The 144,179-nt window shown below is 42.8% G+C and overlaps 1 protein-coding gene across 4 annotated transcripts; it reads left to right on the top strand.

The window, feature by feature from the left end:
* The first annotated feature begins 34,612 nt into the window (after window positions 1-34,612).
* CBLN2 (cerebellin 2 precursor) lies at window positions 34,613-126,201 on the top strand. 4 transcript variants are annotated; one of them, XM_073331755.2, is made up of 6 exons: window positions 34,613-35,003; window positions 35,154-35,262; window positions 35,700-35,796; window positions 120,727-121,242; window positions 123,849-123,968; window positions 124,277-126,201. In XM_073331755.2, exons 4-6 carry the CDS (start codon window positions 120,877-120,879, stop codon window positions 124,472-124,474), a joined length of 684 nt encoding a protein of 227 aa, XP_073187856.1. In that variant the 5' UTR covers window positions 34,613-35,003; window positions 35,154-35,262; window positions 35,700-35,796; window positions 120,727-120,876; the 3' UTR covers window positions 124,475-126,201. The 4 variants fall into 4 exon arrangements, with proteins under 4 accessions (XP_073187856.1, XP_073187857.1, XP_078707712.1 ...); XM_073331756.2 differs by lacking the exon at window positions 35,154-35,262; XM_073331754.2 differs by lacking the exons at window positions 34,613-35,003; window positions 35,154-35,262; window positions 35,700-35,796 and adding an exon at window positions 119,542-119,686.
* Window positions 126,202-144,179: the final 17,978 nt, after the last annotated feature.

Raw genomic sequence — 144,179 nt, 5'->3', positions numbered from 1 at the left:
GCAGACTTCTGCTGCATATATTTCTATAAAATAAATATCCCTTTTGCAAATTATTCTAGCAGCAAATTATGTCCCTTAGGCTCAAGAGGGAAAATTAAAATGTTTGTTATGGTGCTACTCAGGGCAGGTCCACGCTTAAAATGCTGCATCAGTGCAGCTGTACTGTTACAGCTGTTCTACTGTAGCGCTTAAGTGAAGGTGCTCCTACGTCAACGGGAGAGCTTCTCCCATCGTCGTAGTTAAGCCACCTCCCCTATGTTGACAGGAGAAGTGCTTTCACCAACATAGCGCTGTCTACACTCAGGGTTAGGGAATTGTAACTACATTGCTGCTTAGTTCACCACCTGGGACTGTTCCCTTTCACCCCTCTCACCACCTGGGACTGTTTGCAGCAGTGAGCAGCAATAGACTGGGTTACACAAGTGCACGTGGGTGCATGTGTCTCCTCACCTTGGACTTTCCCTCCCTCCCAGCTGCATTTGGCTGGTGGGGTTCCCTCCCTGCTGTGCCCCCCAGCCCACCTGTCCTAGTTTGCCTCCCCACACCCTCCACAGCCCGCCCCACTCACTACTTGCTTTGTTCCCCTGGGAGTTTCCCTTCTGTTAGTTTTGCCTCTCCAGGCTCGGCCCAAACTTTGCTACCTGCCCCACCCCAAACTTTGGGTTTCAGTTTGGTTGCCTGCCCCGCCCTTTTATTTGTAACTCCCATGTGTGATTTCCCTAGCTTTCCCTTTTCCCCCTGCCCTCCTTTGCCCCCCCCACACCCCCCGGTTCAGCTCTCCTTACGTGCACTCCATGATCCACCTATAAGCGCTTGTGTCCTTTTCAGTTACCCCCACCACCATTCACAGCCCTCCTGATGAAACTGTAGTCCCTCCCCCTCCCAGTGCAGCCAGAGGAGCTGGTATCCCTGTTCCATAAAGGCGTCCCTTTTCCGCCCCTGTTGGCACCCTCCTCCCCTGCCTGCAGCCTAGCGGGGAGGAGTGGTCACTTTCTCCCACCCCACCCTACCCCACCCCAGGGACGCCCTCCTTCCCTGCCTACAGCTTAACACGGAGGAGTGGTTAGCCCCTTCGCCCACATCCCCCTGTTCCTCCCACTGGACCCTCCTCCCCTGCGCATTATTTAGCAGGAAGAAGCGGCTGCCCATTGTGAGCCCACCCCCATATTAGGGCCTCCTCCGGCCTCTCACCATCATGGAGGAGGACCCTGTTCCTGCCCCAACTCCTGCCCCTGCTCCTGCCCCTACCCCTGCTGACACCGTGGTTCCCCCCTTGCCACCGTCCCTGCCCGCCGCAGTGACTGCCTTCTCGGCCACCACTAGCCTAGACTCCACTGCTGCCATGGCCGCCCCTTCCACTGGTAAAAAGGGTCAGGGGAATAAAAAGGGAAAAGGCCCCTCCCAGAAAACAAAACCTCTTGTTGGCAGGGGTGCCTTCCCTGCCATGGCCCTGACATCTGCAGTGGCCCTTTCCTCCCCAGCCGTTCCCTCCACCAGCTCTAGGGGTGCTCCATCCCTAGCCCCCAGAGAGCACGCCCAGGTTGCCGCTGCCCCCATGTGTGCCACCGCGCCATCTGCCCCGACTGCCGCCTTTGGTACCATCCCTAGCTGCTGGGGTCCATTCCCCTCGCTGCCCAGGAGGCACGGCGTTCGCTGTCTCCTGGTGTCCACCTGGCCCCATGTTGAAACATACATGCGGGCTCTGGCGGGGGTGGTGGGGCCCACGGCCATCGTGGTGGCCTCCAAGATGTATGGTAAAGTTATGTTTTTCCTAGCATTGAAGGCCGCAGCTCAGGAGGTGGTAGAGAAGGGCCTGGCAGTGGGGGGGGGGGTGTTCGTCCCCCTAGAACCTCTGGAGGACTTGGTCTTATAGGTGGTATTGACCTCCATCCCACCCTTCTTACCCAAAGTTGCCCTGTTGCCTGCCCTCTCTTGCCTTGCCTGGGGAAGCCCATTTCCGTCATCAGCCCTCTCCTGCTGGGCTGCAAGAACCCCACCCTCCACCACGTTCTGTCCTTCCGCCGGCAGGTGCAGATCCAAGTGCTGCCGGCGACATGTGGCAGGGTGGTGCTCGAGGGGTCCTTCTTGGTGCCCTATCAGGGGTCCCATTACCGGGTTCATTATTCGACGGGGGAGGCCTGGTGCTTCCTCTGCCAGGCGATGGGGCACATCCAGAGGGACTGCCCCCTGGCCCTGCCTGGAAGGATGTCCAGGACCCCCAAGACCCAGGAGGGCGCCAGCCCTGTCACCGTGGGCGGAGAGGGCAGCAAGACCTTTGTCGGCTGAGGAAGAGGGCCCTCCCCAGGGGGAGGTATCCCTTCTCCCCATTGTTCCACCCTTGCTATCCCATGCCCCAGAACCCTTGTCCCCTGGCCCTGCCCCTGCCGACCAGCCCTCCAACTCCATCTTGGAGGGCTGGGTGCTCGTCTGGGGGAAGCGCGGTGCCCGCAAATCGCGAGCTCGATCCCTCTCCTCTGATGAGGAAGGAGAGGAGGTCCCCCTAAACATGCTGCAGGGGGTTCACGTCATTACCTCTTCCCCTGCACCCCCGGAAGGAGCCCAGCAGGTGGCGCTAGCCATGGGAACCATGGCAGCGGCTAGAGACGCCACCGCCCCCCCTTGTTGAATCCGCCCCCAAGGAGGCCTCTGTGGGAGTTCCCCCAGCCCCTTTGCCACCTGTGCCCCCCACCGCCACTGATACCGGTGCTATTACTGCCCCAGTTGCTGGCAGGGAGGACTCTAGGGCCGCGGGGACTGAATTTACATCCATATTTGAGGAGATCAAGGCCCTGGGTATGACCCTAGTCACCCAGGGGGAGGACGACCCCCCGCCAGCTGGCCTCGATCTGGGCAGTGGCTCAGTTCCGCCGCCCCCTCCTCCTTCTCTCTGTCCCTCACTCCCAGCCATAGCCCCCGCTCCAGTCCTTGGGGCGCTCCTGGCTCTCTCTAGTTTCCCGTCCATGGATGGCATTTCGTCCGAGGCTGCCAAGACCTTAGGGGTGACGGCCGGTGCTGAGCGGTTGGGCCCCAAGCCTGTGGGTGCACCCTCCACCACCTGGAAAGAGCAGTTAGCCTTCCTTCCGGAGGGAGGCTCCACTGAAGTTTCTGTTGTGCCTGACACCGTGGCTGCGGGTGACATATTTATCACAGCTCCCATGCCCAGTGTCAGTGAAGGCCTCCCTCTAACTACCATCCCCTTGGCCCCCAATCCCAGTCAAGAACAGCCGCACCCGGCAGCCTGGCTGCTGGGGACCGTGAACCCAGCCTTGTCCCTGCTCCTGCCCCTATTCCTGCTCCTGTCCCGGTCCCAATATCAACCCTTGTCCCTGCTCCCGCCCCTTCTTCTGCCCTAGTCCCTGTCCCTGTTCCTTAGATATTTTTAAGGTCAGGCTTGACAAAGCCCTGTCTGGGATGATTTAGTTGGGGATTGGTCCTGCTTTGAGCAGGGGGTTGGACTAGATGACCTCCTTGAGGTCCCTTCCAACCTTGATATTCTATGATTCTATGATTCACCTTGGTGCTCATTCGGCTGGGGTGGCCACCTTGTTCTCCCCCGAGCTACAGCCTGAGGTGCTGGGGGTAGCCAAGGTCATGCCACGTCGCCTGCTCTACGTCTGGGCCTGTGTGGAGGGGTTGATATTAAACCTGGTTAATGTCTGCATCTTGAACACGGGCCCAGAACAAGTGTGTTTTTATCGGCAGGTGTCAGCTTTCCTTGGCACCCTGGATCCTCATGAGTGCCTAGTTCTGGTTGGAGACTTCAACACCACCCTCGAGGACCAGGACCACTCAGGAGTCGAGACATCCCAGGCAGCTGCGGGCATCCTCAGGGAGATTGTGGACCATCACTCCTTGGTGGACGTCTGGCACGACCACTACCCGGACAATGATGTCACCTTTACCTATGTTCGGGTGGAGGAGGATCGGTCGCGCCACTCCTGGTTGGACCACATTTATTTTTCATGTTTCCATCTGGCATGAGCCTACGCCTCTGGCATCCAGCTGGCCCTGTTCTTGGATCACCACTTGGTGACCGTGACAGCCTCTCTCAGTTCGGAGGGGCCGGAGGCCAGCCTATTGGCATTTTAACAACAGCTTGATGGACGATGTGAGCTTTGTGGTGTCCTTCTGGGAGTTCTGGCTGGCCTGGTGGGGGCAGCAGCGCACCTTTCCTTCGGTGAGGTGGTGGTGGGATGTGGGGAAGGTGTGTGCACGGTTCTTCTGCCGGAGGGCCATCCGGTGGAGGGATGCAGTGATAGGGCAGTTGGAGTGGGAGGTCTTAGATCTAGAGAGGCATCTGGCCTCCAGCCCCGAGGATCCACCCCTCTGTGCAGCATACTGGGAGAAGTGGGAGGAGCTCTGGGCCCTGGAGGACCATCGAGCCTGGGGCGCCTTTGTTAGATCCCGCATCCAGATCGCGGCTCTCACTTCTATGCCCTGGAGAAAAGGAGGGGACCAAAAAGCATGTCACCTGCCTCCTGGTGAAGGACGGTACCCCCTCATGGATCCAGAAGAGATGCGTGGAAGGGCCAGGGCCTTCTACTCTAGCCTTTTCTCCCCAGATCTGACCGACACCGAAGCCTGCAGGGTGCTCTGGACTGAACTCCTGACGGACAGCGCAGGCGACCGAGACCGGCTGGAGCTGACTCTCTCTCTGGCCGAGCTCTCGGAAGCCCTCTGCCACATGCCCACCAATAAATCTCCAGGCATGGTTGAGCTGACCGTGGAGTTCTACTGCGTGGTCTGCGACATCCTTGGCCCGGGCTGAGTCCTTGCATAGCAGGGTCCTCCCTCTTTCATGCAGGCGAGCCATGTTTGCCTTATTGCCAAAGAAGGGGGACCTCCACGACCTATGGAATTGGTGTCCCATCTCGCTCCTCAGCATGGACTACAAGGTCATAGCGAAGGCCATCTCGCTGCAGCTGGAGTCCATGCTGGCGGACGTGGTCCATCCCAACCAGACCTACACCGTCCCGGGCCGGACCGTATTTGGTCCGGGATCTCTTGGAGCTGGGGCGTAGGGATGATTTGTCGTTCGCCCTCCTGTCCCTGGACCAGGAGAAGACGTTCAACAGGGTGGACCATGGGTATCTTCTGGGCACCCTCTGAGCATTTGGCTTTGGGCCCCAGTTCGTGTGCTTTCTCCAGGTGCTGTACGCTGATGTGGAGTGTCTGGTCAGGCTCAACTGGACCTTGACTGAGTCTGTCAGCTTCAGGCAGGGAGTACTGCAGGGGTGCCCTCTCTCGGGCCAGCTGTATGCTCTAGCGATCGAGCCCTTCTTCCATTTCCTCCTCTGGAGGTTAACAGGATTGGTGCTTTGGGAGCTGGAGCTGCGGCTGATCCTGTCGGTATACGCCGACGACGTGCTTCTCGTGGTCCAGGACCCAGACGACCTGGTGCGGGTGGAGGCTTGCCAGTCTGTTTACTCAGCAGCCTCCTCTGCTCAGGTCAACTGGGTCAAGAGCTCTGGCCTGGTGGTCGGGGAAGGGTGGCAGGCAAGCTCCCTCCCACCCGCGCTTCAAGCCACCCGGTGGAGTGCGGGTCCGCTGTTCTATCTTGGCGTTTATCTATCCGCCACGCATCCTTCTCTGCCAGGACTGGCAGGACTGGAGGCCAGCGTGGGTGAGCAGCTGCAGAGATGGACAGGACTGTTCCAGTGTCTCTCCCTGTGAGGGAGGGTGCTGGTGCTGAACCAGCTAGTCCTGTCCATGCTCTGGCACCGGCTCAACACCCTGAGCCCGGCCCCGGGGATCCTGGCCAGGCTCCAAAGGATGGCTCTGGAGTTCTTCTGGCCAGGGCTGCACTGGGTCTCTGCAGGGGTCCGAGTCTTCCCCTGGAGGTGGAAGGACAGGGCCTGGTTTGCCTGCACAACCAGGTCCATGTCTTCTGCCTCCAGGTCCTGAAGAGGCTCCTTTATGGTGTCAGTAGTCTGGGGTAGAGCACGTTGGCACACACCTTCCTCCGCCACCTCCGAGGGCTCCGATATGACCGGCAGCTCTTTTTCCTCCACCTGCGAGACCTCTCTGAGCTGCCGGTCTTCTACCAGGACCTCTTCCGGACCTGGAAGCTTTTTTCGGTGACCAGGTCCTTTGTGGCCACTGAGGGGGCTGACCTCCTCGCGGACCCCCTGCTACACAACTTCAATCTATGTGTGCAGGTGGTGGAGTCTCCCTCAGTGTGTTGGAGGTTGGTCCTGGCAGGAACCACCAGAGTCGGAGACCTCCTGGACTATGACGGGGGGACTGAGTGGCGCCCCATGTGCTCGGTCGATGCATGGGGCTTTCCGCCCTTCCAACCTGTAGGCGTGTACTCCAGGAGGTGGAGGCCACCTTGTCACCCAATTCTCTTGTTTTCTTGTGGCAAGCCCTGCAAGAGGGCGCCCCCCGCCCACCCCTCACCCCTGGCCCTCCGGACATTTTTCTTGGGTGCCTGTTCCGCCAGTCCCCCCTCCCCCCTCGCCCCCGGCCTCCCTGCTCCCACATCCCGAGCTGGCTGCATACCCTGCAGCCGGTCCGGTTTCGAACCGCGCCCAGAAACCATCTGTACACCCTTGTGCTCCACACACTGCACTTCCTCACCCTCGCATCTCACCTCAATACCAAATGGCAGGACTATCTTCCACCTAAAGAGGGTGAGGAGCCCCGGTGGGCCAGCCTTTATTCCACCTTAGTCCCACGGACCGCCAGGGACATCGGTTGGTGGCTCCTTCATGGAGACATGAGCACAGGCATGCACCTGGCATGGTTCACCCCTATACCCGAGGCCTGCCCCTTTTGCGGAGTGAGGGAGAACCTGGCCCACACCTATCTTGAATGCACCAGGTTGCAGCCCCTATTCTGGCTCCTCCAGAAACTCTTGTTGAGGTTCTGGCTGCACTTCTCCTCGCACTTGTTCCTCTTTGCACACCCTATCCATGGCCCCACAAAGTCGCAAGACCTCCTCATCAACCTCCTCTTGGCCCTGGTCAAAGTTTCCATCTATAATACCAGGAGGAGGATGTTGGACGAGGGGGTGCTCTGCTATTGTGGGGCCTATTTCTGTTCCTCTCTAGTTTCACGCATCTGGGCAGAGTTCTACTGGGCAGCATCTGCTGGCTCCCTTGACAGATTTGAGGAGCAGTGGGCACTGTCCGGGGTTCTCTGCTTGGTGTCCCCATCCGGTATCCTCATTTTGAACCTATGACCTTCACTCCGATCCCTGTTTTTCATTTGTTGTCCCTTGCAATCAGTTGGTCCCTGGGTCCAGTGGTCCCTCCCGCTAGGCTGGGGGAGGGGCCTTTAGCAGTGGGTGGGCTTGTGCCCGCCCACCTGCCGGGTTTTCCAATACAACATTGCTTAGGTGTGTGGATTTTTTACACCCTTGAGTGACATTGTTATAGCAATGTAAGTCTGTATGTGGATCTGGCCTCAGATATTATAGAACCTATGCAGAACAGAATAGAACTGTGAAAAGGCCAAATAATTTTTCAGTCACTTAGAACTTTTTTATCTAATCAGCTTTGATCAAAAGATTGACAGAAACCTCAATATGTGCTTCTTATATATCTTATTTTAAGTTTTCAACATTTGTCTGTTTGGAGTGGCTTGAGAGAGTAAGGAGCAGGAATGTCTAGCAATTTTTTTAAAATGAATTTGGGAAATCCATAGACTTTCAGTCTCTCAAAAATGGCCTGATGGACTTTGTGTAGTCACCATTCAGTGGAGCCCGCCCTGCCAACACTTTTCAGTTGAGGAAAAAGCATATTAAATTTCAGCCCCCAAATATTTTTTTAAAAAACTTTTATGAGCAAGTGAAAACAGAGGGTCATACCAAAAATTGTTTAGCAGCTTTAACTATAGCATTCACTAGCAGGTGAACACTAATAAAATGTAAAAGACCATAATGACAAAATGCAAAGAGTAATATCCCCCTTATTTCCCCTAAATTGAGGTACCCAACTTAAGGTGCTGCTGATGAAAAATGAATCCAGTGCCCACTGAAGTCAACAGGAGACTTTGCATTGACTTCAGCTGACTTCAGCAGGCACAAGATCAGGCTCTTTGGTCCTAATGCAGTGAGCTTCTCAGCACCCTAAACTCCCACTGATGTCAGTGGAGTTGAAGGCCCTCAGAAAGTGCTTGGCATCTTCAAGGATCAGACCCACTTCCATTCACTAGTAACTCAAACTCAATTTGCACATGTGTGGATGACCGCACAAGGTGTAGGGTAATGGAGAATCAGACCTGATCAGGCTTGGTCTTCCTAAGATATTAAAAATCAAATTGGGTACCTCAAGATAGCTAACCCAAGTTGGAACACCTCTTACTATCTAATGTAGACACAGTTTAACATCTTTAAAGTCACCTCGTAGAATTTTCATTTACTTTTAAGAATACACAGAACCTCAGATACCATTACAGTGGCTACAATGGCAAATAGTTAATTAACCCATCTAATTTGGGCCATGCCTCTGACAGTGACACAAGTGCTGGATGTGGCTGGAAGGTGTAAACCTTCATGGTGAATATTAAAAAATATATATATTTAAAAGTTCCTTCCCAATATGGAATATGGCCCAGCTAGAGCATTCACAATCTTAGCAACACAGCTAAAAATACTGAAGTTTTAGCCTGCTAGCCTTATTCTGTAGATGTATTTCTCCTGTGTGAAAACAACCTCATAATACAAGGCTACAGGAACAAAGCAGGAAGAGATAGTAGCACAACCTAAGAGAAGAATGAGGAAGAAAGGCAATATATTGGCTTGGAATGAGAAAACTAAAATGTGGTAAGTAATGAACACACACTACAATATGTTCACACAAAGGAACTGCTTCTGATCCTATTGAAATAATTGTAAAACTCCTACTGAATTAATTGGGATAAATTTTGGGCCCAGATGGCGAGTTGGCTTCTAATCTCTCCAGTTAGATTAGTTAAACCAAATCCTGTGAGGTGGACAACACCTTCTGAAAGGTGCTGAGCATTCTAAAGTGTTCTCAGAACCTCACAGAATTGGCCCCCTTGTGCCCAAATAGCAAACAGATTCCTATAAACTTAGTTGAGATTGTAAGCGCTTTAGGGCAGGGGCCATCCATTTGTTCTGTGTTTGCACAGTGCCTAGCACAACAGGGTCATAGGCCATCACTGGGGATTCTGGATGTTACCACAATGGCCACAATAATTAATATAATTTCAGAAGGGGAAAAGTTGGTTCTGCCCCCTTTTTATCTTTGGCATCCCCAAACACATAGTCTGTGAAGCTGGGCTGGTGGAAAGCAAGGCACACTTGTCATAGCCTGACCATGTTTAAGCAGGTACAGGTGGGCTGTGCATGCAATGACCTTGTAATTAGTGGGCTCGCATGTCATGGCTGGATGCACACTGCAGCTGACACCTGGGCCTTGTGCTGAGTGCACAGGGTGCTGTGCGCTGAGCCAGTTTGCACATGCCATTGTGAGGCAGAGAGTAATTTTTTTTATTTAAAAATAAGATTTTGTGCTCAAAAGTAAAGTTTGAGCAAAGATCTCCAGATAGATCATTCATATACTGGAAACATTGTGGATGCTAATGCATTTCAATTTGTAGAAGTCTCTTTAAAAATTCTGGGCATATGTTAGTGCTGTGGAACTTGTCAGCTTTCTGTCATGGCACACATTCTGTTACATACTGTTTACAATCAGTGAAAGTATTATCCAGTGGGATTTTACTGCTAGACCACAGAGACACACCAATATTGGAGTTTGATATTCTGTCACTCACTATGCATGCCTCCAGGACACACGGGTTCCTTAAATTGAACATATGAATTTGCATCCTCCAGAAAGCAATAAACTGTCATCCGCTCACTGAAAACCTCAAGTGTTCCCAAGCCAGTGCTGCAAGTGATTGGATTGGTACTACCTGCAGAAGTTGGAACAGAGAGATGCAAAAGAAAGCTTTAATCCATTTTCAGGTATTTCACACTAGACATTACAAAATGTATTTCATCTGCTGGGATAAAGAACATAACTTAAAAGGATTTACCAGTCCATTTGCCGCGGATATTGTTCACATTCTATTCAGATAAAAACTTATCCAATTACAATGCAATAATATTCAGAAAACATCTGTTATACAAAACTGAGATTAAATACAATCAGCATTGATTTTCCTTTGTTATTGGGTTTGGTTTTTCTAACCCAGTCCCACTTAATTATAAAAGCTGTCAAGCAAAGCTACCTAGCAGATACCAATTGAGATTGGCTTCAAGAAGCATTTAAGTGGAGGGGGATTTTCTTGTTTGGGTGTGTGGAGTGAACTTGATATTAGAGACAGTGAGCATCAGTTGAAGTTTATAGGCTGTGTGGGTGTTCAGCACTTTTGAAAATCAGAGGCATCATATGTATTGGGTGCTTAGACTCAAAAGGTAATTTTCAAAGCCAAAGATGGGCAATGCTTAGCTCTGAAAATTTGCTCCAAGTGCTGGATGCCCAAAGCAATACTGGGACAAAAATGAGTGCTCAGGTGGCAATATTTCCAAAAGCTCACTGCTCCTGTAAAGCCATATCCCCCATTTAAGGTAGCTCCAAACACTGCATCAGTTGTGTCAGCTATGCCATTCCTAAGTGTAGCCAGACAGCCCCCCCCCCCCCCAGACCAGCATTGTTGGAAACACAGGAGGAAGCCGGAACAGGGCACTTAACATATATTCCAGCACAGCCTTTGAAGCTGTGAAAAGCACAGGTGTGCTGCTACAATGTGCCTCTGGGAACATATACAATGATTAAGCTCACAGCAGGCAGAGGCCCTGTGACAGACATGGCTCTTAGCCCCTACTAAATAGCGTGATGCACACACACCAACATCCTAGGTGGGAAAATATTTACCCTGATAAAAGAAAGGTCCAGTAGTCGAAACTTATTGTTTCTCTCCCTTGCAAGTGTAAACTACTCTTGCGAGAGCTGGTGTCGCCCAGACAGACCAGCCCCAATTTGGCATAAGAAAGGAGAAAGAGAATAAAGGAGTACAGAGGTATAAGTATGGGACCTACAGCACCATGATTTTGGAGTGCTTTTCACTATCTATCTGCTGGTCAGATAAGTGACAGCCTCCCAAGGCTTCTGCAGCTAAGAGGGTCCCTAAGCCTTGTCCCTTATTCGTCTTTCCGCGGAATTGAGTGACCGATCCTGGCTTGGCACCGCTGGAATCGAGAGATGCAAGGAGGGTAAGAAGCACCCACACCTGATCTCCTATCTTTAGTGTACACATATTTTGAAATAGAGCTCTATACTTTGTTTTCTTTCTTTGGGATTGTGGCTTCAGTTTTGTAACTTGTTTGTGTGTGTAACATCTCTACATTTAAATAAGTAGGCACTAGCAATTTTGTAACCACATGATTAGAATCTAGCTTAATAAATTTTGGTAACCATTTGTGCATAAGCCTGACTTGTTTTCTCTGGTTTACTGTAAAGCAGCCAACACAATTAAAGAACCTCAGCCGTTTTGGCTCTAAAGCCTGGCCATTAGGTGAGAGTACTAAGAGCCTAGCGTTGAGTTGTGCCGCCTCCATGGGGCAAACTCTTGGGGCACCTGTCAGTCAATCCTGGCTGCGAAGGAGCTCTGAGCTCTAGCAGTTAAAGTCACGGGTGTGGAGAGGCTCTTAGTGCTGCCATTGGGGCACCTATCAGTCAGTATTGACTGCCCGCTGCGAAGGAGCTCTGAGCTCTAGCAGTTAAAGTCACGGGTGGTTAGGACCTTGGGGCATCCGTCAGCCTAGCCCGGGCTGCCCGCCGCGAAGGGACAGTGCGTCCTAGCGGTTAAAGTCACGGATGGTATAAACGGGCATAGCTGGCACCTCACCAAACATCCTTGCCCGTCGGCTAACACTAAGAGGTACAAATCCAGATATAAGAGAAGAGCCCCTTAGCTAGGAAGGCTGATAGTGGGGTGGTAACATAGCACTGACCAGTAACAGTAGGTGTAGGCAGCACATCTACTTTAAATCTAAATCACTGGGTCATGAGACTCATCACTTCAGACACTACAAGAAGCAGTTGGAGAGGGACCAGGGAACCCCGGGGCAAGCTACAGTTCTGTTGGGGAAGGGAAAATGAAGGTATCATAGAGGTGACTCCGCCTGCTGTAAAGAACAGATGCTGGCAGTCAGTCTTTGGACCAGTCTACAGGACCCTGTGGGGTGGGAGGGCTCCACAGCTCTGGCTCCAGCCTGAGCCCAGACATCTACACAGGAATGAAACAGCCTCACAGCCTGAGCCCCGTGAGCCCTTGTCGGCTGGCATGGGACAGTTGTGGGGTTTTCTCTGCTGTGTAGACATATCCTTTGTGGCTGGAGGGCCAGGAATGAGTGGGATCTGTGGCATGTGAAGGGTGAGTGGTCAATATGCAGTGAGGATAGCAAGCACAATGGAATGGTCTCCCCTGTCTCACACAATTCTACATGTGCTTCAAAAATGTCCTTGACTTAGCCCAGGGCATTAAAGCAAGGTGCCTAATCACTTTGAGGCTCTGAGCCATTGAGTCTGAGCTTACCTCTTGCCAACAGGGAATCCATACACGTCTGGGTAAGACATTTGAACAGGGCAGGATCTGATCAAACCTCAGAAGTTCTCGCTCACAGGAAACAGACATTTTGAAAATCAAAATTAGGTTGAAGTGGAATGAAAAGAAATTTCCCAACTTTCCTCTGAATCAGAATTTCTGAAAGAGAAATTGATTTTGATAATAAATCATTTTGAGATACTCAATTCTTGTTTCAACATTCATTTTGTCCCCCCCCTCACATTTTATATTATTTTTTCATTATTTCATAAGATGCCAGTAATAGAGTCAGATCTACAATTACTACTGACATGTCATAATATGACCGAGTATAATAATTTAAATAGTCATTGATTTTAAACATAAAATAAACTATAAATTATAAAGGTAAGCTGCTTCTTAATACTGACTGAAACATTTGTATTGTCTTTTCTAGACCACAGTGTCTCCTGAATGTGTCAAACTGTTTTATTACAGCACAAACAGGGGCTACTTTAGCTGGAAAAAAAAGACAAAAATGTTTATCAATACTAAGTAGCAGCTGATCTTAGTTATTTTACACATAAAATAAAAATTAGATTTTCCACTACATTATGTCATGTTATAACATGCCAGTAATAGTCAAAATGAAAATGTAGAATCTCATAAAATAAAAGTTTTCTGAAAATAATTTTTGATTTGGTTGGAATTTGTCTGCTGGAATGGTCATCAAAATTGACATTTTTTATTTCAACTAACATGATAGCTGTCATCAAAAAAAGTGTTTTGAGAAAAAAAATCGGACCAACTCTAGTTAGAACTGCTACTGCATATCCTGTAACTGCTTTGTAGTGTCCAGTCTCCAGCAGTGTTAATAAGCAAAGCCTCATAAAAAATTATTTCTCCCCGGATATATTTGCTTGCTTTGATCCAGGTTGAGCGCCATTTTATTTCCTGTCTGTATTATTAACATCTGTAAGTTCCTTTATATTACTTTTTCTACTGGCATGGAAGACTGCAAAAAGGGAATTATTCCCTCTAAAATAGTCTGTTTGTTTCGTTAGATCTGGATCCTACCCATTGAAATCAGTGGGGAATTTGCCATTAATTTTAATGGCAGTAGGACCAGACCCTTAATGTGTAATTTCATCTTTCTTTCAGATAACTGATTAATATATTAACTAAAACCAGAATGAGTGCTACACCCCCAAGATTTGTATGGTTGTCATCCTTCCATCATTGCCTTTCCTTCTACCCTTCATCCAGCTTTCAGTCCCAGTAACAATGATTGCACCCAGTCCAATGAATTAATTCATTTTAAGTAAATTCTTGCTGAATATTGTTTCAATATTTTTTACTATAGTACAGATATATTAGGAATTCTCAGCATTCATTTTGTCCAATAAGGGCCTGAATCCTGAAGCCATATTCACCTGAGCAGTGCTGTTGATTTGTAAGAGAACTTGGGCTCTTATTGAATCACAGAAATGTAGGGCTGGAAGGGACCTCAAAGTGGTCATCTAGTCCAATGGTTCTCCACTAGGAGTCTGGGGTTTCCTGGGTGGGGCACAAACGAATTTCAGAGGTCTTTCAAAATAAATCAGAGAGCAGGGTGGGTGTTAGACTTACTGGGACCCAGGGCAGAAAGCTGAAGCCTGAGCCCCGCTGCCCAGGGATGAATCTAAAGCCTGAGGAACTTAGTGTTGTGGGGCCCCATGTGTCATGAGGCCCCAGGCAAGTGCCCTGCTTGCTACCTCCTAATATTGAAACTGTTTTTTTATGTACTGGATATGCAGAAAAACAGTGAGTGTGGCACAGTTGGGTTGTGGAATTTTTATAGTGTGGGGGCGCTCAGAAAGAAAAAGAATTCTTGACCTAGTCCAGCCTCCTGTGCCATGTTATTTAATATTTAGGTAAAGTAACTATGACTTTTACCATGTATGATAGACTGAAGATAGGCTAAATCTTTCAAACCCTAAGCCCATTAGCAAAAATTCTTAATGAATCTGTAAACTCAGGGGTTTTACAATATGACTGGAGAATTGCTAACATAGTTCCCATTTTTAAGAAAGGAAGAAAAAAAGTTATCCGGGTAACTACAGGCCTGTTAGTTTGACATCTGTAGTATGCAAGATCTTGGAAAAAATTTTGAAGGAGAAAGTAGTTAAGGACATTGAGGTCAATGGTAATTGGGACAAAATACAACATGGTTTTACAAAAGGTAGATTGTGTCAGACCAACCTGATCTCCTTCTTTGAGAAGGTAACAGATTTTTTAGACAAAGGGAACACAGTGGATCTAATTTACCTCCATTTCAGTAAGGCATTTGATACAGTTCCACATGGGGAATTATTAGCTAAATTGGAAAAGATGGGGGTCAATATGAAAACTGAAAGGTGGATAAGGAACTGGTTAAAAGGGAGACTACAATGGGTCATGCTGAAAGGTGAACAGTCAGGCTGGAAGGAGTTTACTAGTGGAGTTCCTCGGGGATCAGTTTTGGGACCAATCTTATTTAATCTTTTTATTACTGACCTTGGCACAAAAAGGGGGAATGTGCTAATAAAGTTTCTGGATGGCACAAAGCTGGGAGGTATTGCCAATGCAGAGAAGGACCGGGATATCATACAGGAAGATCTGGATGACCTTGTAAACTGGAGTAATAGTAATAGGATGAAATTTAATAGTGAAAAGTACAAGGTCATGCATCTAGGGATTAATAACAAGAATTTTTGTTATAAACTGGGGATGCATCACTTGGAAGTAGCAGAGGAAGAGAAGGATCTCGGAGTATTGGTTGATCACAGGATGACTATGAGCCGCCAATGTGATATGGCAGTGAAAAAAGGTAATGTGGTCTTGGGATGCATCAGGCGAGGTATTTCCAGTGGAGATAAGGAGATGTTAGTACTGTTATACAAGGCACTGGTGAGACCTCATCTGGAATATTGTGTGAAGTTCTGATCTCCCATGTTTAAGAAAGATGAATTCAAACTGGAACAAGTACAGAGAAGGGCTACTAGGATGGTCTGAGGAATGGAAAACCTGTCTTATGAAAGGAGACTCAATGAACTTGGCTTGTTTAGCCTAACTAAAAGAAGGCTGAGGAGAGAGATGATTGCTCTCTATAAATATATCAGAGAGATAAATACCACGGAGGGAGAAGAATTATTTAAGCTCAGTACCAATGTGGACACAAGAACAAATGGATATAAACTGGCCATCAAGAAGTTTAGACTTGAAATTAAATGAAGGTTTCTAACCATCAGAGGAGTAAAAAGAAAAGGAGTACTTGTGGCACCTTAGAGACTAACCAATTTATTTGAGTATAAGCTTTTGTGAGCTACAGCTCACTTCATCGGATGCATACTGTGGAAAGTGTAGAAGATCTTTTTATACACACAAAGCATGAAAAAAATACCTCCCCCCACCCCACTCTCCAGCTGGTAATAGCTTATCTAAAGTGATCACTCTCCTTACAATGTGTATGATAATCAAGTTGGGCCATTTCCAGCACAAATCCAGGTTTTCTGTTAGCTAACACGGCTGTTACTCTGAAACTCATCAGAGGAGTGAAGTTCTGGAACAGCCTTCCAAGGGAAGCAGTGGGGGCAAACAACATCTCTGGCTTCAAGACAAAACTTGATAAGTTTATGGAAAGGATTATATGATGGGCTAACCTAATTTTGGCAATTAATTGATCTTCAACTATTAGCGGTAGATATGCCCAATGGCCTGTGATGGGATGTTAGATGGGGTGGGATCTGAGTTACTACAGAGAATTTTTTCCTGGGTATCTGGCTGGTGAGTCTTGCCCACATGCTCAGGGTTTAGCTGATCGCCATATTTGGGGTCGGGAAGGAATTTTCCTCCAGGGCAGATTGGCAGAGGCCCTGGGGGGTTTTCACCTTCCTCTGCAGCGTGGGGCATGGGTCACTTGCTGGAGGATTCTCTGCACCTCAAAGTATTTAAACCATGATTTGAGGACTTCAGAGACAGGTTAGAGGTTTGTTACAGGAGTGAGTGGGTGAGATTCTGTGGCCTGCGTTGTATAGGAGGTCAGACTAGACGATCATAATGGTCCCTTCTGACTTTAAAGTCTATGATTCTATGAAATTATAGAGTGCAAATTAATGTTAACTGTCTATTTCCCCCCCCAGACAGTATTTCATTTTCTCTCAGACAAAACTTCTATTTTGCAAATGATATGATTACATTTTTGTCAACCTTGAATTTCTTTTTAAAAAAAGTTTTCAAAACGTTGTTTAATTAAACTCACTCATTTGTTTCTGAAAACCCTTCAGACCAGAGATTATTACTCCAAATTGGTGCCAGCCAAGATAAATGCATTTTGAGCCAGATTGTGGTGTTAGTAGCAACTGCTGTGGGAGACGGCACTGCACTGGGGACAATGGCTTCAGATGAAACTACAGAGGGAGAGATGCAGGAAGAATGTTGCTGTGACCTATTGGGAAGCAAATATAAGAGCATCAACTACTACATCCTGGAACTCTTATGCTCCCTCTTATGCACTAGCTCTTGATACCCTAGCCCCAGAGATGCTGGGATTCTGGTTGCCATAGGTATGTCAGTACGGGGTGTGGGTTAACCCCCTTGTAGAACAAGTGTGAATTCTTTTGAGTTTCACTTAGTCCTTATTAACTCTACAGATTTGCTCTGGTTACAGGCATTGGTGACAAAACATGGGTACAGCTGCATTGGTGCAAACTTGAGATAGGCAATGCCACTATAAACTGAGATATACACTTCTGCATAGAGCTGGGTGAATTGTTGATTTTTTAAAAAATTGATTGACCAGCAAATCCCTGCCTGCCCCCCTCCCCATCAGAAAAAAAATATTCAGTTCAGTTCAGAAAAAGTTTTGAATTTTTTGGCAAATTGGAAAAGTGTGGTTAGAGTTGGAGAAGTGTGTATTCCCATGTAACCTTTTGCCTAGATGACAGGATATTTGCCTAGCATGTGGAAGATCCAGGTCTGAATCAAGCAGGGACTGGAACTCAGCTCTCTCCCCTCTTAGGTGCATATCCTAAACCCCAGGCTACCAGGTGTTGTAGGTTCAGTTACTCTCAGTCACTTCTTTTGAAGCCAAAGCATATTTAAATATTTATACAATGTGAAAGAGAATGAGAGCATCTGTATGGACTTTGATTAAGGCACTCATCTGAAAATTGGAATTTGAATTTGAACCCTACCTCCCAGGTGAGTGCCTTAATCACCAGGCTATAACTCACTCTCATTCTCTCTCTTTGGCCTAATTAATATTACTGTACTTATGGGAAGCGGAACAGCTTCAACAGAAGAGATTAAGAGCAGAATGTTCACCGGGGTGGGGAGTTGCGGTCAAGTTCCTGCACTGGGGTGGAGATTCAACCATGTGGCTCTCTCACTTAATCACTGGGCTAAAGGTTACAAGGACTGTGTGTGTGTGTGTGTGTGTGTGTGTGTGTGTGTGTGCATGCTCATGCATACAGAGACACACACCCTTCTGAAGCTGGCCCTGAAAAACTTTTTCCCATCCAAAATTAATTGGGTTAGATTCACAAATCATGTCAAAACTTTATTTTTCAGATAACATATTTGAGTGAAAAAATTCAACCAGCTCTACTTGTGTATCTTACCCCATTTCAAGCAGGGGTGAGCTACACTTATTGCAAATCATGACTTTGTCTGACTACCCTGGTGCTGAGTGACCATGACTGAAATCTAGGAACTCCTTCTTTCTTGTGCAGCCAGGTGTATTATTAGTGTAAGTAAGGACCAGCACTAAGGACCATCAGAAATCTTACTACTTTCTGCTCTAATTGCAGGTACATTTCTTCTACTTTGCCTTCTCTATCATAAATATATAGCAACAGGTGTGTGTGTGTATATATATATATATATATATAAAGACACACTACCAAAAAAGACACTCCACCCCACCGCACTGCACATGCAGCTACTTCTGTGGAGAGGATGAGAGAACAAATAACGTGACAGATATGCAATCACATTGCTGAATGCATTACTGGACGGTGCACAGATACTACTGTGAGAAGCATGGTATATTAAAACCTATATAGAACAGAATAGATCGTCAGTGGTCCCTGCACCAGGACACAGCCCGGGTACTGACTCTGCAGTTTCATTTGTTACCCCCCCCCGCCCCCCGATATTTATTCTGGACATTCCCTCATTTGAAATTTGTTTTGTAACCAGTTCTTAATCATCTACTGGTGAAGCACAGTTCAACTGCTTTTTATCTTATGTGAAATGTCTGTCACATGTATAAACGGGAAATCCAGGTTAGTGGTATTGGAACATCAATGTCACTGGAGTAATTTTTTATAGTAAATTACATAGTGTGATTTGTTTGTTAGTTTAACTCTTTTCTTGCAAATAAGTGGTGAAGTGGTTATTGTCTATTCACCTTTTGCGCATACAGACCACTGCAATTTTAACTCAAAGAACCTCAGAAAATGTAGGTTTCAGAGTAGCAGCCGTGTTAGTCTGTATTCACAAAAAGAAAAGGAGGACTTGTGGCACCTTAGAGACTAACCAATTTATTTGAGCATGAGCTTTCGTGAGCTACAGCTCACTTCATCAGACGCATTCCGATGAAGTGAGCTGTAGCTCAGGAAAGCTTATGCTCAGATAAATTGATTAGTCTCTAAGGTGCCACTAGTACTCCTTTTCTTTTTTCAGAAAATGTAAGCATTCAAATCAAATCTACCCATCTTCTGTAATAAATGTTTGAGGATATTGATGAAGAATTTCTCCTCTCATGTACTGATCCCAGAAATGGTTTTGAAACCTGATAAAATGTGACCCACAAATCTGTTGTACATCCAGCCATGTTAAATGAATTTGTCTTGCTCTGGTATGGGCAGGAAAAAACAAACAAAATGTTATGCTACCTTAGTGGTATAAACTGTAACAACATTGCATCATTTCATCCATCTACAACTCCAGGCTGTAGTATGATATATTTTCATTCCAAGAGTGAATATTAACCTATGTGATGTACATGATAGCAACACCAGTTCTTTATAAGAATGTAATTACTGAATTCTTTCAAAGTGCCTAATTGTATTGCTGTATTTGAATTTGTTGTGGCCTTGTTCATTGACCTCTCTAGGTCCTTGGGAGACACTAATTGTTGCTCTGAAAGTGTCAAGTTTATTATTAACATTGAATGTTTTAGAACTGCTGCAGCTGATACCTTGGTTTAAGTGTTAAGAATTTTGAAATTAGCCTAAAATAAGATTGAGACAGATCATCTATACTTTGCAGTTGTGGAGGCATTGGTACTTCAGTATGATCCTTCAGGGATAATGCAGTAATTAAAATTAATTATGGCATGACAAGCGTTTAAAATCCTATGCTGTTAGTTTTCTTAACCTCTGCCACACCATCTAGTTCTCAACCACAACAATGTGTATGTGAAGTCCTGCCAGCAGAACTGTTCCAGGCAGCTGACAACTTGGTAATTTTTTACTGTTTCCACTTGGAAAAAATATTGGACTATTCTGATTGGGAGAAGTTTTCTATTTATTGTGCTACATGGACAAACCTGACTGGATTAGGTCTGGACTGGCTGAATTTAAAGCAGTGTCACTCATTGAGGTTCTAGATTTCTGGGGAACCTTGTGACATGGGAATTGGAATCTTACAATTCTTGACTAGTAGAAAGAAGTGGGGTTGGTAGACGAAGGTCTCCCAATAAGCCCAATAACTCTACATTATTTTACTAGTCAAGCTAGATCAGAGGTGGGCAAACTACAGCCCGCGGGCCACATCCAGCCTGCGGGACCCTCCTGCCCGGCACCTCCCCTGCTGTTCCCTCTCCCCCCCAGACTCAGCTCACTGCATCACAGGCTCAATGCTCTGGGGGGTGAGGCTGCAAGCTCCTGGGGCAGTGCAGCTGCAGAGCCCGGCCTGACCCGGTGCCCTGTGCCGCGCAGTAAGGGGGCAGGGAGGGTTGGATAGAGGGCAGGGGAGTTCGGGGGGTTGGTCGGGGGCGGATAGGGGTTGGGGTGGTCAGAGGGTGGGGAACAGGGGGGTTGAATGGGGGCAGGGGTCCCATGGGGGCAGTCAGGAAGGAGGGGGGTTGGATGGGGTGGTGGGGGGCAGTCAGGGGCCAGGGTTCTGGGGGCAGTCAGGGACAGGGAGAAGGGGGGTTGAATGGGTGCAGGGGCCCCGGGGGCAGTAAGGAAGGAAAGGGGGGGTTGGATGGGGGCTGTAATGACAGAAAAACCTCCAGGGGTTCCGGGGGCGGAACGGGAGGGGGTTGGATGGGGCAGGAGTCCCGGGGGGGGCTTTCAGGGGGCGAGAAGCAGGGGGGCGGCAGATAGGGTTTGGGGGCTGGGCCATGCCCCCTTCCTCTAACCGGCCCTCCATACAATTTTTGAAACCAGATGTGGCCCAAAGGCCAAAAAATTTGCCCGCCCTGAGCTAGATAGTCTTCAAGCCAGCAGTTGTTACATCCTTGCTCAGTGAGCAGTTTCTTGAATCTAGTGATCTCACCAATCATTGCTATGTCCTTAATCTGTAAATTGAAAAAATCTGTAAGCAACAGCAAAACAAATTAATGGCTTTTATTCTAGCAAATATATGTGAACCCTCTATCTATTCCAGTGATCAGTATGCAAACTACATGCAGATCAGTCTTGTTTTCATCAGATCCAGATGGTGTGAGATTTTTTTTGTTTTCCCGCTGCTTTGCAAGGACTTGAATTTGGATGAGACAGAGGTGGTGAGATCTTAATCTAGACAAGAATGAGGTGATGCTGGCATGTTAAGGGAAGGGTCTTAAAATTTTTTTCGCACCCTTCATTTGTGCAGCAGTTTTGCAGTTTGGGATGGGTGTGGTATTTTCATATACTACAGGAAGCTAAAATGGCATTAGTGACCAAGAATGCCTTTTTTCATTTGCATGTGGTAAGACCATGCAAATGAGGCCATGTGTCTCTGATCTGGGCCTCAAAACAGTTATTCATGCCTATGTGGCCTGTGGATTGAATTATGTGGTATTCTCTGTGATGCTGTGTTTCAGCTGGTGCAGCATAGATCTGTTGGCCTGCTTGGATGAATTAGCCTCACCGAGCACGTTACAGCAATTTGTCACCATCTGCACTAGCATGTGTGTATGGGGGAGGGCGGGTATTTTGCTTCTGGGAGCAAGATAACTGTGTAGCCTTCATATTTTCTCTCTCTCACACACACACACACACAAAATCTATGTGAGAGAAAAACGTAGGAAAGGTATCTTGATCCAAAACCACTCCTGATTTATCCCAAGATAATCCCAAATGACAACAGATGCAAACTTTGCAATGCCACACCCTTTTGTATTGTGTGTAATAACATCATATACGTAAAAGTAATATATTAAAATGAAATCCTGCTATGAAATGACGTCTGTGTTTGCGTGTGTACATCCAGACACAATTATAGTTTGTCCATTTTAATTCCTTTTTGGAAGTTCTTAAAACAAGGTTGGGTTTTTACATTAAAAATAGTCATTTTCTTTTTTAAACAGAATGTCTCATTGTTGCATGTGGGCTTGTCACAGGGTGGCTGACCCTTTAAGGGAAGTTGGGCCTTTCCTCACCAGGGCAGATCAGCTCCTGCCCAGCTGAGACTGATTAGCTGGAGATCAGGTGATTATAAAAGCCTGAAAGTGGCTTAGTTAAAGTGGAGAGCTGCAGGAAGGAGGCTGGCTCTTTTGTCTGGCCCTAGAGCAGAGTGACTTTCAGGGAAATGGCCTATAGGAGGAATGGTGAAGAGCTGTTAGAAGCAAAGAAGTTCTGGCAGGAAGCCAGGGGAAGAAACACGGTACAAGGTGGCATTTCTTACCAGTTTTATGTTGCAGACATACAACTGAATCCCTGAGAAAAAGGGCCTCACCAGACTTTCTCACATCAATCCTTCCTGGACTCTGGAGAAAGGCTGGCAGCCTATAGCACTTCCACTTAAAAAAAGCAAAACATGGTATGTCATGGTGACTAAAATCTTAATTGCAAAGTGATTCCTAGCGCTCACTCTCTGAAGGAGAGTACATTTCTTGTCTTCTCTTTCTTTTATTCTTGAAAGGTACAGGTAAAGCATGAACTGCAGTAATGCAGTCTTTTCCACCACGGTGTCTCCATGCTGCCTAACTAAAATTTGCATAACTAAAGGATCATAGCTGCAGTTCGAGTGCTGTTCAGTCTTGGATGAGACAGTCCACACAGTTTTAGGTAAAAAAATATAAATAGATTTATTAACTACAGAAAGATAGATTTTAAGTGATTATAAGTAATAGCATACAGACCAAAGAAGATTACCTAAGAATTAAGCAAAATTACAATTTAATCTCATACACTAGATTGGATTTGAATCAAGCCATGTCTCACCTTGTTAGATAGTACAAGTAGTTTGCTGATGTTTCATACACAGGCAGGACATTCTTCTTTCCTGCCTGGGACCAGCACTTTCCCCCCGTTCAGTCTTTGTTCCTAAGGTATTTCCAGGTGTTGAGTTGTAGAGGGAGTGAGGCCCCTTGGTGATGTCACTTCCCGCTTTTATAGTTTCTTTCATAGGATGGGAACCCCTTTGTTCCAAGCTAAGTTTCCAGCCTAGTTTGTGGAAAAATACAGGTACCAAAATGGAGTTCAGTATCATGTAGTCTAGTCACATGCCTTGCATGCTCTGCTGATTTCTAGCAGGGGCCAATACCCATATTCTAGCTAGAACAGCCTCAGGAAGGTCATCAGGTGTGGATAGGCTTCTTCCATGATCCATTGGGAGGTAAGTGTTCTTTGATGGGCCATTCAACTTGAATAGTTCCTTCACAATGTGCTGGCCAGATTAGAAGTAAAGCTTTGTGGGTGTTACCCAGAGCAAGCACATTTGAAATACAGATGCATAGTCAATATTCATATACCAAATATCCAGATACCAAAATGAAACATGCATACAAATAGGATAATCATAGTCAGCAAATCATAACTTTTCCATTGACAACTTACATGACACATTTTGTATAATGTGCATCATAATTATGTCATAAGCATATAAAATTAATACCCCTATGGTGAATATGGGGTTCAGAGAGTCACGGGGTATAATAAATTCATATCCTTTGTACACTGGGCACAGAGGGGACTTTAACCCACTAGCAAGTGTGTGTTATATAAGTATGAGATCTAATATAATGCATTTACCTTCCAGAAGCCCTACTGTGTGTGTATGAGAGAGATGTATGGAAGATAAAAGATGTAACGTTCCAACCTGATTTTGCCAGGTAAATGTGTGTTTATTGAGTAGCTGTTCATGTTGAACAATCTTTTATAGTTTGATGTGAGCATGTATCAATACTTTTCATTTGTTTCTTTTCCTTGAGAGGCCCAGTGAACTTGCAGCAGGATGCAGTTAATTTTGTATATTAATTGTCAGAGCCTTAATATATAGGCATAGGTGTTTTTATTGTTGTAACTGAAAAACACATCCTTCTAGCCTGTGTATATCTTGGAAGTATTATATTATTTCATGAACCCAGGTGGCTTCTAATTAGCATCATAGTTGCTTGCGAGAACATTTTTCGTCTCTGACAAACAACTCAAGTCCTATTTGCACTTACATGGCTCTCAGAAGTACCTAACGCTGTTATAACAGAGATGAAATTCTCTACCTTTATTCTACACAACAAAAAGAAATAATAAAGTAATTACCAATTTGTCTCCCATTTAGAAAATAAATGAACATTTATCCCGATTCACATCTATATATGGCTTTATACTATACACATTAGTTATTTAATACTGTAATCTTTTTATTATTTGGTCACCACTACCATGTATTTTGATTTTCCTCCATCTTTCAAATAAACCCTTAATCTGGAGACCTGAGAACTTGTGATGATTATATCTTACATTATGCTTTTCCCAAGAGTGAGAGGTTTTTTATCCTGAATAACTTCCAAGTATTAAATCTATTGTACTGTATCTAAAAGTCTCCTTTATAGTTTCAACAGGAGAATTTATTCTTCACTTTGTTTTGCAAAACCATGGGTATAATATTGCAGAATATTACTATATTTCACCTAAAAGTTGACTGAATTTGAAGTGATCCCTTTATTGTTCAGGGTACCTCCAATGACTTGCATCTCAAGTGAATTTGGACTCAAAGGCAGCGAGTTTAGTATGTTATGCTACCTGAAATCCAAGATTGGCAAATGATATTTCTGAGGCACGATCAGTGACCCAGAAGTCTGGAATGTGAGCTACAAATGTATGATTGGGGTATTTTATACGGGTGATCACTGGTAAGCTGAAGTTTTGTATTTAGCATGGATAAGGTTGTCTCAAAGCTTCTGTTTCCAAATCTGGTAACTGCAAGTATAAATGGCTAATTAGGTGCATTTGGTATCTGGCTTGTTTATGTAATAAAGGTAATTGTGCATCAAACATGCATGAAAATTGGGCCACATATCTATAATACATGTTCAGACAGAACCCTCATACTCATTACAAATATTGTAGATTCATTCAGTCTAAATTTAACATTGCTCTATTATGACCATTTTTATTTTAGTTAATCAGTAAAACTCAAAGGATGAGTAGAACTGCAACACTTAATTGATGGTCCTCTGATCATCTTTGTTAATCATGTCAGACCATTAATTTATGTGTCAACTCCATTGCTGGCCCAATGTAATTTGCAATCACTAGTAAACTGAGATTGTCTTCGTATAGTACCATGGCTGCTTACATTTTAATCAATTGTTGCCTATATTGTGATATATACCTTACACTGAATGTCATATGAATTGTAAATTGTATAATTTATCTTGTGAAATGTACAGTCTTTTCTTCAAATTTCCCATACACAACCGGAATTTTGGCTTTAATGAAGTCAATGAGAGTTTTGCCATTAATTTCAGTAGGGCCCAGATGTCACACCTGGTGTCTAAACCAGCTGCAGGCAGCAGCATATCAATTTATATTTGCAACTTGCACAATACTGGGTCTTGGTTTGGGGGGTGGGGGTTTAAAATTCTGCTCCTCGTTCTGAGAGTAATAGATCCAAAATAAACTTTTAAATATATGGCTAAATTGTGTCCATCTGCTCAGACAGAGAGCATGGGGGAGTAGGGTGCATGAAGAGTTTTCCCACAACTACTGCAAACTTGCAGCCATTGGGCACAATATGTTTCTAGTGCTCCCCGGAATGCAGGACTTGCTCCATTCTTGTAACGCTTTGAGAGCCAGCCATCTTAAAGAGAACTGTGTGTAGACAGGGCCATAGATCCACAGCTGATAAGTATCATGTTTTCTTTACACCAGTTGAAATTTAGATCTGGTAACATCCCTTTAACTGGTAGCACTTCTCTTTTTACAGGACCATCTTAGATTGTGTTTCTTTATACAGTTCCTTAGTTATCCAGAAAATTGTTCACTATAACAAGAGCAGTGTTGTTTTTTAAATTGTGACTTCCACTCTGCTTATTAAGTTTATATTAAGTTTATAGATCCTCAGCATCAGTTAGCCAAGCTGGCCAGGCGCACAGGGAGAAGTATGTTGTGCTGGCTGGAGGGATGCCAAGAACTCCTTGAGCTGAGAGCATGTTGACTGAATGTGGAAGTTTACTTACTGAATAGGTTAATAAGATTGGTTTAGTTCCACAGAAAAATGATTACAAAAATAATAGCATGATGATTGCCTCCTGTGGTGGAGCTAATTACGTAGGTCAGCATTTGGGCCAGGTCTGTGTCATGTCCTATTTGCTCTATAAAGGATCTAGCTTGTATTTGGGTACTGTCTAAATTGCTATAGAAATAATATTTATAAAGTGAAGGTGATTGGAACCAATGAGATATTAAAGGAGGCAAATTCTTTTAAGTGGGTTTTGCTACTATTAAAAAGATAAGCAAATAAAAAATAGTTGACTGCAATTTTAAAAGCACTTCCAATAAATATAAACCAAATGACTGATTTCTGAGACAATCTTTCTCCATTAACATTATTTTTCTGGCTTTTTATTTTCTTCCTCCCTTCTGGCCATTCCTTTGCGGTCCAACATATCCTTATTATCAGCATGAATGCAATTTTGTAGGACACACCAATGTTTTTGCACTAAGCTTAGAAATATCATTTGCAGAAGGCACTTTAGGAATTAGGTTTTATGGGCCAGTCATTATTGCCCTTTGCTGTGATATCATCTCTAAATATAGTATACACTTCCCATTGCTTTTGACCCTCTTTGCCTCCCTGCACTCACTTCCTCTTCTCCGTCATAGCAAACATAAGTTACTTGTCATCGCTTTGAAGGCCCTTCACAGCCTGTCTCTCCCTATCTATCATCTCTCATTCAGTACGGAAAGGGTGACTTCCACCTTCCATCTGCCCATGATGTCACTTGTTAAACTTTCAAACAAGCACCTTTGCACAATTTTTCCCATGCCGCTCCTCACTTTTGGAGGTACACCCCTTATATATTTGCAAAACCACTTAATTGTTTTCCTTCAATTCCCTCCTTAAAACTCTCCTTTGCCAAGAAACATATAAAAAAACTTCAGAATGGTTTGGTAGCTGGTGTGCTGAGACCACTGCCTCTCATGCTGAGCAATACTGTCTCATTGTTTCCCTGTGCTTCCCTGTAGGTCTCTTTGAATCCATATGTTGTCTTTTGTCTTATACTTTGATTTTAAGCTCTTCGGGCCAGGGCCTCTCTCTTTGTTCTGTGATTACGCAGCACCTACACAACTGCATCCTGGGCCGTGACTGTGGTCCTAGGGGCTGTGATGATACATAATAACATGCTGTTTGGTTTTTTTATTTTTTTATTTTTGTTTTATTTCCAATGAACCATCATCTTCAGCACGTTAGGGAATTATATGTGCAAATGAAATGTGATGATTAACTTGTCTGATGTGGAATTTCATTTCTTTGTGAACCGAAAAATTATTTTAAATTATTATTTTTTCTAAGTCTTTTTTAATACATGTGATGCTCTCTCAGGGGACCCAGCACCATTAAGTCACTGTGTTACCCCTCTGTTTCAGCAAGAGAGAGCTCTTCTAGAGCTTCACCAGTGTCTCAGCTCCCTGTCATGACAGTCTCTCTGCCTCTGACCAGCAAACTCCTCAAGACCTCTATCCTGCTGCTTGTTCTTCAGTGTGCACGCACTGAGCCCCTTATTCACCCTCCGGTAAATTTGCTTTCTCAATTGGCTTGATCACTTTGTTTACTTTAGATGCAAACAAGGTCCCATGCTTGTAATCAAGCCATGCTGTTTTCTCCTCTCCTTCCTTTTTAGCTTAATCACCAGAGACCAGGTAAATTCATATTCCTTTGTCTATGGCAGACTTTCACTGTCCCATGCTTGTAATCAAGCCATGCTGTTTTCTCCTCTCTTTCCTTTTGAGCTTGATTGCCGGAGACCAGGTAAATTCATATTCCTTTGTCTATGGCAGACTTTTTTTATCAGCTGCCTCCAAAGCATTTTAAGAACATATTTCCAGCACACATACATAACTCTTTATACACAACCCATACATATACCACAAAATGATATCTGTGACCAGCGTGCCACCATTTAACCTGTGATACCTTACAACACAGTGTCTGGCTAAATATTCTGACAGCAGTTTCTTGGGCGTAGTGAGTTTTTCAGACTTGCTGGCATGTATTGTTACATAACAACAGTGTGCCCTTCTCCAGTTGGCATAAATGAACACTTAGGGTCACAATACAGTATAAAGAAAGAAGAATGTACCTGTTCTAAGCATTTTAAAGTTTGCTAATTCTAAGTGAAACCAGTAAAGAAAAGCTTCTGCTGTCAGATATACCTATTCATTTAAGGTATGTAAGCTTTCACATCCACTAAATGAGAATACGGATGTTATTTAACCTGAAATCTGATTTGATGGATAATCTGCTAGAACCTACACCTAAGGATCAGTTAGTGCTTTCTAATTTTTCACAATTTCATCTAATTAATGGAACAATACAGCAACCATCTTTCCCTTAATAAAGGAAGAATTATAGTTTTATGCTGAGGATATGGGGGCGGGGGGGGGACACAGAGTACGAATAGTATGCAAATCAACCAAAGAGGAGCCCACAGGCAATTCATTAATCTATTCAAGCGCCATTTACTTCTGTGAGGATTTTTTTGCACCAAAACAATTACCATTTTATTTAATTAAAAAGCATACATCTTTTGATCTTGGAATCTTGTTTGCTAAATTTACAGCTCCTAGCCAAGTTGAAATAAGTTTTCTGCTGCTTTAAATAGTCAAATGTCTCCCAGCAGAAGTTAACCATTTTTTTTTTGTGGTGGATATAGCCACAAAATACCTTAATTATTTAGAGTGTTTTTTGTCATGGTTACTTACTGCTTTAGTGAGAAACAAACATAAAACTTAACAGTTTAGTCCAGACCTGTAAATTCTGGAAAAATGGTCAAGAAAAGTTGCATATCAATATATGTAATATTTATATATTTGGGGAATGGCTCTGATTTGGCCGTATTGTCCAAAGGCAAGAGAAAATGATCAAAGATGTGCTTAATGTTAGTCAACAAAATCATCCTTGCATATAATCAAATTCTTTTAAAGGAAATGGATTGATCATGGCATTTTTGGACACTCCTGAGTAGAAGCTGGTACTTATAAGGAAACAAGATCATAAAAACATAGTGATGCTTGGACATTTTCATTCTCTTCCTAAAAGGATAGTGCTGTATTGCCAGAATTTTAGTATGGGGCTCCATACAACTTTTCTACCTTATATGGCCATACTTTCTTTTTTTGTCATCCTTCCCCAAAATCCATTAATTCCATACCTTGGTTCCCCTTAGGTTTTAAACAATGGATCGAAAAACACAGATCAAACTCACTGTGTGGTGTATGCTTTTAAACTTAATAAGCAGAGTGGAAGTCACAATTTAAAAAACAACACTGCTCTTGTTATAGTGAACAATTTTCTGGATAACTAAGGAACTGTATAAAGAAACACAATCTAAGATGGTCCTGTAAAAAGAGAAGTGCTACCAGTTAAAGGGATGTTACCAGATCTAAATTTCAACTGGTGTAAAGAAAACATGATACTTATCAGCTAAAGCACTAGACTTCCAAAGGGATGCACCTGCATGGACTCTTACACATGCATAGAGTCCAAGTGACATCAGTGGAACTCCAGGCAGATGGATTCTTTTGCAGAATTGTCAGCTGAAAACAGTTCAGTTGCCATGGCACAGTTGACTGGGTGACTGTTGAACTTAGCCTGATTGGCTTAGTTCCATAAAGCTCTACAAATAACAGCATTGCCCTGACTGGTTTCCTTTTGTTGTTGTTGTTTTTGTTTGGCTATGGCTAAAGGCTGTAATTTAATTTCAATACCTGGCAATGGCAAATTCTGGAAAAGTAGTGGCTTCTCAGTGTTCCTACTGGAATGTAATTGGCAAACAAGGTAAAATGGCAGGATTTGTGTTAAGGCCGTAGAATACAAAATATAATATCCTGGCTGCGTCATGGGTTTTCATCACTGAGTTGTCCTGTGTTTGGAAGCATGCTGTGTATTCAAGAATTACATATACCATAACAACTGCACTATGTTGAAAGCACTTTTTTCTTTGGCCTCCTTAAGTCTATTTTGTTGTAAGAATTGTTTTTGCTAGCTCTCATAATCATAAAAGGAACAAATAAATCTAAGGAGGAACTATCTAAAATCTTTTATGGTTTATTTTCTCCTCCTGTCCCTGTGTTTCTTTTAGGGATCTATAGGCTCATCTCACTTCATTGTCAATGGAACTATGCATATGTATAAAAAGATTTGAGCTCTTGGCCAGTAATGATCAAGATTTTGGAGTTCATAGCTATCAGTTATTGAAATGGCTGAAGGCAGGAACCTGAAGACGTACTACGGGAAATAAATGTAACCAAAACTTCAGAAACAAATGTCTTGGGCCATAGGTCTATTTCTGTGTAGTTTAAGATTTAGTTAGTGGGCCAAAGAGAAAAGTGGGGAGTAGGGTATAAATTAGACCACTCTGCAGAGGTATAAAAGAGGTTAACTGGGTGTAACATAATCCCCCACTTTAAAGTACACCTCTTTAAATCTCCTACCATTTGCATGATTTACACTCACATTGACAGAGAGAATCTAAGGGTAGCTGGACATAACGGGGTCTAATATAAGGGATCTAATATACATCATCTTATACAGCACTTCTAAATTACACCCAGTATCTTCAATTTCAGTTGGAATGCACTACCTCAGTAACTTCAAAGTTACTTTGTTTCTGGCAATTCTGGCAGCAATTTTGATTCTAAGCGATCTTATCCTTTGATTTATACCTATACTTGGCTTCAGGGGGGTTGCAAAGGAATAATTGAGACCATAATTTAGCCATCTGTCTTCTGATTAGGGCTGTAATGAATGGTGAATACTATAGCGCAATGAGCAAAATCCTGTGCTGGCTTATTCCTTGTGCATTTCCACTGAAATCTACACAGGGTGAAACAACAGACTATAAACTTTCTATACTTTATTATTTCAAATTATACAACAAATAAAGTATCAAGGTTCTGGGTATTTTTGATAAATGTTAAAAAATAAATAATACAAATAAACACATGCAGCTATCTTTCCCCACCTACATGATCAAAATATCATTAACAATAATTAATAAAAACATCCAACCCTCTTTATGATATTGTTCATAAGCAAGGACATTTTATAGATGATAATAGGCAAGAACAGAAGCTAGAGATTTCTCAAGAAGAAAAAACAATGAAACAAGCTCCCTAAACTATGCCTTTACTATGCAAAGACTTATGAACATGCTTAAATGTGCATACTATGAGTACTCCCATTGACTTAATCACAGGATATAAATGTAGGCATGTATCTCTGCAGGATTATGGCCTATAATAATTTAAATCCTCTTCCCTCTTGAGGACTCCTGAACAATGTAAAACAGCACAATGCATATGCTAACAAACTTAAACAAAGCCTTGTATTGTACTGTTAAAGCCATAAAGAATGAATGAATGCCCTCCCTAGCCATGTTCTACTCCTTTAAGGAGCAGAGCGCAGCGTCGCACCCCCTCTCCACACACATGTGCTTTGGCCGGCGGAGGGCGGCGGGATGGAGGAGGCTGGCCCCATGTCTTTCTGGTACCCTATATCAGCTAGAAATATCTTGCAGGTACAAGATACTAGAAGGTACCACCCTACTTGCACTCCTGTTCATGCCAGTAATTAATAGGACTAGTTGCTTGAGTAAAGTTAGGCATATGCATGAGTGTTTGCAGGACAGGTGCCTAAGTTATGAATAGTCTCAAAACAGAACAAGCCTGAAACTTTAATAAATACTTTTTTCTTCCAGAACATCTTTGTGATCAAGAAAAGATTTTAACAGCATTGCTATCTTTTCTATAGATATATACTTCAGTGATGACAATTTCATCCCTATTGTCAGATTGTGATATGCGTCACAATTCAATGCCAAAAAAACCCGACCAACCAAAAAAAAAAAATCCATCATTTTCTCTGTAAGATATTATGGTAAGGATTAAATGGGTGTGTCACTGTTTGTTTACCATAGGTAGGAAACGTGTCGCAGCTCAACGTGTGGGTCAGGAGGGTGAGCCTGCATTCCTCTGGCACGTGTTTTGTTAAAATTCTGCAGTTCTCTTATCGTTCAAGAACAGCTGGCTGTTAAAAGTTGCACATTGTGTCAATTGAGCTCATTCATATTTTGAAGTGTGTTTATATCTATCAGTATGGAGTTTTAGAACTTTCCCCTTTTGCTTTTACATCAACAGTATTAACTACAACTCATGTTGCTCATTTGCTATTAAAAGTAACAGATGGTATGTTAAGCTGTTCTTTTTCAACATAAAAATGCACTTGATTGACATTAAAGTGTGGTCTGGAAAGTGACTCTCTAAAATGCCTTTGAGTTCCATGTTTGTTGTTTCTCAATGATTTTCAGCTAAAATCTGCTCTATTTATAATTTAAAGGATGATTTTTCTAACTGCCAATGCTTGCAAACTCAGTTTGAGTTGTGGAAATCAAGCTGAGTTTTTATGGCTTCTGCATCACTAAGAATAAGGACTTTGCAATCAGAACACAATTAAAAATTCTGTTGATGTTATGTAAGCCAGATACGGAATCTAGCTCAGTCCCGAAGATGTGTGTCAGCCCTGCAGCACTAGCAAAGTTTTACAAATAAAAATAAAAAGCAAACAATTATTTTAGTCAGGAAAGTAGCAAGATGCAATTACATGCTTCACCCTTCTCCTCTAGTCTCATGAGGGCCAATCAGAGACAAGGGCAGAGAAAGAGGCAGCCTTCCCCTCCACATCCACCCATCCATTACTTATATTAGAGGATTAGTGGCCTCCACAGTCACATGCAGCTGGATCTGTGGATTTGACCACTGATGCCATTCAGTAGTAAGTTAGGAACCTATTAGATGTTTGGTGATATTTGTTTTGCGAGTAGCTGTTGTTCAGGCGGGGAGCTGTTTTCGGGTGACAGGCTTGCAACTGTGCGTCATTGGCTACTGTTATGCATGGTGTTCCAGTACCTCCCATACACTGCAGGCTATGTGGACATCTTCAGTAACCAGTTGCTGTCCTGTGCCAGGGCTAAGGCTCCTCATTCCGTTGTGTAGTTCTGTGTATTCAAGTTGTCGAAACATGTTGACATGCCTGTGAAACAGGGGTTTGGAACAAAGCTTTGCATATGCTGCAATCATGTCTTTGTGTAGGATAGTAGGGGAAGCCACTATGTTGTAGTACAAGATGAAGCATAGTAATAGTTAAAGCAGAGAGCTAGGAGTTAGGTGATCTGGATTCTGTGTTCTGCATGGTTTAAATAATTGTGTGTACCCTGAGACCATTTGGAGGATAAATGCTATAAAGAACTATATTATCATTCCTATAGTGGGAGTCACTGTCATCCAACTCGCTACGCTCAAAAAAGTGCTGCCCACCAAGGGATGCTGTGGTCACACTGATTCACAGCAGCACTGGGGTATTCTACTATGGATAGGCATCCATGTATCTATCAACTAGTAGTCGTTTTGATTAATCCTGTGATATCGCTAATCAACATGCTTCATGGCTCACACAAAGCTGAATTCTCATAAGCTCAGTACCTGCTGTCACTGAGTAGACACAAGCTCTGATTTTACCATCTTACTTCCTGGTTTGAACATACAATTTAGGCAACCATGTCCACTTTGCTGATACTACGGTGATGGCCACAATATAAGAACATAAGGTGAACAGAACAGAATGGACTACAGCTTCTGCACAAGGACCATTGAACATAGACTTACAGACTCACACAAGGATGATTATGAGCCTCCAGTGTGATGCAGCCATGAAAAAGGCTAATGCAATGCCGAGGATGCATCAGGCCAGGTATTTCCAGTAGAGATAGAGAAGTGTTATTACCATTATACAAGGTACTGGAGATACCTCATCTGGAATACTGTTGGTATTCTGTTTAAGAAAGATTAATTCAAAAAGGTACAGAGAAGAGCTACTGGGATTAACAGAGGAATGGAGTACCTGCCCAATTAAAGGAGTCTTCAGAAGCTTGGCTTGTTTTAGCCTAACAAAATGAAGGATGAGGGGCAATATGGTTGATCTTTATATATACATCACAGGGATAAACACCAGGGAAGGACAGGAATTATTTAAGTTATGGGCCAATGTTGGCACAAGAACAAATGGATATAAATTGTCTATCAATAAATTTAGACTTGATGAAGGTTTCTAACCATCACAGGAGTCAAGTAGTCGAACAGCCTTCTATGGGGAGTAGTGGGAGCAAAACACCTAACTTGTTTTAAGACTGAGCTTGATAAGTGTATGGAGGGGATGACATGATGATGTTCATCTTTAATTAGTATGAAAAGTGAAAGTCTCAAAATATTTCTCAGAATGGGAATTCTGAAATATTTTGATTTGTGAACACTGAAATGACCTTATCAAAATATTTCATTTTGATGCTGTGGGAATATTACAATATAAAATCTTATGTATGTATAAACATAAAATATATTAACATTAATTATAAGTTACAGTAAATATTAAAAATGAGCACAAAATAAAATGAAAAAGTTGAAACTAAATACTCTATTTTGATTTCAATTCACTCTGTCCTCTGGCGAGGCTGTACAGACCCCAGACAGGAGATTAGGGAGGTGAACAGTTGTTCTGGTTCTGCTCCACAAACATGCTGCTTTTATGAGGAGGTGCATGCAATTCTTGGCCGCGACCCCAAAATGCTCCGTGGAGACCTCCCAGGAGCCCAAGGCAACCTTGCGCAACAACAAGGAGGACATTGTTGACGAGGAAGACGAGGAGGAGGAGAATGTGAGGCAGGCAAGCGGCGGATCCATTCTCCCTGACAGCCAAGGACTATTTAACCCTGGAGCCCATCCCTTCACAGGATCACTTGGCAGTGGAGTGTGATGCTGTGGAAGGCACCTCTGGTGAGTGCACATTTCCAGTCAAACATGTAGGGGTTACATGCTATTATTTTTTATGTTTTAATATGAACAAAAAAATAGGTGTAGTGGGTATTGGTGACCATTCCAGCTACAAGGAGGGTGCTCTCCGTAAAAGACTGTTTATGTGCACAGGGATGGCCCAGGAATCCTCCATGGAGATCTCTAGGAAACTTTCATGGAGGTACTCTGCAATCCTTTGCAGGAGGTTTCTGGGAAGAGCTGCCTTATTTCATCCACCAAGGTAAGATACTTTCCTGCGCCAATCCAGTATTAACTCTGCTGGCATCATTGCAGCATACAGCATTGCAGCATAAGGACCAGGTCTGTACCCAGATGCTTGCAGCATCTGCTCGCTTGCTGCCTCTGTTACCTGCTAGCCTGAACACTGGCTAATCAGAAGCCTCCCCCCTACCCCTGCTATCTGTTCAGCGGTGTTTAAATTAGTGAAAGAAAACTTACCAGTGGACAGGGTGCAAACAAATAAGATTTATTAAACAAACAGAGAACAGGCAAAATACTAAGCAAGGACACCAACCAAGATATAAACAATTACTACGGAGCTACTCGGTTGTTAACATATATAACTGTGGGCATAAAGCCCAGAGCCCCCAAACCCTTTACATACACTAAGGAAAATGGCTAAACAATAAAGGGTTATTACAGTACCATTTCTTGTAGGACGAGAAGACATAGCCACTGAAGGGAATGAGGAGCAGGACCACAGAGCGTGGGATCAGGAACACAGGACACTGGAATAGGCGAGGATGTCACACAGGTAAGTGGCCAATCTTCTTATCTTCATTCTTCAATACTTGACATGCCACATCCTGAGTGTGGTGTGTGGGCTGGTGACTGGGGGAATCACAGATGTGTGCAAGGAAGCACAAATAGGAAACCAGGTGGAATAAGATGGAATACCACGAGTTTGGATCTGACGTGAGGCTCGTATCTGTGCATATGGGCACCTGACTGTCACTCTGATGGACAGCCCTGAGGGATGGGTGAACTCCCTTTAAGTTATCTCCTGTTGCCAGGCAGATTATTGGTCACCTGACCCTCTCCTTTCCCACTCTTTGGGGGAAAAGGGTGCCAAATGCTCCATGAAGGAGGGTCCCAATATGGAGGCCAACAACAACCTAGTGAAAACAAAATGGCCAAAGGGGAGATAACATGGTAAAATAAACATCTCTGTAATAATCCTCAGGAGGGTCTGGGGCATATCTGGGGGAAACAGGGGAAGTTTTCAATGCTAGCCCTTAAACCGCAAACAGTTCAAAAAGTAATCCGTTCCACCATCCCCCTTTTGGGTGACATTTGGATCCCACAACCATGCTTTCCCACACATGCCGTGGTTGTGGTTGGAAGGGATCACTGTGTATTGCAAGTAGCATTAAAAAAAAAAGGACATGTGTGGTGGCTTCCTGTTTGTCTCCTTCCCCCTCTCCCCTCCCCCCCACCCCACCCCCCTGCCAACCTGGTGTCGCTTTTGTAAAAAAGCCAGACTGTCTCGGGGGCTTTACACTGGTACCTGTCTGCAAGCACCATCCAGATTGCTAGGGGAAAGGGCTACTTGCGTGGCATCATATTGTTCCGCACTGCAGCTCCTGTATCATCTGTATAAATACTGCAGGATAAGGCGCGAGGTGTTTGTACTGCTCACAACAACAGTGTACATCTGAGCAGGGTCCATGCTTATGGTTCTATGCTGTCTGTGCAGGTAACCCAGGCTTGTGAGAAAGGCTTGGTTTGTTTGCCTTTTGATTTCAGGGAGGAAGGGAGGGAGGTAAGTGCATCATGGAAGGCTAACACCATGTTCCCATAACCACCCGCACCAATGTTTTGGTCCCATAAGGCATTGCAACCCAAAATTCCACTCAGCTAATACACTTTGGGATAGCTACCCACAGTGCAGCACTGTGTGTGTCGATGCAAGCCCTGCTAGTAAGGATGCACTCCACCTACACAATGAGCATAGTGTGGACATGCAAGATAGACTTGCTTAAATTGGAGGCTTGATGTCAACTTACATGAAGTTGACCTAACTTTGTAGTGTAGACATAGCCTGTGATAGTATGATTCTAAGAGCTCCCCTTAAAATTGCAAGAGTTCATTCCTTCAAACTACTTTTGTAAGGGAGGACAATGGCTTTAAGCAGAATTTTGTAAAAATTGAAAAATCATGTAATGACTCTGCTTTACAAAGTATAACAGAGACATCTATTGGCAAGGAATGGGAACTTTTTATAGGAAAGATCTGTAGTCCTTTGAATAAATATTCCTTTCAGAGAAATGTCAGGCTAGATGTCCTCTCATGGAGAGGATCTCATGTCAAATCCTGTTTCTGTCCGACTACCCTGTCGGAGTGTGATGTATTTGGGCGTGGAAAGGATTTGCATACCCTCATTTCCCCACCACTTGGTCAGTGTTTAGTGATAATTATTGACTGGTCTCTTTTCTTTTTCTCCTGCTCCAGCTAGCTAACATTAACTTCCCAATTGCCTTTACTCATATGTACACACATCACCACAAGAGGGCTCATATAATGTGTAACTGTGGGTGAAATAAATATCTTCTTCCCCTTTTGGACTGCTGTATCTCACATGGATTATTTCAGTATAATAAAGCCAACTATATACCCCATTAAATCAAAACCAGAATCAACATATGGCAGCATTGGATGTGAAAGTCATTGATGTGATGGGTCACTTGCTAGTTTAAACTAGTGTAAATGGTGAATTCTTTGTAAGTCTTCAAACCCTGATTTGAGGACTTAGGTAACTCAGTCAGAGGTTATGGGTCTATTACAGGAGTGGGTGGGTGAGATTCTGTGGCCTGTGGTGTGCAGGAGGCCAGACTAGATGATCACAATGATCCCTTCTGATGTTAAAATAAATAAGTCTGAGTCTATGTGGTGGTGTGCCCTGGCTTATTGTGCCGTAATGGTATTTTCCAGGAAGCATTCATCCACCTCTCTGAACAATCTCAAATGCTCTATCAAGGCTTTTGATACTGTTTAGCATGACCTTCTCATAAACAAACTAGGTAAATACAGCTTAGATGGAGCTACTGTAAGGTGAGTGCATAACTGGTTGGAAAACTATTCCCAGAGAGTAGTTATCAGTGGTTCACAGTCAAGCTGAAAGGGATAATCAATTGGGGTCTTGCAGGGATCAGTTCTGGGTCCAGTTCTGTTCAGTATTTTCATCAATGATTTAGATAATGTCATAGAGAGTACTTTTTAAAAGTGTGTGTATGATACCAAGATGGGAGGGTTACAAGTGCTTTGGAGGATAGAATTAATATTCAAAATGATCTGGACAAACTGCAGAAATGGTCTAAAGTACATAGGATGAAATTCAATAAAGGCAAATTCAAAATACTCCACTTAGAAAGGAACAATCCGTTGCACACATACAAAATGGGAAATGACTGCCTAGGAAGGAGTATTGCAGAGAGGGATCTGGGGGTCATAGTGGATCCCAAGCCAAATATGAGTCAACAGTGTAACACTGTTGCAAGAAAAGCAAACGTCATTCTGGGATGTATTAGCAGGAGAGTTGTAAGCAGGACACGAGAAGTAATTTTTCCTCTCTACTCCACGCTGAAGTATTCTGTCCAGTTCTGGGTGCCACATTTCAGGAAAGATGTAGAAAAATTGGAGACCGTCCAGAGAAGAGCAACAAAAATGATTAAAGTTTAGAAAACATGACCTATGAGGGAAGATTGAAAAAAATTGGGCTTGTTTAGTCTGGAGAAGAGAAGACTGAGTGGGGGACATAACAATTTTCAAATACATAAAAGGTTGTTACAAGGAGGAAGGAGAAAAAAATGTTCTCATTAACCTCTGAGGATGGGACAAGAATCAATGAGCTTAAATTGTAGCAAGAGCAGTTTAGGTTGAACATTAGGAACTAATGTACTTCCTAACTATCAGAGTAGTTAAGCACTGGAATAAATTGCCCAGGGCATTGTGGAATCTCCGTCATTGGATATTTTTAAGAGCAGGTTAGACAAACATCTATCCAGGATGGTCTAGATAAAACTTTGTCCTGCCATGAATGCAGGGGACTGGACTAGATGACCTCTTGAGAAGAGAGGTAGTTCTTTGGTTGTTTGTGATAAGGTTACTTGTTCACACAGTTGTTTCTGTATGAAGGAATGGGTTTTTAATTACATTGCTTTTATTATTTATAACAGTATGTACACATTGTAATAGGTGTGGATGGTACTATAGGCAACTTAAGAGGACAGGTACTTACATCTCATTTGTATCTTAATTGCTTTCAGTGCAATTGAGATACAATGACATACAATAAACATACCTTAAAATATAGTCAAGCACTCAAAAGCACATTTTAAGATGCAATAATAGTTTATAGCAGAGATGGTACAAGTGACAACATTAGAGCAACCTAATTAAAACTTCACAAATTTCAGTATAGAGTAAGCTGGAATCCATATGAAACTTTAGATGCAAATGCAAAATTGATTTGAATCTCCAAACCTAGTTCTTCCATATCATCTTTCTCTGCAACATTTCCTCTCTTTCCTACATTTGACACTCTGCAGAAAGCCATCTTTGACAGGTGGCTGGCTTCCTACTTCTCCCAGCAGATGATTTCTTCTGGGAGCAGCAGTACATCTCTAGATGATCCTTTAGTGGAAGGTTGATCTCTGTGGAGGTCATCCTCTTCCCAGTAGGTGGTGCTCTTGATGGTGGTGGCTGGGAGGCTCACTGTTCTGCTCTAGTCATAATAGCAACAGTTAGATGGTGTTAGGATCCAGTAACCACTCTACTTGTCTTCTGCATTGTAGTTCCTTTATCAGAGTCTGCCCCAATATTTACACCCTAGATGACATTTTCCCTCTGAAACCCCAGTGGCAAATCACCTGAGCTGCCGAATTTTTGAAGCATGGTGAAAATACAGGGGCAGCCCCAGATTTCATGGAAGCATTTCACTACTCACGAGTAACGTATTGGGCAGGCAGAGTTATAGGAAAGTGATCTTTATTAAGGATCCTGAGTGACCAATGCTATACGCTGAGGTCTTTACAGTGTGAGAGGGAGAGCAGCTTGTCCTCTCCCTGCTGGCTTTCTTGAGCCCCTAGTGCCTCACTGAATGAGGTCTCTCCTGAAACCTGACCCAGTTTCTCCAATTCCACTCCTCATACTTCAGGAAGGGTGAATTTGAGTTGCAGTACTGTTGTCCAGTTGTGGGTTTACTAGGCACAGTCACTCAATTAAAACTACTTCTTCTGCCATCCTGGCTCTGGGTAGGGGAAGTGGGCTGCCTGACCTTGCCCCAAACAGGACCTCCAAGAAGAATGATTCCGAGAGGTTTGGGAATAGTCCTACCCCACTCCCCGCCTTCTTGCTCCTCCCCCCAAATCCTTTTATGAGTGGGAAATGGTTTCACTGGATACTTACCTGAGTACATGTTCATATTTGGAAAATGAGGCAAATGGTTACAGGGCTGCAGGGAAGAGAGACTTACCAAGCCTTGTACAAAGGTCTATTTCTGCTGAGGGGATGGTTCAACGTTTGTGTTTGTCCTTATTTTACCTAGATTGGTTCACTGACTCATCTCAATTTAAAATGGAGCAAATGGCTACTTTTCTTACACCCGTTTAGAAAGGATTTAGCAATTTCATACACATTGTGTGTCATATTTTGTGCATGTTATGTGTGTATATTGTAATGTAACACAGACATTAGTTCATATATGAGTCTGTCAGTAAGTACACTGTGTCTTATGCTAACAGACACATAATGGGCCATATCCTCAACTAGTGTAAATTAGCACTAGATAACGCTTTGGTTTCGATATACTGTCTCACAGTAGCTGAGACTCTGACCCATAAATTACATGCATTTTTCTTCCATGTGGTAAGAAAATAGTTTTAAATGTACAGTTGACTTGATTTATTGTCTTATGGTAGAACATCTTTCCATATCAATTTTTTATGAAACCTTAACCAAAAAAGCATTTACATTTTAAAGACCAATCACTTTATTTAGAGAGAGAGAGAGGACATGTGCTGTTAGCAAACAGTCACATGTATACTCAGAGTAGTGGCTGAGACTTTCATAACAATTTTGGACCACTGGAGGTCTCCATTGAGCTATAGCACTGTACATGGGAAAGTCTCTCAACTTGAAGAATTTTTATTTAGCTCTAAAATTAATATTACTACCAACTCCATTACAGCATTATTTTCCTACTGTTCCTGTGAGGAAATCATGTGTATTTACAGGAAAGGATGTTTCTGTTTTGTAACTGACCAGAGTATACTGTCATCCTACGTTAGAGTTCTGGTACGTGCATGGCATTGTTAGCACTACTATCAGCCGCTAACTGTATATCAGATGGTTAAATAAATCGACTCTAACAAACAGTTGTCCCCACTGTTCTCCACTTCCTTCTCCTATTGAGGAAAAAGACTGACAAGTTTTGAATTTATTTCAGCCATAAATAGAGCTTCTATATTTCTGAGCATTAGGGGTTCTCAGAAGTGAATTTCTGTAAGTAAAACTTTGGAGAGCTTTGCTGAAGGCAGACAGAGTTCAACAGAAGCCCACGCAGAGACCAAAAGTTCATGCAGCTCCAGCAGTTATTCGTATTCTATAATTATTCAAGGAAGAGAATTTTTTTTTGCTCCAGTTAAAACGATTTATGAAGCATGATCAAATGCATTTGGCAGGAAAGTAGTGATGTGATCTCATTAAAGATTGGCAAGGCTCATGCTTGCTTGTTTCTGTTCATTTGCTGGACAGGCTGCAGTTTGATTTGAATCTTCAACTTCATGTCACTTTGTGGCTGAGCAGGTGTCAAACTGCGAAGAGATGAAACCTCGAGGAAATTTACAATTGTCTTTTGCAGCAGAAAAAATAGTGTGTTAAAAGACAGTTAGGTATGACAGCCCTTCAGATCTGGGTCACATAAAGCACTTTCTCCAGGAAAGAGGATTATTGGTGATGAAAGATTAGCTGCTGTGAAATCGTTCATTTCTCCTGCAAACACACTAAGAATATATTGCTGAGTGGGGAATGATATGAAGTAAAAAGCAGGAGAGTATATAAATATCTAGAAGATAGTGATCTTCGTGCTTCCCAGATAAATACTTTATAGTAAGAGAGAGGGTCTAAAATTTGAGCAAAAAGATGGTCTTGTAGTTAAGATGCAGAATCCTGCCACAGACTTCTGATGTGACTTGGGGCAAGTCACTTCACTGCTCCATGCCTCAGTCTCCCCATCTGTGAAGCAGAGATGACAAATCCAGTAGGTGCTCACATACCATGGTGATAAGTGACTGTAAGAATCTGAATAAAGTGTTAAAAATACCAAACTGTTGCTAATACTGGACTGTTAACAGGAAAAGTAAGTACAGGACAAAGGACAAGGTAAAATATTTTTGAACAAAGAACACTGCTCCTACATTATATAATCTATCACATCCTCTTATTGGATCTCTAAATACCTTTCCAGTATTAATAAAACCAGCTAACACTGCTATAAGGTGTGCATTGAATGAACAATCACCACACCTGTATTTTACAAATATGAAATGCTGGTTGTGAAATATGCAATTCCACAAACTCAAATAATCTCTGCTTCTCCAGTCCTTGTGCTGTCAGAGTACTAGCCACGATATTCTCAATATTGCCAGTCATAAGCCTCCACTGACAAATGGAAAAGAATGAGAGCACATGTGCCCCCCCCCGTCTGATAATATTTACCCTGCTGCCCTTCATAACATGACATGTGATATGTGCTGTTGTTACATGCCCTTCTTATGAGCAAGCGCTTAGGGTAGTTTATATAATCTTCTGCACGAATGGACAGGCATCAGGATTCTTTGTTCCTACATGACAATCAAGTCAAACTGATATTTGAAATAGATTATGCCTGTCATTCTAATTTTGCCTTATTATAAAACTTTATATATATAAATATTCTTAGTTTGTAATCCAGTGTATGGTCTCTGCAGAAAGAGCTGGATCGATGAGAAAACAATTCTGCCACAGTTATAGTCATAAATATCCAGCCATGCTTTTTTACCCAGGGAAAGGTGCAAATCTAGGCTGGGAGTTTTCCAAATGTCTTGTGCCCAAATACTAATATAATTTCCCTTGTGCGGACTTTCAGTGCATTGGAAGATGGGAATTTTCAATAGACAGAAGCACTTTGGCAAAAATGAGGGGGTTCTGGCATTTCTGCTTCCAAACACAAATCTGCTCCTGTGACTTTACTGTAATTTCTTTACCCCACAAAATTGCTGCTATTTCTGTCATGGTGTTTGATAGTTCTTCAGGGAGATTGCTTACCAGCAATGGTAACAATAACCCACCAGAGGGTGCCAGTTACTTTCTCAACCAGGGTCTTTAATGAAATTCTGGAGAAAAATTCTGGTTTAGTTACAGCTTGAACATTTCCAAGAGGTTATTTTGGGGCACAGTTTAATCATCAGTGATCTGAAGATGATGATTCTGATGAGCATACACCTGTACCCTTTCCAATGAACCAGAAGGGTGCAGATAATATATGGTTGCAGACAGTACAATGATAGTTCTGTGTTTCTGATTGCAGGGAGAATTTGAGCCATTTGTTTTGAATAAGTCTCTCTTTCTCTTTCTCTATGCATGTGAACCTCTATGCACGTGAGCCTCTGCACCTAAGTGTAACAGGTGAAATGATTAATGAGCTATAAAGTTGTACGACTGGGTTGGCGGTGTTCTCTCTCCGCAGTGCAGCAGTGAGATTCTCGGAGTGAATTTCTGCAGTAAAATGTGTTAGGATCCTGTTTCGCCTTAGGTCACTGCCGATCCATTGGTGAATTTTATCTCTGTACTTATTCGTTCAAAAGGGGTTTGATAGCTCAGGAGGCTTCCCTGTAGGAAGAAGAGGCAGATCAGGATTCTTTTCTTGTGCTACCTCTCTGCTTCCAGAAACCGGACTCCCTGCATATAAGAAGCCCTATGCAAACTGCCTCTCTGCTGCTACCAATCTCCAAACCAAAGATTAGGTTGAGAATGTGGAGGCAGGTTGGCTGGGAGTGTACATGTGAATTGAGGAGGGAACGGGCAGTATGCAAGAATGGGGACATAGCCAAGTTTAGTTTGGGAGCCAGCTGCAAGGACATCAGTTGCTTTATTGGGATAAGGAAGTATTCTAATGTGGAGCGGGGGTAGGGATGATGTAAAAAGGGAGGAATGGGATACATAGAAAGAGAGAGGGATAGACAGGGATTCTCAGTGGCTCGTAATATACTTGTTTCCAGAAAGAGCAATTAAGGCAGACAGTTACTTGCTCGAGGAAAATGATGGAGTCAATTTCAGAGGTGAGATTAGAACTCCAGCCTCCTTTAATGTATATCACAGTCAACAAGGCCATTGTCTCAGGAACTTACTAGTCAGTCACTATAAGGAGTCAATCTCAAACAGTACCTTAGTCTTTTATCAATGTGTATATTAATTAATTTATGCATTTTTGCCATATCCTACACCAAACAGTTGTCTGATCTGGGGTAATGTTGCTGATATCTTTTCCACTTTCCAGAAATAAAGATTTTCCCAGACATTAATAAATCAATTAATTGTCGGTGTGATTTAGTTATGCAAGTGCCAAGAGGATCTGCAAGTAAAGAAAAAAAACCATAAAATAAAAATCTGTGGAGAATAGGGAATTGAGCTCATGGTCATTGCAACTACGTGCTCCTGCACCTTTGTCCATAAGTCGATTACCCCAATATACTTGATCATAAACCGGTTCGTTTATAAGCTGACCCCCTCCAAGATGGATAAGTAAAAATGACACATTTTTTTATGACACATTCATAAGATGACCCTATAATTCAGGGGTCAGCAAACTTTGGCTCCTGGGCCATCCGGATAAGCCGCTGGCAGGCCGAAATGGTTTGTCTACCTCGAGCGTCCACAGGCATGGAGGTAAACCTAAGTAAACAAAGTGTCCAGATGCACCAGCTGCTTACCCTGACAGGCTGGGACAGCAGCTGGTGGGGACATTTTTTTGGGGGGAGAAGTTGGGGGTCAGGGGAGTAATCGCTGTGACCACCCCCCACATGACCCCACCCCTAGCCCAGGACCCCCACACTCTTCCCATCCTATCCCTTTCCACCTTAATCTGGGGAGGCCTGGCTAGAGCTAATCCAGCAGGCTGGGCAGCGCAGCCATAGCCTGCCCAGGCGGGCCAGACTGGGCAGCGCGGCCACAGCCCGCTCTGGGGGGCGGGGCCGCGCGGCACGGTTGCAGCCTGCCAGCCCCAGAGCTGCAGCTGCTTCGGAGGCTGGGGGGAGAGCAGCATGGCCAGAAGCGGAGAGACTGTGGCCCCGCCTCTTCCCTTCTGTCTGTGCTGCCTCTCCTTGCCCCCTCTGTTGAGGGGAGGGGATGTGTCCCACCTCTCCCTCTCTATACCCATTCATAAGCTGACCCATTTCTCTGATGCTTCCCATTTTTATTAAAAAAAATTAGGCTTAAGAACGAGTATATGTGGTAGTTTTCAACATCACCAAAATACACGTATTGAGAGTGTGCTGTTCATGAAGGCCCTGATCCAGCAAGGAACAGAGGAGCCTAAATTTAAGGTTATGTTTAGTATCTTTGACTACAGTGGGACTACTCACCTGCTTAAAGTTAGGCCCTTGCTTAAGTATCTTGCTGAACTGTTAGTCAAAATGAAGATCTAGAGTAGAATGTGCCACCGATTCATTTTTATTAAACTTTCCTTCCTCATTCCATTTATGAAAGGTGTTAGGGATTTCCATATAGCTGACTCCTTTCTGAATCGGTCAAGCACAGAGAAGAAATACGTTAGAAACTAATTGTCCATATGTGAGGAAATATTAACTCCTGAGCATCTTTAAAATTTTGTAAGTGTCCATTAGCGAGGAAGTGAAGGAGTCAGTTGCTCTCAGGGGAATCCATCAGCATCCAGTATAGAGCTTGTATTTTAGCAGGGCTAATCTTGTAACTTGATCCCTCCCTAAATTCTTTAAGAATCAGTAGCAGATGTGGAATTGAGATGATCAGAAATTACATGGAAATAAAGCACATTGTCAACACAAAGGGGGCGTGTTCTCCTCATGCACTGTGCCCATGTGCCTTGCATAGAACAATGCGGTACTGGTCTATGACTAGGGCTCCTAGGTACTACAATAATACAAATAATAAATAATGGGAATATTCAATAAATCCTTAATTAATGGCCTGATCTTGCATTATTCTGAATGCCTCCTGACATCATGGGGTGTTGAAGATGCACTTCACAGATTGAGCCCTAAATGGGCCACAGATTCCATGATATTTTCCTGTTAGTAGAGAGTAATTACTATTATTTATATTGTGGTAGCACTGAGAGACTTGGAGGAAAACTGCATTTTGAGGGAAGTGGAACAGGCTTTTTTGGCTTGCTCCTCTTGTGTGCCTGACTCCCTAGGCAGTTGCCTTCTGAGCCTGTCCATTCTTCAGGGAGCTAGAAGCCTGGGGAGTGAATCAGCCCCAGAAGGCAGCTGTCTATGGAGTCAGGAAACTGAGGGAGGCTGGGCTGGTAGTAAAGTTTTGACAAAATAGACACATTCCTGTGGAATGTGTCAATTCTGGTGAATCAGCATTTTTTCTTTGGAAAACTTTCAACCAGCTCTACAGACATCATCTTTGCTTCATACAAATCTAAACATTTTTAACGATCAGTTGTGGACTCAGTAGTAGTAGTAATTTATTATTTATTTGAAAACTCAAGAATGTTCTAAAGACTTCAGAGGAAGTAGACATGAAATATCTTCAAAAGTGATTAGAGATTTTGGGTTGTCTCCATTTTTGGGTGCCCAGCTGGAAACACCATAAAGTGGCCTGGTTTACAGAAAGTACTAATTATCCACTCAGGACTCTCAAGCCCATTTCAGGTGTTTCAAGTCAGAAACCCAGAAATGGAGGTGTCCAAAATCACTAGTCACACTTAAAAGCCTTAGCTCATATGGGTTCTGCTCTGAAGAGCTTATGATTTAATTTCAAACACAACAAACAAAACAGGCAGAAGAGAAAGTAGGGTGAGGCAGGTTACAATACAATCAAACAGTAGGTTACTCTGGAAGGCATGTACAAATCATGATGGTTCTATGAACGATTTATCAACTTGCTTATTTTAGGTGATACAACAGAAGTGAGCCTTTCTGGAGGAATGAGGAGAGGGAAAATATCCTTGGCAAATTGGATTTGATAGGGTATTTCAAGCCCAAAGGCTTGACATGGGAGAAGGAATTGCAGGTGATGCTGATATTGGCATTGTTGGTGGAACAGAGGAGTTGGGCAGGGATGCAAAAAGCCATAAATACACAGACAGACTATCATACAGTACCAGTTTCAGGCTGATATTTTGCTCTTCGTAGAACTGAGATTTGTTCCCTGGCATACCTTTCTAGCATAGTGTGAGTTATTAAGAAGTTCACAGACACTTAGAAAACACTGAACAATATATACAATATGTTTTCGGTAGTTATCATGGGGCCTTAGATACACAAGGAAAGTACTGAGCTCTGTAGCTGTAAGAAGACTGGAGAGAAATATTAGTGATGAGGTATATGAGTAAACATTCATTGTTTGCTGTTATCCTTTCCTTGGAAACATCACTCAAGATGTTCAATACGTAAGCTGGTTACAATTTTTCATATCTCGAACTTTTGATGAAATTTCATTATTCACAAAAGAATTGGGAAAAATGATAATACAATTTTTGTGACTTTCTTTTTCCATTTTTCATTCAGCTAAAGAGCTCACTGCAATTTTTCAAATTTCCAAAATTCAAATTTTTGGGGAAAAAATTGTGAAATGTTATCCTTTTCCACTGACACCCAACCAGCTCTATCAATAAGTTTTAGGCAAAGAGTATATGACCAAATTTCAGGCATGATCTAACACCCTTTGAAAATCAGGGGCAGTCTTTCAGTTGATTTATTGGGCCTATGTATCAGACTCATTGTTCCATCCTGAACAAATGCCCAAGTACCTTTAATCACATGAGTAGTCGTACTAAGTGTAGTGTTTGCAGGATTAGGATTTCAATTATGTATTGTCCTGAAAATTATCTTGTGAATAGAAAAGACAATTCATAAGTTAATTGTGACAACAATTTTTTCAAATTATTTTTAAAAGGTCATCATCTATCTTTCAGCATAATATCTGAATGTCTCCCACATGAAGGTGGACTGCCTGGATTCTCTGCTCTTTTACCTTCTTTACCATGATTTAAGGATACATCATAATGTAATTAAAAACTACAACAACAACAACAACAAGCAAGAGTTTTTCTTTTTAAAAAAAATTACTTGATATGGTTTCAGATTGAGTTTGTCTCTCAAAGTCTTAATTAATGAACTGTCTAGTGGAAGAGTAGCTGAGGAACATTTACTTGAATATCATACAGTTGGCCCTTTATTTTTTTCCATTTATCTTTTAACAAAATAGTGTTGCAGATAGCTTAGCACTGAATGGGTTGCAGAGTACTGACTGGCTTTCATAGAATCATAGAATATCAAGGTTGGAAGGGACCTCAAGGAGGTCATCTAGTCCAACCCCCTGCTCAAAGCAGGACCAATTCCCAGTTAAATCATCCCAGCCAGGGCTTTGTCAAGCCTGACCTTAAAAACCTCTAAGGAAGGAGATTCTACCACCTCCCTAGGTAACGCATTCCAGTGTTTCACCACCCTCTTAGTGAAAAAGTTTTTCCTAATATCCAATCTAAACCTCCCCCACTGCAACTTGAGACCATTACTCCTCGTTCTGTCATCTGCTACCATTGAGAACAGTCTAGAGCCATCCTCTTTGGAACCCCCTTTCAGGTAGTTGAAAACAGCTATCAAATCCCCCCTCATTCTTCTCTTCTGCAGGCTAAACAATCCCAGCTCCCTCAGCCTCTCCTCATAACTCATGTGTTCCAGTCCCCTAATCATTTTTGTTGCTCTTCGCTGGACTCTCTCCAATTTATCCACATCCTTCTTGAAGTGTGGGGCCCAAAACTGGACACAGTACTCCAGATGAGGCCTCACCAATGTCGAATAGAGGGGAACGATCACGTCCCTCGATCTGCTCGCTATGCCCCTACTTATACATCCCAAAATGCCATTGGCCTTCTTGGCAACAAGGGCACACTGCTGACTCATATCCACCTTCTCGTCCACTGTCACCCCTAGGTCCTTTTCCGCAGAACTGCTGCCTAGCCATTCGGTCCCTAGTCTGTAGCTGTGCATTGGGTTCTTCCGTCCTAAGTGCAGGACCCTGCACTTATCCTTATTGAACCTCATCAGATTCCTTTTGGCCCAATCTTCCAATTGGTCTAGGTCCTTCTGTATCCTATCCCTCCCCTCCAGCATATCTACCACTCCTCCCAGTTTAGTATCATCCGCAAATTTGCTGAGAGTGCAATCCACACCATCCTCCAGATCATTTATGAAGATATTGAATAAAACCAGCCCCAGGACCGACCCTTGGGGCACTCCACTTGATACCGGCTGCCAACTAGACATGGAGCCATTGATCACTACCCTTTGAGCCTGACAATCTAGCCAGCTTTCTACCCACCTTATAGTGCATTCATCCAGCCCATACTTCCTTAACTTGCTGACAAGAATACTATGGGAGACCGTGTCAAAAGCTTTGCTAAAGTCAAGAAACAATACATCCACTGCTTTCCCTTCATCCACAGAACCAGTAATCTCATCATAAAAGGCGATTAGATTAGTCAGGCATGACCTTCCCTTGGTGAATCCATGCTGGCTGTTCCTGATCACTTTCCTCTCATGCAAGTGCTTCAGGATTGATTCTTTGAGGACCTGCTCCATGATTTTTCGAGGCACTGAGGTGAGGCTGACTGGCCTGTAGTTCCCAGGATCTTCCTTCTTCCCTTTTTTAAAGATTGGCACTACATTAGCCTTTTTCCAGTCATCCGGGACTTCCCTGGTTCGCCACGAGTTTTCAAAGATAATGGCCAGTGGCTCTGCAATCACAGCCGCCAATTCCTTCAGCACTCTCGGATGCAACTCGTCCGGCCCCATGGACTTGTGCACGTCCAGCTTTTCTAAATAGTCCCTAACCGCCTCTATCTCCACAGACGGCTGGCCATCTCTTCCGCATTTTGTGATGCCCAGCGCAGCAGTCTGGGAGCTGACCTTGTTAGTGAAAACAGAGGCAAAAAAAGCATTGAGTACATTAGCTTTTTCCACATCCTCTGTCACTAGGTTGCCTACCTCAGTCATTTCACATGCGTCTGATGAGCAAGAACTCTTTCATCTGAAAAAATAGTTTGGAACTTTGTGCCATGTTATTTTGCGGCTATTAAAATTCAAATTGTTGATAAGAAAGCAAGACATCTGTTTAAAATCTTGTTGTGTTGTGGGCTGTGCTAGGGAAGCATCGGCAATTGGGTGTATTGGCACTGATTCTACTTTCAGCAGTGCCATGACAGAAGCAAAGTTGTTTATCTTCCACACCACTGATCTTGCAGGGATGGATTTTAGGAACTTTGAATCAGGAAAGTCATCTCTGTCCTTCTGTCTGCAGCAACTCCCCTGTCCCGCCCATGTGGGTTTCATTCCCACCTCTTTCCAGCCACTAAAGTGATCACAAAATAGTTAATGATGATATTACAAAATCATTATTAGGCTTTCACTCCCTATGACAGTCTGTATCCTTAAATTCACCCTTTTTATAAGACTATGATACATTCTGTACAAAGTATTCCTTGTGAGGTATCATTTGAAAACTCATAATGTGCTGGTCTTTATTGTCCTGGTAAAATAGGTGTGGCAATATTGTATGTAAAGTTATGAGATTCTACTGTATGACTTTACTGAGGCATTCTCCAAAATTAAAAAAGAAGACAGGCTCAAACCAATTCCTCAGAGACAAAAGGCAAACTGATGCCTCAGTCAGGTGTCAACCAAATCAAATGGACTATCACCTGGTTAAGCAGCCATTCTTTGACAGGAAGAAGAGTGTGAGTAAGAAATGTACGTGTTGGCAATGGAACATCTGGAAATTCCCATGCAAACAGACTTGCTGTCACTTGAAGCCCAGCTAGAGATGATTCTCAGAAGAGGAAAATATATAAAAATGAGGAACAAAGGCCACAGATCACCTTTCTCTCTGTCTGTGACATCCACAATGCCTGAAGAACAAGGAAAGGATCATTGTACTGGGGGAGGGAAAGTAAGACTGTGAAAGAACATGTGGTGAGAGAGACCCTTTCTCTTTAACTTCAATTAGTTTCTTAAATCAGGTATTAATTTGCATTTTACCTTTTATTTCTTTGTTACCTTTTCTGAATTTTATGCCCCATTATTTGTAATCACTTAAAATCTTTCTGTAGTTTAATAAACTTGTTTTATTGTTTTATCTAAGCCAGTGTGTTTGGATTGAAGTGTTTGGGAAATTCTACTTTACATAACAAGATTTGTGTATATAATTTTCTATTAATAACATGACATACTTTATATGAGCTTGTATTGTCCAGGAGGGTATAGGACACTACAAGATGCACATTTCTGGGAGGAAAGTTTGGGACTGGGAATTTGCTGGTGTCACCCTGCAGTGTGATTCAAGGGTGGCTGGCTGGCTGGCCAGTGGAAGCACTCTTGCAGTATAGCGAGGAGTAATTTACATGCTGGAGGCTGTGTGTGAGCTGGCCTGTAGTGGTTTCTTTCACAGCACAGCAGTGTACAAGGCACCCTAGGTTGTCTGGAGACGCCATTTGGAAGGCTTTGTATGATGAGGGCTAGAAATTTGCCTTCTTAAAAACAAACAAAAATACAAAAAAACCCAAAAGAACAACAACAAAAACATAGATTTTGCAGAATATGCTATGTGTCCATATCAATACATTGAGTAAGGTAGGTATTTAGCTGCCTTGCTATACCTGTGTGAAAAGGACTGAGTAAAATTTTCAAAAGTGCCTAAGTGACTTATAAGCCAAACTCCATTTTCAGAAGTGATTTAGGCACTGAAGAGTCTAAGACAGGGGTGGGCAAACTTTTTGGCCCAAGGGACCACATCTGGGAATAGAAATTGTATGGCGGGCCGTGAATGTTCACAAAATTGGGGTTGGGATGTGGGAGGGGGGTGAGGGCTTGCGTTGGGGGTGCAGGCTCTGGGGTGGGGCCAGAAATGAGGAGTCCAGGGTGCGGGAGGGGGATCTGGGCTGCGTCGGGTGAGTGGAGTGCGAGGGGGATGAGGGCTCCAGCTGGGGGTGCGGGCTCTAGGGTGGGGCTGGGAATGAGGAGGTTGGGGTGTAGGAGGTTGCTCCAGGCTGGGACTGAGAGGTCTGGAGGGCAGGAGGGGGATTAGGGATGGGGCAGGGGATTGGGGTGCGGGGAGAGTCTCGGGGTGCAGGCTATGGGTGGCGCTTACCTCAAGTGGCTCCCGGCAGCAGTGGCTATGTTCCCCCTTCGGCTCCTACACGGAGCCGTGGCCAGGCAACTCTGCATCCTGACCCATCTGCAAGTGCTGCCCCTGCACTGTGGATGAAGGGAAAGCAGTGGATGTATTGTTTCTTGACTTTAGCAAAGCTTTTGACACGGTCTCCCATAGTATTCTTGTCAGCAAGTTAAGGAAGTATGGGCTGGATAAATGCACTATAAGGTGGGTAGAAAGCTGGCTAGATTGTCGGGCTCAACGGGTAGTGATCAATGGCTCCATGTCTAGTTGGCAGCCGGTATCAAGTGGAGTGCCCCAAGGGTCGGTCCTGGGGCTGGTTTTATTCAATATCTTCATAAACGATCTGGAGGATGGTGTGGATTGCACTCTCAGCAAATTTGCGGATGATACTAAACTGGGAGGAGTGGTAGATACGCTGGAGGGGAGGGATAGGATACAGAAGGACCTAGACCAATTGGAAGATTGGGCCAAAAGGAATCTGATGAGGTTCAATAAGGATAAGTGCAGGGTCCTGCACTTAGGACAGAAGAACCCAATGCACAGCTACAGACTAGGGACCGAATGGCTAGGCAGCAGTTCTGTGGAAAAGGACCTAGGGGTGACAGTGGACGAGAAGGTGGATATGAGTCAGCAGTGTGCCCTTGTTGCCAAGAAGGCCAATGGCATTTTGGGATGTATAAGTAGGGGCATAGCGAGCAGATCGAGGGACGTGATCGTTCCCCTCTATTCGACATTGGTGAGGCCTCATCTGGAGTACTGTGTCCAGTTTTGGGCCCCACACTTCAAGAAGGATGTGGATAAATTGGAAGGAGTCCAGCGAAGGGCAACAAAAATGATTAGGGGACTGGAACACATGAGTTATGAGGAGAGGCTGAGGGAGCTGGGATTGTTTAGCCTGCAGAAGAGAAGAATGAGGGGGGATTTGATAGCTGTTTTCAACTACCTGAAAGGGGGTTCCAAAGAGGATGGCTCTAGACTGTTCTCAATGGTAGCAGATGACAGAACGAGGAGTAATGGTCTCAAGTTGCAGTGGGGGAGGTTTAGATTGGATATTAGGAAAAACTTTTTCACTAGGAGGGTGGTGAAACACTGGAATGCGTTACCTAGGGAGGTGGTAGAATCTCCTTCCTTAGAGGTTTTTAAGGTCAGGCTTGACAAAGCCCTGTCAGGGATGATTTAACTGGGAATTGGTCCTGCTTTGAGCAGGGGGTTGGACTAGATGACCTTCTGGGGTCCCTTCCAACCCTGATATTCTATGATTCTATGATTGGCAACAGTTCCCAGCCAATGGGAGCTGCAGGGGTGGTGCTTGGGGAGGGGTAAGTGAGCGGAGACCCCTGGCTGCCCCTATGCATACGAGCCAGAGCAGGGCCATGCTGCTGCATCTGGGAGCCATGTGGAGTGGCCCCAGACCCTGCTCCCCAGCTGGAGTACCGGAGCGGGGCAAGCCCCAGACCCCACTCCCCAGCGGGAGCTCATGGGCTGGATTAAAATGGCTGTCATTCTGGATCCGGGCCATGGGCGTAGTTTGCCCATCCCTGGTCTAAGGTGTACTGAAATTCAATGAGACTTAAGCTCACGTTTGAAAATGGATTTAAAGTCATAAATATCTGAAGCATTTTTTTTAATTACCCACCATAACACTTTCTGTGTTCCTCAGGAGGTGCTAACATAGTTCTGAGTAAAACATACTGACTTGGAATTTTGGAAATTGTACCTATGTTCAGATAATTATCTAAAAAGAACATAATTGTTTTCTTTCTAAGTAGCAAGATTATATTCTATTATTTGATGTATATTTTCTGCAATATACTAAAAAAAGACTCTATTTTTATGTTTTACAATGTACATTATATTTAGAAACTATAATTTTCACGGTGACAGTTTAATTTTCATTCTCTGCAAAATAAATAAATAAATAAATAAAATGTTAATGTTCTTAAAGCATTGAGGAGGGGATATTTTAAAGAGAAACTCCAGAACCAAATTTTAAGCTACTTGTTTAAAATATAGCACAAAATGTAAATATGTTTATGTAACCCAATCATAAATTATTCAGTGTTCAGACACCAATCTAATTTTGCATTAAGGTGCATCAATGTACCGTTGCCTATATGATTCTCAAGTGTTGATTTATCTTCAGGACAATGTATACATTATGATTAGTGGTCTTACTAATTTTCACTTTTCATTTTAGGGGAACCCCAGCTTTTTGTGGACAGGTGTAGAAAAGGGGGCATGAAAAGAGAGGAAACAGGATGATATGTTTCAGGGCCAGCCCTCCAAGAATTGGGGACAGGATCAATAATTGTTCACTAGAAGTGTTTCCTTCACTTCTTTCTGCAGACGGGGACTGGGTAAAAGGCTGTTCTTACATCTCCTCAATTTGTCCATGGTTGTGTGTGACGGGGCATATAGGCTCCATACTTGCAGTGAAGTGGTTAATAAAGGCCTGAGCCCCACCTCTTGATGCCTGCAGTAGTTGTCAGGAATGGGGAGAGAGCTTAAAAGGAAGAGGACCACCTCAGTTGGGGCTGACCAGGAAAGAGAGCTGAGCTCTGCTTCTTCCTCAGTGAGGGAAGTCTAGTTTCAGCCAAGAGCCTGAAACAACTTGCTACCTGGGTGAGCCTCCCAGTGGATGGGATGACTGGGCCCAGGATGACTGATGAAAAGAACTAGCCCCACAGAGACAAAAGGTCATAGATTAGAATCAAGAGAAAGATAAAGGAAAATGTAGGTCCTCTACTTAGCAGGGAAGGAGAGCTAAGAAAGGATGACATCAAGAAGGCAGTGGTTTTTAATGCCTATTTTGCTTCAGTCTTCACTAATAAAGTAAATTGTGATCAGATACTTATCACAATTAATATTTACAAAAAGAGGGAGGGAATTCAAGCAAAAAAGGAGATTAAAGGATATTTAGGTAAGTTAGATGTATTCAAATCACCAGGGATTAATGAAATTCACTCTGGGTACTTAAGGAACTAGTTGAAGCAATCTCTGAACTGACTGAGGATAGGTGAGGTCCCAGAGGACTGGAGAAGGGCAAGTGTAGTACCTATCTTCACAAAAGAGAATAAAGAGGACCCTGGAAAATATAGGCTAGTCAGGCTAACTTTGATATATGGAATAATAGTGGAACAAATTATTAAGCATCAGTTTGAAATCATCTAGAGGATAACAGAGATATAAGGAATAGCCAACAGGGATTCGTCCAGAACAAATCATGCCATAATAAAGTAATTTCCTTCTTTGGCAGAATTACTGGCTTGGTGGATGTAGGGAGAAGCTGTAGACATGATACATCTTTATTTTAGTAAAGCTGCTGACACAGTCCTACATTACATTCTAATAAGTAACTGAGAGAAATGTGGTCTAGATGAAATTACTATAAGATGGATGCAAAGCTGGTTGACCGAAAAAATTCAAAGAGTAGTTATTAATGGCTTGCTATCAAACTGGGAGGATAATCTGGTGGGGTCCCATAGGGGTCTATTCTGAATCCTGTACTATACAATATTTTCATTAATGATTTGAATAGTTGAGTGGTGAGTGTGGCTATACAATTTGTGGATGATTCTAAGCTTGGAGAGGTTGCTAGCAATTTAAGAGGACAGGATTAAAATTCAAAGTGATTTTGACAAATTTGAGAATTGGTTCGAATTCATCGAGATGAAATTCAAAAAGACAAGTGCAAAATACTACACTTAGGATGGAAAAATGAAATTCACAGCTTCGAAATGGGGAATAAATATGCAGTAGTACTGCTAAAAAGGGTCTGGTGACTATAATGGATCACAAATTCAGTATGAGTTTTAAACTAGGAGATTTAAACTAGATATTTGGGGACACATTCTCTAACTATAAGGATAGTTAAGCACTTCTTGACCTGCTGCTTACAAACAAGAAAGAATTGGTAGGGGAAGTAAAAGTGGGTGGCAGCCTAGGCAGCAGTGACCATAACATGGTTGAGTTCAGGATCCTCACAAAAGGAAGAAAGGAGAGTAGCAAAATACGGACCCTGGACTTCAGAAAAGACTCCCTTAGGGAACTGATGGAAAGGGTCCCCCAGGAGGCTAATATAAGGGGGAAAGGAGTCCAGGGGAGTTGGCTCTATATTAAAGAAGCCTTATTGAGGGTGCAGGAACAAACCATCCCAAAGTGCAGAAAGAATAGCAAATATGGCAGGCGACCAGTTTGGGTTAACAGTGAAATCTTTGGTGAGCTTAAACTCAAAAAGGAAGCTTACAAGAAGTGGAAATTTGGACAGATGACTAGGGAGGAGTATAAAGATATTGCTAGAGCATGCAGGGGTGTAATCAGGAAGGCCAAAGCACAATTGGAGTTGCACCTAGCAAGGGATGTGAAGGGTAACAAGAAGAGTTTCTACCGGTATGTTAGCAACAAGAAGAAGGTCAGGGAAAGTGTGGGACCCTTACTGAATGAGGGAGGCAACATAGTGACAGATGAAGTGGAAAAAGCTGAAGTACTCAATGCTTTTTTTGCTTCAGTCTTCACAGACAAGGTCCGCTCCCGGACTGCTGCACTGGGCAACACAGTATGGGGAGGAGGTGAGCAGCCCTCAGCGGTGAAAGAACAGGTTAAGGACTATTTAGAAAATCTGGACATGAACAATTTCATGGGTCCAGATCTAATGCACCCAAAGGTGCTGTGGGAGTTGGCTGATGTGATTGCAGAGCCATTGGCCATTATCTTTGAAAATTCATGGTGATCAGGGGAAGTCCTGGACGATTGGAAAAAGGCAAATATAGTGCCCATATTTAAAAAAGGGAAGAAAGAGAACCTGGGGAACTACAGGTCAGCCTCACTTCAGTCCTCAGCAAAATCATGGAGCAGGTCCTCAAGGAATCTATTTTGAAGCATTTGGAGGAGAGGAAGGTGATCAGGAACAGTCAACATGGATTCACCAAGGGCAAGTCATGCCTGACCAACCTGATTGCCTTCTATGTTGAGACAACTGGCACTGTGGATATGGGGAAAGCAGTGGATGTGATATATCTTGACTTTAGTAAGGCTTTTGATATGGTCTCCCACAGTATTCTTGCCAGCAAGTTAAAAAAGTATGGATTGGATGAATGGACTATAAGGTGGATAGAAAGCTGGCTAGATTGTCAGGCTCAATGGGTAGTGATCAACGGCTTGATGTCTAGTTGGCAGCTGGTATCAAGCAGAGTGTCCCAGGGATCCGTCCTGGGGCCGGTTTTGTTCAACATCTTTATCAGTGATCTGGATGATGGACTTCAGCAAGTTCGCGGATGACACTAAGCTCGGGAGAGAAGTAGATATGCTGGAGGTTAGGGATAGGGTCCAGAGTGACCTAGACAAATTGGAGGATTGGGCCAAAAGAAATCTGATGAAGTTCAACAAGGACAAGTGCACAGTCATGCACTTAGGAAGAAAAAAACCCATGTACCACTACAGGCTGGGGATCGACTGGATAAGCAGCAGTTCTGCAGAAAAGGACCTGAGGATTACAGTGGACGAGAAGCTGGATATGAGTCCACAGTGTTCCCTTGTTGCCAAGAAGGCTAACAGCATATTGGGCTGTATTTGAAGGAGCATTGCCAGCAGATCAAGGGAAGTGATTATTCCCCTCTATTCGGCACTGGGGAGGCCACACCTGGAGTACTGCATCCAGTTTTGGTCCCCCCACTACAGAAGAGATGTGGACAAATTGGAGAGAGTCCGCCGGAGGGCAACGAAAATGATTAGGGGGCTGGGGCACATGACTTATGAGGAGAGACTGAGGGAAACGGGGTTATTTAGTTTGTAGAAGAGTGATAGGAGATTTGTTAGCAGCCTTCAATTACCAGAAGGGGGGTTCCAAAGAGGATGGAGCTAGGTTTTTCTCCGTGGTGGCAGATGACAGAACAAGAAGCAATGGTCTCTAGTTGCAGTGGGGGAGCTCTAGGTTGGATATTAGGAAACACTATTTCACTAGGAGGGTGGTGAAGCAGTGGAATGGGTTATCTAGGGAGGCGGTGGAATCTCCATCCTTAGAGGTTTTTAAGGTCAGGCTTTACAAAGCCTTGGCTGGGATCATTTAGTTTTTGTTGATCCTGCTTTGAGCAAGGGATAGGACTGGATGACCTCCTGAGGTCTCTTCCAACACTAATATTCTATGATTCTACGATCACTGTGGAATTGCCTTCCAAGGGAGATTGTTGAATCCCCTTCACTGGAGGATTTTAAGAATAATATTTTATTTATTTATTTATTTATTTATTTAAAAATATTCTGTTTTAAGATTCTAATCATTATAGGACAAATTTATAGATGTCAAAGCTGTTCATGGAGATTTTGAAATTTGCAAAGATAGTGAACTCTTCATCAGTGGGTAGGAAAATGAACAAAATTGTTAGAATGCATGAGTTGCTTTCCACAGTCTTTTCTGCATTTTCCATGAATTATAAATACCATTTTTGTCCACTGCCTGCCTTAGGAATTAACTATTTGTATCTGGAGAGCCCATTGCTCCCACTGTATGAGCATTTAGTAAGAGACTGTGCCTGGCCCAGATACACTCCAAGCTAACTAGAGAAGAAAAACAGAGGAAGGAGAGGAAATACAGAAGTGAAGTGACTTGCCTAAAGTCACACAGTAGATAAGACACAGCGCTGGGACTAGAACTCCATTCTCCTTAGTACCACTCCAAAGTCCTCTCTACAGGACCATGCTGACTACACAGCTTGAAGCTCCTTTTTATCCTTTGTCCATTTACAGTCTTTTAGTATAGAATACAACTTGCTCACCTATTTAAATATATCAAGAAAATAATAGCCAACTCTTTGAAGGCAACATATCTCCATCTTAGTTTTCATTTGTCTGTTATTTTGGAAATTGCAGATGTTCAAATGATGAATATATATTAAATTCTGAACTTCCCAAGAAACTTGGAAATCTTTTTTTTTTAAAAATCAATGTGATGAGACAACAGAAGTAAAGATGGTAGTCCTTGGTCAGTGATTAGAGCATAAGAGAAATTCACACTGGTGAACATATGGTGAGATGTTCAAGGGCAAGTGAGGGACCCAACTCCCAGTGACTTTTAATGGGTTGTGGACGTCTATGCCTAATTTCTACTCTGTGCCTTTGAAAATTTCTCCACAAGTTAAAAAAACATAAAAAACCATCCAAAACAACCACTTCAGTTGGAATGCAAACTGTCTCATGTTGTGACAAAACATACTGCCAAATACCATCTCTGCAATAGTGAACACGGAAAAGTCAAAAAGTTCAGAAAACAACATTACTGAAGCTGTAGGAAAGTGCCTTAAAATTGTCTAACGCTGGAACAGTCTTTGTGACACCATCATTAATTCCACTCCACACAGTTCTATTTCTTAAACACATATTGTATGCTCTATAGATTTTAGTACTCATTTAAAAACATCTGGTGTCTCAGAGAAAGGAGACAGGTCATTTAAAAAGCTAGTCATAACCACCTTTCTTTAATGAACCGGGCCCCAGATTTCCTGCTGAGAACAGCCAAGTCTACCCACTCTGCCACCCTGCCATAAAGAAAAAAATAAAAAGCATTTTGACAATGGGAACTAGTTTTCTCAGCTGAAGACTGTCTGTTATTTAAAGAGCACGATCAGGGAAGCAAATGCACTCAAAGTGCTAACCAGAGTTCTCTCATTTACACTACTTTTGTCTATTCTTGTTTCCCTTAACTATGTAAAATGCTGGGCTCTGATCTTGCAATCAGATCCACTTGCATATAGAACCTTATGCCCACAAGGAGTCCGACTAAATTGTGTTGGCTCCATATGAGTGCAAGGGTATTCCTGTGAAGGTCTGTATACCGGGAAATGAGAGATCCAATGAAAGAAGCCTAAAATTTCCTCTGAGAAAATGTAGGGGGGGAAATCAATTAAATCAGAGCCATAGTTTAAGAAATATTCTGTCATATGATCCACTTCTCAAGTGCATCTTCTTCTTTCATGGCATTTGAAAAGCAGTGGGTTGAGGTTATAATTGAATCTTAAGATTCAAAAGCCATTCTAATGCTTCTGGGGTTGCTAGGTAGATGATCCTTGTACCACCACTGTAAGTATGAATGGGGCAGTTGTTCGTGATGTGTCAGATGATTTGTACTCATCACAGTCACAATTTGGTGATTTCGATTTTTTTCCATTTGAGGAGGAAATATCCACACCTTCCATGCATTGTCCGAACATGGCTGAGTGTAGTCCTCTGTCTACAGGATAGAAGAATCCGAACATTGGATGTTCAATCAAGTCTTTGTTTGAGATGTCGCAAGTGGCCCAGAATCCAGACAAGTGCTGGCGACCTTTCTGTTGGCCTGTAGTATTGATACATGGATCCAGAATGGCTTCCTGAATTTGACATGGGAGAGTGGCAATGAATTGAGATTGTGATTTATTGGCAGGTCTGGAGCAGCCAGGACCTTATTGTACTCCCAGACCACAGCAGTGTCTCACCTGATGTTGGCTGGCAAGATGCCCACCAACACTAGGAGCAATTGTATTGGTGTTGATCTGAGAGAGCTGCTAAAGTCATCTTCAGTGGATGGTTTGATTATACTGAATAAATAGAATCTGCACCTGCAGCAGCTCTTGTAAGTTTCTGAATGGTATGAATCTAATTCAGTTAGTTATAGGAACAGATATGGTAGGCATACGCAATCATGGTTTAGATTTAGACATCATGTTTTACATTTCCAATGAGACAGCAGCTTTTGGCTTTGGTGTTATATTTTCTTTTAGATTAATATCCTATGCTGAATATGGAGTTTTTTACACTCTCCAAGTTTCCTCTGTTTACTTTTGAAATTATCATTCTAAAATTCATTATCTTTTTCTTCCATCAATAATTCCGGCTTCTTTTCTAGGGCTGCAAAGGAAATTAAACGAAACATCAAAAATCAAAGTATGGCATCTGTGTGGGAACAGAAGGAGCTGACAAGAAGGGTGCAAGAGAACTGGGGAATGTATCTGGAGTCAGGGTGCACCATGAGTATGAGAGTTCTGCAGGTGCTCTTAATTGGGAATGGGAGAAAACCTGTAGAGTTTGGGATCTCTGTAGGGCTAAAGGAGTCACTGTGCCAGAGGAAGTTTGTGTCCAGCGGCCTGTGCTTGACTTTTCTAAAAGCAACTCTGCTCTACAGAGAGCACACTGAAAATCTTAAATGAACTGTAAGCACTGTAAAAGGTCCACATAGAAGTTATGATTCTCCATTTCTTCTTTGATCCTTCTAACTTACCCTTCCTCTTGTCTTGCCCACAGTGGGATCAAAGAAAGGCCACCAATATGAGAGAGTGACCACCACACACCTCTTGCATAGGTGAAGATTTTGATAGCTACTTCTATACGTGTAAGGGTGGGAAGATTCTCCCACCTAAAGGATGGTGGTGGTAATGAAGATTTTGCTTCCATGTGTTCCCCATATCCCTAACCCACAAAGCAGGGAGCAGAAGATACTACTACTTATATGGCCCCTGTGTAGGGACCGGGGCCTGGGCAGTTAGGCCTAGTGATCAGAACCAGAGTCAGAAGCAAGGAACCAAAGCCTCAGAGTCAGGATCATGCCACACATCTGGGCTGGAGTTGGAATCTGGAGTCACACCAAAAGTTCATCCAGAAACAATGTCAGGAGTCACACCAATGGTCAGGCCTGAAGTTAAAATCAGACAGAGAGTGCCAAGCGTCAAACTGGTGTCAGGAACCAGGGAACAGAACCAGGGGTCAAGCCAAAACCAGAGTCAGAAAGCAATATCCAGGATCAAACCAGAATCAGGGAACAATCCCAGGGTCAAACCAGAGTTAGGGTCCAGTAAAGCGGCAGATTAGGAGTTCACTCAGTTGCTCAGACAACTTCTTGTGCCTCATTCTAGCTTATGTAATGTCTGGGACAGCTGGTGGGATTGGATGACTGCTCCAAACAGGAGCTTCGTAGGCAGAGTTTTTGGTGGTCCAGAGTTCCACTGGCCCATTTCCAAGTTGGTTCTGCAGAACTTTTGTGGTGTGGTCACGGTCTGGCCCCCAGGGCTGGGTTTGAGACCACAATACCTCACAGGAGCAAAGATTAGGAAAGAAGTAAAGTAACATCCATGGCTAATCAGGACAAGACTGCCATCTGAAATTTTATTTACCCTTTCTCAGAATACAAAAATAAATAAATAAATAAAGTTGTCACCCAATTAAATTAATAGGCAGCAAGTTTAATACAAACAAGAAGAAATGCTTTTTCACACAACATATGGTGAACTGGTGGGACTCATTTTCATGTGATGTTGTGAAGGCCAAAACTATAACAGGGTTAAAAAAACCTAGATGAGTTCATAGAGGATACCTCCATCAATGGCTATGAGCCAAGACAGTCAGGGATGCAACCCCATGCTTGCGGCAACTCTAAACCTCTAACAACCAGAAGCCAGGAGTGGATAACTCCAACTGTCCTGTTGTGTATGCGCCATCTGAAGCTCTGGTAATGGACACTATTGGAGTCCAGGATATTGGGCTAGGTGGACCTTTGGTCTGACCCAGTATGGCAGTTCTTATGTAAGACTGCTGCCTAGAGATGGATGGGAACTGGCCCTTCAAACTGAAGGGGATGGAGGTGGGGAAGAGGCTTTTCTACATTCAAATATGGCATGGGGATGGGGAGTGAAGGAGTTATTTCCTCTCTGTAATAATCTGTTGGGGAGGATCTATTCTAGTATTGCTTGCTGCTTATATTTATATATATAACTGTGGTTGCTCTCTCTAAGAAAGGTGCACTTAGTTCAAAACTCTGTATCAGAATACTGTAATTAGTTAATTTGGAGAAGACTAAAAGACATATTATATGTTTCCTAATTTAATATTATGGCTTGAACCAAATAATCTCTTAGGTAGATTCCTATTTCACTAGGAGGGTGTTAAAGCACTGGAATGGGTTACCAGGGAGGTGGTGGAATCTCCATCCTTAGAAGTTTTTAAGGCCTGGCTTGACAAAGCCTTGGCTGGGATGAGTTAGTTGGTGTTGGTCCTGCTTTGAGCAGGGGATTGGACTAGATGATCTCCTGAGGCCTCTTCCAACCCTAATATTCTATGATTCTATGATTCCTTCTGGAATAAGGATTATCTGTGGAATCAAGGAAGCTTGTTTACTAGCAATGGTGGCAGTCCATATCAGCTGGACCAGGCCATAATTTATTTTATTCCTTATAATATAGAGTTAATACATTTTCTACTTCATAGAAATCGTTAACATTCTATATTATACAGAATTACTGAACCTTGACATTTAGTGGCCTAAAGACCTATTATAGTGTATCTCATTAAAACCCTCATCTTTCATAATCAAAATGAGTGTCTCTAACATTGAAATATAAAGGAAGATTCAACACATATGAATAATGCTACTTTATAAAAAAAATCTGTTTTGTAATAAAGCTAAATATACAAGATGATATAAAATGATGTACAAAATCTTTAATTTACGCAATTACTTTGGAAGGCTGCTGGTCAGGATCAATGATTTTGGTTCTGCAGTGCTATATTCTGTTTACATCTGCAGCATCTGAGCTGCCATAACAAAGACGTATTCGAGAAACTGAGCCATTTCTGTGCTGACCTGAATTTCCCCCAGGGGGTTGGACTAGATGACCTCCTGAGGTCCCTTCCAACCCTGATATTCTATGATTCTATGAATTCAACCTCACTGGGAAGCAGACATCTCTTCCCATGTTCCATTAACCTTTTCCAGCTCTCTAGCAGGGAGATGCTGGTGGGTAAATCCCTCCATTGTCTTCCTGTGATGGAAGGAGAGGGAACAAACAACCAAAAATATTCTAAATAATATATCCTGCGTTAAGTTTGAGATGCTTAGAAGCAAGCCTCTGTGAACCTTTCCTAATAAAATATGTCACTGAAACCCAAGCTTACTTTGTGTGTTTGGGTATGAAAGCAACACTTTGTGTGTAAGAGTCCAATCCAGCAACATGCAGACCATGTCTTATCGTGAGGGAAGTTGCATCCTTAACTCCCATTGGTGTCAAGTCAATCGGAATTGGATAACTCCACAAACCTGTACTGTCACTAAGATGTTATGTTGCTCCAAATACGCGTATCAACATACTGGGTTTTCTCAGTGGTTTCATCCTGACAGGGCAGTCCAACCTATTTATATTGTTCTTCTATGTGCTCTACAATGATGGTAATAATTCATAAGTTAGGGACTATGAACCCTCTGCTCTGGTTATTATTTTTTTGTGTATGAAGCATTTTAAATTAATAACATAAAAGTCGATTGATTTTATTTATGTGTTGCATTTAGTATACAGGAACATTTGTTGGTGCATTTATGGAATGGTAATATAACACACAGGGTTTGATTGTGGTTTAGAGCTTGAAGAAGGCTACTTTATAGTGTTATAGCTTAGGAACTTTGTACTCAGGGCTTGTTTACACACAGAAGTAGCTCCAGTTTAACTAAAGGTGCAATGTTTCACCTGATCAGTTAAATCAGTTCAACTTTGGCCACATCTACACTACCACTTACTTCAGCATAACTTACATCATTCAATGGTGTGAATAACGAACGACGTAAGCTACTCTGACGTAAGTGCCGGTGTGGACAGCACTAGGTCAGCAAGAGAGCTTCTCCCACTGACATAACTACAGCCTCTTTCAGAGGTGAATTTATTATGCTCTCTCTCGTCCACACAGAGCATCTTCACCAGATGCAGCTGCGCTGATGTAGTGCTTCTAGTGTTGCCTAGACATTTGTGTGTTATCATTTTCTACAATGGCTTAAACCTGGCTTACAACCTACATACTACACAGCCCGCAGTGTAGCCAATTGTTGCAATTTTACAAGACAGTGATATTAAGTGTTTTTCTTAAAGCCTGCAAAATCCCTGTCAAAAGGTGACACTGGCCCTTTAAGAGAAAAGAGGCCAGTGCACCTGTGACTGGTCAGCTGATCCCAACCGGTCTTAAAAGGTGGCACCAAGGCCCTAGAGGAGAGAGATTGGCAGGTGAGCACTGTCGGAGGTCCGTGGGGGAATTCTTGATTATGATTTCCTGGGGGAAGCTTGAAGACAGGAGAGCAGCAGCAGACCTCTCCAAGCTGAATAGCCATGGCTGGAGGAGTAAAGAGTACTGAAGGCAGGAGAACTGCAGAAGGAGTTGCCTGCTGATTACCAAAACAGAAAGCTTAAGCCGAGGCCAGAGAGGGCTGAAGGCAGGGGAGGCAATGGAGGGATTTACCCACCAGCATCTCCCTGCTAGATAGCTGGAAAAGGTTAATGGAACATGGGAAGAGATGTCTGCTTCCCAGTGAGGTTGAATTCATAGAATCATAGAATATCAGGGTTGGAAGGGACCTCAGGAGGTCATCTAGTCCAACCCCCTGCTCAAAGCAGGACCAACATCAACTAAATTCCCAGTGGAGAGTTGAGGTGGAGGGGAGGTGTCCCACTGGGAATAGTGGGGTCATACTCCAGGTGGCAGGGCAGTGGTGGCTGTCCTGGCAGAAGGACAGGTGAGAACTAATGAAGAGTCCAGGTGTGGTATGAAGGGCACTGAGGGGAGAGTTGTCTTGGGATTTTAAGGACTACACTGAGTATAAGAAATGCACTATGTTTGGGACTTCTGTTGTGGATTATTTGAACTATATTTTATTAGTAATCTCGCCCAAAGGTGGATTAGTGAGTCATAGTTACTGGGGACTCTAAACAGGGGAACTGAGGTGGGCACATCTGTCATGCAGCAGTTTGCCACAGGAGGGAACCCAAGGCAGAGACCACCTTATTACATAAGGAGATAAATTCCTGGGAAGAGGGGACACTGGAGGATATAAATCGAAGCAGGGAGCTGCTTGCAAGGCTACCCTGTTGTCATGAGGGGCCACCTTCTCACAGAACCCAACTCCCATTTGCTGATGAGCCAGGCCTCACTTCCTTCTCAGGTCCATCAAAGCCTGTGTTTGTCAGCCTTTTGGACACACTGTAGATCTCTGGGGATCACACGTGGGTTTAGTAATTTTGGGTATATTTATGTTGTCACCATGTATTTCAATTGCTCTGGGGTAACTGATGGTCTGTTTAATTCTTTTAAAATAAGCAAAGAGATCTAAAGAATCGGACAAGTGCTCTTTCATTAGAGTTTGTATAAATCAAAATGAATAAAATAGGAGGAATTGTGGCTTTTTTGCCGTGATTCCCTTGGGGCCATTGTGCTGACAGCTCCGCCATCTTGGAAAAGGAGGAACCATCCACTCCCCTCCAAGGTCAGCCAGCAATGTTGACCCATGTGAAGAGAATTAAAGTAATGCCCTTATCTTGTCCCTTACTGATATAGATGATACTGGTTGTTGCCAGTGTCTGCATTACCAGCTACTTTGGGGCTGTCTCCTCTTCTGCTCCTTCATTGGCTATATCTTCACTGCAGATGTAACTCAAGTTATCTATACTTGAGTTAATTCTCTCTCAAGACAGCCTAGCTCAAGTGAGTGTGGGTACACTGCAAAATAAATCTCCAGCTACAGTGTGGTGTGTAAGTGGTGTGTAGCTGATGGATTATGCTAACTTGAATTTTAATCTGTTCCCTGACAGACCAGAAAACTTGAGTTAGAAGTGCCACCAAACTTGAGTTAAGAGGCTTTATGTGTGTGGAATGGGAGTCAGGCTATAGCTTGAATTAACTCTGCAATGAAAATGAGCCCACACATAGGGCCAGTTGTAAACTTTTGTGGTTTTGAAACAAATATATGCAATATACTCTACCGTTAATTATTATAATTAGCATCCATTTTAATGATTGTCAGTTATTCTTGATTATCTTTGATTCACCTTCTAACATGTTAGCAGATATCAAAATGCAAGTGGAAGCAGAAGTTTGTTCTCTAGATTACAGTAGATAGCATGTGTTCTTCCAGCCACTCTGTTCTTCAATCTGAATACAACCAAAGAAATGCAGTACCAAGTATTGAAAACACTTTGCTTTCAGGTACCAAGGCAGGTAGGTGTGTGTGGTTTCTATTGGACACCTTGCTTTCTCAGTTCCTGTAGTAGGAATTGGAGTGTGTACTATCTTCTGCATATCAGCTGAGATTCTCAGGCACTGAATGTCAATCTGCAGGAACTTTTACACAAATAATAGAAATACAGTGAACACAAATTCATTTGTCTTTTTCAGATTTTAAATCTGCTTGTTATTCCTTTTGCATTTCAGACTTACAGCTGTTTTTGGAGGTCCCCCCACTTCTTCTCAAACAGATTCTGAAACAATCTGCTTAGCTGAGCTGGAAAATGTAGTTCAAACATCACCATGTGTATGCTTAATATGGAACCTTTTGTGTAACAATCAGGCTCATGGATGGATACACTTAAGCTAATTCAGTGATTTCTTAAGATTCACAAGCTCAAAATCTATTTCTAATTTCCTTTCTTCTTGCTAAATCACACAAGCTTTGAAAGCCATTTGGGTCTTGCAGTGACTTAAAATATTATTCAGCAGCATCTTGCAGCACCTACAGGGAGGAAGGATAAATGATAGCTTTAAACTTGTAGCAGGCCATCAGCTCCTCACTTTTAAGCAGAGTGTATGGATTAGCCAGGAGAGAAGTTGAAATAAATTCTCTATTTCTCATCTACAACACCAAATAGTCAAGGAGAGCATAATTCTGGCTTTTCCCCTTGGAGGAGTAATGTTGGTGGGTATCAGTTAAATCAATTAAAGTGGCAATTAAATATAGTTCAAGCCACTGTGATTGTTTAGGACAGAAGCAGGAAGAATGGCTTAGGCAGTAGGGGGTGGGGTGGAATTGTGTTTATCAATAGAGCTGATCAGCAGTTTTTCAATGAATTGTTTTTTTCATAGAAAAATGCAGATTCTTTGGAGCCAAAACTGTTCCCGAAACAGGGCTGGGTTTGATGAATTTCTTAACTAAAAAAATTCAAGAAAAAAAGGATCATAAATGTAGAAATAAAACATTTTGGTGGTTTCAAAATGCAAATTATGTCTTTTTCCAGTTTGACTTCGCTTTTTGTTTGAAAATTTAAGCGAATTAACTAAACTGAAAAAAGAAAAAAAAACATTTAAAATCATCTATATGAAATATTTTGATTGACCCAAACTTTTTTTAAAAAGAATGGGTTTTTGGCTTTTGAATATTTTCAAGATTTCAACTTTTTGTCCCAATTTTGAGATGGGGGAAAAATTTTGAATTCTCCAATATTTGCAGGACAGGAAATATGTTTCCCACCCCACTCTGCTTAGCGGAAGGTAAGTACCAAGCAGCATGCACTCCCCCAGAATTGCTGTTGGATGCTAACAAGAATGCAAGAGAGTGTGAAGCTATGTCCCTGACACAGTAGGATTACTGCAGGTGCAACATCAAATGCCACCACATCCTGTTATCATTATTGGAGGTCGGATTTTTGTCTTTTTCTATGAGCACCGTGGCAGTATATAGGAGCTGTAAATGAAGCAAAACACGCCTCTGCCTAAGGAATATCCATTTTGTAAAGGGATTTCGCCCACCAGTGTAGGTCTGTTGAAGCAGACCCAGAAGTAGCCTCCTGTATTGGGACATGCCAGAGGGCAGTTCTCAATGGTACTGCCATTCTGGGCTGTGGACTAAGGCATTATAAGAACAATTGTCCCTTTAAAAAACTTTCTTTAAGTATTGGAAACTAAGTATTGGAATAGTAGGTCTATATTTCACCTTCAGCAGGGGTTGAGGGAATCTCAATATTCTAAATATCTAAATCTAAAGGCAGTCAGTTAAGCCTGGGAGCTCTCAAGGAAATACTCTGCTGACCCACCACAAAATCCTTAGAATGACCTAGTGCATAGTGGTGTGACTACTATAAAAATGAGTTAGTTATACTGGAAAGGCAGATAGGTGAAAAATAGTTTTTCAGACCCATCTCGAAGTACCAATGCTGGCTAGCTATACTTTGGATCTTGGGATCTGATTGCCTTTTGATGTACTCATCTCTCAGATGAGTTTGTCTCATCTCTCAGATAAATGCATTTTTCAGTCAAGTGGGATTTATTTCTCTTACAGAGGTTCAATGAACTACAGTGCCTTTTGTTAAATGCTCATGTGCTCTGCATTACATTTCTTATTTTATCTGTATTCCGTTCTTTTATCTCACATTTTATTCACCAGCCATCATATGTTGTTGTTATAATTATTTATATTTTGTATTGCAGTATTGCCTAGGAGCCCAAGTCATGGACCAGAACCCCATTGTATTAGGTGCTATACAAACAAGTATAGAATATAATGAGTTCTTAATGGCATATTCCAGCTTATCTGGTCTTTTCTGACTTTTTGCCATGCTAAGAGTATCTAAAAGCAAACACACAAACAATATTCCCCTCCTGATTACAATGCCCACTTCACTCACATTTCCAGGTTGAATTTATTTAGCAATTAATTTGATCTGAATTTAATTTGAACTACATTTCTCCAGGCCACACATTTATTGATTTCAGTTTGGTGTAAGAAGGTACTATGTGCCTCAATTCGGAGTGATAATGCAAAACTTCCATTATTAATATTCGTGGAGTAGAATAGTGCAGTGAAATAATAAACTAGTTGCCAATTTCCACCTTCTTTAGCCAGTTATGAAAATGTTTCTAATACACTTTGCACCTAGGAAAATTACTGAAGGATTTTGCTTCTCTGTTGACTGAAATGTGTATTGACAGCTTATTTAATTATTAGGCAGGGCAACAGCCAAAAACCATCATGGACAGAAGAAATCAAAATTCCGAGCTGTGGTATCCCTTTTGCTGTCTCAGGTGAAATGTTATCAAATAAAATACACACTATTGTCAAACAGGTAAAGAACTCCCTCAGTCTGTTAATTTAATTGGGAGGAGAAGGGAAAACCTGACCTGTACTTTTCAGCAACCTGCAGTCTCTGTGCATGTTCTTAATATTGTGTCAGACTTTGCTAATTGATCCACTGTAACAGGCTGGCAGGGTTTGCCTGAAACATCCTCCTGGCAGCAGGTGGAGAATGTTAAGTGGGTACTGGCAGTGGCTTTTTAGAAGGATAGAATCATTCAGAGTCTGGGTTGAACAATCCTGAGGTAGGAAGCCTAAGGGTAGCCAAATCTGGGGCAAAGATTTGAGCTGAACTTTGTTACATTATTGTTGATATCTTTGTTGATACAGCAAAGCTCCAGGAAGTGGGTAAATTTTTGATGCCACACAGCGTGTGGACTTTGAGTTAAAGCAGCTTAGGAAAGGTACTTGCTCACATACAGTATTTAGGTATAGCAGGAGAGCAACATTAAGGATAATGGCCTGGATGTAATCTCTCACTTGGTAGAATAGTTCTCTCTCTCTCTCTCTCAAGGGGGGCAACCCTCCTGTGTTTTAATCCTCAGTTGGAATTTGTACATGAAGCAATTGTACATGTACAAATAGCAACCAGGACAATCCAAATTTATAAGTCTCTGTGTTTGGCCAAGTTGAGTTTTGGCATTCAATACTTATTAAAAGAAAACAATAAAAGAGTACACTAACACTATATAGTAATCAAATCTGTGAGATATTACAGCAGCAGCAGCTGAGCCTGGTAATTATTTTTTTAAACTCATGGGTTATTTTTTACATAGAGAACAGTTTTTGGAAGTTGAAAATACATATCACATACATGTAATAACAAATTATATACTGAAACATTAGGGCCCAAGCAGCTGGCCAATATTTAAGGTCTTGCCAGGTTATTTAGGTTAGAAAGAGAAAATGATGATGTGAGTCAAGTATTTCTTTGGGTAGTGTTGTTTATTTACAAAAAAATATACACAACGTCCTGTTTCCCCAAACACAGTATGAATAAAACAGGAGTCAGTTTCCTTTGCCAAAATCTCCAAACCTGCCTTTTGATCCAACTCTCTGCTCAAAAGAAGGTCTCTCCTGGTTTTCTCCCAGGGTGACAAAAGTAATGCTCCTCTGGCTTTCTTCTGGCTTTTCTGGTTGCTTTCTGCTTCTGACCCACACAGGCATTCATGACTGCAATCAAATTGATGTCCCAGCTTCTATATTTACAATTAAATATTTGGTGAGCCCCTTTTATTCTCTGTTTGCTCTTGTTCAGGCCTTCCATGTTGGTAGTGGCTTCTATTGTTTTAGCTATTTTACTCCAAAAAGGAGCTTAATTGTGTCTTCTGTTTACCCAAAATGAAGGGTGGCTAGAGATGGGCAAAAAACAGAGTTTCTGTCCTGCAAGAAATTTTGAAGGGGGGGGGGGTATAAAAATTGTCCCAGTTTGAGATGAAAAGTACAAACATTGACATGTTTCATGGGGTGGAAACTCCCCAAAGTTCCATTTTGGCAGGAGCAGAAATTGAATTTTTTGGCTTGCCATCTGCCTGTGTGGAAGGGTCTTGTCAGTTTCACTATTGGCCTGAAGCCTTAAGTGAAATTGACAAGGGTGGTCCAGGAGGGCAGCCAGAGTGCTGTCACTTTCTTTGTTCTGACAGAGCCTTTTTTTGTAGGGGGGTAAAAAGATTCCTATGGAAAATTTAAATTTTGCAAAAGGAGAATTTTCTGTCAGAAATTCATTCCAACTGTAAATTCCTGACCAGCCGTAATAGCGAACAGCTTTAGTGAGGTCTGTGATTGCTCATAGATCTGATATGCTTGTTGGCAGCCACTAACATGCTCTAGCATAATAATACAGTTCTAAGAACCATGAAGAAAACACACACATCAGTAAGTAGTTTCTGAAAAACCTGCCATTCCCGTGGATAGATTTTTGTAACTGAATCGATTTTGATAATTCAGTAGAGCAGAAAACCTATTTAGTAACAACTCTGAAAATTGTTTCTAGTATTTATTGAAATATTTTAAATAAGCTTGACCTTGACGCACATGATTTTAAAACCTGCCATAGTATAAGAAATTGTATTATATGTTACTCCACATTATACTGTTACATTTTTATAACACAACTGAGATGACTAAATTGTATGCTGATACAAACAAACACACACACACATACAAGTGCAATTAAATGGATTAATTGAAAGAACCTTTAATTTCTCTAACTACATGATGAGATAACTGGTTCTGTGGATGAAGGGAAAGCAGTGGATGTGTTGTTCCTTGAATTTAGCAAAGCTTTTGACACGGTCTCCCACAGTATTCTTGCCAGCAAGTTAAAGAAGTATGGGCTGGATGAATGGACTATAAGGTGGATAGAAAGCTGGCTAGATTGTCGAGCTCAACAGGTAGTGATCAATGGCTCCATGTCTAGCTGGCAGCCGGTATCAAGTGGAGTGCCCCAAGGGTCGGTCCTGGGGCTGGTTTTGTTCAATATCTTCATAAATAATCTGGAGGATGGTGTGGCTTGCACCCCCAGCAAGTTTGCAGATGACACTAAACTGGGAGGAGAGGTAGATACACTAGAGGGTAGGGATAGGATACAGAGGGACCTAGACAAATTGGAGGATTGGGCCAAAAGAAATCTGATGAGGTTCAACAAGGACAAGTGCAGAGTCCTGCACTTAGGACGGAAGAATCCAATGCACCGCTACAGACTAGGGACCGAATGGCTCGGCAGCAGTTCTGCAGAAAAGGACCTAGGGGTTACCGTGGACGAGAAGCTGGATATGAGTCAACAGTGTGCCCTTGTTGCCAAGAAGGCCAATGGCATTTTGGGATGTATAGGGGGGGCATTGCCAGCAGATCAAGGGACGTGATTGTTCCCCTCTATTCGACACTGGTGAGGCCACATCTGGAGTACTGTGTCCAGTTTTGGGCCCCACACTACAAGAAGGATGTGGAAAAATTGGAAAGAGTCCAGCGGAGGGCAACAAAAATGATTAGGGGACTGGAACACATGACTTATGAGGAGAGGCTGAGGGAACTGGGGATGTTTAGTCTATGGAAGAGAAGAATGAATGGGGATTTGATAGCTGCTTTCAACTACCTGAAAGGGGATTCCAAAGAGGATGGCTCTAGACTGTTCTCAGTGGTAGCAGATGACAGAACAAGGAGTAATGGTCTCAAGTTGCAGTGGGGGAGATTTAGGTTGGATATTAGGAAAAACTTTTTCACTAGGAGGGTGGTGAAACACTGGAATGCGTTACCTAGGGAGGTGGTGGAATCTCCTTCCTTAGAAGTTTTTAAGGTCAGGCTTGACAAAGCCCTGTCAGGGATGATTTAATTGGGGATCAGTCCTGCTTTGAGCAGGGGGTTGGACTAGATGACCTCCTGAGATCCCTTCCAACCCTGATATTCTATGATTCTATGATACAGACTTTTTTGCCAAAAAAGACGATCCATTCTCAAACCGTCCATTTGCCACTTTGTGATAAATTTACATAGGAAAAAAAAGGAGGGGAACACCCTCACCCCCGAAAAGATAGCTATATGAGGGTGAAATTCATCTCTGGGTGAGAGTCTTTCTAAGGCCCATGCACTGCTTAAATCCAACTTAAATCCTACCTATTGTCCTTGGCAGTGCAGAAGTATACATAGCAGTTATTCAGTTAGGATGAAATTTCCTCCTATGCAGAGTACCAGCACAAAGGGTTATACATATTTTAAGTCTACCAAATGGAGCTCTAAGAAATATTGTATATACTTATTCTTTTCTAAAATAAATCGCTGACCCCACTAAAGTCAAAGGGAGTATTTTCATTGACCTTAATGAGGCCATAATTTGACCCTCAGATTTGAAAAATGTCGGACTTTTCAAATCTCACTGAAAACTTCTCTGCAGAATTCAAATGATTGCATTTAAACTAAAGATTTAAAGTCTTGTGCTAATGGTATTCTGTGTCAAAAAAGCTAAGCAATAAACATAATCTCAGATCTCTGTGTTTCGTGGACAAAAACATTGCTTTCAATCATCTTGTTTATTAATATTTTTGTCTAACAGACCAGAAGTTTTGCAGGAGAATTCAGGATTCAGATAGATTGAGACATAGGCTAATTTTAGTATTTTTATGTGCTTCCTGAAGCAGAAAATATTTTCAGGTTTTCAATTTATGCCTTTTCTTTGAAACCAGACCACTTGTTGACATTTATGAAGAACAGAAAGAAAAACTGGCAGAAGTAAATAAGAACAGTGTGGTGTCTTTGGGCACAGCTCTCTCTCTATATTATTACATTTACCCATAAAATGTAGAAATAAAAAGATCTCACTATAATTTTTATTAGTCAAAATGCTTAAATTAATATGTTCATAAAACAAACGGACTGTAATGAATTAAAATATTTTTCAGCTGCAGTTATGCTTTTAAAAAACTTTTAGCCCACATTTGTAAGAAAATATATTTAATGCACACTTATTTTATATTTAAAAATAGAAAAAGAATTGCTTTAAAAACAGTTAAAGTTGTTAGGTGACATTGCACTTACTGTCACATCATTTACAAATCCCTAGCACTTAAAAACAAGAAAACAAATAGCTAAATTCAACCTCAACTCCTAGTATAGACCAGGGCTCTGTCTCCCACCCTTTGGGCTCCTCATCCCAGTATCAGTCTCTCTCTCCCTGAGCTCCCCACCCCAGTCTCCTGAGCTAAAATATTAGATAAATTCTTTTGATGAGACAACACCAACTAGTATGTATAAAACGAAGTAGTTTCAAATACTATGCTTGGTCTGGAATCCCCTTGCCAATTTTTCTGTTTTTACAAAGATTCATTCTAGCTCTTTAAATGCTTTTTTCTTCTGTTTTGCTGTGAAAGACCCATAGAAACAGGGGAAACTGAGCATGGCTATGTCTACATTACAGCACATGTAGAGTACAGGCGCTGCATGTGTACCTACATGACACAGTGAAAGAGAGGGTGTATAGAGCCTTGTCACCCTTACGTGCAGCAGAGGGGAAAGGCTGTGACAGTGGGAGGCAATGGGGAAAGGCAGAGAGCTGCCAGAGCCTTTCCCTGTTGCCAGAGACTTTCTCCTCTGCCTCCCCACTGCCAGAGCCTTTCAGGGGCAGTGGGGAAAAACTGTGGCAACAGGGATTCAGCAAGACACTACTCTGATAAAAATAACAGTGTAGATGTGGGAGCCACTGCTTGGGCATGTAGAGAGCTATGTAAGGTATATATGCTGGGGGTTCAGATGTATAGGGTACTTGCTTAAACCGTCTCTCACCATCTACGCTGTTATTTCATCCCATGCTAGCTGAGAGTGCAGTCTTTATATGCTCCACACCACCATCAGTGTAGACATAGCTTATGTGGGTAGGAAAAACTGAAACAGACTATACAGAGTGCTGTCAAGTGCACACATTTTTTTTAAAAAAGATATATTTTCCCTCTCATCTCTTCGGTCTGCTTCTAACAATATCAGATAAAAAAAATCATGCAGAAGGGGTGGTTCTTAAATTGATAATATCCTTTTAAGTGGCATCACTACTGGTACTCTTATATTTATGGTTGTGGCAATCTCTTTTCTTTATTCAGCAGCTTCCTGACTGCCTGCTGTGTGAGTCTGCAAGTAGTTTGTCCTGATAAATGTTAATTCCACAATATTTCTGCAGAAGTGTATTTTATGATTTTTTCATGTAATTAGAGGTTGGTATAAAAATTTGCCAAACCAGATCTGACCATTAGTCATCACACGCAGGATCCTGCCTGCAGCAGTTGCAGATGCTAGGGACTTCAGAAGATGGTGTATTGAAGCAAAGGTGCAATCCTATGCATGGGGAAGTGGAAAAATCCCTTTCCAGTGTATTTATGAATCATTTCACACCCTGGAGTCTGAAATGGCTTTATAGTTTCTATAATTACAAACATTATTATTAATTATAAAAATTATTCAACCCCTTTACAAAAGAAACTGAAACCAGCCACAGCATTTGACAATATGTGCAATGGGGATGAGGGTCATTAATGACTAGAAGTCTTCATTTCATCAAGTTACCAAAATTCTCCAGCTGCTGAGTATCAAATGGAGGGGGGAGGAAATCTCAATCAATCTATGTTCCTATATACAAATGACTTTGCTTCATTCCATTAAATTAGAGCCTTGGTATTTCTTCAGCACATTAACCTATACCTGTAGCTGTACTTAGTATGTAAGTGAACTCAGTAGTTCTCACCATTTGCCCTTTTTGCATGACATTTATTGGTCTAATTTTCCTACTAGCTATAATGATCAAAAGATTTATGTTGCTCCAAAACAGCATTCGGCTTGCTCTGAGGACACCAAGCTTTTCACATATTGGAGTGATGACAGTTGCTGGGTATGATTAATGCATGAATGGAAGGGATATGTGTGTGTATGCAGTAATATAGATTCTGTCAATAGTGCTGCATTTTCTTATGAGCAGTGCATAATATTAAGCAATGCTGGATTCAGTTCTGCTTGTCACTGATGAATACCAATCTGCTCTCTCTCTACTTTTGATAAAGAAAATGTATTGTATGTGGTCAGCCTTAGCACTTAGCGGGTGTCCATCGCCAGTAATGAGTAGTCATCATTTCACTGCTGTATAACCAGATTTTATTAGCTATGCTTACAAGCCCTCAAAAATAGATTCAACCTCTTTATTAATGTATACTGCCCTATGTAACTATACCTTAAGCTTATATACCGATAATGTCTTGTCTACTTTTCTCAATTTAGTCAAGGTGGTGGTTGTCTTGCAGTCACTGCATCTTTGAAAAGAAATATCATATTCAATCATCATACTTTATTAACTATTCATTGCTGCTTTAAAAAGGGAAATGTGACCCCACCCCAACTTAATGTTGATCCATTCTCCATGCGCAGTAATTATTTAGTAAGGTGGTTGTCTTAGGGGCTTTACTTCAATGAATAGCTATTTTAATTTGGAAGGAATAACCCTCCCCTAAACAATACGTGGGAAAGGATTAGGAGGAGTCAAATATATTCCCATCATGCCAGATCAACCAGGATAAATAGTAGCAATGCTGTCTCTAGCTGAATGCGAGCCAGAGCTGCCCTAGTAATAGCATAAGTAAATGCTTATTAATCATGCTAAAAGAATTAATCATTGATGGTTTCTATCATACTGAGTTATTGGTTTTAAAATATATCGCACATTTCTTTGAAAAATATAGAGCGGTCTGAATTTCATAATGTGAAAGAAATATCAGATGTTCTTATCTCCTTTTCCTAAGATTCTGATCTTTCTATGCCAAGTTGAATCAATAGAAAATTGGTTTTAATAATGTTAATTCAGTTAGCAACTCAAAATTTGTTTCTAGATTAGTGGTTATTGCTCTTTTGATAACTCTTATATGTAACAAAGAATTACATACAGTTTGTATGTTTCCTCCAAGATTCCTTGTAGTTCTCACTATAGTAAAGGCTTCAGAATAGTTTAATATAACCTGTTGCTTCCCCATACTTATAATTTTGTAAAATATCATGGGTGGAATTTTTTCACAAAGGCTGGTCAAAAAATTTAAACCTTTGAAATGTTGATGGAAAAGTTTCATTTAATTTTTTAGTTTTTTATGAAAAAGGGGTAAAAATTATGTCATGAAAGTATTTGCAAAAATCTTGCCCCATCTTCCAGCCAGTTATAAAGATGGTTGAAAAAATTCAAAATTATGAAATTTCAACTGGAAATTTGAAAATAAAGGGGGAGGGGGTCAACTTTTTTCCAAAAGAAATGTTGATTTTAGTATTTTTGTTTTAACCACTTCTATTTACTATATTTCATCTCTGCAAGATGGTGATTTTATACTTTTATTTCATGAAAGTTTCAGCAAAATTATCCATCATCTTTGATTTTCATAGGAACAAGAAAATAGTACACTTTTCTTTATAATACAGATTGAAAAATCTGTTTGTAAAATGGAACTTCATCCTGTGGGAAGTTTTACCTTTTCCAAATTAGAGTAAATTCAGAATCAGAATGGAAAGTTGAAATATCAAAAACTTTCACAGAACGAAAAGTGTGAAAGGTTTTGAGTCAGGAATGTTGAAAAAAAAAGTTCAACTTTGTTGACTGAAACAAAATGAAAATTTTGAATCAACATTTTAACATGAAATGTTGTTTCATATCAGTTTTTTTCTGTAGAAAATGAATTAAAATTGTCATTTCATTTTAAAGTGCTAGTTTGAAACAAACAAGAAGAGCCTAGGGACTCTGTTAATGCAAATTGCACAGGACAGACTGAAATTTGGAATGTTCAGAAGTGCTCACTGTTGACCTAAGTCTGCTCTGATTGAAGTGCTTTTGAATTCTTGTGCCCGCCCCCAAAAAGTTTAATTGAAACACACACAAAAAAATCCTCAACATCATTGCAAAAATCCTGCCTTAATACTAAAGACAAGAGAAAACCACACGGGAAAAAATCAAGGGAAAACTCCTTTGTAATTTTTCCTACTTTGTAAATATTCTGAACATTTTAAGATTTAAGATTTCTTTCTGTGCTTCTAATTTTGCCACACTGGAGCAGAAATAGCTGCAACAAAGCAAAGGCCACAACTTGATATGTAATGCCTTGCTGATTGGTACAAACGTTTACAGTGGCATGATGTTTCTCACCTTTAATGGGAGTGCAGTGGTGAAACCCTGTGCAATTATCTAAAAAGTTTAACACAAAGAATAGCCTGCTCCTAAATATCTGCATGATATAGGCCTTTAAGACCCTAGTTTTGCAAGGGATTTGTTCCCAGGGCAGCTTTCTGGAATGGGTGTGCACTGTATACAACTGCTTCTTGACACTGTAGTCAATTTTTCCCCAAGGCAGCATGATTACAAAGTTTCTCTAAATATACCAGGTGTCCTTGCAAACCTTCACACAAACTGTAACTCATTTGTTCTGTGAATAGCTGCATCCACTGTTGCATTGGGAAATGAATGCACTAATATTATGCTAAGTCTTTCATGCCAATGCAAAACTTATTGCTCTTCATATGGACAGGAAAACTGCAAGTGAGCCAAACAGTTTAAGCCTCTTTCAGTGTTGTTAGTGCAAGGGAATAGAAGAGTGCCTGTTAAAAAATTCTGATCTGAAATAGATTGCTGAGAAGGTACCGTACACAGTGGTGGTGTTATGCTAATCTTCAGTTTACTGTTGTCTGCCAGTTGCAAAATTACTTCTGATATACCGTAAGTTAATAAATAATGTATGTGCTGTTAATAGAGCCAAAATCTGAAGTTCCTGTTGTAGAACTCCATTGTGCCAAATCATCAGAGAAGTGCTATATTAAAAAAAAATGATGCTAAGTTAAAGTGCTTTGTGTTGTTTACTCAAAGCATCCTTGGGCAGGACAGTTCAGGAGTTCAATTCTTGGTGAAGCCCATAGTTTCACAGTCACTTCAGATATGACTATCCGTACATAGCACCATTTCACAAAATGCTTTCCCATATTTCTCAGACTTACTGACAAAAGATATTTTACGTTATATATGCATTATATCATGCATGAGGAGAACAGTCTGGCACAGTTTCTCAGATGTGTAAATTGCCATAACTCCACTTCAATGATGATAGTTTACACCAGGTGAGGATCTCCTCCTTTGTAGTTAACTTTAAGTGCCAATTTCCATTTTAATTCCACTTTTTCAATTTTCCATAACTTTTTCAAGCAAATTGCTTTTGAACTGAAATTTCTATGCTTTACAGGTTGCAGAGACACTACCTGAATGTCCCGATATACCAAATTACAATCCTCCTTAAACAGAAGGCATTTAGGAACCAATTCAGCAAGGTTCTTAAGTATCTGCCTAACTTTACTATGGGACAATGGGATGACTCATGTAATATAAGTTAGGCGTGTGTTTAAGTGCGTTGCTGAACCCTATTAAAGAAAACAGCTATAGCTACAAACTAAAACAGTCATCTACACAGCTTGAGTTCCAGCTCTGTCTTTCATTTATTATGGACCACACTATGTCCATACCCATGCAGCACGGTGTGTCTACACTAGAACTCGAAAATGTACATTCCAGCTCAAGGAAACATACCCACGCTAGGTCTCATCAATCTAGTACACTAACAGTAGAAGTGCAGCCATGGTGGTGCAAGCATGGAACAGGCTAGCTGCCCCAAGTATATACCTATGGTTTGGGATGGGATTGTACTCAGGGCAGCTGATCTCTCTCAGCATTCGCACCACTGTGGCTATGCTTCTATTTTTAGCACGCTAGCTCCATCATGCTACCTGGTGTCTCCTTGAGCTGAAATTTACAACTTCCAGCTCCAGTGTGTTGACATACCCTGAGTAATATAACTGCAAATAAACATATCATTACACTGACTAGCTGCAGTCAGGGAGTTAACGTCTTGGAAAAACTCCCTTTCCCAACATTGTTTTGCAGGTATTTTGTGGAGTGGAGTCAGATGCAAAGTTAGGAGGTGGGAAGGAATAATATTAAGAAGTATGTCCTCTCCACCCAGAAGAACTGGACACTTTTTGCAATAATACATGAGGAACTGGATGAAGAAGGATAAAGTTGGAATTTTCAAAGGAGACTAAAGGAGGTAGGCACCCAACTGACATTTAATTTCAATGGGATATGGGTATCTAACTTCTTTAGACACTTTTGAAAATCCCAGCATAAAGTCAAATTACTAATATACAATTCATACGATGGCTGGAGGGCTAAAATACCTTCCTGTTTTAATCTCAATATTTCCTAGATAGAGAGAAAAATACCTTTGATCCAGCATGTACATGAAAAATTAACAAATGTGACCTAATAATCTGCACCAAGTGACTGTCTTTTAGCTCAAGTTTGCTACATAAATCATAGATCTTGGCTTCTTTCCTCTAGCCACTCTCCAATTCACTGTGTTATTCCTCCTGTAACCCCAAGAGACTTTATTTTCAAAATAGCTTTTATTTGTGATGCCATGTGAAATGTGCTTTAGAAATCTAAACAAAATAATGTCAACTGCATCCCTTTGTCACTCCACTCTATTATCCTCAAAAAAGTCAAATAGATTTGTTAAACCAGAGCTGCCATTCCTGAATCCTTGCTGAGCTCATTTAATGAAATTTGCTCCCAGAGAATAACTTCCCTAGCATAGAAGTAAAACTACATTATGGTCCACTTAGTTTTATCTCATCCAGCTATCCATCTCAATTTCATAAACAAAGAGAATGTTATGTGCTCTCTAGTCATGCTCTCTAAATTAAACTATTAAAAACAGTCACTCAAATGTCATTTTTTTTCTTTTTTGAATGATAAGAATGAAGTTTGTTCACTAACTTCTGGGGTAGGATTTCTTTCCACTTTAGACTACCCTGTTCATTAGTTATCTGTCAAGTGCCAAATCCTTGCTTTCTGATCCTTTGGTAAAAATTACCATCTGGAAGGAAAATAGAACACAATCCTGTAGTTCTTATTCAAATTCCCACTGAAGTCAATGGCAGTTGTGCTTCAGCAAGGATTTCAGGATTCTATTAAAAATATATACAGGTCAGAAAAAAACACATTTAAAAAGACCGCAGCTAAACTCTGGCAAACTGCTTGATATGTTTCCATTCACCTCAATATACTGTCATTTTTAATCAGCCAGGCGGGGCTTGTAGGGTCCCAAACAAGGTTGAAGCTCAGATATGCCAAACGATTGACCAATGAGTTGCCTCCTTCTCTGGTAATATTGGTAGGAGGTCTGGCAGTACTGTATATAGATTACTTTGCATCTAATGCCTCTGCAGGGGAGGAAGGTAGGACTGGCTTGTGAGTCGTAGGGTCCATAGGCATGTTGGGCTCAAAAGAGTGGGTTATTTGCTTTGTTTGCATTTTAATTCTGGTCCAGCTAATCAACAGTTATGGAAAAGGGACTATTTAAAAGTTACTGAGATTTTCATGTGATTTTTAGAAAAAAAAATGTTCTATTTTCTGCAGAAAAGGACCTGAGGATTACAGTGGATGAGAAGCTGGATATGAGTCAACGGTGTGCCAAGAAGGCTAACAGCATATTGGGCTGCATTAGTAGGAGCATTGCCAGCAGATTGAGGGAAGTGATTATTCCCCTCTATTCAGCACTGGCGAGGCCACATCTGGAGTATTGCATCCAGTTTTGAACCACCCCCCTCCCCCCCACTACAGAAAGGATGTGGACAAATTGGAGAGAGTCCAGTGGAGGGCAATGAACATGATTAGGGGGCTGGGGGGCACATGACTTATGGGGAGAGGCTGAGAGAACTGGGCTTGTTTAGTCTGCAGAAGAGAAGAGTGAGGGGGGATTTGATAGCAGCCTTCAACAACCTGAAGGGGTGTTCCAAAGAGGATGGAGCTTGGCTGTTCAGTGGTCGCAGATGACAGAACAAGGAGCAATGGTCTCAAGTTGCAGTGGGGGAGGTCTAAATTGGGTATTAGGAAACACTATTTCATTAGGAGGGTAGCGAAGCACTGGAATGGGTTACCGAGGGCGGTGGTGGAATCTCCATCCTTAGAGGTTTTTAAGGCCCGGATTGACAAAGCCCTGTCTGGGATGATTTAGTTGGGATTGGTCCCGCTGTGAGCAGGGGCTTGGACTAGATGACCTCCTGAGGTCTCTTCCAACCCTAATCTTCTATGATTCTTCTATGATTCTATTGTTTTAAATAGATACCAATATGGACTGGAGCTGTTTGACAAGTGTCAAAACTCAACATTCCAATGATGGTTTTCATTGTAATTTTGAATTTTAATAAAAATGAAGGGTTATAATGTTCACAAACATTTTGTCCTGTTTTTTGGAGTAGCTCTAGCTTAAATCTATGCATGTGTTTAGGTTTTGAAATGAAATATTAGTTATTTATACAGCTCCACAGGTGTGTATGACACTTATTATTGATGCTAGTCTCAGAAGGGAGGTTGAGCTATGGAAATGGAGCTAATCTTCACTTTGTATTTCTTCATACAATGAGCTTGGTTCTTCTGAAATTAAAAATGCCACCCAAGAAAAAGTTTATTACTATTAATTTATGGGTAAGATCCTCACCTGATGTAAATCAACCTAGCTCAATTTAATGTGAATGGAGTTATGCTGATTTACACCAGCTGAGATTGTGTCCCAATAATAATAAATACACCACAAGTATGTGGCTCTGTTCTCATTTATACCGTTTAACACCATTATTTTCAATAGCCTTATTCCTGATTTACACCAGCGTAGTGAGTGCAGAATCGGATCCCAGTCAGCTTATTTTACTCCTAGAGTTGTGGCCTGCTCAGAACAGGCTCAGGGCATGTTGGTGAGGCACTGTGCTGCTTATAATGCACATTGTTCCTTGTGTAAACAGAGGATTTATGTTTTCAGCCCCTAGGACTGTTATCCTGGCACTTTTTACAAGCATGAAATTCACTTACAAATTTAAAGTCATAGACTGCCCTCCATTCACAGGAGAATTCGTGTTGATGTCCATGAAAGATGAAAGCACAGAGTGGGAGCAGAATCTAGCTCATAGAAAAGAAAAGTGCAGGGAAGAGGGAAAGAACAATTCCCAATCTGGCATTTGAAAGGCTTATTTCTTTCACATATCTACCAGGACTGGAACTGAGAGATGTGTTTTCCCTGGACCAGGTAATGAGATCACTAACACCTAAAGAAGTGCAGAGAGTGTCTCAACACAGCCTAGTGAAAAGAACATATCTATGTAACAAACAAAACAACTCAGTCCTTTGAAGGATTTGATCCTGAATTCTTGTGTACCAGAAACTCCCATTAACTTCAATGGGAGTTTTGGATATCAAGAAATATGGGACCAGGTTCTGATAGCACTAGTACAGTGGATCTGCAAAAGGTCCTATGGATCTTTTAAACTCCAATTCAGCTCTGTTTTAAGGACCTTAAGTGGTACATAAAACTGTGTTCAGAACTACTCCCACCACAAAATGAATATCTGCTAAAGAAATACACTAATTAAAAACAAAAACATTGAAAGTCAGCATGATTTTTCATATTGCTCATCTTTGTACTTTTGGACGTTGAGAGCCCTAAGTATGCTAGTGTTACTTCTCCTCTAGCATGTCAGGGCTGATGGGGAGAACAACAATAAAATAAAAATACAGTTCACTGCAATGAAGTTAGTGGGCCAAAGGATCTACTGTTAAAGGACCTTTTTTATTTATCTGCAGCTCTAACTCATTTTAACTGCAGAACTTTGCTGCTTAAAGAAATACACTTAAGTATTAAATACTTTGTAATAATCCCTTGCAGTGGATTCTCTTTGGGGGGAACAAATTGTGCTTTATGGTTCATTGGAGCCAAGTCTTTATGAATATAACTTCCAAAAAAGGAAAAGTGCCTGTTATAGCAGTGTGGCTGGACTTGATCACTAGGAGGTTCCTTCCAGTCCTATGTAAAAGTGTCTACGTGAAGAGAATATACTCAGGGACAAACACTACCACTGCACACAGACTAGATAGCTGGACTGTGTCTAAGGGGCCAGCATGGAGAGAACTTGGATTCTTCCCTCATCAGGCACTCTTTTGCCACAGTTGCAGTCTCAGAATTCCTCCACATGGATAAGGATAATGATTATAGGATCCATGTGGTGGTGGTGGATCCAGCTACCAGCACCCCAGCCCACATAGAGAAGCGGTTTGTGTGAGGGTACATAGGAACTGGGCTCTGAAGCTCACAGGAGTCCTTGACACCTGCAGAAGTTCTGGGATATGGAGTTAGTCTCTCTCTCTCTCTCTGGACCAACCTATATATTAAGATTCCAGAATGTTACACTGAGGCCTATTTGTGTGAAGCAATGGAAGCTACTACATACATGGTTGAGGGCTTTTTTTGTTCATAATATCACCAGACTGAATCATCAATGGATTTCATGTTTTGTTATCATACTGTGACGGGTTTGGTCACAGAGACCCCCTTGGGATTGTCACCTGATGTACTGAAACTGCTTCTGAGCCCATTTTCCCTGCCAGCTTGGGACTCCAGAACCCTGTCTTGTTGAGCCAGACATGCTACTCCACTGCAACACAGACCCAGGGTCTGACCCACGCCCTCAAAGCTGCAGACTTAACTGAAAACGGCTTAGCAAGTGCTCCTATCTCTAGCACCCAGATACTCAGCTCCCAATGGGATCCAAAGCCCAAATAAATCTGTTTTACTCTGTATAAAGCTTACACAGGGTAAACTCATATACAAGGTAAACTCATAAATTGTCCACCCTCTGTAACACTGATAGAGAGATATGCACAGCTGTTTGATCTCCCAGGTATGAATTACTTACTCTGGGTTAGTTAATAAGCACAAGTGATTTTATTAAGTATAAAAAATAGGATCTAAGTGGTTCCAAGTAATAACAGACAGAACAAAGTAAGTTACCAACCAAAATAAAACAAAACATGAAAGTCTGAACCTAATACAGTAGGAATCTGAATACAGGTAAATCTCATCCTCAGAGATGTTCCAATAAGCTTCTTTCACAGACTAGACTAACTTCCTAGTCTGGGCCCAATCCTTTCCAGACCAATTTTGTGGCTTATGGCCTGGGTCCAGCAATCACTCACACCCCCATAGTCACAATCCTTTGTTCCAGTTTCTTTCAGGAATCTCTTTGGGGTGGAGAGGCCATCTCTTAAGCCAGATGAAGACAAAATGGAGAGGCTTCCAGGGCCTTTTATATTCTCTCTCTTGTGGGTGGAAACCCCTTTGTTCTTCTGTGGAAAGTCACAGCAACAAGATGGAGTTTGTAGCCAGCTGGGCAGGTCACATATCCATTAATGATTCAGCTTTTTGCAGGCCAATGCCATTGTTTACATGTTAGTTTGAATGTTCCCAGGAAAGCTCAGATGTGGATTGGCGTCTTTGAAAGTCCATTGTCAGTTATGTGTTTCTTGATTGGGCACTTATTGAGAATAGTCCTTCCTCAAGAAACTGACCAAATGTTTCAGTGATGGAAGCTACTTAGAATCGAACACATTGAGATACAATACATAGCCAATATTCATAACTTCAAATACAAACATGATACACACATACAGACAACATAATCATAACCAGCAAATTACAACCTTTCTATAGACACCTTACTTGACCTTCTTTGTACAAGATTTGGTGCAACTATAGGACCTTGGTTGAAACAATGATCTATACGGTCACAGTTCATTTCAATAACATCACACATACAATTCTTAAAGTCCTTAGTCATTTTGACTTCACAAATTATACCCATATGACAGCAAGACTTATATCTATGCCATGCCAAGAGTCTGACATAGACCATTGTGATATCAGAGTGTGACGGGGTATACCAGCTACTCCAGAAGGCCCGGAGGTCCTACCATACCCTGCCCCAGAAAAAAGGCAGTAGAGTGGGGTCCTCTAACCAACCTAGAGAGTCTGTAGGAGAGGCAACCAATCAGAGCCAACAGGCTCATATAAAAGGAGTTGCAGGACCTGGGCAGTTCAGTTGCTGGCTGGAGCCAGCGGACACTGTTCCTGGCTGGCTGAGGAAGCTGCAGCAGCTGGACAGAGGAGCCACTTGTTGGGACCAGAAGCTGTGGAAGTTGAGAGAATCCACAGGTACAGAGACTGGGAGAAACCCTGTCTAAGCAAGGATAGGACTGTAAAGCTCTCCAGGCACAGAGGCTTGGGAGAGAAAGCCTTGACAAAAAGGGCCAGAGACTGTTATCAGCTCTCTAAATAAAGGGGCCTGTGAGAAAGAACCCTGAGAGGACAGGGCAGACTGTTACAGACTCTCTAGGCAAGGAGGCTTGGGAGAGACCCTGCTTAAACAGGGGACAGCCTGAGGACCTCAGAAGCTGATGGGGACAGAGTGGAAAACAGCCCAGGGAATGCAGCAATAGATGCTAGTGAAAGAAGCATCAGGTGGCTGCTAGTCGTAGGCAGCCTGGGTTGGGACCCAGAGTAGTGTGTGGGCCTGCCCCCACCCTCACTGACTACAGGCAGAGTGGCCAAGGGCTGAGGAGGCAACAGATTTTGTCTGGAGCCTGAGAAGGGAACAAGTGTTTAAACAGGCCCAGAGATGAGACTGAGGACCTCAAGGCAAGGCCAATGGTTCGTTGGACTGTGTTACCTGAGAAGGAGTTTGTTTTCTATTTGTTTCACGTACAGACTGAAAACCCAGCTGAAAAGAGAAACTGCTGGCAAAGAGCACCATAGAAGCAGAGAGTGCAGGCACACACCCAGCAGGAGGCACTAGAAAGAGGGGAGTGGCTACACCCTTACACAGAGCTAATCCATCACCACCCTTGCTCTACAGCTAATTTGTATGCAACAATTGTCCTGGCTGTATGAGAGAGGTCGGACAGATGATGCATTATTTGGTTGAACCACAGCACCTATGCATCCAAGTACCACACAAATCAACAGAAATCTCCCAGCACAACCCTCTCAGACACAAATCAATACAATCATCCACACAACAATGCAGCCAGCATGTGCTGTAACCCCAAACACGCACAGCCCCCATTACAGCATGCATCCCTCATTCACCATCCATACAAATCTCCCCGACTCTCCCAGCACTACACACACAAACTAACACAGCAACACAGCCAGCACACGCAATAACCCTAAACATCACTCTGAAGCACAGAATGTCTCTTGAATCTGTGTAAAGTGATGGAAACAGCTACAAGCATGGTTGAGAGTTTAGAATATCACCAAGTTCTATCATCACTAGGATTTGTGGTCTATTACTGTCTGGTTTTTAAGTTCTCAGCTATTTTGACTTTCTGAATTACACACATGCAACAGCATTCAGCTGCTAGTTAATATTTATACACAGTAGAATAGCTCCACCAGGAGAGCTTGAGAGAGAGAGTCCAATCGGTGGAAGAGCTGAATGCTTGACTCCAATGGAGTTACTGTTCCTGTTAGCAATAAATTTGGTTCGGTGTTCTAAATGCAGAAAGATACAATTAATAAAGAAAAATGTGTGTGTTGACTTCTGCTTGCAATAGTCAGTCTTTAGTTAGGCCAAATGCCCACTGAATTTGATGGGAGTTTTGTAGGACTAAGGAATGGATGTTTTGTCTTATGATAGGCTCAGTCCTTTAGTTTCCTTCTAAAAGGACATTCCATACACCATAATGGAGTTATGGCCTTTAAAACATTCTAAACTTCACCAAGTTCACTTCCGTAAGAATATTTCAAATCTCCTATGAAAGTTTCCAACAGGAACATTTAATATCAGTGAAAATAGTTACCTTTTATTCTCTGTACCTCATGAATCACTCTTCTTTTTTTATAACATAGCAAATAGGAACTAGTGAATGAATAGCGAGTCAGTTCATTAATACTAAAGCTTTAAGCCTCGCTCTATTTCTAGACATGAGCATGACTGAGAAAATTTCAGAACTCTTCTGTTCACCCTTTCCTTTTTTCTTTCACACATACCTCTTCAAACTTGGCTTACAGAAAGGATTGAAACCAGAAGCAGAAGTACCTGATCTACTGTGAGAGAGCTGCTCTCATGTTATTTTTTGCCTGAATCTCCAGCAGCATGTACTGGAAAGAAAATTCTCCCTGTGTAAGATCTAAAAGCAAAATATTGCAAGCTCAGGAAGTTTGGATATTTCAGTTAAACATCACAATTTTTACCTTTTTTTTTTCTGCACAGAACTTTGCCATCATGAATAAGAACATAAATATTACTAAGAGACCATAACATTTTGTTCAATGGGACAGATTATTAGCCTCATTGCTGCTGCCCTGTTGTGCCACTCTGGTGATGTAAAAGGTCCATAAAGCTGGCTTAATCATCCTCCTAAAGATTTCCCCAACACACAGGGAATTCCAAGGTAGCATGGAGGCAGAATAGACGTTGCTCTGTGGACTTCCCTGACCACTGGGACATCTCCAGTATCAAGGAGCCACTAATATGGCCTAAAGTCATCTTTGTCAAGTGAAGCTCATCCAGTTTCCAGCCCAAAATCTTTACTATGATTTTATCATGCCAAAGCTTACTTATAAATAACCGGAACAGAGTTAATTTCAAATTGGATGCATCTGATAAAACCAAGCAGAATAATAAAGGAGCATGAATGAACACAGCAAGAAAAAATGGTTCAGTGGTTTTTAAAGAATTCAGTATTTCCCATTGTATTAAATGGCCTTTTAAATATTAAAAATGTATAAAGATCGAGACATATTGTACCCTGGGTGAGTCTTCACAAATAGACTGCAATACTGAAGTACAAGTGGTGCACAAAATATTTCTGTTCATGTATAAAACCTCTTTCTGGCTCCCCACACTCAAGGAGGCAGAGGGAAATGAAGGGGCAGTCAGGCACAACAGACCATGCCAATAGTACCAGGGTTAAAGCCCCTACTACTACCTATCGTCACTCTTGCTGGTGCAACAGTCCTCATAGTCTATGGGCATTTTATGATGATGATTGATTGACGATACATAGACAATGGCCATACTGTAGAAATATCGATTTTCCCAGTGGTTCTTGACCACATCAACAGTTGTTAAGATGCTTTGAAAGGAGACTGTGGGCAAAATTCTGCTTTGACCTTATGGAATTGTGCAGGACAAAGGAGGGGAATGGTGCTGGCCGTCTGTCCCACAAGAGAGCGCTTGCAGGGTACAAGGCTCATGAACTTCCATATTAGCTCATGTTTTTGAGTGCAGTGTGGGTGTCAGCGGACTGGATGGTTAGATGTAGCTCTGAGCCAGTAGGGACCTGATCCAGCAAAGCACTTAAGCGGAAGTAAAACTTTAAGCAAGTCATCCCTATTTAACTGCACATGCGCTAGTGTTTAGCTTTAAGCTTATAATAAAGGCCAATGGGACTTAAATAATTAATGTTAAGCATGTGCTTAAGTTCTTTGCTGAACTGGGGCCTAGATCATGTTCTTTGCATCCATTATGTTAGGGCTGGGCATTCTTCCCAGTGTGTTCTAACATACAGAAGAAGCTTCACCCTGCTGCTTCTGCGGGGGCAAACAGGCACACTCTTACAATCTCTCTCCCAACACCACCACCACCACCGCCCTGGCCAACACATTGGAAGCACAGATAACAGGATCTAGTTCTAAATTAATTCCATAAGGTTGTTAATTAAAGGATACATAGGCCACTGTAAGTCAAAAATGACTCTGTTTAGCCTCAAAGTAATTTTGAATGCAGTTGTGTGTACATTTGATCACTTTTAAAAAAAGGCAGCATAACTGGCTTTGCTATTAACATCACTTTTCACAGTGAGAAAAAAAAATTAAGAACTGCAGCTCTGGGATATTTTAAATGACATTTAAGGGTATCCACGGTAACTCACTAGGATGTGAATGAATCTTTAAAATGAGGAGGATGGAACCTGTCAGAATGGGACAGCTGGAGGTGAAATGCAGCTGGCGATGATTGTCTTTCGCATAAAGATGAGTATATAATAGAAAAAAGTTTCCACAAATATTTGTTCATATTTCAAAATGAATTTTCATTTGGCTATATTTTTTATGATTCTATATTTACTTTCCCATGAACATCTGATTCCTGAAGGATATTTTTAGTCCCAAATGTTTGTTGGAATTTTAAATTTTTCTTTGATTTTGGAATTTGCAGTTCATGCTGTTTATAATTCAACCAGCATGAACAGAAAGGAATAACCATGTTGTGTATTTAATAGACATCAGCTTGAATTGTGAGTGCTCACAATACGCAGTTCATGAATGTTCTGTAGATCAAGAACTATTTGCTGAAAAATTGAGGCATAATTTTGAATAACCAATGTGTCAGGTTGTTTTTGTTGGTTTCCAATCAGTTTCCAGACAATTTTTTTCAATAAAAGAGAGGCAAAAAATAACATCTGTTATTTGTTGCAAATTGTTTGTTGAGCTCTTGTTTTGTCCTTGCACGCTCTGTGAGTCCAGTTTAAAGGAGGAAACTGGAGACTTGGAAATCCCAACATTCTGCACAGCAATGCTGAAGTGATAGTCACCAAAGAGATGGCCTGGAGGTAAGACCTCAAAAGCAGGTTAGAAACAGATAAGTGGGTAAGTAACTGAGATAAACAAATTACCTAAAACACTCTGTACTTGGAATATATTATTATTGTTATTAGATAAATAACTGGTTCAATAAAAGATATTACCTCACCCACATTGCCTCTCTAATATTCTGGGGCCAACATGGCAGCAGTGCTGAGGAAGCTGATTGTCTCTGTGCTGAGACATTGGCGTATCAAGAGTTCTTTACAGCACTAATGCCACAGTACCCTGGAGCTGAGGCAGGAGTGCTAGGGCAGCTCTTCAAGTGCTGATACCTCTTGGAGGGATCCCAGTGCTTCTTCAAACCCCAGGTCCACCTGCACATATTCTCAACTTTCCTCCCTCAACTTTCCTTTCCCCCCTCTCCAAACACTTTCTGTTTTGCATTACCATGGTGCAGAGTTTAGAGAGAGAGAGAGAGAAGGTATAAAAGGGGATCAGTAGCTTAAATGTATCCACCTTTGACTCATGCTACCTTTAAACAGAGGCACAAAAGGAATCAAAGAATTCTACTGTCTTGCAAAGTGACAATGAAAAAGAAGAATGCTGGCTGCTTGATGGTCATTACAAAACCCCTCTACAGAATGCCTTCTCACAGATGGCTCGGACACCAGTGGGTTATGTCTATGACATAAAATAAATCTCCACAGACGAGCACTGAAATCTTTGTAATCACAGTCACTGAGAGTAACAAAGCAATAATGACACCAGTTCAATAGTGTTGTGTCTGGAAATTCATGAAAGAAGTGGTGCTGCATGCTTTCAGTTCTATTTTTCAGAGTAAGGTCCCAATCCAGCAAAGATTTAGGCATTTGCTTCATTTTAAGCACATGGGTGGTTCCACTGAACTCAGTGAGACTACTTACATGCTTAAAGTTCATTACATGAGTGTAAGACCTCAGGGCCTTACAACTCATTTGTTTCAGTATATCTCTTCTTAAAATATATATCAATTGTCCAGTTTAAAGATGGTTGACCTGCAAAATACTGTCTGTTTTATCTAAACACACAATCTTTGTTCCTGAGTTTAGCAAAATGTATATCAGAAGTGTGACCTTTGCATCCTTCAACTTGAAGTTGCTGAACATTTAGTAAGCAAAAGTTTTGGGGAAGGAAGGAATCAGTCATGTTGTCATCTTTTATTCAGTAACTAGTTTTAACCCAATGAGACTCATTTTGAAAAGCCACAGATATGACCCTCCCCTCAAATCAGGTTAGTTTTAGTAATGGAAGCTCTAACTCCAACTTAAAGCACTACTCCTTATTATAAAAGCCTGTAACACTATAGCAGGCTTCTTGCACTGAGTGTTTTGACAATTCCGTAGAGAATAAGCTTCAATTTGATAGAATTTCTGGTAAGCTGCCATCCCTATCTCCCCTTGTCTCTCTGGCTGCCACAATCTTAACTATGCAGTCACATGCATCACCTGTGATAGGCCTGCAATATTTGGGGTGAGGACAAATCGGTATATGTGATCCACCCTCCACATAGAAGACATTGCATGTATTGCTCTGCAATGAGAATTTTGCCTGAGTCACCAGAGCAGGATCGAAATGCCAAGTAATTACACAATAATCATAGATTCTAAGGCCAGAGAAGTCCATTGTAACCATCCAGTCTGACCTCCTGTGTAACATAGGCCATAGAACTTCCCCAAAATAATTCCTGGAGCATAGCTTTTAGAAAAACATTCAAGTTTGATTACAAAATTGTCAGTGATGGAGAATCCATCATGACCTTCCGTAAATTGTTCTAATGGTTAATTATTCTCACCATTAAAAATGTACACCTTTATTTCCAGTCTGAATTTGTCTAAATTCAATTTCCAGCCTTTTTGGAACATGTTACACCTTTGTCTGCTAGATTGAAAGCCCCTTATTAAATATTTGTTTCCCATGCAGGTACTTGTAGATTGTAATCAAGCCACCCCCTTTACCTTCTCTTTGAGCTTCTTGAGTCTATCGCTATAAGGCAGGTTTTCTAATCCTTTAATTATTCTTGGGGCTCTTCTTTGAACCCTCTACAATTTATCAACAGCCTTCTTTAACTGTGGGCACCAGAACTGGCACCATACACCAGCTGCAGTCACACTAGTGCCAAATACAGAGGTAAAACAATCTCTCTACTCCCACTCAAGCTTCCCTTGTTTAGGCATCCTAGGATCACATTACCTCTTTTAGTTCTTATACATAAAAGGATCCAGAGGTTGTACAGTAAAAAGTACAAAACCAGATTTTAAAACCCTGAAAAAGTGACAAAGAAAAAATTTCCAAAGACACTTTTCATCTTTACATGTACTTCATACTTGCTTGAAGTGAATAGGAAATGTATAGAAAAAGAGAAAAAAAAACAAATATCCAACAATAGTTCAGTTCAGGACAGAAGTGTCATTTCCTATTCTATCTCCAAGTGCTTTTCCTCTCAACAAGCTACTCTCAGTAGATTGTGCAGATATGATCATGTATGCTTTCTGGGCTCCTGGGCATGGCTGCCCCTCACTGGAGTCCAAATACACCCATGGGCTCTTCAGAGTTCCCTGTGCTTGACTTTCCTTAGGTGATGCTCATATGCCCCATTGGGCTTCCTGAGTTTGGCTTCCCTTTGAGGGTCCTCATATTCCCCATCTGCTCTTCCAGGCTACTTGGGTTTGAGTCCTTGATTGGTGGGTGGGGAAAAGTGGCAGTATTTCCCACGTGCACTCATGCACAGTGCGAAAACAGAGTTGTTGCTAACTGTAGATTGTGCAGATGTTCATAATATAATCCTCTCCTTTCTTAAGCTTTGGTGAACAGTGATCTGGCATCTGTGCCACATATTTTATTTCTATAGGCCATTTTCAGAGATGTCAGATTATTGCACACTAGTTAATACTAAATGTCAACATTGTTTCCACTGGGTATCTGACTTAGCACTCATCGAGATGAATAGGGCAGGGCACATTTCTCAGAGCTATTGTTTAAGGTCTGCGGACAGATGTCACTGCAAGGTTTGTGGGTTTGAGGCTATCTCAGCATGTCAGAAGGTTGTGGTTTTTTTTATTAAAGCTTAGATTCTGGAGAATAAGAAGGCAGTATGAAAGGGATTCTATATTGGTCCACAACAACTGAATCTGAGCCTTCGGTGTAGGTGCTTTCCAAGGGGGAAAAGATTATTATTCAGAAGCATCTGTAATAAGCCAAGAACAAGAGCCTTCACAGGTTTGGCAGTGATAAGTGAGGATTCAGTCCTATAGCAGGTAGCGGAGCTGGCTTTCCAGCAGGGCCTGACCAGACCAGCAGAAGCATAGAGCTGACTTCACAGTGAGGCCTAACTAGGCCCGTGTCGATAGCCTCCCAGAGCTGACTTCGCAGCACCCCAGCAGGTGGTGGCAGTGCAGAGCTGAGTTTGTCACTGAGGATTGACCAGATAGGGTAAACAGGTGTCTGGTTATCGACCGGACCACCCAGTCGAAAAAGGATCCTGGCAGCTTCGGTCAGCACCGCTGACTGGATCATTGACTGTTCGGCTGGCAGCGCCATGCAGCAGAGATGGCAGGCTCCTTGCTAGCCTCCACACCGCAGGGCTCCTGGGAAGCAGTCTGCATGTCCCCCCTCCAGCTCCTATGCCAGGGGGCTCTGCATGCTTCCCCCTCCCCAAGCGCCACCCCCACAGCTCCCATTGGCTGGGAATTGCAGCCAATGGAAGCTGCAGGGCTGGGGCTTGTGGACGGAGCAGCACGCAGAGATGCCTGGCAGCGCCTCCACGTAGGAGCTGGATGGGGGACATGCTGCTGCTTCTGGGAGCTGCTTGAGGTATGCACTGCCCAGAGCCTGCACCCCTGACCCTCTCCTGGGCCCCAACCCTGGGCCCCAGCTCTGACCCCCTCCTGCCCACCGAACCCCTCAGTCCCAGCCCGGAGCCCCCTCCTGCACCCCAAACTCCTCATCCCCTGCCCCAGCCCAGAATCTGCACCCCCAGCCAGGGCCCTCACACACCCTGCACCGCAACCCGCTGCCCCAGCCCAGAGCCCCCTCCTGCACCCCAAATCCCTCATCCCCAGCCCCACATTAGAGTCCACACCCTGAGCCAGACCCCAACCCCCAGCCTCAGCCTGGAGACCCCTACCGCACCCTGAACCCCTCATTTCTGGCCCCACCCAGAACCTGCACCCCCAGCTCAGAGCCCATACCTCCTTCCACACCCCAACCACCTGCCTCAGCCCACAGCCCCCTCCCATATTCTGAACCCCTTGGCTCCATCCCCCAGCCCAGATCCCCCTCCTGTTCACCAAAGCCTTCATATCTGGCCCTACTCCAGAGCCCACAGCCTCAGCCGGAGCCCTCACCCCCTCTCACTTCCCAACCCACTGCCTCAGCCTGGAGCCCCCTCCTGCACTCTGAATGCCTCATTTCTGGCCCCACCCAGAGCCCACACCCCTAGCCAGAGCCCTCACTCCCTCCCACACCCCAGCCCCCTGAGCCAATGAGTGAGTGAGTGAGGATGGGGAGAGTGAGTGACAGTGGGAGGGGGGATGAAGTGAGCAGGGGTGGGGCCTCAGAGAAGGGGGTGGGACATAGGTGCAGTCTTGGAGGCGGGGTGGGGCAGGGCAAGGGTGTTTGGTTTTGTGTGAGTAGAAAGTTGCAACCCTATGACCAGATCAGGGGCAGTATAGCTGATGTCAAAGAACTGGACCAGGAAGCTGAGCAGAACCTGATGATGCAAACATCACTTGACTGTTTCAGACAGGTGGAAGACAGCCAGCCCCTGATATGCACTGACTACTGAGTCTAATTGAACCTTGTGACATTTTGAGGTTAAATCTAGACCAGTAAATGTTGTGTCATTGCCTGCCCTGCAGCTCTGAGTGCCTTAAATGCTGTGCTGCGGTGAATCACAGTCCCGACACCAACAGCCAGCAGACAAAAATGCCGGTCACACCGTGACTTCCACCACCCAGTCACTTTTTGAAAAGTGACCCCTCAACTTCCCCAGTCCTGAATTTCCCCCAAATCATCTCTCTGCAGTGTCCAACGCTCTCACTGAACACTTACCGAAGTTATTGTCTGTTGCCCCTTTGAAGAGATGATATCCTGCAACTCATTTGACAAACACTCTTATTTCAATTGCAGCACCACATTGGTAGTAAAAGTAAAACAAGTTTATTTAATAAAAGGACATAGGTTTAAGTGATACCAAGTATAAGGAATAAAGATTGACAAGGTTACAAGCAAACAAAAGTAAAAATACATTTTTAAGACTAAAACTTAATTTCAGCAAATTACTATCTTTGCCTAAACAGCTTTGTCACCTAAACCTAATTCCCAGAGTTCAATCTCCTGGGCTGAAAGATCCAATGTTCTTTGATTTCAAGAGCTCTGACCCCTTGAATCCCCCAAATGATGGTTTCCAAAATGGCTTTCTGTTTCTGCTTATACCACCAAAGTTCATTGGCACTGTTACAAGAGGGAGGAAGGCTTCCTGCTATTCTTCCCTTCCCTCTGCTGATTTGCATGTGCATAGGGCTTCCATGTTTTGATTCTATAATGCGTAAGTTACATTGGAGATGGGGAGGTAGCTACCTTTCCCCCTGCCTGGGAGAAAACCTGTTTCTCCCTGTGTTCACAGACTTTAAAGAATAATATCCATGAGTATCATAATTACTCATACAGTATTAATGCATACATTTCAAAATACTATCAATCACCAGTGTGTCACAGGATTGAAACACTTTTATAATGCAGTAATATTATATACAATCAGTTGACTCAATTGCTTATCATTTGAGGTTCAGATCCCCTGTCTTTACAGCCCAGTAAACCTTTGAAATGTATTCTTCTGAAGTGTATCTCCAGCTAAAGTTTCTCTCTTCTGCTAGGGTGTAGATGCCATGCTGTCTTCTCCTCTGCTTGTTAACTTGAGAGCTTTATTTACCTTTTATGTAAATAGATCTTTATTGTCTCTGCCTGACAGCCAGACTGGTCAGACAAGCAAATACACATTTCTTTGTTGAAGTCAGACTGTTTATGTATTGCTTGCCAAACGCATTTTAATAACATAATTCTAGCACATATTTATAACTCTTTGTAAACTCCATACATACATCACACAAGAATATTAATGCTCAGTGAATTATTATTTTTCCAGTGACATATTACATACCATCTTTTGGGTATATATCATGATAACAGTTTGTTAGGTGTAGTGAGTTTGTGAGGCCTGACAAGTTGCTGATGCAGACCAGTGAACCACCAATAGTCCTGTGACACAGACCTGTCTCGGGTGTCCTGGAGTCTCGGGGGGGTAGGACTGTTGTGGGACTAAGAGTGCTGGACTTTAATAAACTGAACAGTTAATACATTGGAACTGAAGGGTTGGACACACAGATTGGGTTTAGCTCACTTTGTTGTATATAATTATATATATGGTAATTAAATTTCCTTTCTTTCATTTTTTTTCCTCCCCAAGTAAAATGTATTTGTGGTTCCACATTCCCAAAGAGTCTGAGTGCTTGAGAGTGGGGAAGAACCACCTGCAAAGGTGGCCAGAGAACTTGTAATTTAATTTTCCAGAGCCAGAAATAGGAATGTGGCTCTGAGGGCCATAGTTTCTTTCATTTTAGAAAAGGATGCTGAAGCAGATTGAACCCAGCTCTTGTTGCCTGTAATTGATGGCTGGCAGATAGGTTACAGTTATGTACAATGCGACGAAGGTTTTCAGAAATGACTAGTACTTTTCTATGCCTGTTTTTGGGTACTCAACCTGAGACAACTGAAAGGAGCCTGATTTCTGGAAAGTACTGAATACCTGACTCTGAAAAACATGCCCCTTTTAAGGTGTTACAGGTCGGGCACCCAAAAACCAAAGCAACAAAGCTTATACATATTACATATTAGTATTGAATATACCTGAAAACAGTGAATCTTCTACTCCATTCATTTACAATTCAGGTCAGAGTTACAAGTTTCTGAAATGCTGAACATAAAACTGACAAACTGAAGTGTTAAGAATGTGACCTGGCATCTGTGACCTCTATTTGTATTTCTGTAGGTCATTTTCAAAGAGGTCAGATTCTTACAGGCTAACAAAGGCTCCATAGCGTTTAAAAAAAAATAGGTACAACACTGTCTTCTGGTCAGGGCTCAGGATAAAAAAAGATGTGGAGTTTCACTTTAAAGTTCTTATTTTCTTTCAAACATAAATTCTTTGGTGCAGCTGCTGGATACTGGTGCTGTTGTAAACACACTGTAAGGGATGGTGACATTAGCAGGCTCACTATCGGATTTGACTGAACAAGCTGGAGAAGCCTGGCAATAAGAATGAGGGCTGTGTCCTCTTTCTACCGTATTTCAAGATCCAATTTTAAGATTCTGTCTTAAAAAATAAACTCCCTGCCCCCCTCCACACATATTCAGGTTTTAGTTCAAAATTAATATAACATTACATAGCAAAATCCCATTGCTAACAAGCTAAGCAAACTAACAAAATCCAACCCACTCATTCATTGTGGCTCTGATATAAAAATACAACCTACCATTTGTATAATTAGAGCCCTACCAAATATGCAGCCATGAAAAACACATCATGGAATGTGAAATCTGATCTTCTGTGTGCTTTTACTCTATCCTATACAGATTTCATAGGGGATACCAGGGTGTCTCAAATTGGGGGTCCTGACCCAAAAGTGAGTTGGGGGGGTGAAGGGTTCGCGGTATTGCCACCCTGATTTCTGCTCTGCCTTCAAAGCTGAGCGGCCGGAGAGTGGCAGCTGCTGACTGAGGGCCCAGCTCTGCAGGAAGGTTGGACATATGACCAGGGAAGAGTGTAAAAATATTGCTCGGGCATGTAGGAATGAAATCAGGAGGGCCAAATCACACCTGGAGCTGCAGCTAGTGAGAGATGTCAAGAGTAACACGAAGGGTTTCTTCAGGTAGGTTGGCAACAAGAAGAAAGCCAAGGAAAGTGTGGCCCCTTAATGAATGAGGGAGGCAACCTAGTGACAGAGGATGTGGAAAAAGCTAATGTACTCAATACTTTTTTTGCCTTTGTCTTCACGAACAAGGTCAGCTCCCAGACTGCTGCGCTGGGCATCACAACATGGGGAATAGATGGCCAGCCCTCTGTGGAGAAAGAGGTGGTTAGGCACTATTTAGAAAAGCTGGACATGCACAAGTCCATGGGGCCGGAGGAGTTGCATCCGAGAGTGCTAAAGGAATTGGCGGCTGTGATTGCAGAGCCATTGGCCATTATCTTTGAAAACTCGTGGCGAACGGGAGAAGTCCCGGATGACTGGAAAAAGGCTAATGTAGTGCCAGTCTTTAAAAAAGGGAAGAAGGAGGATCCTGGGAACTACAGGCCAGTCAGCCTCACCTCAGTCCCCGGAAAAATCATGGAGCAGGTCCTCAAAGAATCAATCCTGAAGCACTTACATGAGAGGAAAGTGATCAGGAACAGTCAGCATGGATTCACCAAGGGAAGGTCATGCCTGACTAATCTAATCGCCTTCTATGATGAGATTACTGGTTCTGTGGATGAAGGGAAAGCAGTGGATGTATTGTTTCTTGAGTTTAGCAAAGCTTTTGACACAGTCTCCCACAGTATTCTTGTCAGCAAGTTAAAGAAGTATGGGCTGGATGAATGCACTATAAGGTGGGTAGAAAGTTGGCTAGAATGTCGGGCTCAACGGGTAGTGATCAATGGCTCCATGTCTAGTTGGCAGCCGGTGTCAAGTGGAGTGCTCCAGGGGTCGGTCCTGGGGCTGGTTTTGTTCAATATCTTCATAAATGATCTGGAGGACAGTGTGGATTGCACTCTCAGCAAATTTGCGGATGATACTAAACTGGGAGGAGTGGTAGATACGCTGGAGGGCAGGGATAGGATACAGAGGGACCTAGACAAATTAGAGGACTGGGCCAAAAGAAATCTGAAGAGGTTCAATAAGGATAAGTGCAGAGTCCTGCACTTAGGACGGAAGAACCCAATTCACAGCTACAGACTAGGGACCGAATGGCTAGGCAGCAGTTCTGCGGAAAAGGACCTAGGGGTGACAGTGGACAAGAAGCTGGATATGAGTCAGCAGTGTGCCCTTGTTGCCAAGAAGGCCAATGGCATTTTGGGATGTATAAGTAGGGGCATAGCGAGCAGATCGAGGGACGTGATCGTCCCCCTCTATTCGACATTGGTGAGGCCTCATCTGGAGTACTGTGTCCAGTTTTGGGCCCCACACTACAAGAAGTATGTGGATAAATTGGAGAGAGTCCAGGGAAGGGCAACAAAAATGATTAGGGATCTGGAACACATGAGTTATGAGGAGAGGCTGAGGGAACTGGGATTGTTTAGCCTGCAGAAGAGAAGAATGAGGGGGGATTTGCTAGCTGCTTTCAACTACCTGAGAGGTGGTTCCAGAGAGGATGGTTCTAGACTATTCTCAGTGGTGGAAGAGGACAGAACAAGGAGTAATGGTCTCAAGTTGCAGTGGGGGAGGTTTAGGTTGGATATTAGGAAAAACTTTTTCACTAGGAGGGTGGTGAAACACTGGAATGCGTTACCTAGGGAGGTGGTAGAATCTCCTTCCTTAGAAGTTTTTAAGGTCAGGCTTGACAAAGCCCTGGCTGGGATGATTTAATTGGGGATTGGTCCTGCTTTGAGCAGGGGGTTGGACTAGATGACCTCCTGAGGTCCCTTCCAACCCTGATATTCTATGATTCAATTACAACACTGTGAAATTTCAGATTTAAATAGCTGAAATTGTGACATATACAATTTTTAAAATCCTATGACCTTGAAATTGACCAAAATGGGCCGTGAATTTGATAGGGGCCTATATATAATGCATCTATAAAGGACTTTGCAAACATTGGCCCTGATCCTGAAAAAAAAAACCACTTACAACCTTGCTTAGCTTTATGCATGTGAATAGTCACACTAGGGTAACTCATTGATGATATAATTATATATGTCATTTAATTACCCCGATCAAGAGAGAATTCAATGGGACAATACACATGCCTAAGCTTTTGCAGGATCAGGACCTTTCACTGAGGTATTTAATTATGTTATTAGAGTTATATTTCAGTTGTGATGTTATATCTGTGGAAAAATAATGGTTTGAAGTGAGATGAAGTTGGTGATAGTTGAAAGTGTGGAGGTATAACATATTTAACCTGTGAACATGGACAATATTGGGCATTGGGTACAAATTATAGGAAGCAGTACTTATGCTGTTATGGCAGGTGTCATAAATATAAAGGGAAGGGTAAACCCCTTTGAAATCCCTCCTGGCCAGGGGAAAGCTCCTCTCACCTGTAAAGGGTTAAGAAGCTAAAGGTAACCTCGCTGGCACCTGACCAAAATGACCAATGAGGAGACAAGATACTTTCAAAAGCTGGGAGGAGGGAGAGAAACAAAGGGTTTGTGTGTCTGTCTGTAGTCGTCTTGGCCGGGGACAGAACAGGAATGGAGTCTTAGAACTTTTAGTAAGTAATCTAGCTAGGTATGTGTTAGATTATGATTTCTTTAAATGGCTGAGAAAAGAATTGTGCTGAATAGAATAACTATTTCTGTCTGTGTATCTTTTTTGTAACTTAAGGTTTTGCCTAGAGGGGTTCTCTATGTTTTTGAATCTAATTACCCTGTAAGATATATACCATCCTGATTTTACAGGGGGGATTTCTTTATTTCTATTTACTTCTATTTTTTATTAAAAGTCTTCTTGTAAAACACTGAATGCTTTTTCATTGTTCTCAGATCCAAGGGTTTGGGTCTGTGGTCACCTATGCAAATTGGTGAGGCTTTTTATCCAACATTTCCCAGGAAAGGGGGAGTGCAAGTGTTGGGAGGATTGTTCATTGTTCTTAAGATCCAAGGGTCTGGGTCTGTAGTCACCTAGGCAAATTGGTGAGGCTTTTTACCAAACCTTGTCCAGGAAGTGGGGTGCAAGGTTTTGGGAAGTATTTTGGGGGGAAGGACGCGTCCAAACAGCTCTTCCCCAGTAACCAGTATTAGTTTGGTGGTGGTAGCGGCCATTCCAAGGATAACGGGGGTAATATTTTGTACCTTGGGGAAGTTTTGACCTAAGCTGGTAAAGATAAGCTTAGGAGGTTTTTCATGCAGGTCCCCACATCTGTACCCTAGAGTTCAGAGTGGGGGAGGAACCTTGACATGGTGGCACAGTGGTGGGATTAACCTGAAATCATTTTGAGATCCAGTTGAGATTTTTTGAACTAGAAATACAGATTTTAAAAAGGAATTTTTAGGAAGTCCAGAAGGCAGCTTTGAAACTGAAAGCAGCTTGGTTTCTCTCTGCTTTGTGGCCAAGCAGAGACAAAAGGGGATTATCTTGTGAATTGCAGATTTTCTTTGCCTGGAGGCAGGGTACTTAACTCCTGCAGGGAAATTCACAGTCTTCCAACCCAGAGGTTTTTTTTTTTTTTTCTTTTCTTCCTAAAAGTAAATAGGGGGTGTGTGCTCTACCCATTTGCCTGGAGACAAAAGTGGCAGGGTTTTTTTTTAGGATTTTGATTTTTTTTTTGTTTTGTTTTACAAGGAGCACAGGTTTGAAAAGAAATTTTTTTCTTCTTTGGGCTGGGTAAGCAGGTTTCCAAGTAGTTGGAGGTTTTTTGCTTTAATTTGGGCCCAGAGCAGAGACAAGGGAATTGTCTTTTTCTGTAGGCTGACAATCACTATCAGAGAATAGGTATTCTATTCCAGCACAGCAAAATTTTACAGCCAAGTTTTGTTTGTTTATTTCTAAACCTCGGGTGTAAAGTTAGTTAAAAACAGAGAGGTTAGAATGGCCAAATCCTCAGCTCGACTACAGCTGGAATTAGCCAAATTTCAGGCTGAGGAAAAACAAAGGGAACATGAAAGACAGATAGAACTCATGCAGCTGAAGAAGGAACAAGAAAGGGAGGCAGAACAACACCAAGAGGCTGCCCACAAGAGGGAAATGGAGGCAAGGAAGCATGTGGAGGAGGAGAGGGAAAAAGAGAGGAAGCATGTGGAGGAGGAGAAGGAAAAAGAGAGGAAGCATGTGGAGGAGATGGAGAGGATAAAGGCCCAGCAGAATATACCAACAAACCCTAGCAATCCTTCTCCAGGTACCACTTCCCATCCCAGAAAGTTCCCCACCTACAAGGCAGGTGATGATACTGAGGCCTTCTTAGAAAACTTCGAAAGGGCCTGCCTTGGGTACAACATCTCTACTGACCAATACATGGTAGAGCTGAGGCCGCAGCTCAGTGGACCCTTAGCTGAGGTGGCAGCTGAAATGCCTAAAGAACACATGAACAAGTATGAACTGTTTAAATCCAAGGCGAGAGTCAGAATGGGGATAACACCCGAGCAGTCTCGTCGGAGGTTCAGAGCCCTAAGGTGGAAACCAGACATGTCATTTACCCGACATGCCTACCACATTGTAAAACATTGGGATGCCTGGATATCAGGAGCAAGTGTTGAATCTCCAGTAAATTTGCCCTTCCTAATGCAAATGGAACAATTCTTAGAGGGTGTTCCTGAGGAAATAGAAAGATACATCCTAGATGGGAAACCCAAAACTGTAATTGAGGCAGGAGAGATTGGAGCCAGATGGGTGGAGGTGGCAGAGAAGAAGAAACCTGGTCGCAGTTGGAGCGGAGACCAGAAGGGACCACCCCAGACCACACCCTATTACCGGGGGCCGCCCAAAGCCCCACCTACCTCCCAAAGAACCCTCCAGACCCCTTATCGTCCCACCACCCCGTTCTCCAGCAACCCTCCTCGCCCCAGTGACCCGTCAGCTGGACGATGTTTTAAGTGTAACGAGCTGGGGCATGTAAAGGCCAACTGCCCCAAGAACCCCAACAGATTACAGTTCATTGCACCGGAATCACACCAGAGGTCCACAGGCCCAGATACCTCCCAGATACCCTTGGAACGGAGGGAAACTGTGAGTGTGGGTGGGAAGAAGGTCACCGCGTGGAGGGACACCGGAGCACAAGTGTCAGCTATCCATGCTTCCTTAGTGGACCCCAATTTAATCAACCCAGAGATCCAAGTGACGATTCAACCCTTCAAGTCCAACTCTTTCAATTTGCCTACAGCCAAGTTGCCTGTCCAGTACAAGGGCTGGTCAGGAATGTGGACTTTTGCAGTCTATGATGATTATCCCATCCCCATGCTGTTGGGGGAAGACTTGGCCAATCATGTGAAGCAGGCCAAGAGGGTGGGAATGGTCACCCGCAACCAGGCTAAACAAGCCGTGAGGCCTAGCTCTGTTCCGGAAACTTCTATCAGGACCCAGTCAGAGGTGATGGACCTGGACCCCAGGCCAATGTCTGCAACAGCAGTAGTGGATCCAGTCCCAGAGACCCAGACGGAACCAGTCCCAGAACCGGAACCAGCCGAACAACCAACACCAGACCCCGTGTCAGCACTGAATCCAGTACTTGCAACCTCAACACCAGAGGGCCCCACCGAACCTGAACTGGCAGCAGCCGATAACCCTACACAAGAGGCTCAGCCGGAGCCTGAATCCCAACATAGTGCACCAGCGGAGAGCGGTTCACAGTCAACAGAAACAGCTCCATCCCCTATATCGCTTCCAGAGGGACCAAGCCTAGGTCCACAATCCCATGAGGAACTGATGTCTCCAGCATCAAGGGAACAGTTCCAGACCGAACAGGAAGCAGATGAAAGCCTCCAGAGAGCTTGGACGGCGGCACGGAGCAACCCACCGCCTCTCAGCTCTTCTAATCGATCCAGGTTTGTTGTAGAAAGAGGACTTTTATACAAGGAAACTCTTTCTGGGGGACACCAGGAAGACTGGCATCCTCAGAGACAGTTGGTAGTTCCAACTAAATACCGGGCCAAGCTCTTGAGCTTAGCCCATGATCACCCTAGTGGCCATGCTGGGGTGAACAGGACCAAAGACCGTTTGGGGGGGTCATTCCACTGGGAGGGAATGGGCAAGGATGTTTCTACCTATGTCCAGTCTTGTGAGGTGTGCCAAAGAGTGGGAAAACCCCAAGACCAGGTCAAAGCTCCTCTCCAGCCACTCCCCATCATTAAAGTTCCATTTCAGCGAGTAGCTGTGGATATTCTGGGTCCTTTTCCGAAAAAGACACCCAGAGGAAAGCAGTACATACTGACTTTCATGGATTTTGCCACCCGATGGCCGGAAGCAGTAGCTCTAAGCAACACCAGGGCTAAAAGTGTGTGCCAGGCACTAGCAGACATTTTTGCCAGGGTAGGTTGGCCCTCCGACATCCTCACAGATGCAGGGACTAGTTTCCTGGCAGGAACTATGAAAAACCTTTGGGAAGCTCATGGGGTAAATCACTTGGTTGCCACTCCTTACCATCATCAAACAAATGGCATGGTGGAGAAGTTTAATGGAACTTTGGGGGCCATGATACGTAAATTCGTAAATGAGCACTCCAATGATTGGGACCTAGTATTGCAGCAGTTGCTCTTTGCCTACAGAGCTGTACCACATCCCAGTTTAGGGTTTTCTCCATTTGAACTTGTATATGGCCGTGAGGTTAAGGGGCCATTGCAGTTGGTGAAGCAGCAATGGGAGGGATTTACACCTTCTCCAGGAACTAACATTCTGGACTTTGTAACCAACCTACAAAACACCCTCCGAACCTCTTTAGCCCTTGCTAGAGAAAACTTACAGGATGCTCAAAAAGAGCAAAAAGCCTGGTATGATAAACATGCCAGAGAGCGTTCCTTCAAAGTAGGAGACCAGGTCATGGTCTTAAAGGCGCTCCAGGCCCATAAAATGGAAGCATCGTGGGAAGGGCCATTCGTGGTCCAGGAGCGCCTGGGAGCTGTTAATTATCTCATAGCATTCCCCACCTCCAACCGAAAGCCTAAGGTGTATCATATTAATTCTCTAAAGCCCTTTTATTCCAGAGAATTAAAGGTTTGTCAGTTTACAGCCCAGGGAGGAGACGACGCTGAGTGGCCTGAAGGTGTCTACTACGAAGGGAAATGTGCTGGTGGTGTGGAAGAGGTGAACCTCTCCATGACCCTTGGGCGTATGCAGCGACAGCAGATCCAGGAGCTGTGCACTAGCTACGCGCCAACGTTCTCAGCCACCCCAGGACTGACTGAACGGGCATACCACTCCATTGACACAGGTAATGCTCACCCAATTAGGGTCCAACCTTACCGGGTGTCTACTCAAGCTAAAACTGCTATAGAACGGGAGATCCAGGATATGTTACAGATGGGTGTAATCCGCCCCTCTGAAAGTGCATGGGCATCTCCAGTGGTTCTAGTTCCCAAACCAGATGGGGAAATACGTTTTTGCGTGGACTACCGTAAGCTAAATGCTGTAACTCGCCCAGACAACTATCCCATGCCACGCACAGATGAACTATTAGAGAAACTGGGAAGGGCCCAGTTCATCTCTACCTTGGACTTAACCAAGGGGTACTGGCAGGTACCGCTAGATGAATCTGCCAAGGAAAGGTCAGCCTTCATCACACATCTCGGGCTGTATGAATTTAATGTACTCCCTTTCGGGCTGCGAAATGCACCCGCCACTTTCCAAAGACTTGTAGATGGTCTCCTAGCGGGATTAGGAGAATATGCAGTCGCCTACCTTGACGATGTGGCCATATTTTCGGATTCCTGGGCAGACCACCTGGAACATCTACAAAAAGTCCTTGAGCGCATAAGGGAGGCAGGACTAACTGTTAAGGCTAAGAAGTGTCAAATAGGCCTAAACAGAGTGACTTACCTTGGACACCAGGTGGGTCAAGGAACTATCAGCCCCCTACAGGCCAAAGTGGATGCTATCCAAAAGTGGCCTGTCCCAAAGTCAAAGAAACAGGTTCAATCCTTCTTAGGCTTGGCCGGTTATTACAGACGATTTGTACCGCACTACAACCAAATCGCTGCCCCACTGACAGACCTAACCAAAAAGAAACAGCCAAATGCTGTTCAGTGGACCGGAAAGTGTCAGAAGGCCTTTAACAAGCTTAAAGCGACACTCATGTCTGACCCTGTACTAAGGGCCCCAGACTTTGACAAACCGTTCCTAGTAACCACAGATGCATCCGAGCGTGGTGTGGGAGCAGTTTTAATGCAGAAAGGACCTGATCAAGAATTCCACCCTGTAGTGTTTCTCAGCAAAAAACTGTCTGAGAGGGAAAGCAACTGGTCAGTCACTGAAAAAGAATGTTATGCCATTGTCTACGCTCTGGAAAAGCTACGCCCATATGTTTGGGGACGGCGTTTCCACCTGCAAACCGACCATGCTGCACTAAAGTGGCTTCACACCGTCAAAGAAACTAACAGAAAACTTCTTCGGTGGAGTTTAGCTCTCCAAGATTTTGATTTCGACATCCAACACATCTCAGGAGCTTCTAACAAAGTGGCTGATGCACTCTCCCGTGAAAGTTTCCCAGAATCAACTGGTTAAAATCGTCCTTGAGATGTGGAAAATATTGTTAGTCTTTATGTACTTGGTAGTATATTTAGAGATGCATGTGTCTTATTAACTCTGTTTTCCTAGAGCTCCAGGAAGAAATCCCAGCCAGTGTTTCACCCTAGCTGAGATTTGGGGGGCGTGTCATAAATATAAAGGGAAGGGTAAACCCCTTTGAAATCCCTCCTGGCCAGGGGAAAGCTCCTCTCACCTGTAAAGGGTTAAGAAGCTAAAGGTAACCTCGCTGGCACCTGACCAAAATGACCAATGAGGAGACAAGATACTTTCAAAAGCTGGGAGGAGGGAGAGAAACAAAGGGTTTGTGTGTCTGTCTGTAGTCGTCTTGGCCGGGGACAGAACAGGAATGGAGTCTTAGAACTTTTAGTAAGTAATCTAGCTAGGTATGTGTTAGATTATGATTTCTTTAAATGGCTGAGAAAAGAATTGTGCTGAATAGAATAACTATTTCTGTCTGTGTATCTTTTTTGTAACTTAAGGTTTTGCCTAGAGGGGTTCTCTATGTTTTTGAATCTAATTACCCTGTAAGATATATACCATCCTGATTTTACAGGGGGGATTTCTTTATTTCTATTTACTTCTATTTTTTATTAAAAGTCTTCTTGTAAAACACTGAATGCTTTTTCATTGTTCTCAGATCCAAGGGTTTGGGTCTGTGGTCACCTATGCAAATTGGTGAGGCTTTTTATCCAACATTTCCCAGGAAAGGGGGAGTGCAAGTGTTGGGAGGATTGTTCATTGTTCTTAAGATCCAAGGGTCTGGGTCTGTAGTCACCTAGGCAAATTGGTGAGGCTTTTTACCAAACCTTGTCCAGGAAGTGGGGTGCAAGGTTTTGGGAAGTATTTTGGGGGGAAGGACGCGTCCAAACAGCTCTTCCCCAGTAACCAGTATTAGTTTGGTGGTGGTAGCGGCCATTCCAAGGATAACGGGGGTAATATTTTGTACCTTGGGGAAGTTTTGACCTAAGCTGGTAAAGATAAGCTTAGGAGGTTTTTCATGCAGGTCCCCACATCTGTACCCTAGAGTTCAGAGTGGGGGAGGAACCTTGACAGCAGGCATCACTGGGTGGCACTGTTATACATTAGTCTTCCAGTCTTTTTGTTAGTGTGCAAGCAAATATTCAGTCATTATAAAACTTACTGTCTTGTTAGTTTTTGTTTTTGTTTATATGAGGTTCTGTTTAGCGGCAGCTGTTTTGTGAAAAGGGAACAGTAGCAGGAGATTTTGCATTCTGCATTGGTCTCTGATTTGAGTCAGTTCTTGAGACAGGGTTGCTATTTGGGAATTGGTTTTGGGTGTTGGGCAGAGATTCCTAAAATAAGGGATTTCCTGCATGCTGTTTGACTATCTCTGTTCCAGGATTGGGGTTTATGTATAAATAGAAGAAATTGGAATATACCGAGAGTCTGTGTCATTGATTTCTCTTCCAATGGAAAGCTGCTCTGCCAGGCCTTGGACAGCTGTTCCTCAGACGAGGGATGCTGCTGCTATGAGAATGGGATATTTGTGTTGGCAGGGGCAAAAAATACGGTACCTTACATTTTTAAAATGCTTTACAAATTTTAATTTAATTAACTGATTTTCAAAAACAGTCCCGTAAGGATAAGGAAATTCCATCCTATTTTGGCAGATAAGGAAACTGAGGCCAAACAGTTGACATTTGGCCAAGGCTTCATAAGGAGTCAATATTAGACCCAGGATTAGAACACAGGAGTTCTTTATTCCCAGTCCTTGCTCCCAGTTCCATGTTGCAATCAAAGAGTATACAATATCTGATTCAATGGTAGGCAAGGCCTACCCTGTCTACCCAGGATCCTCCACAGAAAAGAAGTCAAGACAATCATTTAAACTCCACACAGGCCTTTCAGCTAATAAAGGCAGCTATATTGATGACTTCGCTGAGCTAGCTCTCATAACAACCCTATAACCAAAATGAGCTCACTGTAACTGATCATGTTGTCAGTAGGAAAAAAGAAAACAAAAACCTCCACACAACTACACTAAAAAGTATTAATCCTGTATTTTCTTTTTCTCTAATTAAGTGCATCTTTTGTGGGAAAATGTGCATGACTGTTTAATTACTATTTTAAATAAAATCAAAAAACGACTTTCTTTTCCTATTAAAGTCTGGAAGTACTTAAAATGTAAATAATACATCACAGGAAAATGATGAATGAGGACATACATACATTTTCTCAAGCTTTGCTCTCAGTTACCATGATATACATCTAGCTGTTGCAGTATAATGTGCCACTGTAATAGTCTTAGGCCTGGTCTACACTACGAGTTTGTCGGATTTAGCAGCATTAAATTGAATTAACCCTGCACCCGTCCACACAATGAAGCCATTTTTTTCGACATAAAGATCTCTTAAAACCGATTTCTGTACTCCTCCCCAACGAGGGGATTAGCACTGAAATCGATATAGCCATTTCAAATTAGGGTTAGTATGGACGCAATTCGAAGGTATTGGCCTCTGGGAGTTATCCCACAATGCAGCATTGTGACCGCTCTGGACAGCACTCTGAACTCGGATGCACTAGCCAGGTGTACAGGAAAAGCCCCGGGAACTTTTGAATCTCATTTCCTGTTTGGCCAGGCAAGCTCATCAGCACAGGTGACCATGCAGAGCTCATCAGCAGAGGTAACCATGCAGTCCCAGAATTGAAAAAGAGCTCTGGAATGGACCGAATGGGAGGTACTGGATCTGATTGCTGTATGAGGAGAGGAATCCGTGCTATCAGAACTACGTTCCAAAAGAAGAAATGCCAAAACATTTCAAAAAATCTCCAAGGCCATGAGGGACAGAGGCTACAGCAGGGGTGCAACACAGTGCCATGTGAAACTTAAGGAGCTCAGACAAGCGTACCAGAAAACCAAAGAATCAAATGGATGCTCTGGGACAGAGCCCCAGACATGCTGCTTCTATGCTGAGTTGCATGCAATTCTAGGGGGGGCCACCACCACTACCCCACCCCTGTCCGTGGACTCCGATGATGGGGTACTCTCCGCCATGCTTGAGAATTTTGTGGACGGGGAAGATGAGGAGGAGGAGGAGGACGAGCTTGAGGACAGCACACAGCACATCTTTTTATCACCCTGACTGAAAGACCCTCCCAACCCAACGAAGCCGGAGAAGGGACCTCTGGTGAGTGTACCTTTTTAAGATATAATACATGTTATAAAAGCAAGCATTTTTTAATGATTAAGTAGCCCTGAGGACTTGGGATGCATTCGTGGTCAGTACTGCTACTGGAAAAGTCTGTTAACGTGTCTGGGGATGTAGCAGAAATCCTTCAGGGACATCTCCATGAAGCTTTCCTGGAGGTACTCTAAAAGCCTTTGCAGGAGGTTTCTGGGGAGAGCAGCCTTATTTTGTCCTCCATGGTAGGACACTTTACCACGCCATGCTAGTAGCAAGTAATCTGGTATCATTGCATGACAAAACCTGGCAGCGTATGGTCCTGGTATTTGCTAACATTCAAGCAACGTCCGTTCTTTATCTCTCTGTGTTATCCTCAGGAGAGTGATATCATTCATGGTAACCCAGTTAAAATAGGGGAATTTAATTAAGGGGATGTTCAGAGGTGGCCGTTCCTACTAAGGTGTTTGCCTGTGGCTGAAAATAAATCCTCCCTGCGGTTAGCCACGTGGTGGGGGGCGGGGAGGCATTGGCACTGAGCTGTTCACATTTGGCTAGCAGAGATCTTTCCTGATACCAGCCACGTGGTGGGGTGAGGGGTAAAGCAATCATCCCAGAGAATTAGATGTTGGGGGAGGGGGGTTAGTTTGGTTTCTGCTGCTGCACATTAACAGGAAAACCGCAGCACTAAATGGCCAACTCAACATGCTTTGCTTGGTATGGGAGAGGAAGGCGCTGCTGTTATGAAGGTTGCAGAAGCTGAAAGACTATGGCTTACCATGGCTGCCCACAAGCTGAATTCTGTTGCCCGGCACTGCGTGATCCCTAACACCGAAGCTGCAGCCACTCAATATAAGATGCAAAATGAGACCTTGTACCAAAATCACATGTGCTATGTAATGTGAATAGTGTTGTTCACCGTGAAAGAGTATAGCCATTGTTCTGTAAATGTATCTTTTTAAATAATTCACTCCCTTTTTTTCCTCCAGCAGCTGCAAATGTTTCAAGCCTCTCTCCTCCATCCCAAAGGCTATCTCAGATAAGGCGGCAAAAAAAATGCACTTTCAATGAAAATGTTCTCTGAGCTCATGCAGTCGTCTGTCACTGACAGAGCTCAGCAGAATGTGTGGAGGGACACAATAGCAGAGTACAGGAAAGTGGCTGATGAACGTGAGGAGAGGTGGTGGCAGGAAGATCAGAGGAGACATGAGGTAACGCTGGGGTTACTGCGAGATCAAATGGATGTGCTCCAGCGTCTGATGGAGTTTCATGAATGGCAGCAGGTTCACAGACTGCCGCTGCAGCCCCTGTTTAACTGCCCTCCCTCCTCCCCAAGTTCCATAGCCTCCTCACCCAGATGCCCAAGAACACGGGGGTGGGAGGGTCCAGGCACCCAACAACTCCACCCCAGTGGACAGCCCAAGCAACAGAAGGCTGTCATTCAACAAATTTTAAAGTGGCCTTTTCCTTCCCTCTTATCCTCCTCCCACACCCCACCCAAACTACCTTGTGAGTTATCTCCCTATTTTTATAATCAATTAATAAAGAACACATGTTTTTTTAAATGATAGTGACTTTATTTCCTTTGCAAGCAAGCTGTGATCGAAGTGGGGAGGGCGGGTGGCTTACAGGGAATTTAGAGTCAACCAAGGGGGTGGGTTTTCATCAAGGAGAAACAAACAGAAGTGCCACACAGTACCCTGGCCAGTCATGAAACTGGTTTTTAAAGCTTCTCTAATGCGCAGCACTTCCTGCTGTGCTCTTCTAACTGCCCTGGTGTCTGGCTGCACTTATTCAGTGGCCAGGCGATTTGTCTCAACCTCCCACCCCACCATAAACGTCTACCCCTTACTCTCACAGAGATTGTGGAGCACACAGCAAGCAGCAATAACAATGGGAATATTGGTTTTTCTGAGGTCTGAGCGAGTCAGTAAACTGCACCAGCGACCCTTTGCACAGTCTACCACCATTCTGCACTTGCTCAGCCTATAGTTGAACAGCTCCTTACTACTGTCCAGGGTGCCTGTGTATGGCTTCATGAGCCAGGGCATTAAGGGGTAGGCTGGGTCCCCAATGATAACTATAGGCATTTCAACATCCCCAACAGTTATTTTCTGGTCTGGGAAGTAAATCCCTTCCTGCAGCCATTTAAACAGACCAGAGTTCCTGAAGACGTGAGCGTCATGAACCTTTCCTAGCCATCCCATGTTGATGTTGGTGAAACGTCCCTTGTGATCCCACCAGTGCTTGCAGCACCATTGAAAAGTACCCCTTGTGGTTTATGTACTGGCTTCCCTGGTGGTCCGGTCCCAAGATAGGGATATAGGTTCCGTCTATAGCCCCACCACAGTTAGGGAATCCCATTGCAGCAAAGCCATCTAGTATGATCTGCACGTATCCCAGAGTCACTACCTTTGATAGCAGCAGCTCAATGATTGCATTGGCTACTTGCATCACAGCAACCCTCACAGGAGATTTGCCACTCCAAATTGATTCCAGACTGACCGGTAGCTGTCTGGCATTGCAAGCTTCCACAGGGCTATTGCCACTCACTTGTGAACTGGGGGGCTGCTCTCATCTTGGTATTCTTGCGCTTCAGGGCAGGGGGAAGCAAGTCACAAAGTTCCATGAAAGTGCCCTTACTCATGCGAAAGTTGCGGAGCCACTGGGAATCATCTCAAACCTGCAACACTATGTGGTTCCACCACTCTGTGCTTGTTTCCCAGGCCCAGAATTGGTGTTCCATGGCATGAGCCTGTCCCAGTAACACCATGATCCCCAAATTGCTGGGGACCGCTGTTTTAGAGAAATCTGTGTTCATGTCCTCATCACTGCGCTGCCGTTGCCTGGTCTTTCAGGTGCTGGTTCTGCTTAAATTACACGATAATGCGTGAGGTGTTTACAATGGTCATAACTGCTGCGGTGAGCTAAACAGGCTCCGTGCTTGCCATGCTATGGCGTCTGCTCGGGCAATCCAGGGAAAAGGGCGCGAAATGACTGTCTGCTGTTGCTTTCACAGAGGGAAGGAGGGTTGACTGATGACATTTACCCATAACCACCCGTGACAAATTTTTGGCCCCATCGGGCATTGGGAGCTCAGCCCAGAATTCCAATGGGCAGCAGGGACTGCGGGAACTGTGGGATACCTACCCACAGTGCACTGCTCGGAATGTCGACGCTTGCCACAGTACTGAATTAATGTGCTTAGTGTGGACACATGCACTCGACTTTATACAATCTGTTCCCAAAATCGATTTCTGTAAAATCGGAGTACTTTCGTAGTGTAGACACGGCCTGTATATTAAATCCCCTCACAGCTCATCCTCAGCACTAATGCCTATACTGTAGCAGAATATGGTGGTATCCCTTTGAAGTGATAACGAGTACATTATAGTTGCAATTTGTTCAAGGTATCAGTTACAGTATGTGAGGGAGTAGCATAATAGTTAACTTCTGTAATAAGAATTCATTCAAATATCACAAAAACCCCATATTTCATAGCAATGCTATCATTAGAGGGTTGTGCAGAATTTCACCTCTGTGGAATTTGAATGATGAAATGTACAAGAACAACTGAAAGCACATTTTATAGCATTTGAACAAAAGAATTACCATAGGTAAGTTAACTAAAGGTAGGCTTGTCAGAATTTGATTTTTTAATATAATTTTGATGGATAATATCTATGTTTATTTTTAAGTATTTTTTTCTATTTGTAATCAATTTAAGCTTCTTCGTTGAATAAGATTATGGGTGTTAAGCTTTTATATTTTTATCTATTTAACATTTCACAGCTGCAGGAAATTATGGGAGGGAGGCATCACACAGTAGACCTTCAGATTCACAAAGTTAGAGCTTTGTAACCATCAAACCACAAATTGTTGACATCGCATGTCAAAATATCGAGTTAGTATTCTTAAATCAAACACTAATAAGTTCTCACGCAGCATTTTTTTTTTATATTGCCTATCTGTAAATTTCTATGATCAACCATGGAAATATTTTTTCATCAGTTTGTGTGTGTACAGAGAAGTTGACCTTTGCTGATATTTACCAATAAAAATATAATCCTTCCTATAATCCTTCCAAGCCTAACTAAAGGCAATTGTCCTGTTGAGGGCCTCTGTAACAGTTTCACTACCCTGCAATGAGCTCATATATACATAAGAAAGTTGGTCTTATTCAAGTACTTGTGAAGGTTAAGAGTCAAGACTATATATAATGTTGATATCAAGGAATTCTGATGTTGTAACAGTAACCAAAAATGCCATTAAAATAGGTCATCAGGTGCCTGAGATGTTTACATAGCCTTATCATAGTTTTCCACTCTTGTTTTCTTTAAAGAAGGGTCCAAATGATGACCTCAGATTCATTAATTCACAATTGTATGGTGTATTTTTATTAATTACTTCCATTTAGGAGAGCATTCGAGACTTTTTGGATTAAAAAACACTTTCAAGCTTCAAAACTGACCACCATCTTGGATTTGTATTGAAATTCGAAAAGAAGTCTCCCGATGAAGATTTTTAAAAAGGTTTCTTTTGATCAGTAAAAATCTTTCTTAGGCATTTTTTTTTAAATGATCAAGTGTGATTTTTTCCATGTGAAGACAAACCTTGAAATGATTTCATAAATGGGCATAACTTCTCAAGGAGGAAGTTAAAATTAAACTTCAGGTTTGAAGCTTCAGAAATAGCCATGATGATGTCCTCCACCTCAGAAGGAAATACAACATGCAAAGACTGCTGTGTAGGGCACTGGGAGTCAGGAAGCTAAATAAAGTGAGTGTTTTCTAACAGTAATTTATCTGGAAAAAATGTTTATTTACATGTTGAAAAAAATATAGATATTACTTTTATCAGGGAACTACATATTTGCTTCTTATAAATATATACCTTTCCTATTATGAACTACCATAGATACGATGCAGGCTGTTTATCCTACCTGGCAGTGATTTTGTTTTGTTTCTTTGCTGTAACTACTAACCTCCCCTGATGGATAGATATTGCCATTCTTAGGCTTGAGCCTGGTATCTTTTACTTACACGAATAGCCTTTGTGAAGTTAATGGCTATTCACGTGTAAAGTGTTGGGGTGGGGGAGGAGATTTAAGTGCGGCTCAGGGAAGATGAATTTCTCTTTAGAGATAATAGTGACATCACCATGCTTCCTTTATAAATACCAACAGATTGGATTTCAGTGTTGTGCTTCTAAAGAGAAAGGGGTCAATTCTGATGTTAGTGTAACTCCTTTTGCTCCTGAATTACACCAGTGTGACCAGATTCAGGCTTGAATGCCCCTCAAAAGTCTATGTAATTAAGTTTCTGTATGTAGCAATCTAACAATTAGCCAGTTTAACAAAGAATACGACAGTCTTCCACACCATGGACAATCAGAAAAGTGTTTCTGTGTCCTTGCCAAAAGCTTCTTCCCGAGTTTGGGGAGAGAGATTCACCTGAAAGGGACTTTTTAAAAAAAAAATATTTTCCTGTGGTTGCTGTGTCTGTCCCACTCTGTAACACCAAAACTTTACATTAAAATTACTAAAATAATTTCAAAAATTTATATTTTCTGTTGGCAGATAGTGGCACATTTTGTTATGAGTTAATGCAAGGGAAACACTTTAGAGTTATTGATCAAGAACTCTTACAACTTGAAGATTATATGATTCAGCAGATAAGGTGAGAAGCCTTTTACCTTTAGATCACTGGTTTAAATCTGACCCAGGTTGGTACTGACTTAAAAAAAATGACCCCAAAGAAATGAGCTGGTGGTCTCAGTTCAATTTCTAATAGACCTCATAAAAACCACCACCACATCCGGAACTGACTGCTTTGCTGGAACTCTTAGCAGAATGGCCAATGAGTTAAGAGCAGGTATTAACTCTGTTCTCCTTAAAGGGGCCCTCCAGACCAGGGAAGAGACATGTTGACAGAAAAGGTGTGAGGGAATTTACACGGCTGCTGTCAGTACTCTACCTGTTCTGTGCATAGGAAGAGGGCTTGCGTTTCTAGGCTTGTCAATTTGGCACCTTTCATGAGCAACAAATTAACAAAAGGGGGGGGGGGGAGGGCTGGGCTGAGAGTCCTAAAATTAAACGTATCTGTTTTATTTTGTATTTATTTATTTTAAAGAACATTTTCTGCAGTCACCCCATAAGTCAGTTAACTACATTTACTTGTTATATTTACATTTCATTTCAAAATTTAAAAGTTCAGCATTACCACCTAAAAAGAAAGAAATTGGAAAAGTGCTGATGTCAGCCATTGATCTCCATGCTGACTGCATGTTCATCTGTGTCAAGATAACATTGTGGTATTGGGAGCCCTGTTTCCTAATGATTACCTCCATAATTATATAATTAAATATCTGGCCCAAAAGAAAACATGGTTTTATTCTCCTATTCTTCATTCACTTTGATGCTGGGAGAGCGTCTACTGGTGATGTTATAACTAGAGATGGTTAATGGTACTAACCTGCTTTGTAAAACATTTTGAAATCTGCTGATTAAATGTGCTATGTAAGAGCTAGGTATTATTATTAACTATTTTAAAAATGAGGGAATTCAGCTAGAAATCACAGGGCCCACACAAGGACAGCTACAGTGGAAAAAAGAGGGCATCAGGAGTCTCTGGCCCTTATGCCCACATGCCATGGATGGCTGCAGGAGTGTGTGTGTGTGTGGGGGGGGGGAGCTGCAAGGACAGTGATGCGGAACTGATCCTCAATTTAGGATGTAATCAACATAGATTGTGAAGTCCTTGGAACAGAGATTGTCTTTTGGTTCTGTGTTTGTACAGTGTACAAGGAAGTTCTGGTCTATGAGGGGCCTGAGGCACTATCACTATATACATACTAGCTGCCCGCCAGAACTAGGCCAACATGTGGTGAGTAGGGGTGATTTAGGAGGGCATCCCTGTAAGAATTTCAGTGGCCTGGCCCTTCCCACACTCTCCTACAACATTGGATAATTCTTTAAGGCCACAATCTGGCCCTTGCTTTGGGTTTCTGATATTTGCTAATGCTGTATATTTTCAGCTTCCTAGTTTCATTGCCACCACCCACAAGAGGACGACTATCCAATAACATAATTTTATGCTGCATCTGAAATTAAATGTTCCTTTGTAATAACAATCTATATGTTTGGAATTCCTGGCACATTACTTAGCTGTGATTTTTAGGGCACAGTTAATTTCTGGAAGCAAAACATCACATAGACACCCATAAAAGCTCCCTACATGTGGTTAAACCAGAACATTGAAGCTGAATACTTACTTCCTATTCATTTCTCAGAAAATTTTGCCATTGATATATAACTGTAAATTTTGTCCTACTAGGGAGCATTAGACAGTTAGCAGTTATTAATTAGTGACTTATGTAAAGTTTTCTGATATTTATTTTCCTATGCTGAAATCTAAGTAGTGGGATCTTAAAAAAATGTCAAAAAAACCCCGATTTTTTTCAAAGTATTTTTAAATGCTGCTTTAGCAAGAGGGCTCATCTTTAAAGCTTTCCTTTGCTCTGCCTATTTTCAGCAATAACCACTTAGCAGCAGCACTGAGATGTGGGAATATTTTGCAGCCAGTAATCACTGATGCTAACTTTGACTGTAACACACATCACCATGGCAGTTTTCAGAGTAGCAGCCATGTTAGTCTGTATCCGCAAAGAGAAAGGAGGACTTGTGGCACCTTAGAGACTAACCAATTTATTTGCGCATAAGCTTTTGTGAGCTACAGCTCACTTCATTGGATGCATTCAGTGAAAAATACAGTGGGGAGATTCTGGTGGCTTTGTAAAGCAGTAGGGCACTGGAAGCCTCCCAGATCGCACTGTGGGGAAAAAGGGAGGAGAAAACTTAGTTTAAGGGATAGAGCTCTGCCCTGTTTTTCTCTCCCCCCTCCCCCGGAATTCCCGAGCTGCTGCTGCTCTTTCTAAGGCAAAAGGCCCCCTCCCCTCCTGATACCCACAGGGACGCATCCCATCGCCAAGGCGACGCTAGGTGGCACTCTGCAACCGCGGTTGGCATGCGAGGCAGCCTATTTCCAGAGACAGCTTCACGGTGTGTGTGTGTGTGTGTGTGTGAGTGTCCCTGGGATGCCAGGGCGCAGGAATAAACGCTGCAATAAATGAGGAGCTAGTGCCTAAGCGAAGAGCGGGCTTTAAAGGGACAGAGACAGGAACGCGGGGGGCTCGCCCTCCTTTAGGCTGCGCCCAGGGCTGAAACTGAAGTGCTCTCTCCGCAGTGTGATTTGCACTAGGAATGGATTTCACGGTGGGGGTTGCCCCCGCATCTTGCAGTTACAACTGAACCGGGTCGCGGGCTCTAAAAGCAAATAAGGAATCGTCGGGACGCCCCTGTCTGTCTCTAGGGGCGCGCCTTTCCACGCGTGCAGCTGGTTTCTCCTGCGGGAGAGTTTCTCCCGTTTTGTGTTTTCCCCTCTGGGGGGTGGCTCTGGTGTAAACGCGGCTCGCTGCCGCTGCAGAGCGTTAGCCGCCCGCTCTGACCCTTGCCAGGACCCTCCAGCTAGGACGATCTACTCCGGGCAGGGCTGGGAGGTGTGAGCCTGCGAGGGTGGGGTGTCTTACCGGCGTGGTCTCCATCCCCTATGCCCGGCGTGTGAGGCAGTGACGGGTGTCAGTGTGCGTGTGAAAGAGGGAGGGAGGAAAGGGGGGGTTGCTGGCAATGGGCGGGAGAGAATGAGGCGAGCCCTGCTTCCTTTTCTTTCTGCCAGCACCATCTCAGCTCATTGTCTCTAAGCCATGCAACTTCGCGGACAGCTACCTAGCCAGTCCTACGCTCCCAGCATGGACCTACCAGGTAACCAACAACATCCCGACGCTAGCTGGTCCACTTAAAATAACGCCTCGACCATGGGGAGGAGGGGATGGGGTAGATTCTCGGGAGAGGGGGATACATCACTGCGATTTTAATTCGTGTGGAAGAGGGAGGGTAACTGAGATGCAACTTCTCCGAAAGAATCGAAATGCCATTTGGTTTCCTAGGCTGGGGGTGGGGGTGGGGGGTGGGGATTTCTTAGCCTTTCTTTCCCCTCCCGAGAGTCTAATGAACCGCTACATTTCAAACGGGCACCCTACCGATCACAGCTCAGCTGGCCTGTGGAATCGATTAAAAGTAGAAATTGGTGCCCTTGCCTAAAGTCTCCGTAATTCAGAAGAAAGTGTTTGCCGCAAACGGGGGTTTGGAAAGAGAGCTCAGCAACGTCGGGAATATACCAGCGCTCGGCTTCGCAGTAGGAAGGGGGTTTGTTTGATTGTAGTGTTTATTAGTGCCTGTGAAATCCTGTGGCTAACACAAGCGAAGCAGCCGAAAGGGCGCAGGGCGCCTTGGCTGTGAAGCTCCTCGGGCTCCCGGCGCTTTGCGAGACCGGGGGGAGAACCTGCGGCGATCGCACCTTAGCGGCTGTGACACAAAGTCAGGCTGTGGGCGCTTCAGTGGTGGTTTAAACACCCGCCTTCCGCAAGGGGGATCAAAGGCGAGTTGGGGATCGGTCGACAGGGTTGAGCTGCCTTGATTTCGAGGGGAGTGAGCAAAAATAAATAAATACAACCACCGTGCGCTTTACCTTCCCATCTCAAACTGCGGTGGGACTACGGCAGCAGCCGCCTCCCCGGGGCTGGGGGGTGGGGGTGGGGGAGACATCTGGCCTGGCACTTAGGCATCTCCTGGACCTGTTGTGCCCACTTAGTGACACCCTGCAAGGGAGGGAGGTGGGCGCGCGCTCGCCGGACGGTGCTGGGCTCGCCGGGCGGTGCTGGGCTCGCCGGGGGCTAGTGCTGTGTGCGCCTGTCCCTGTTCTCCCGGGAGCGGGGGCTGATTGCTCTCTTTGCCGTTGCCAGGCTGTGTGCCGCCCGCCCTGTGAGGACGCCTCATTGCCCTGCCCGGAGGAGGAGGAGGACTCGGATCCTGTCCCCCAGCCAGCTGCCCCGGAGAGAGAACAGGGGAGGAAATAGGCGCAGCTCCCCCTCCCCCCCACCCCTTGCGCCCTGATGCCGGCGCCTAGCCGGAGCGGGAGCAGCTGCTGGCCCCTGCCGAAGATGCCGGGGCTCGGGCGGCGGGGGGCGCTGCCGGAGCCCGCGGGCTGCTGCTCCTGCCTGGCGGCGGCGCTGGCCCTGCTGCTGCTGCTGCCCGCCGGCTGCCCGGTGCGTGCGCAGAACGACACGGAGCCCATCGTGCTGGAGGGCAAGTGCCTGGTGGTTTGCGACTCCAGCCCCTCGGCGGACGGGGCCATCACCTCCTCCTTGGGGATCTCGGTGCGCTCGGGCAGCGCCAAGGTGGCCTTCTCGGCCACCCGGAGCACCAACCACGAGCCGTCGGAGATGAGCAACCGCACCATGACCATCTACTTCGACCAGGTCAGCCAGCTCCTGCTGTAGCCGGCCCCCTCCCCTGGGGCTGCTGCACCTCCACCCCGCCATCGCTAGCCGCCCAGACCCTCCCCACTTACTCCCCCCCCCCCCCCAAACACACTCCTGCTGCGGTCCCCTCGCCTGCATCCCAGCCACTGCATGGAGTTTGCAGACAGCATCCCCCCGGCTGAGCAACTTCATCCTCCCGAGGAAGGGTTTGCATTTTCATTATTCCTGCTACATAATATAGGCTTCTGCTTCGCATTTCTATGGCGCCTCCCAGGCAAGGATCCCAAAGCTCCCAGAAAACCTTTTCTGATGGGAGATAAAGGAGGCGAGGGCGCGCACGTTCCAGACCTCAGGCCAGCCGGGCGTTCAAGGTAGCAACCCCCGTGCTCACGGCGAGTCAGGGAATCTGCCCATTCCGAGTGGATTTGGCAGAGTTACCGCGTCTCCCTTGGGTGAAGGGTGTTTCCTGTCCTGTGGTGTCAAAGTAGTCAAGCGATGCGTAGCGAAGGAGTAGGATAATGTTGCAGGATTTATATACAGTGCAGAATGGCGGTACTGTCTCAGAAGGCACCCTGAGCTCATTCTGTTCCCATCGTATCTTTCCTGTGTGGCTCCCCCCTACCGTTTCGCAGGATTTCCCGATTTTTAATGCTGCCACGGGAATTGTTGCGTGTTCGGATTAACGAACGTGTTGAACATCTGCACCTTTATTTATTCTGTTGCATATGGATCTAGAACTCGTTAGTATCTTAAACAAACACACACACACACACACCCCGCAAAAAAAACCCTCTCTCTCTCTAAATCTTAATCAGTTACAAGTTTAACTGAGGAGTCTCGACCATGCCCTTTGATATCAGAGAGAGATTTCTGTACGTCGTTGATTGTATATGTTTGGCTATCATCAGTTTGTTCCTGTAACTTCATCTCCATTTTTCCACAGTAATGAAACTATTTTCTTTTTCCTGGTGGTGTTCATTTTTTTCTTTAGTTCGTTAGGGCAAATGGTGGGGGTTAAGGTTTTGATTTTTTTTAGGGGTGTTGCTTTTTAATTTTATCCATAATTTCAGTTCAGGGGGGAAAAAGGCAAAACAAGGATTGCAGCCTGTAAATCTAATAGTCTGATAGAAAATACTGAAAAGGGAGAGAACTGATGTTTGATATGCCTACTGGCTAGACCCTTCTTCCCTCTCCCCTTCATCGTCTCAACCCCTCAAATATAAAACACTCCCGACTGGGATCACCAATCATCGTAGCAGTAGGTTGAGAAATAAAGGGAAATGGGGAGAAAGGAAGGAAGGGCTTAATAGGACTCTGACTTGTTTTTTCCCGTCTTTCCTCCTTTTAATGACTCTCTTATCTTAACAAGCACAGGGAATGGTAATCCATAGAATATTGAGAGATTGGATAGAGCCAGGGTGGGGATGAAAAACAGGAAAGACATTCGGAAACCCCTTTTGAAACATTCAGCCACGTTCACAGTTGTGTTTTGCTTTGAGTTGTCTAATCTGCCTGGGTTTTATTGTTTTTTTAAACAGCTTTTCTCAACTGAATTTGGAAAGACTGAAATTTACTACTTGCCTAGTATTAGATAATGAAACATAGGCACATTCACTATACAGTGTGGGTTTTATCCGTGCCCAGTTAAAACACCCAAACAGTTTGTAGGTAGATTTCCGAGAGAGGAGATTGGGCAGAAGAATTGGGGGCCTGATCTTGATCCTATTGACTTCAATGCAAGTTTCATAATTAACTTTAGTGGAAGCAGGAGTGGGCCTCTCTTGCAATGACTGTGTAGATGTTGGTATTTTGTGAATGTGATTTCCTCTTAATTGTAAATATGGCAAATTGGGAGCATTGGGTGGGGGGGAATGGGGATGGATGGACAGTAACAAACCCCGAACAGTTTCTTCCCATAAATTCTCTCCTGCCCCTTTCCACTTGGTAAAATGGTTTGGCTGATTAACTTGGCGTAGAAGGTCACCTTACCTCATTCTAATTGTAGGAGTGCACTCCCTTGCAACAGTCTTCACTATTCCTTATGCCAGGTTCTGAGGCAGCCAGAGCTTCTTCCTGTGGATATAATGCATCCCACTTATTTATTCAAGTCAGTTATAATTGGTACCAACCCTCCAGAGGAAGAGAAAGAGAGGAGTGAATTGGCAGAAATGATATATAATTCCTCCATCCCTCCACTCAGCTGCAACATGTTCAAGTCCCATTTTGTTATGTATTTGTTTAACAGGTTAAACTTAGGGAATAATTAGTTCCAAAAGTGCCATATAAAAATCCATTGCACATTTACTTGACTGTTACTATTCCCTTCTCTGTCTGTCAGTTATAATATGCCTTCCCCTCCTTTACTTTACTGAGGGTGTGGTGTTTTCACTCAGTTTAACAGGGTCTGGGTTCATCACTATGTTAATAAATCACTTTATGAACTACAATACTTTTTAAATGCCTTGGAAATTGACTCCTTCCCCCTGCAGTATGGTTTAATTGTATTGCAATTACCATTTCCAATAGGCTTTATATAGGTCATGGAGCTGATGCAGATTTTTTTTGGCACTTAATTGATTTGTTTTTGTTTGTTTGCTTTCCAGGTATTAGTTAATATTGGCAACCATTTTGATCTTGCTTCCAGTATATTTGTAGCACCAAGAAAAGGGATTTATAGTTTCAGTTTCCACGTGGTCAAGGTCTATAACAGACAAACTATCCAGGTGGGTAGTAATTTAAACACTCCATAGAAGATTCTTCATTCCTTTACTCTCTTTGCTTTAAAATTTGGACCTATAAACACTAGTTAGTATGTAAAAAAACACAATCAGTGAAGAATTTATACATTTACTGTTTATTAAAGTGAACATTTTGTCTGCTGTATAAAATGATGGAATGAAATAAGAATAATCATTGATTACTTTTTGATTAACTCAAACCTGTTGCTTTGGAGTGTGAAAGGTTAATGAAGTGCATAAACAAAAATTACTTAATATTGAGAAAACTCAGATTTTGTCTCTTTGCATTTTAGGTAAGTTTAATGCAAAACGGCTACCCAGTGATTTCAGCTTTTGCAGGGGATCAAGACGTCACCAGAGAAGCAGCCAGCAATGGAGTCTTGCTCCACATGGAGAGAGAAGACAAAGTGCATCTCAAACTGGAAAGGGGTAACCTCATGGGAGGGTGGAAATACTCAACCTTTTCTGGCTTCTTAGTCTTTCCACTATAAAGAAAGACCAAATAGGAGCCAAATTCTTGAGGTAGAACAAGGATTGAGTCTTTAATGACACCCTGAACTTGGCAGAACATGATGATATTTCCAACCACGCAGTCAGACTGTCATGGTAGAAGAATGATAACCTTCTAAACTCCAATATTTGCTTTGAATATTGACAATTCCTCGGGAAACCTGCGCCTCTAATTAGTTTTAGACGACAGTGATCTTTAGGAGAAATGAAATTATCGACCTGAGCAATTTGTACCTGTGATTGTAAAGTCAATTTTGGATTTTATTGTTGGGATCATTGACTTTTTTTCTTTCTTTCTGTTGTTGTTGTTGTCCTGATGAGACAAGTAACTCGGACCACACAATCACTTGTCAAAGGCTCACTCCAGAGCCAGAAGAATCCACCACCTGATGAAGTGTTCTTTCAATGATTTTTTTCTTTGTGTTGTATAGCCTTAAGAAAAAAAAAGAAAAAGAAAAAATGGCTTCAGTCTCAGTCCTGCATTTTCTGGGGGAGGGGGAATTCTGGACGTTATTGTGTCAAGAAGTGCTTTATCCAGTGAAGCAAAATTTGCACGATTGGAACCTATTTTGTTTTGTGTTGTTCATATTTTTCATCAACAACTTATTTTTGTTTTCTGATTTTTTGTGCTAAAAATTGTAAGCTAGATTGATCGATAAGACAAAACAAAGCACATATATACTTTGTAGCTTCAAGTAAAACTAACCAATGAACAATTCTATCTGCACTTTTCAAATGATCTTTACAGATGCATTTAGAGAGGGAGCTATGTGATCCTTGAGTTATAACCTCAAATCCATAAAGAAACTGACATTTCTGAATTATCCTGACATTTCTAGAAGCAACAGTAGGGGCTTTGAATATCTTATCTGACCACACCCTAAAATATATTATTTCTTTGCATTACTGAGTGTATTTTGGTGCTTTTATCTGATACATATTTATTATATGTGTTCATTAATGCTTGAGTACAGTTTGTGGGAGCACAAAAGATGACAGACCAAACTCCTTCCTCTCCAAGTTAAATAAAATAAGATCCCTGTTTTCCCCCACTAGGATCAAGTATATCACCAGTTACCACTGGTATTTTTGACAGCATATGGGAATAGGATGTCAGAGGCCTGAGGCTGTGAAACTGGTTGAAGGTTTATATAGCAGCAGTGAATGCACCACACATTATACCATTTTTTTTATTTATTTATTGTCTGTATATGCTTCTCCTCTTAGCACATGGAGTCCAAAGAGATCTGGGTGCAGACTCCATCAGGTACAGTATGCCAGGAAAAGTCATTGATTCCAAATGATAAAAGACGAAACCTCAGGTTGAATTCAAATTCATCCTTTTCCCGTCAATGTAACCAAAATGCTGGCTAACTTAAGATTCAGAATAAATGGGTTTGATGTCCATCTTGCTTCTTCACTTCTATATATAAGGGTCAGAGTATTACATTGTGTACTTAGGAAATACTGCAGTTCTTGCTCATTTTGCTCATTGGAGGGATTTTATTTTATTTATCTTGCTATTAAGTCTGTAAGTAATTCAAGTATTTAATTTTTATATTTTGTCAGGTTCGCCCCCCACTGCAAACATAATGCAAAGACATTTGCAGCATGTTAATGGCAGACATAGTGCATTTCAAAATTATGATGGCCCTGTTGTTTTCATTGTAAATTTATCATTAAAGGACACTGCCCATTTAAAAAAAAATCATATTCTTTAAAAAACAAACCAACCTTACCTGTGTTTGCTCTAATACCTCAGATTATTAAAACTGAAATAACTTGAAAAAGCTACTGTATTTTCACCATCTATGCTGTTTGTTTACTTTCGGCACTTCACCTAGCTTGGCTAAGGAAAAAAAGACTGGTCAGTGTAGTTTTTGTTTTTAGTCAGTTACACTGCTGCAATTATTTGGTTACAAACTCTTCAGGGGAATGTTTAAATCAAGGGGAGAACTATTTCAATTAGAATAAAAAGAAATAATGAAAACAATTTTATAAAAATTAGATAGTGCAAACCCACTTGTTTCTTTTATCTAATTTTTGGGTATAAAAGACCTGACAGACTCCTTTGAACAAGCAGACACTAAAATGGGAGCAAGTTACTGAGCTTAGAGTTTCTAAGATATCCTCTCAGATTTGTTTCCAAATTCTGTTTACCATAATCAAGTGTACAGTCCCATTGACTTCAGTGTGGTTATTCATGTAAGTAGTGTGAGCATGATCAAGCCCTGAGTCTTGCCTCAGCCAAGAGATTCCAATTAAGAGGAGGACCCCTTCCCAAAACTAGAGATATTCTGGCAAGTTACTTAGGCCACTGTGCGTGCAGAATATGCAGTAGAAGCTCCTTTTTCCTTTCAAGTGCATCACATCTACCTTGTCCATTTATTTAAAAATAATGGATAGATCATGCTTTCAATCTGTCTCTGAGGTGGAGGAAGGGCTCTGGTTTATTATTCATTTCCCTATTGTTTCATTCCAAGTCTTGTGTCCTGGTACGAAGGGATGGAGTTAGGAAACCTATATAAAATGCTAAATTAAAGGCAAACTGAATAGCATGTTCTTATTCTGCACTAACTATACTGAGAACAGTTTTTCTCTTCCCAGAGAATTCTCTGTAATTGTTAGCTTTCTCCCCCCTCTGTTTCACTAAAAATAGTTTCTAAGTCTGTAGAGGGCCCAGTCTGGCTTTCATTGAAGTCATTGGGTGCATCAGTGGTAAAGGGAATATCTCAATATCTGTATCAGAGAGATGAGACAAACATTGTGGAACTCAACAAAAAAAATAAACTAAACTTGCTAAAGAGACCCTAATACAGTAGTCATGGACAGTAAATTTAATTTAATAGTGATTGATGAAAATAACTTTATTTCATATTGGATGCAATTTAAGGTTGGCCTAAATGACGTTGTAAATGTCATGTTGGTAAGCAGTGTGAGAGTTAGTAAGTGTAAACATACTCCTTAAGGGAGCAGAATAATGGGATCATAACAGGAATAGTGACCAACAGGAGTAATTAAGAAAGGTGAGACCAGGCAGGCCTCCTGCAGCTCTAGTAGAAAAGCTTTAGCTCCCTGTTTTTCTTCAGTGGTGCCCGTTGGACGGTGGAAACAGGAGCTGCATTAGGAAAAGAGAACTATTGTCAGTGTACCTTGTTCAGTTCCTCTAGCACTGTGACAAGTACAAGCCGAGTCTGAACTTGGCCCTTCAACATGCTGTGTGCCCTCAACTTCTATTGAAAGCAGAGGGAGTAAAGAGTCTCTCAGAAGTGGTCAGCACCTTGCAGCATTGACCTGGTTATGCAGAAACCATCCTCCCAACCAACCAATCAAAAAAACACATCAAGGAAATGCTCATGAGTTACATTGTGTTTGTCTGTTTTATCTTTTCTGCCTTTAAACAGGAATATCCAGTTTCTATTGGAGAAGCTTCTATTTATACTTGACCAAATTGACAAAGTATATGATAGACTTAAAAAACTCAGCATCATTAATGAGCTAGTTATATCATTTTCATGGGTAATGATTTGTCAGTGTAAAGTTTCTGAAAATAATATTTACTATAAATATGTTAAAAGTACAGTGCATGTCCATGGGAAATTTGCATTTCTAGGCAGTGGGACCACTTGCCAACCTAGCATAAAGTAGTGTGACTCCCCCATTGGCTCTAGTGTTGTATTTGGCCTAATACAATATCAGGGTTAGAAGGGACCTCAGGAGGTCATCTAGTCCAACCCCCTCCTCAAAGCAGGACCAACCCCCAATTTTTGCCCCACATCCCTAAATGGCCCCCTAAAGGATTGAACTCACAACCCTGGGTTTAGCAGGCCAATGCTCAAACCACTGAGCTATCCCTCCCACACCTAATTTTGATAGACCAGACTCTTACTTTGGTTATGCAGTTTCATGAATCAAAATGATTGAAATATTACTTTATGATCAGTGATTACCTGTTAAAAAGATAAGGGTACATTGTTATAACCTCTTGGGGTTAAGCTGAGTGAGGTAATATCTTTTATTGGACCAGCTTCTGTTGGTGAGAGAGACAAGTACATCACAACCACAATTATATACAGAAAGGCTGGTTGGACTTAACACAGCACTTAACATTTGATTTAATGTTTTTATAATCAAGGATCAGCAAAATGAAAGTCTGCTTTCTTAGCAAAATGAATAAATTATTTTCTGAATGAAAAGGCCAGTCTTGCTTTCCTTTCTCATAAGAGTAATTCTGTTGATATAAATGGGACTATTTGCTTGAATAAGGTGGGCAAGATTTGGCCTGAATTGGGGAAGTGTAGACTTTTGTCAGAGTCTGATTCTGCTTACTTTTAAAATAAGTGGCAATAATTCTTTTGACTTCAGTGGGAACCCTACCTGCTGCAATTTAAAAGTGTTACGGTATTGATCATAATCCTGCCAAAGCAACCCAAGTACTGGAGAAACTCCTTTAACTCATTGTGTTATAAATCCATCTTCAAAACAAGCACCTTTCTGGTTTTATACAACTTTATAAGCCATATAGCTGCTTTTTTTTCCCTGTTAGCCCTTATTGGTGCCACCCAAAATGAAGCTGTTATGTTTATATCATGCTTTGCTGAACTTTACCATGAAAATATGTGGCATATGTGGAGTTCACATAACATTTCATACTTCTCCCCCTGACAAAATAAATCAAATTAATTCAATGAATTCCAAGCACTCTTCAGTAGTAAAATAATAAAGATGACAGACTCATGTGTCTAAGTTAACCCTAAATGTATTCTCTTTCATTACGCTGATTTTCTTCTAATTTCAAATATGTAAGAAATAGTAATTGGCTCATAATTAATATTTACATTACATATTTTAATTTTCTAACAAATCTACATATCAAATGCTGCAGATAATGTAAATAGTAGCCTAGTGAGATACTGCAATATAATTCATATGAATTCCAAATACAATAAATAGAAAAATCTGCATCAATAGAAAGGTGGCAGAGTTAAGCACTAACAGAAAATGCCAAAATTAAGGTAGCAACCTTGATGACAGTGATTGCTGCCACTTCCACTATAATAATGATCAATGTAATCTTTAAATATGGATGTTCAAGAAGTTACACTGAAATATCTTGTGATGTGGTCTTTATTGAAAGGATCTCATTCAGTGTGCCTGTTACAACGACTTTGCAGAAATAGAACCTCTCCTGTATATAACTGCGATCACTACACTGGGCATAATGGAGTTGACTGTCATTATTGCTAATGGATCCTTTTGGGCTGTGTGTGTGTGTGTGTGTGTGTGTGTGTGTGTGTAAAGTATATTGAGAGAGAGAGAGAGAGAGAGAGAGACTGGTGGGGGGGGGAAGTTGTACAAATAGATAGCATTTGCTTATGTGTCTTGTCCTTCATTTCGCCTAAGCATTCACCTAAAAAGATGTTCTCCCATTTTAGCGATAGGTACTGTATATTAATGTCTATATCTGAAGGTACATGGAGAAATATCATTGCAAAGAATTTTATAAATGTAAGTTCAGAGAGCTGCCGCTATTTAGGTAGCGTTTAAGATGAAGTGAAGCACAGAGTTAATAATAAAAGGCTCCTGTGGTTTCAAGAAGCTCCAGTTCTGTTAAAGCTGTTGTGATGTATGAACTCCTCTGTGCTGTGTAATGCATCCTGAGAAGTGCTGTAAAACACCAGACAGTGGAGCTATCACAAATTGGCAATTCTTTCTGTCCTTAATCGATTGGTGTTGGTTGGAAAGTAGGTGGTACACATCAATGTTAAAACTGTAAGGGAAAATTCATCCCTCTTGTTTAGCAGCTGCAATATTCCCCTGCTATCTTCCTTTTTTCCCCCTGTACATTTTCTACATAGCTATGCACCTTGAATGTCACATGTCCAAAACAAGACTATAGAATCCTATGTGCATTCATGGGGGACAGGACGAGAGGGATAACCCATTCTCTCACCCCTTCTCTCCCCATCCCCCTCCATACACACACTCTTGATTTTTATCTTCACGAGGAAAAGGGTCAACAATGCAACATTAATTTCTAAGCACATGCGTTAAGTATAGGATTTGGTGCATGACAAGCTATATGAGAGAGAATCTTTCTACTCCCTAGCAAATTATTTATTCTTAAGTGCAGAGCTTTATTAGATTTTTTGGCAGGTTTTTTTTTAGGGTGATTTCTAACACATCTGCCTGGGAACCGCCAGCAAGAAATGGCCAGCAAGAAACAGTTTCTCTGTCCCTTCTCCTCTAATCTGACCTTGCTGGAGATTCTTGTGTTATCATTGATCATCATAATCTTGCTGTACCCTTTATCTTGACTACTTAGTAAATAAATAATAACTGTACCCTTTATCTTGACTATCTAGTAAATATGAGCTTCCATAATAACTTTATTTTGATATAAAAACATAGATTTTCCTTCTTCGTTCCAAAGGTTTCCTCTACTTCCTAGCTCTGTAACACAGCATTAAATTAACACCATTCTCTTACTAAGAACTTCTCATCACTGAGACCTGTTGCCTCTCACTGTATCATTTGGAGGGAAATTCCTAATTTGGAATTCATTTTAAGGCAGGCTTTATAAAATATCTTATTCTTGTGATGGGGCATTTTTCATAATGTTTTCCAGTGAAACATTTTTTGAAATCTTGTCCATTCAAATGATCATAGCTCCAGAGTCCTATCCATTAGATACATGAGCCTGCAGTTCTGCACCCAAAGCACCCATTGAACTGAGCCCTAACTGGTTAATAAGGAACAGAAAACAAAGGCAATTAAAATAGAATGTACATTGTCAAGGTTCCTCCCCCACTCTGAACTCTAGGGTACAGATGTGGGGACCTGCATGAAAAACCTCCTAAGCTTATCTTTACCAGCTTAGGTCAAAATTTCCCCAAGGTACAAAATATTACACCCGTTGTCCTTGGACTGGCCGCTACCACCACCAAACTAATACTGGTTACTGGGGAAGAGCTGTTTGGACGCGTCCTTCCCCCCAAAATACTTCCCAAAACCTTGCACCCCACTTCCTGGACAAGGTTTGGTAAAAGCCTCACCAATTTGCCTAGGTGACTACAGACCCAGACCCTTGGATCTTAAGAACAATGAACAATCCTCCCAACACTTGCACCCCCCTTTTCCTGGGAAAGGTTGGATAAAAAGCCTCACCAATTTGCATAGGTGACCACAGACCCAAACCCTTGGATCTGAGAACAATGAAAAAGCATGCAGTGTTTTACAAGAAGACTTTTAATAAAAAATAGAAGTAAATAGAAATAAAGAAATCCCCCCTGTAAAATCAGGATGGTAGATATCTTACAGGGTAATTAGATTCAAAAACATAGAGAACCCCTCTAGGCAAAACCTTAAGTTACAAAAAAGATACACAGACAGAAATAGTTATTCTATTCAGCACAATTCTTTTCTCAGCCATTTAAAGAAATCATAATCTAACACATACCTAGCTAGATTACTTACTAAAAGTTCTAAGGCTCCATTCCTGGTCTATCCCTGGCAGAAACCAGCATACAGACAGACACAGACCCTTTGTTTCTCTCCCTCCTCCCAGCTTTTGAAAGTATCTTGTCTCCTCATTGGTCATTTTGGTCAGGTGCCAGCGAGGTTACCTTTAGCTTCTTAACCCTTTACAGGTGAGAGGAGCTTTCCCCTGGCCAGGAGGGATTTCAAAGGGGTTTACCCTTCCCTTTATATTTATGACATACATGAATCAGTGAGTTCTGATAAATATTTTGATCCCGTTAAATCTATTTCCCAGAGGGGAGAGTTTGCATATTAGAGGTGACCCTACAGCCCTTGATCTTGTTAGTCCTTTTAAAACATCCTATGGCCAGAGGTACTAGAAAACTTTCTGCATTGTCATAGAACCTTTTCAGGTAATATAAACCTTGGAGTGCAAGTGTTAAGAGGCAGGAAAAGAAAAGGAGAATGTGAAAGACAGGTCTTTGAGCAGCTGCAGCTATGTATTCCATTTAGGTGTGCAAATGAAGCTGCAGAACTTTGCTTAGCAGTACCCGTTGGGGCCACGCTTGCACCCTGTGGCCCTAGCCTCTTCCCTGGCTATATAAAAGTGTCACCAACCCAACCCCTCTCAGTTCCTTCTTGCCACCTGCGGCTAGAGTTGTCGCTTGGCATGGGCAGCATGTGACTTCCACATTTGGGGAGACTGGGTGTGGGCACCAGAAGCCTCCTCCCCCAAGGCCTGCCCACGCTCCACCCCAGGCCCAGTCTGGGGTTCGGGGGAGGGGATGGAGAGGCACCCGTGGTGGGTGGGCGGCTCCGCAGGGAAAGAAGCGGAGTGGGGACAGGAAGAGAACCAGCACTGGTGGGGCCAAGGGGAAGAGGACGAGTGGGAGTAGGGCCTCAGGGCAGAGTGCAGGCGGGGCTACGGCCTTTGGGCAGCGGCACTCCAAAGACAGTGGGCTGGCACACTTCCAGAGAGATTTGCACCAAATCCTGTTTGGAGTGGCTTAGCCTCTCCTGGCCTCTTATACCCGCTGCCCATGGAGCTTGGTGTGGTGTTTTCACCTCACATTTTCACTCTGTTTTCGGAGTCCTTTTTTCCTTTTTGTTTTCCTCTATATAGTAGTTAGTTAGTAGTACCTTAGGTTTAGTTTAGTGTTAGAATAGTTGGCTGCCCTGTGTGATGTTCACACCAGGGTTCAAGCATTGTTCACTGTGTGGGGTGCCACCCCTAATAGTGATCCCCATATGCAGTGCTTGTTGTGTTTTGGTGAGTGACACATTCTGTAAGTAATTCAAGTAACTCAATCTGTAAGTAATTCAAGAAGAGGACTAAGCACCTTCTGCAGCAGGCCATGAGGCCTACTTCTGCACCAAAGCCCTCATCTGATGGCAATCACCTTTGAATACCGCTCCACATTCAGACCCTACTGATTCTCCCAAGAGGAAGAAGAGTAATTTTCCCTCCTCTGGTGTGGCAAGGAAGAGGTCCCATAAGATTAATCAGGACTACTCCAGAGGTCGAGGAAACTCTCCCTCATAAGATAAATGCTGACCACCACCATACGACTTGTGGCATGCAGGATGGAGCAGGTCTCTCTAACTGATCCCCAGTATGGTGCGGCGATCCGCGAGATCTGTACCATTAACTCCAGTCCCAGCCATGGGGCATCTGCTGAGTTTGATACTGATGATGTTGGTATCAGTGCCTATGGTCTCCATGCAGGTAGCACATCAGGCAGCTTCAGATCTGATTTGCCTCTCTGTGCCTGATTCTAGTTCAGGAGTTTTCCAGTGCCATAGTTTCTACCGCTTCATCCTCTGTCGTACCCTTAGCACCTTCTGGCTGTGTCGCAGAGTTGCCAAGTTCATCAGTATCCCAGCTTGCACTGCCGATATCCCAGGGTATGGAATTGAGTCTGATGCCATCCCTGACACTGAAGGCCCATTTGGTGCTGCTTCACCCCTCAGCTTCCTCACTGCAATGGTAGCAGATCCCATCAATAATCTTGGTACAATCCTTGGCCTTAGAGCTGGCGCCTTCTATGGTACTGGGTGGAAGTGTGTCTCACATGGAACTGCCTGTGCCAATACCCTATTCCCCTTGTGCACCCATTCTACCCCTGTCCAGATGTTTGGATGAGTCCGAACGTTTGTTCACCCTGGAAGGGCTGGCTCCCCAACTGTCACTAAAGAATCTCTGGGACACATCAAGATCCAGGTTGGGGTCATCCTACCCTTTGCCTTTTCCCGATAGGCACCAGAGATCTTCAGATCAACATTGGTACCAAAATCAGCACTTTCCTACGGTCAGGACATGGGCTCTTGTCTCAGTGTTTACTGGATCTTGTGGTTCAAGAACAGGATCCATTATTGGCACAGCAAACTGCTTCTTTGTACTCTCTGGATGACTCTTGTGGGCTGGGCTTCTCCTGTCCCATGCCTGAGGACTTCAAGGCATGTGATGTGTGATCAGGACATCCTTACACATATGGCCACTACATTAGGCCTCCAGGCTGAATTTCTGAAGGAGAATATGCATAAACTGCTAGATATTCTCCACCCATCAGCCCTCCATCTCCTCTCTATCAGAGTCTCTACTCTTGAAGTTCAATGCGAAAGAACTGAGAGGGATAGGAGCGGTGCAGCCATTATATAGCCAGTGGAGGAGTGTGGTGGGGCAGCTTCCCCACTCCCATGAAAGAGTGGACCAGGGCAGGCCAGTGCAGCTGTGCAGTCTGGCAGCCAGTAGGGAAAGGCCTGCCTGGAGCCAATCAGGGCTGAGCTTTAGGAGGCCAATCAGGGCCAGGCTCAGCCCTATCTAAAGGCTGCCCAGGAAGGGAGTGGTTGGTCTGTCCCAGATCTTTGTGGGGGAAGGTCTGTTTCTTGAGCAGGAGACCAGCACCTAGGACAGTGCTGGGCAGGCTTGGGGAAGCAGCGGAGAGCTCTAGCCTGATACCTGCCAGACTGCCAGCCCTGAGTAGAAGGGCCTAGAGGGTGCAGTGGGGTCAGAGGGGAAGTGACCTGGGGAAGACTGAAGGCAAGGAGAAAGAAGGAGGGCAGGGAGGCTGCTGTTAGAGGGTCCCTGGGTTGGGACCCACAGTAGTGGGTGAGCCTGGGTCCCATCCTCCCCTTCCCCCCTTGTGCTGCACTGAGCCGTGGAGCAGTGGCTGAGTCAGGCTGCAACTTGCCCCCTGACATAAGAGGGGCTAGACTTGGGGGTTGTGGCAGGCCACTGAGGCAGGTACAAAGACTCCTGATTAAACCCCCCTGCCCCTGGAAGGGGGCGAGTGTGGACTTGGGGGCACTGCCGGAGGGCAGTGTTCTGAAGAGGATGCCGTAAGCTGGAAACAACATGGGTCAAAATGCCAACCAAGGGCGAGAGATGGATGGGACACCACTGGCAGAGGGCGTTCTACATGAACAGAACTAATTCCCTGACCAAACAGCAGGAGGCGCTGCGGTGGGTCACAAGGGGCTAGGGCCACAGGGTTTTCAAACAACTGAGTGATCCTTCATCATGAACAGTAGTGAGGTAAAGAGGCTAGAATGTAGGAACAGCAGGTGGGTTCCCCAAAAAGCAGGAAGGTCACATGTCTGTTCTTTGCACCTGTGTCAACCCCTGAATATATACATTATGGTTGTACATGTATCCAGAACTCTAAGATAGAGCCCTGACACTATGTCAGTTGCCACAATAACATGGAAATGGGATCAAGCATGTACACATGCTTAGCAACTGTACTGAATGTTTGGTAAAGGATCGTGGATTGAATACAAGTACCTGTCAGGTAAGCAAAACAGTGTTGTTTCCATCAAATGTGGGAATACATTGTAGCAAAGCCCTGCTACGTACACAATGAAAGAAGCCAGACAAAGATCAGGCTTCAGGCTACATAATTGGACCACTAGTTTTAACATCCAATAAGAGAAAACTGAATGTAAAATCATCTAGCCAACCAATCGGTTTGGGTTGTGGTTTTTCTCTTCCCCTCAGTCAGGAAGGAACTTAGTTATTTTAAAATTGGGGGTCCAGATATACTATGCAGCAAGATCTAGTCTTTTTTTCTTGTGTAAAAGAAGCCTGCTTGTCTCCCTCCATGTCCAGACCCAGACAGGCATGATGGCCAGGAGTATGGGCTTTACCTGTATGATGCAGTTATTTAAATTCTCCTAGAGGTCTGTGGTAAAAGCCTCGTAATCTCTAGGGTGATTTCTTTCTGACTGGCTGGTCTCCCATTCTCCCATCTCCTGGAGAGTGCAGTCAATCAAAGCTTGCTGTGCTCAGTGAGGGAGAAGTCTCCTACCTCACTGAATGTAGCAGCCAGCATTACCCTCCCCTTTCCAATCCTTCCTGTTGTATAAACAAAGAGCTGGGAGTAGATTGCTGCTTTTGCAGGCCCTGGGATATCAGGGTACTGGTTATGCACTCCCCCAGCTTTGAGAGGGACTTATCTACAACTATTCTGTTCGGGAGTGAGAATGCTGCCAGAAGTCTCCTCAAATCTCCAAGGAAGATAGAGCTGAGGAGATGCCTCTAAATATGTGCTGAGGAAGACAGAGGGTAAAATGCCAGGGTGAGGGGTTCAGGTACATAGAATGAAATACTGGGAAAGCAAGACCGAATGAAATGGGAGCAAAGTGTGAAAGGGGTAAAGTGACAAACAAATAAGGGCTCAGGGACTGAATGAAATGCTGCCATGGCAGGAAAGAGACCATTATGTGATGAGGCTGGGACAGAGGACACAACATAGGAGTGGGGCTAAAGGGACAGAGAATGAAATATTTTAGGTAAGAAAGAGGGAATTTAAGAATGAGTGGCTTTGGGGCAAGAGACGGAATGAAGCTGAGAGGGGGGGGGAAACAAAGGCAAATATGGAATCAGTGGGGCTGGTGAAGGAAGGTGCCAAAGACATAACTGGGGAGTGGGGAGCTATTATGAAATTAGTCAGGCTGGATGAGGGAGGGAAGAGAGGTAAAATGTGAAACCAGCCGGTGGGGGGTGGGGGGTGGGAGGGGTAGAGATTGATTTGGAGGGTGAGGGAGAAGAGTGTTGGAAGTGATGAGTATATTTGCAGAGGGGAGGGTTTTTTGGGGGGGAGGAATAGGGTGAGGAATAGGGAATGATTTTTTGTAGCAAACAAGAGATGAGACAGCATTTGGAAACAGTCTCAAAGTTTCTGAGTGAGGGAAGAGGAAGAAATTCATTCATAAAGAACTTCAGAAGAGCAGTTCTGTGGGATTTGGTCATTTGTTTTTTTGGTTTTAGAATGCACCAGTAGTAGGAATTTACACTCTGTTGTAACCCACTCCCTTCCTTCTGTTCCCTTCAAGGGTCTTATTCCTTCTCTTCTACAAACACTCCCCCTACATTGACTCACTTCAGTGTCTGCAAATTATTCATCAGCCCTGCCAAATGTTGAGTACATGGAGAGCTTGAGTGTCATTAACTCCTATTAAGCTCCTTGGGAACTGAGAGGCTTTCATCTCCTTGTAGGACAGGACCTTGTTCTGTGGCCTGGTCAAAAGAGATTGCGTGGGTTGTTTTGCACCTGCAGGTATGACCCTTGTCATTTGTATCCCTGAAAGTGTTTCCTATCCTCTTTGTGAGTTTCATTGTGCCTGTATACACAGGTTCGGTAAGACAATAAATGAACAATAAGGCTAGTTGCAGTACTTGGAATTTCAAAATGGCGATGAAAAATAGGGAGGGGTATGGGAAGAAAAGATAATCAACAAATGTATCGAATGGCTGTTGCAGTTGCCATTTTTAGAATTGGCCGAAATATTTCAAACTTAGAAATTTTGACTAAAAAAGTAGAATTTTTTTCAAAAGAAAATGTCATGCATGAGAGCTTTTCAATTAGCTCTCATGACCAGTAATTATAGCATGTGATTTAAGTGACCAACCATATACCTTGTACAGCGATTTACAAATATTGTATGTTCAAAGGGTTCATTATGATCAGTTCACAAACATCTGGCCCCAAATGTTTGTAAAAGCTACTTGTTGAACTGTTATGAATAATGCGCACACTTCTAAAGATCATGATTTGTTCATGGACAGTTCAGAACCAGAAAAAAGGCCACATTCACTAAATAAATTGGTCATATAATGAATATTTCAACCAGTTCTACTGTATCATCTTCTCCCCTTCACCACTCAACTCTTGGTCTACTCTTCATATTTTATTTCTTCTATCCCACTGCAGGCAATTTTTTCCAGAGCAAAGAAATCAAAGCTTGTGTCCCTGAGAGGGAGTTTGAAAAATGTTGTGAATAATTAGATCATCTGGTGCTGTAAATCCAACAGAAAGATGTGATCAGTGGATCATGGCCTAATCTGTTCTACAACTACGGCATTGGAGTTACTTCAGCACAAAAGAATTACAAGGGAATGTGATACCATGGAACCATCACATATCCCTGCTCATCAGTAGGCACAAGGCATAAACAAAATTGGCAGTTATCCGAGAGGCAGTATCATATCATGATCAGCCTTTTTCAGTTGCTCTATTTAGAATTTTTTTATCTAGGAATAAATGGATTCTATCCGCTCGCGTGATATCAGTTTTTCTTTTGCAGTTCACATGGATTCATTTACAGTTTATACAGATTGAACTACAGTATTTGAAGGCTTTGCTTAAACCAATGATTGGTTAGTACTTGTGCCTACCTGTTCGATTTTGAGACCAATCCTGCTCTCATTTAAGTTAACTGGATGCAGGATCAGGTGCTGTGTAGCAGTGAATACACATTGATGCATACTCTTTAAATAATAGGAACAAAATACCATTTCTATTAATAGATTAATAGTTTTTAAAGTCACAATGGACCATTAGATCATCTCATCTGACCCCCTGTACAACACAGAGTATGGTATTTCACCTAGTTACCCCTGTGTTGAGCCTAGTAACTTGTGTTTGACTAAAGCATATCTTCCAGAAATGCCTATTATAGTGATCTTTTCAATAGATGGCACTGCTGGGACTAAAACTGTTGCTTGACTAAGATGCAAATTAGCATTTGAAAAGGACTGCTGGGATTTAGACAGAGAGAATGGCTTTACAGGGTGGGGGGGATTATTGTCTTTAAACAGGGGGTTCTGATTTGTTTGTAATTTTGAAATTGTGGGAAGGACTGTTTGTGTTACCTCTGAGGGTGCTGAAAAGTGGGTCAAGTACCACAGTTACAGTCAGATCGTTTGCTCAGGAGAGTGATGCAGGTATGAACAAGCTATTGCTGCAGCAAATGAATATTAAAGAGCCAAAGGTAATTGTGCAATAAAAGTCTGACTGTGTCTGACTGAATCCACCTCAGTTTATTCTCTTTAACTATAGCTACTCCATGGGCTGGGCTAGGTTACAAGTGCAAAACCTCCCTGGGGAAGTGTTTGTAAATTTTTAGTAATTTAATTTCATCAGAATCCTTGAGATATTGTTATATCATAAAGAACTTCTCTCAGTATGGCACCATGATGAACTCTGCTACTGGGGACTTGTGATTTCATGATCTATTCCTTAAGTTAGGAGAAGGAGCATGTCTCCCTGAGGATCTAACACACAAGACAGGAAGCTCCGCACCCTGAAAAGAGCTAGCATGGGTTCATGTCCCTATGTGTATTTTCTACAGAGTTGATGGCAGAGTATCATTAGTTAGGTGAATGTCACAGAGACGCACTCCAGGTTACTGAATAAACAGAAATATTCTGCCCCATCCTGAGGGTTTGAGATAGAATGAGGGGCTCTCCGGGAACTGCACTGTACATGTGTATGTAACAAATTACAAAGGATAATTTATTATGGCAATTAAAATATATGGCTAGAGGGATGGCACTGTCCATCTCCTTTGTATGGTGGGCTGGGCAGAAATTTCACATCAGCATTCAGTTCAGTCCCAGTTACTGGATTCTAACTCATAGGAATGCTGATAATTAATAATAACTCTTAGGACCTTACAGTTGTCACTATGCTGCACACCATATTGGCACAGAACTTAATACAGGCAGTGGGGACAGAACTTAGATATTCTTCTCCTGAAGCACAGTCTCCTTTTCCTTTCAGATAAAGAAGAATATTGTGTTGCTTATTAGTAGTTCAGGGTCTATAAGAAATGTGTAGTTTATGTGCCGTCAAGTAGTACACATTACAGCTGATAAAATAGTAGAAAAACTAATTTTCTAATATTTTTGTAAATAAGAGTTCTCTAAGTTCAGCATTCTAAGATTCCTGGGGGTCATATAGCTCATGATAACAGTTCATAGAACATAGGAGTTTTTTCATGAAAATGTGCCTTTTTTTCCATTGGAAAAAAATGAAATGCAAACAGCTCTGTTAGTGAGTCTTGTTACAACCAGCAGAGTTTGTAAAAATGTTTGGAACTCCCAAAGTCGAACATATTTCAGCAAAACATATTATTCAACAAAATATTTCAACCAGGATATCAACTGAGAGCGGAATGTCACTCTTTACCTAGTTTGTATTGAAGGGCGAAAGTTCACATCACCATACAATTCAGTCCAAGTTACTGTATTCTAACTCTCACAATAATGCTAATAATTAATAATAAATCCATGGACTCGTGGGACATCAGAGTTATCACGATGATGCACTCCATGTTGACTCAATTTCATGGAGGCAATGGGGATAATCCTAGTCCATGACTGGGGCTCCTAGGCACAACCACAATACAAATAAATAATAATTATTATGTATTAATTATTAAATAAAATTATTTATTATTCTTCCATTTAAAATGTTCCAGTCTTCCAACCAGGCATCAAAAACAATACTGTGTGACTTTGGTGACTTACTGCACGACGGAAATAATGAACGATAAGGAGATAAAGTGAAGAGCTCACAAACTACCCATGGTCTGAGATTTATTTATCAAAATTATTCAGTAAATATTTTTACTAATGAATACGTTTTGCAGAAGTTGGTTTGTGAATGTTTTGGACAAAAACTGGTGCTACATTTGTAAGGAATATTACTGGTACCGAATATTGGTACCAACCAGCTCTACGATACAAATATCTTAGCCAGTTCTTTACAACATTCATTCTTACTAGTGGGCTAGACTCTGAGCTGCTCTAAGCTAGTATAGTTCAGTTTCAATTGATTTACTCTAGTTCAGAATCTGCCCCACTGTATAAAGACCAAGACTTAAAATTTCTTAATTTAACTTCCCAACGACCCTGTGGGTAAGAACTACTGCATGCATTTCACAATTAGTAAATTGAGGTACAGAAAGTTTATGTGATTTTTCCAGGGTCACAAAGTAGCAGAAAGTAATAGAACCCAGGAGTCCTCTACGCTTAGGGCTTGTCCACATGGGGAACTAGCCCAGAATAGCTATTGCTATTCTTAATTGCTGGATTAAGTTAACACTTGACTGCATTCCCTCCTTATGTGACAATCAGTATTTAGCTAACTAAAAAGAATTCCTGAATGTTGTAATATAATATCATAACTAAGCTCAATAGAGGGAGACTGATCCTCCACTCTTTTTGCACCATGTATAGTCACATAAGCAGTCAGAATGGTAGCACTTCACACTGGAGGATTGCTTTTCTCCTTATAAAGCATGCACCATCTTTATTAATTATTAATATTTAATGTTTTTAAGACACAAGAGATTTCATTGTTTGAAGTTGAGAAGTGTCACTTCAATAAAAGTATCTTTTGGAGACTGGAAAAATAGTCTCCGAATCCTGTTTGCAAAATCAAGGGGAGTTTGGGGGGGGGGGGGGGGAGAATCTATGTAGCTCAAATAATTTCCTTCAGCTGGAATAAGGGTCTTGTTCTTCTTGGTATTTACAATTATCTCGGATCTGTGGGACAAGAGCCATCTGCCTATTGCTGCAGCAGCAAATCTGAAATTTTGTTAAAAGTGGGACAAATCCTACAGCCTCACCTGTGGCAAAACCTAGTGGTCTTGAAGATGCAAAATATTTAACTGCACCATACAGTCAATGGGTAATGTTTGCCGACTGGCAAACTTGGTGGGGAGTATGGACCTCTTAATTAATGATTGTCCTGAGGTTTGCATCAGGAACCATCTTTTGACTGTCTGGCAGTACAGATTCTCTGCAGCACTCCCTAAATATAAGTCCCCTGTGGCAGCTCTGTGCCCTCAGAAACCATTTTCTCATAATCTTCCTGCTCCAAGCCCCTTCCTAGGGTTGTATTTGAGACATGGAACAGGAGTCTGTGTAAGTTTATGCTGACAGTGTCAGCATTAATTTACTTGTAAATTCCTGTGGATTTCCAGGGGTGATGATTATCATTAATTATGATTCCATGCTATTATTTATGTATATAGCAATAAACACATAAGGGCCCCATTCTGAAGAGCTTACAATTTGAACAGAAAAAAATGACCGTCATAAGAAAGGATGCAACATAAAAGCAAATTGATCAAGCAATACTTTTTGTTTATGCTGTTTATAATCTTTTCATTCTTCATAAGCTTATCCCACTGGGAAGATGTTAAAGGTTGGTGAGATTGGTAAAGCATTATAATGCAAGTGTAAGGGGGATAATGCTGCATAAGGTACTCCAGGTGTCCCATCCTTCTTCCAGACCCTAGGAGTTCCAGTCTAGTTGATTTTGGGGCAGAGGTGCTTTTGCAGGGTTGTGGTGTGCGGGGATAGAATATAGCATACCATGGAAATGGGCTGACATGGGGAGAGGGACACAGGGAGTATTGCGGAGGCACTGGGATTCTGTGAAGATGCACCGGCCCACTACACATGCCCACAGATCTTCAGAATGTCCCAGTGTGTTTTGTGGGATTGGGATGTGGGTTCTCTGGGTTTTTCATCTTTCCAAGGGCTAACCGCCAGTGTCTGTTGGAATGATCTGACTTCTTCAGTTGAACATGGGATGGAAGCAAGTGAGCGATGATATCACAAGGTTGCTGTTTCCCTTCTCCACAAAGCCTCTGCCTCATTTGTACAGAATTTAAGTGTACAATGTGGACAAAAATTACATAGATCACTACACTAAAAAAAATTGATATTTGTTTCTGTGTTAATTTCAAATACATTCTAAAATAAGAAAAACAACATATATACCCCCCTCTATTTGGGAGCGCCTCGGAGTAGAGACCCTCTGGATCAAGAGTAGCCAGTTGACGTGGTTCAGGCATTTGATAAAGATGCACCCTGAGAGGCTTACATTGGAACCATCCTGGGCATGTCCCACTGGGTGGCGGCCATGATGCTGATTCAGGACACACTGGTGGAATTATGTCTCCCAAATGACCTGGTAAAGTTGGGGAATCCCCCAAGAGGAGCTGGAACCTGTTGCAGCGGAAAAGGGGGTCTGGTCCTCCCTACTCTCCATGCTGCCGCCACGGCCCTGACCAGGAAAAGCGGCAAAAAGGAAGAAGAAGAAGAAGACATAGTTACTTCCTGATACTTGATTTGGTATATCCACAGGGCACAATTGTATTGTGGCAGAGAGTCTTTTACTGCCAACTGACCATATTCTTTTTCAGGCTTTTCAATCAATTTACATTTTATAAAATGATTTGAAAACATCATGCACAGCCAAAATGTTGAATGTGGGAGCAAGGAGTTGTGCTAGGTGGTGAAGCCTGTCGGCTAGATAACAGAGTATAATTCAAGGGTAGGGAAAATAGGAGACTGCTTAATCTCAGTGTTTTCACTGATGAAACATCTTAAATGAACAAACATCATCTGCTTTGAATTGTTCATTTTAAAGTATTATCTACAACAGGTGAATCTGGTTGCATCTCCTACAACTAAACAACCACGTAGAGCTAAAACATAGCATTGAATCTGCTTCAGTGAAATATTAATCTGCCTTATCAAAGATAATTTTCATGCCCGAGATGCTTATTTGTGGTGGTGGTTTCTGTAGTTAGTGCTGGAATTTAGGAAAATATATGTGAGATATTTGTAAAATGGGTATATATTTTCCTGTGAAATTTTAAGCCTATAGTAAATACTACAAAAGGCAATTGAAGCATAATTTACATGAAGACTTGGAAGTAAACAAAACAGAACAGAACAGCTTTAAGTTTTCTAGGTGATATATATGACTATTTATAAGAACAAACTGTTGAGTTTTTGTGACATATAGTAAAATGAATAAATCAGAGAGCTTACTCCCCTTCATTGTGTAATATATAAGCTTCTCAAAGTCTGTTATGCAAATAGTTGGTGGTAGACTAGATGCT

The sequence above is a fragment of the Lepidochelys kempii genome, chromosome 2 (assembly GCF_965140285.1).
Source record: "Lepidochelys kempii isolate rLepKem1 chromosome 2, rLepKem1.hap1, whole genome shotgun sequence".
Classification (NCBI taxonomy): domain Eukaryota; kingdom Metazoa; phylum Chordata; order Testudines; family Cheloniidae; genus Lepidochelys; species Lepidochelys kempii.
The sequence above is the reverse complement of the archived record's forward strand: the minus strand, read 5'-3'. Positions and strand labels throughout refer to the sequence as shown.

Excerpts from the sequence above, each read along its gene's own strand:
- CBLN2 (XM_073331756.2), top strand. The coding sequence starts at position 120,877 with ATGCCGGCGCCTAGCCGGAGCGGGAGCAGCTGCTGGCCCCTGCCGAAG. Across the intron at positions 121,243-123,848 it reads TGACCATCTACTTCGACCAG|GTATTAGTTAATATTGGCAA; the intron begins GTCAGCCAGCTC and ends TTTGCTTTCCAG. Across the intron at positions 123,969-124,276 it reads ATAACAGACAAACTATCCAG|GTAAGTTTAATGCAAAACGG; the intron begins GTGGGTAGTAAT and ends TTTGCATTTTAG.